This window comes from Wyeomyia smithii, chromosome 1 (genome assembly GCF_029784165.1).
Source record: "Wyeomyia smithii strain HCP4-BCI-WySm-NY-G18 chromosome 1, ASM2978416v1, whole genome shotgun sequence".
Lineage (NCBI taxonomy): Eukaryota > Metazoa > Arthropoda > Insecta > Diptera > Culicidae > Wyeomyia > Wyeomyia smithii.
Window position 1 is genome coordinate 32,857,449 of NC_073694.1, and position 144,179 is coordinate 33,001,627.

Genomic DNA, 144,179 nt, shown 5'->3' on the forward strand with positions numbered 1-144,179 from the left:
AAGAAGGAACCTGCTGAGCTCAATATGAAAACTGCGGCTGTTGAGAAGGGAGACATGAAAGCGACTGAGAATGCGATGAACAGACACCTGCACGTTTGCGGCGGTCGGGACAGCTTTCAGGCCAGCGAATCGCAGTGGCGCTAAAAACTCCCACAATGGCAAGCACGGAGCAGCAGGCTCCGGGTAGATCGTGGGTAAAGGTTCCGGGGAAGAAATCAACCAACTTGCTGCACTACACCAGCGTACTGTTTCATGGAATTGAATGCCGAAATCAAGTGGACTCGGATTCATCGACTTCTCAAAACCATTCGATACTGTTTCGCACACCTTCGCAATCGAGAAGCTGAGGAATATAGGGTTTCCAGATAGGATATTCGATTGGTTGAAGTCGTACTTGACCGATAGACACGCATTCGTCCAGTTGAACTCTGCACGCTCCAGAAAATTCAACAGTCCTTCAGCAGTTCCACAGTGAAGCGTATTGGGACCGCTGATTTTCGTCCTTTTCATCAACGACTTGTGCCAGCCAATTTGCTGCCAAAAGTCGATGACCTCAAAATTTTCTGGGTAATTAAGTCCATGTTGGATTGTGTTTGTTTACTAATGGACATCGATATCCTTTCATGTTGGTGCAAAAGAATGGGATGCATATGAACATCAACATCGAAACTACTCTACTACTCCAATCTATCCGCGTCATTCGTGCCAAAAGTTTTTCGATCCTTGGATTCATTCACCGTAATGCTTCACAATTTATTTACATGACGGCGCTTAAGGCACTGTACTGTGCTTAAGTAGGCAGTGTTCTGGACTACCATACCTCTCAGGTTATTCGCATTGAGCGAGTTCAAAAATGTTTTTACGTTTTGCTCTTCGTCGTCTACCGTGGAATGATCCAATACATCTGCAAGACTACCCATAACAACGTCGTTAATTGAGCTGGAATTGCTCTCAACAAGGCGACTAAAACTTCAACGATTTGACGTATTCGACGTCCTTTCTTTCCTTTTCCTGGTGAAACATCCCTCAGGATTTCACCTGCATCACAATGTTACGCCAATGTTCTCGGTCCATAGCAGCTTGTCTCCAGTTTCTTGAGAGTCCCACACTTCCAAGATCCTGTTCCACTCGGTCTAACCACCTAGCTCGTTGTGCACCTCTAAGTCTTGTACCGGCCGGATTCGAGACGAACACCATTTTTGCGGGATTATTGTCCTGCATTCTTACAACATGTCCCGCCCATTGTACCCTTCCAGCTTTCGCGATTTACTGTATACTGAGTTCACCATAGAGTTGCGCCAGCTCGTGGTTCATCCTCCGCCTTCATACGCCATCCTCACATACTCCGCCGAAGATAGTCCTAAGCACATGTCGTTCGAAAACGGTAAGTGCTTGCAAGTTCTCCTCGAGCATTGTCCATGTCTCGTGCCCGTAAAGGACTACTGGTCTTACAAGCGTCTTGTACATGATGCACTTGGTACAGGGGCGAAGTCTACCAGACCTCAAAGTCTTGTGGAGTCCGTAGTTGGCACGACTTCCAGCTACAACACGTCTGCGGATTTCTCTGCTGCAGTTGTTGTCTGACGTTACCAAAGATCCGAGTTATACAAATTCGTCAACCACCTCGAACTCGTCTCCGTCAATTATTACGCTACTGCCTATGCGAACCCTATTGCGCTCGGTTCCTCCTGCTGGTAGATACTTGGTCTTTGACGTATTAACTTTCAATCCAACCTTTTCTGCTTCACGTTTTAGTTTGGTGTACTGTTCAGCAACCGCTTGGAACGTCCTTCCGACAAGGTCCACGTCGTCAGCGAAGCAGATGAACTGGCTGGATTTATTGAAGATCGTGCCTCGCGTGTTAAAAGCCGCACGTTTCATCACACCTTCAAGCGCAATGTTGAACAGGAGGCAAAAAAGACCGTCGCCTTACCGAAGTCCCTTGCGTGTTTCGAACGGGCTTGATAACGCACCCGAAATCTTCACACAGCACTGTACACCATCCATCGTGGCCTTGATCAGTCTTGTTAGTTCCGCAGGGAAACTATTTTCGTCCATGATTTTCCATAGCTCTACACGGTAGATAGTATTGTAGGCGGCCTTGGAATTGATGAGTAGGTGGTGTGTGGGGACTTGACATTCGCGGCATTTTCGAAGGATCTGCCGCAGCGTGAAGATTTGGTCCGTTGTCGATCGCCCAGGCACGAAACTCGCTTGGTAATTTCCAACAAACCTCCCTGCTAGCGGCGAAATACAGCGAAAGACGATCTGGGAGTGCACTTTGTGGGCTGCGTTGAGAATCGTGATCGCTCGATAGTTCACACATTCCAACTTGTTACCCTTCTTGTATATTGGGCATATTACTCCCACCTTCCACTTCTCCGGTAGCTGTTCTGTATCCCAGATCCTGACTATCAGCTGGTGCAAACAGAAAGCCAACCTATCCAAGCCCAGTTTGATAAGCTCCGCTGCAGTGCCATCTTTTCCATCTGATTTGTTGTTCTTGAGCTGCTTGATGGCATCCTTAACTTCACCTATCTTAAGAGTCGCTGTGCTGACGAAGTCGTTCCTCCTACCGTCTTGGTCCTCTGCCTCTGCGCCATTCAGGTGTTCATTGTAGTGCTGCTTCCACTTGTCGATCACCTCACGTTCATCCGTCAAGATTCCTCCATCCTTATTCCGACACATTTCGGCTCGCGGCACAAAGCCGGCGCGGGATGCGTTCAGTTTCTTGTAGAACTTACGTGTTTGTTGCGAACGATACAGCTGCTCCATTTCTGTACACATTCCATCTCTTCCAGGCGGCGCTTCTTGTCCCGGAGCAGGTGGGTCTGCTGTCTTCGCTTGAGTTTGTATCGCATCACGTTTTGACGAGTCCCTTGCTGCAGCATCAATGCCCGCGCTGCATTCTTCTCGTCTAGAATCGTCTGACACTCCTCGTCGAACCAGCCGTGGCACCTTCCACTGCGCTGTTAATGGCTGCTTTTGCATTACTCCAGCAGTCTTTTAGAGGGGCTTCGCTGAGTTCACCCTCTTCCGGCAGTGCTGCCTCAAGGCTTTGCACGTATTCAGTAACGACCTCGGGAAATTTGATTCGTTCCAGGTCATACCGTGGCGGGTGACGGTAGCGGACGTTGTTGACAATCGAAAGTCTTTGGTGCATTTTGACCAGAATCCGACGTTTGCGCCACGGTAGGTTTGGACGTCGAAAATATCCGAGAAATGCCTTCCATCAATCAAAACGTGATCGATTTGTGATTCGGTCTATTGTAGTGATCCCCAGGTGTACCAATAGGGGAGGGTATGCTGGAAGTAGATACTACGTATGGCCATGTTCTTGGAGGCGGCGAAGTCAATTAGTCGAAGGCCGTTTTCGTTCGATAGCTGGTGAGCGCTGAACTTTCCAATAACCGGTCGAAATACCTCCTCCTGGCATACCTGAGCGTTAAGATCTCCGATAAGGATTTTGACGTCATGTTTTGGGCAGCTATCGTATGCACGCTCTAGCTGCGCGTCAAAGGCGCCCTTATCGTCGTCGTTACTTCCTAGGTGAGGGCTGTGCACGTTAATTATGCTCACGTTGAAGAAACGGCCTCAAATCCTCAAGCTGTGCTCAGGTCGTGTGTGTTGCCGCAGCTCTGGTAGATGCTATAACCATCTTTGTACGTATGTAACGATACTCCCTTCCAGCATACTTCCTGCAGCGCTGCAATGTCCAACTTGCGGACCCTCAATAAGTCGAAAAGACTGCGGGTACTTCCCGAAAAATTAAGGGACTTGCAGTTTCATGATCCGAGTTTCCAATCGTTAGTCCGTTTTCGTTGCCTGGGTCTATGCCGATTGTTCCGGTCCGAATTCATATTGTTTGCTTCCTGTACTGATGATTTTTACGGCTAGTTTGAAAAGCCTGCACCAACCCCCTGTCTCGCCGGAGGACCATCGTGTCAGTACTGTTTAGAGTCCCACGTTGACACCAGGACGTCGATCAGCCGCCCCTAACATGGAAAACAGCGCTGTTTTGAGCCGCACTATCTTAGTGAACAATCCGCTCAGCTACTGCCTGAGAGGATTCAACGACGTGTGTGATTTTTTTTAACATGATCAAAAAAAATATTAAAAATAGGATTCAAAGTGTAGCGTAAGTTAAATCAGTCTGCAGGATAAAATCGAAGACGAAGAACAAATTAACAAATGGAACTTAAAACAGCAACCAAGAAACTCCAGCCGGTCACTAAATCGACCAAGTGGAAAGTAAGAAGCAAGAGCGACGCTCTCTTACCCAAGATTGAAGAGTCGAAGTATCTGGAATTCCTTAAGGCAATGATAGGCGATGGCTTAGCACATGCCACACCAAGCAGTCATTTAGTTGCTGTCGGACATTGTCATAGTTTCTAATCCCTATTGTATCCTTCCCGGAAACGGTATGGTTGCAATATGAACGACGAGCAGATTGTCGGCAAGGTTGCACATTCAATTTTAGGGTGCTTTTTTGCCACGTGTCGATAGTTCGCTCCACAAGTACAATTTTGAGAAACAATGTATGACAAGCTTGTAGTCCCTAAGTACAAGTTTTTTTAAGGGGGGATTTGTTACTAGTTTAAGTATTTATGATAAATATTAGTAAATAATGAGCATGTGTGTCCAATCACAAATGATGACTTCTAAACACTGTTATAAATTTGTAATTTCAATTGTTTGTTTGCTTAGGATTTGTTTGCTTTCGCAATTGCTATACTGTACACCACAGCGGGAGACGGCAAGTAACGGGTAGAGCAACCGTTCGCGGGTGGGAGACATCGTATTTGAATGCCAAAGTATTGATACCTAGGCTATTAAAAATAAGCGTGGAAGGAACAGTTAGCTTCGTCTGATTGCCGATCAATTATTTACTAACCTATTGCGACGTGCGATGCTACAATGCCTAGGACTCGCAGGCCTACCTCCGCAGTTCTTACCTTCGTGGAAGACAGAAGATGAAGTACGCAAACCGACATACAGTGGTAGAAACCGCTCAACGTTCAGAGCTACATGATCGGCGCTTAAGATTGCAATAAAAGCGAGAAAGAGGGCTTGCTCTGAGAGGCTATGCGTGAGTGGCAATACTACGGGTTTACAGGATTGTAATAGCCAAGCCGTATTAGCGCCTGTAAAGCATTCGGAGCAACAGGTGGTGGTGGTCAGAGTCGGAGACTGCACCATCACCTCAAAGCGATCTCTGAAGCTCTTGGTTGTTATGGTTGACGATAAGCTCACGTTCGGGAGTCATGTCGGCTATGTCTGTAAAAGGGCCTCATCGGCTATTGCAGCACTATGGCAACAAGCGAAGACTTCTTGCCAGCGTGGTTTCGTCCTTACTTAGGTATGGTGAGCCAGTGTGGTCCAAAGCGCTGAGTACTACCGGTTACTGCGGTAAACTGGAAAGTACTTACCGGCTCATGTGCCTGAGAGTTGCGAGTGTGTATCGAGTGTTTCGACCAACGCGACACAAGGGACATACCAGAAGGTCATTCTCGATGCTCCGCTGGCAGCGGGAATGGTCTAACTTCACAAAGGGCAGATGGACGCACCGACTTATTCCCGAGATATCCGGTTAGGTCGGAAGGTGCCATGGTGAAGTGAACTACCATCTGACACAGATCCTGTCAGGCCATGGTTGCTTCAGGCAATATCTGCACAAGTTCGGACACGCGGGGTCCCCCATGTGTCCTGAGTGCGTAGAGGAGGAGGAGACTGCTGAGCATGTCTTCTTCTTATGTCCCCGTTTCGTAAGTCAGCGGGGAGCTGACTTACGCTCTTTCGTAAGTAAGAGCGAGGAGCGACATGATGGCTGTGACCGGGCCTGGCACTACTCCGGACAATCTAGTCCGGAGGATGTGCGACGACCCGGACATCTGGAGTGCGGCCAGTGCGGTCGCCTCCCAAATTGTCCTGGAGCTCCAACGTGTGTGGCGGGTCAACCACCAACACACCAATGGTAGCTGACTACCAGTCATCGCACAAAAGCCACTCCCCAACGTAATACTTAACCGTCGTTCCGGGAAGACCAGGAGTGAAGATTGGAGGGGTTTTGGTGGGTCGGGACAGGGACCAGTAGGTGTTTGAGGGAGTGTAACTACCCCAGCATCTCTCCCCTAGTCTCATCCCCACACCTGAGTTCTCTTCTCATGTGTCATTCACCAGCGATGCTGGAGCAACTTCATCCACGCCACTAGCCTTGTCCTTGGCTTCCGGCTGCCAAGTCTCACGTTCTACCTTCCATTATCTCAGACACCGACCAAGGATGGTCGGCCAACCTGTCGGATATCCAATCCGTGAGCGACGGCAGATGTTTTGAGCTTGAAGAGGAGGCAAGGGTTACGAATGAGGAACACATCGTGATCGCCAACTCTATAAAAGTGAGCAAGCTCCAGGACCGGATGGAATCCCGAAGTTGGTTATCAGGACGATCTTAAAAGTGGCCTCCGGACTATTTCTAGCATTTATGACTTCCCCTTTTTTGAGTAATAGGAGCGACAGGAATTGGCCCTTTTACAGAAGGCAGGTCAGGTAACCTGGTATATAGATCTACCTGTCTGCTAGACACGGCCGGCAAGATGCTGGCAGGCAGATGTAGGTATTGAGTACTAGTTTACAATACGGAGGAGGGTCACGAGAGTTCCGCATAGTTTCATACCGGACCCGGTGTTGTGGAATGCCTTGTATGACATAGTGTTGAACCGAAAGTTCCCTTTGGGATTTGAGTTCGTCGGCTTTGCGGAAGAAATAACGCTAGAGGTTTACGGCGAGTCGATTGAAAAGGCCGCGCATTCTATACGTAGGATCGAGGACTGAATGCACTCCAGGGGTAAGCCCATCATAAGACGGAAGTCACGGTTGTAAACAGTGAATGCCCTAAGTAAACCAAATCCCACTCATGAATTTCTTTTCTCAGGTATTTGGAGGCAGATTTCCCAGCCATCTTGATAATAAAGGCTAATGAAGGTGCGCTTTTTGCACACACTGCTTTGTGAGTGTTCTTCTTGTGACTCAGAGAGTGTCTTCTCACGTGCATAGAATAGCAGCTATTTTATTAAAGGCCGTATGGAATTGGTTCAGATTAACAACATAGCATTCCTGTATGATAACTTGAAATTTTTGATGCTTCGAAGATAGCAACGGATATGTTTTGCCGCTTTCCAGTGAATCTTGGATCGCAGCAGAAACTGACCGCATTTTAATGGCTGATTTGGTGCACTGCGTGATGGTAGGTGGTTCCATTTTATTCTTTATTTTTAAGGCAAATCTTGAGAGTCGTAGGTCTACGGCGAGAAGAGTCGAAACGGCATTCCTGTATTTTGAACATTTCAGTCAACTCGTTAATCGAAACTGTACCATCGCCTCGGGTGACTCGTAGACCGACAATCTGTTTTGCCAGTCCCAGGTCTTTCATTTCGCAGTCGGTAAAAAGGATGCTGCTTGTTGTCATTGATTACCAGTAGGTCATCGACGTACACAGGGACGATAATCTACTTGCTTTTCATGATACGGTAGCCCATGCGACACAGGCTCGGTCCAATTATTTGTTCCATACCCTGCTTGCTTGCTTCAATCCGCTGGATTTTTTCAGCATTTTAACCTTATGAGGTACTCGCTCGTCCTAGTGTTCCTCTAGATGTTCCATGTATAACTCCTCATCATTGAAATCACTATGGTGAAGCGCTGTCCATTTGGTTTATTTGCAGATCGCCGCCATCGCTGAGGGATAGCGGATTTTTGTTTCATCTGACACACGGTCTTTCATCTAGAATGATAACGTCTCTACTTTCGAAAATCTTATTCGCTGCGCTATGCACTCGGTACACCTTGAAGCACTCCGAGGAGCCGACCAAGACACACGGCATCGATTTAGCGTTCCACTTCTTAAAATTCAACACTTTCGACCGAAACACACGTGGATAAATCAGACTAAATTTCTCGAAAGAATCACGGCGATACTTGTCATCGGAGATCGCTTTATGAGGTACAAGGTACCTGTCCTGGATGGTACCGGTCATATGATCCGCCAACCCATTTTGCTCCGGGTTGCAGGGTATTTTTGTCTTTGAAATAATTTTCGAACTGCACTTCAACGTCTTCCCCATTTGTTCCTCTGAGTATGCCTTGAACTCTTGGAGCATGCTGGGAGTTTCTCTCTAGGTCCTCAGGATATGAGCGAATTATCCTTCTGATACTTTTCTGAACTTTTCTGGAATATCGTTTGGAAACTCATTCATGCGCCCTTTGCCTTACGATTGTGTAGTTGTACCGCTTGATACGTAGGCAAATTGTGGCCAAGGTTTGCTTGGGCAGCTCGTTGTTGACCTGCGTGCCCCTTAGAGATTTGACTGCTCTCGGCGTACCATCCTTGATCATTATCATCCGTATGCCGAACGCTATGCAGCGTAGAAATCGCGGACTCGTTTCTTTTCTCTAGGAATTGGTGGGACACGCTGTTGACGGGAATCATGCCTTCACTCCGTGGTATTTCTCACTGGTTCTTGATTTTTTTCTTGGACAGGAATAAATCATGTGTTTTTGAATTCGCTTGAAGTTAAAAAGAAATTCGCTCTGTTACTTTGTTGCTATGAAGATCCTGGGCCCATAACTTGATATAAGTAATACTTTACAACAAAAAATAACTTTTACTCGAAAAAGCAGAGTAAATGCTTTCTACGCTAACACTCGGAAACCTTTGTTTCCATAGAAAAAAAATAAAAACTGTTTGCAAAGGATTGAGGAAACTTGAACTTCTTAGGTCAAGAGAAAATTCAAAACATTTTTGCTTGAATTGAAAATTTAGTGTTTACCACTTGCGTACCTGGCCCCTCCAGAGCCGAAAGAATGAAAATTCTTTTATCTGCCATTTCGCAAGATCTAAACCGAATTGGATCAAATCTTTTTTGAAATATCACAAATTTATCATAATTTTTGGGTCAGTACATCACATTTTGAAATTTCCCGTTGTTCCGGATTTATTGAGGCGAACCGTGGGATAAGTACACTTCCAGGGACACAGGCTAGATTGAAAACTGTACAAAAACCGTGTTTGCGACATATCAAATGTCAAGTTATTGCAAAACAAGACTGTTGGCGATCGTTATTTGGCCACTTGGTCGTTTAGTTATTCCCACTTTTAGCCTACAGGAAACTAGAATTAAAACAACTTTAAAACGGATTATTCATTCATAGAGCTAATTCTGAAGAAGGAAAACAGCAAACAACTGATGGAATGCATTACTTCCAGCCAGCTATTACCTATTCTTCGGCACCGAAATGGAAACTCCTTTGAACAACTGGAGACGCCTGAGAAAAGTACGCTAAGGAAATGTCTCATCTCTTTTTAGGAATAGAATAGTTCCGTTCAACCACTCCAACATCGGTTGATAGCGGTAGCGTACGAGGGTAGATCATCCCCGGACAGCTAGCATCATCGGAAGTCAGTGCGAAAAAATCTTACAAAAAGGGTAAAAAACTTTGCCGACTTTGAAAGTTGATACTTACGCTTCATGGCACAAAGTTTCTGTCGAAAGTTTTGATGATTTGAACTGGGTACTTTCCATCAGCGCGTGGCGTTTTCGAACAGGAATGATGTGTAGATTCAACCTTGAATCAACAAAAACTCGGAGGAGAATATTATTCGCATCGGTTTTAAACCATCAAAACCAAGCAAATTGATTGGCATTTATGAATTATGTGTCACAGACTTTGAATATAACCTATTACTTCGGACTGTCTCTGGCAACATCGTCCATTTCATTTCCCCACTCCAGTTTGCTCTGAATATTTAATGATTCCGCACCGTTCGGTGTTGAAACCACTTTTTCCAACCTTCACCTGTTTTAATTATTTAAATGCAAACATTGCAGATGATGGGGTTACGATTGGAGTATATATAGTATAGTTTACTCTGATATCGGTTGCTGATGAAGTGCATGAAATAATTTTGAAATTGGCAACTAGAATAATAATTAACTTAGCGCGAATTGTTCAATCCCAGCAGTAAATTGTAATAAGTCTCTTCCGTGATCAAGCGGAAAATTAAATTCCTTCAATCGTCACACGGGAGGACTACATGCATTTGGAATGCAAGTCACGACCAAGCCATCGAAAGAGCACACAAAAACAGCATCCGATTTCGGAATTGATTCCTGCCCGGGGGGCACTTCTGGTTTCACGAAGGGACATTACCTCCTTCGTTTTCAACTAGAACCCTTCTAATGCGGACTACAAACAGATTATTGTCAGATTGTTCACTTGAGCTTGCTTGTTTCGGAACTTAGCTTTAGATTTCGGCAGAAGCTGCCTGCACTCTGCTAGTCTGCAAGAAAGCACCAAAACGAGAACAATCTAAATTTATTGCCTCGTCCCATGCCACCGCCCCTTTCTTTGACCACCCGAAAACTCGAATAAAAATAAATGTGGGGAAAAATATTACCATGTGTTATTTGTGAATTACTTCGGTTTTTTCACCCAATTGACACAACAAACCCTCAATTTAATTTATTTCGACTCCGTACCATTTGCTGGTACTTTTTTGCTCGGGTTAACAAGTTTCTCTCGCTTTATCTGTTTTCCATTCTCCCACAGTTTCAGTAATTTAAAAATTTAAACTGCATTATAATACGAAACAGCCCTCTGGAAGGGAACCAACGGAATTGAATCCACTTCATCTGTGTGTGCTTTGTCCCCAACCTACCAAACGAAGCTGCTGGCACTGCAATCGGTTGGAGGAATTACAAAGCTCGTACTCCTTGGCTTCCGGCCGTTGAATAAGATGGGGGGAGGGGGAAAGCACGAGAAACAAAGGAAGTTCTTTTGTCGTCGAGGGCTTGCCGTAGGAATTAGATTTCATTTACTTACTAGAACGGAAAGCTGTAAAATTAAATGGAAGGATGGCACTTAATGCTACGGATGCCGCTGGGCTTTCCCATACCGGTTAAATACGTGTGAGAATAACCCGGGCGGGACGCGAGCAAACGCCGCCTGTACCCTGTACGAGCAGCATCAGCAGGAGGAGAATGAGATAATTCCCAGCGCTAAATTGCGCATCAGTTGTTCCAATTCTACGGATCATTGCTTGCTTACCCAAGCGATTTTCTAGTTCAGTTTTCCCATTTTACTGCTTGCGAAATAATCCGCTCGGTTAGTTAGTTTTGTTTCGTCAAAGCAGTGCGCAACTAACTGTGTTGGAGGATCCTTACTGCTGTCAAAATATCATTTGTGAATTTGCCAGAGATTTGGAAACTAATTCCAATTCAAAAGAATCTGCTGAATTAATAAATTATCGGAGGAATATTATCCTTCTGATATAAAATATATACAAACTCGAAGCCACAATCGTGTGTAAATTCACATCGTGAAGAGTATCCTTCCGAAGATCCTTTCGTGAGAAACGTTAAAAGCCTACTAATGGGCTCCATTTCCTAAACTTCCTCTCGAAAAAAAAGATGAAAACAAGTCAGATGGGCATTTTCTTTTTGGTTCTGCATTCGGGAAGTGAGACTAACATGGCGAAGCGTATTTTAAATTACCTCTAGTCACGATTCCTTCCTGCTTCCGGGAGATTCCACACGGAAAGCTCAACGAAGGCTGTATTCACGAGAAAAATAGTTGTGTGTTGTGAAATTTTTTAGTGAAAACTGTCCTATTTATTTATTTCTAAAGTAAATACTCGTAAAATACGGGCAACTTTGATATAACGTAGAACTAAATTGATTCGACTTCGTTTCTGAAATCAATAAGATAAAAAGTTATAGTTTTTCACGTGTGATGAATGTAATTAAAATTCCACGCAAAAAAATCTAAGAAAACATTTTATAAAGAATAATTTATTGTACATTTCCACCTTTATCAAATTTTCGAAAGATACATCTATTGTAGAATCTACCAATGACCTATTTTTAGGGAGGCTTAAGAACAGCCACAGCCCTTTTTATGGTAATTATATTTATTCTTCATTGTTATCTTTGTTCAAACGCTTCTGTAAGTTCGACAGACATTTTTCATTTTTGGAAATAAAAATGATTTCTATCGCACGTGCATCCCAAAAAAGTGAAGCCAACTTTCAGTATTGGGGAAAGTCAAGTAAAAAAAAAATTCGAAGATTGTCAAAATCTCCCTAAACTTTCGAATAATTTTGTCGTACTTTTGCATTACTATGATATTCGCTAGGAAATGAGTCCCATATTTTTTGTAGGTGGTTGCTTTTGTTCAATCCATTTTTGCGATGGTTATTTCCCCTTAGGTTTTGAAAAGGGTACCGAGGTTTGTAAATCGACGTAAAAATTTGACTCATTTAATGTGAAACATCACTACTGCGGAAATAATCATTTACAGGTCGATATCTTCCCTGTGCACAGTTTTATTAAACACTTTTGAAACATAACGGAGACCTATTATAGTTATATCAATTTCTAGAAAACATACGGTTCTTTTGAATTTTCGAACGCTGAGTTAGAATATGATATTTTGACGAAAGCAGAACTTCGCACTTTGCATGTGTTCAAAAAAATTCATTAGACGTTAGACGAATCAGCATTTTCTGGCATTAAGAGATGACTTTTTGTGACTTTGAAGTAAAGCCTGACTTTTGGATGTGTTTTCTCTCCGTTCTAAGGTAAACCCTCTAGTGCCCAAGTTAATATTTGAACGGACTTCGGTAAAATGACTATGAATCTTTAGAAACATTTTTCAAGTATTTATTGAAGCTTTTTAGAGGTTTGACCGAAGCCGCCTAAAGGCGGCACTGGGCACTAGAGGGTTAATTTTGTACATTTTCTGTGATGACCTATTAGAACGTTTCTCGTCAATCTGAACAAAATTTGAGTTCGCTTCTGGACCTTTTCTGGTCGGTGCTTTTTCGCTGTTTTCAACTTCCGACTCCAATTCCAAATTTTGTATTGACGTGGGACTACGTCTTTGTTTTCTATACTGGGATGCATTCTGTAAAATAGGAAACGAAACTGGCAAATGTTACATCAGATTTCAAACGATAATAACAGTATAACCACATGATGGAAAACAATGACCAAAATATTGTTGGATAGATAAAACGTGTAACAATTTTATAATATGCTCGTCATCATTTGTATTTCACTGCTCAACGGTGAAAATTGATAAATGGTTACAAGGAAATTTACGCGAACAATGTTCTAACCACACGCGAGCTTTCCTAGCACGGACGACGTGGATGGACACCAACCATTCCCTGTGAAATTCTCTGTTTTTCAATATTAAAAAAATGGACAGAGTTTCCCGTCCCAACAGGTCAATTTTAGTTTGCTTCCATAAACTTAGACTTATCTGAAGTCTCGAAGGTAACGATCTTTCGAAAAGCTTTGGAACAAGCCATTTACTTGAACAATTTCTAAACCTGCTGTCAGAGCATAATAAAAACTGATGTCTTGAAAAGAAAACGTGCTGGTAAAAGCAACAATACCGTACAGAGCGCCGCTGGTCTCTCATCGTCTGCAGTGGTACACGACTTCTATTTCCGTGAAATCAAGGAAAAACTGCAATGCCGCTGCATTGATAGTGATTAAAAGTTTATCTCATGAATATTGTTACCTTAAAAAAACCTAAATTAATCCACCTAGCGGTCAGACTCAGCCTTTCTCATTCAAACTTATTATTTGTAAAAATAGATTTACATGAATGCTTAAATCCAATAAATGTTTATCCACTCTTTGGGTTCTAAAATATTGATGTTGTAATTAAAGTATGAAATATGAAATTTGACGTATGGTTAGTACTTAAGAAATAGCGAAATAAAAGCAATGACTCTTAATTTCGAACAATTTAATCACGAGCGATGCCGGGAACGTTCAGATAGTACGATACCACATTTAAATCATGTTGAGGCCATATATATTGATCGAAGCAGGTAAAGTGTTGAATAGTCTTTGAATTTCTTTTCTTTCTAAAACTTTCAAACAGCATATCAAATTGTTATGAAGTTTGTTATTTGTAAGTTTGAGAGATGACTCATTTGTATGACACTAGTTATGTTCAAATAAGTCGTGAAATACTTGAGATAATAGACTTTCGTTGTTTTACAAATCAAAACATAACGCTTGCTTAAGTTTGATTAAAATCAAATGAAAAGGTAACGTATGGGGCAGCCAATTTTCGAAACCACGTGTTCAATCATAATTCATCAGTCAACCCTTAACTAGCCCGTTCATCTGATATCAATATTGTTCAAATCGGTTGTGTAGTTTCTAAGATAATGAAGTTTCGTGATTTTCACATTTCGATACATTACAGACGAAGTTACAGTCCGATTACTGCAAAATTTAATAGGGTGTTATGAGGTAGGTAGACCTTTTATTTGATACTAATTCTGTGGAAATCGGGTCAACCATCTCTGAGAAATATGAGTGAGTCTAAGTAAGTTGTCTTGGAATATGTTTCTTTTCATAGCTGGATTTCACATTTTTAAACATAACAGGCAAAGTAATAATCCGTTTGAAAAAAAAATCATTAGGGTCTTATGGAGCAACAAGACCTTTCATATGACACTAATTTTATAAAAATCGGGCCAGCCATCTCTGAGAAACATGAGTGAGATTAAATCGTCTCCAGAACACGTTTCTATCCATTACTTCTGAACCACATGTTCAATCTTCATAAAATTCAAAAGTTGAAGGTTTTTAAGGTAGCCCGTTCATTTGAAACTAATTTTAATCAAATCAGATGTGTGGTTTCTGAGATATTGATGTTTCGTGATTTTTACACTTTGATACATAACCTCTAAACTAGAAATCAGATTACAATAAAATACAATAGTGTCTTATAGGGCAACTAGACCTTTCATTTGCAATTAATTTCATTGAAATCTGTTCGGTCAGACCATCTCTGAGAATAGTGAGTGCGAAAAAAGGTGCACATACACACGTACACACCTACACACAAACATATACACCTATACATGCTTATATGCAGAAAATGCTCGATTCGTCTAACTGAATCGAGTAGCATATGACATTCGGCCATTTGGATCACACATTTGGAAACACAATATGTTTACCTTAATTATGTGATTTCACATTTTCATGAACAACGGACAAAGTTACAATCCGATTGCAATGAAATTCAATAGCAATCTATGGGAAAACTAGACCTTTCATTTGACACTAATTTTGTGAAAATCGGTTCAGCCATCTCTGAGAAAAATGAGTGAGTTTGAACAACCTCAGGATAACTTTTCTTTACATAACTTTTGAACCATATGTTCAATCATTACGAAATTCAAAAGTTAAGAGTTCTGAAGACAGCCCAATCATTTGAAACCAATTTTATTAAAATCGGTTGTGTGTTTTCTGAGATATTGATGTTTCGTGATTTTTACATTTTGTTACATAACCTCTAAACTAAAAATCCGATTACAATGAAATTCAATAGCAGCCTATGGCGCAACTAGACCTTTCATTTGCAATTAATTTTATGAAAATCGGTCCAGCCATCTCTAAGAAAAGTGAGTGAGAAAAAAAGTTGCACATACATACACACACACACACACACACACACACACACACACACACACACACACACACATACACACATACATACATACATACAGAAAATGCTCAGTTCGTCGAAAGGGGTCGAGTGGTATATGACATTCGGCCATTGGGACCAAATTTATACCTTTGGTTTTTCCAGTGATTGCTATACCTTTCTAGGAGAAAGGCAAAACATAAACTACTCAACAAGAATTGAGCATTTTTGCATTTTATCTTCGATATTCACTAAATGATCGTAGTATCGAGTAGATTTCTGAAAATACAAATTTATAGAAGCTTAAGAGCCAGCGAATGCTTCTGAATATTTTGTCGATTCACTAGGACCTATTCAGAAATCTTGTTACACATTTCAACATTGTTAGATGATATATTTTTGTTTTCAACTTAACAAATAATATTCTTACGTATATTAGCTGTCTTCGTAATACAGTAAATGAAATTTCGGTTTTAAAATGAAAAAAACTTGTCAAACAAAAAACATAAGTTAATCATTTCGAACATTAACTTCCTTGTAATTGGCGATTGTTATGATTTCTCGCTGGAACTAGTTGATAATTTTGTTCAACATATCTTTTAAGTTTCCCTATGAGTGAACCTATGTAACGGCTTGGAAATTATTTCCATAATAAGATTTATGTAATAAATTTAATTTGATCAGAGTTAAATAATATCTTTTACTGTAATCGAAGTTCTTTCGAGTGTTGATAAATATATTTCTAAAAGGAAAATTTATGGGGAGGCTGCGTATAAAAAAATACTTAAACCATAGAACAAACGAATTGTTGCTGTCTGCAGATTCTGTAATTTTTGTAACTAAAAATCCTTCTTATTACAGTGTTCAGTCCCACGTCACCATTTCGTACAACCCTAGGGATGTATACCTAGTAGTATTTTTTCTGGCCTTTAGAAGCGTTTTTTTGTCATTTTGAGTTTAAACGGCGATTCGTTTTGACTTTCAGAAAAGTTTTTCCTGAAAAAATCTGGTCATTTTTTTTTTCTTTGGGTAACAATAATCTCTGTAATCTCGCGCTTTCCTAAATTCCAAGCTCAATTCAGGATCATATTGGATCATGAACTTTTTATTATGGTCCAGAGGTAAGCAATTCTTTGCCATCTCAAACTCAACCGAAAATTGATTTATTTTCTATCCATTTTGTGGACTTTTGACCACCTCTTTTTCATTTCTGGACCACAGCGCGTCCTCAGGGGGAAGGAATTATTCTTGTCAATACGGTTCTACGGAGCAATATGGTTTCGGATATATATTTATTTATTAATTCGATATTAATATCCTCTCGAGACAAACGAAGTTCAAATTCGTTTTTCTCGAAACGATAAAACGTCACTCGATCCGGTCAGACTTAACACAGGCCAATTAAGTAATAGATTGCCTCCTCACCCCCGCCATTAACTTGTATATGTTCCATATTTTATTGCTACCAGTTTTGCTCCTCGGTTTCAACCTGCTTCTTATAAATAAGCAACATCTACTAACCATATGTCGAAACACACTTGGAAAGCGAAATTAAGTTTTTATACATTATTGCTTCTTACTGTTGCATTGCACAAAAAGACAGCAGAATCAGAACCAAAACTGTGTAAATTTTTTTGTATTCACCATTCCATCAAAAAACCTCATTCTTAGTATTGGTTCTGCTGTCGAAAATCACGTGATGTTTCACGCTCGAAGTTAATAATTTCCAGAAAATAGGATGTCACTTGTGAAAATGAAAGAACCCAAGGAATGTGAAAAGCCAGCGGCGTTCCACTGGGTGGATAGCAGCCCGGCTTACGCTCCATACGGTGGATTCCCGGAATGCGACAACATCACACCATCTGCCATCGGCGGAGAAACACATCCCGCCTCTTAACTACCCCGTCTGTCGTCTGCTCGGCGGCACCCGAAAACCGTATGGCACGGAGCGAAACAAATGGAGCGATGAAAATAATATGATTTCCCTGGAAGGACTTTCGCAGGTCCCGCGTCGCTAGTTGTGCTCGACAGCCAGCAGCTTTTCCACCGAATAATGACAGTAATTATGATAAAGCGCTTTCGGGGCGACACGGATGGCAGAGACCACTATTTCGCCTGTCTCCGGAGCAATTTCGGTGTCGAATTATGATATTCGTTGACAGGAACTAATTTAAGGCGACTGCTCTGGATTTAGGCGGCAAGAGAAAATCGGTCTCCTGCGAGTGGTTCGATCCACTAATCGCTTTCACTTTCGAATAAAATGGAAGCAAGCTCACGAAGAGGAAAACATTAAATTGCCCGGTTTTTTGGCATTCTGGGGTAACTTTAAAATCCTCCCAGGGTGAGCGCAGGTGTGCTCCGGCGCGATATCAAAGTTGTCTTCAAAGTTAGCGAAAGGTTATTACTTTTTACGGCACATTACCCGACAACAAAGACGCAAATTACCTCTCGTCACCGGACCGGACACTGGCAGCCGGATCTAGGTCAACCAAGCCGGCAGCAGTAAGGCGCCAGTAGTCGAAAGAATCTACTATCTAATTTTAACTCTCCGTTTGCAATGATCACCTTTGCTGGCCCTGCTGAAAGTAGGAGTAGAATACTGACCGGAAATCCCCGGTTCCCTTGTTTTGCATCTGAATGAACCGAGGAAAATTGAAGCCAATTTTCCGACGACCTTCAGACCGCCTTCGCTTTAATTGGCTGCTGGGATATACCGGAATCTGATTTCCCGTGTCGAATCAAGGTAAGGACCGCGGTCCGGATGCTGTGGATAGTTCAAAACATGATACGCGCTAGGTGGGAGAGAGAGCGTTTTCACATTCGGAAAACATTACCAGGCCGAAGACACATTAATTTAATCGTTTTCCACTTGCTTTTAATGAACTTCAGAATTAATATTATTTCTCTTTTCATTTCTTGGATTTCTCAATTTTCCAGCGACGGGATGGAATAAATGGAAATTGCGCTCGTGGTAGTGGAAAAACAGAAAGGAAGCTGTGAATGCGAAAAGTGGTTACGGGGTTTTATTTTTCCCAGCTCAGATTGGGCGCTGGGTGCTGGGGAAGAGCAGCAGCCGTTTTCTTTTCTTTCACTGCTCCACTAGCTGCTAGCAACCCAACAAAGCGTCCAGAATGAATGGCAACCGGGAAATCTTTAATTGTGGCCACTTATGATTATCATGGTTGCATTTCCACGAGGCAAACCCTCAGAGGGAAACTCGGTTTCGTATGCGATTAGGTTGTTTTCTTTGATTGTGTTTGGATTGTGCACATTGTAAGATGGCGATGGAATCGTTTTGCGCTAGTTCTAGGGTAATCCGGGAGCACAGCATTTGTGGTCATATTTAATGACTTTAGTGTTATTAGTGAGAACTAAGCAAAAAGTAACCTTCAATTGCAAAAAATAATCAAAATTTCAGCCGTTGGTCAGCAAAGAATGCAACTTACATGATCATCGCTAGTGGTGGAAATGAGGAACATTTAAACGGAATCAGATATTGCACTGAACCCCCACAATAATTATGTTGGCATTCTTTCTACTGAAATTGCTATCCGACGACGACGACAAGGTCTCTTTCTCGATACGGGTTTCACTCGCAATTTTTCCACATGTCGAGCGAGTGAATGGAAAATAATGACTTTGTTTGTATGGCAGATATGGCGCACTGGCCACGACCTGCGAGGAGAAAAGAGTTTTTTCGTTATCCCGTAAAACACGAATTTAAGAGCAATAACAGTAGAAAGAATGAGAAAGTAAAATGGCAATCATACTTGAGAGGTTAGGTTTACTAACAGAATGTTCATAATTACGTATTCTTAACAAAACTATTGCAAAACGAAAATCAAAATTGGAAGGATGACAGTTAATATCAAAAACCAATAGAGCAAATGCTTCTTAAGGCCAGAAAAAGTGATAAAACGAAATAATCCCGTATTTAACTAAAACGCTCATAAAGGCCAGTGAAGGCAATAAAAAAACAATAACCCAACATGTAAGCGATTCTCAAATTTCTTCTTAATAAACTTTGAAGCTATTGAAAAATTGAGTCGATGATTAAGCTCTAAATAACAACAGTTTAATACAGAGAGATGAATAACGCTTCTTAAGACCAAAGCATCATAAAAAGTAGCAAGTCGCTTCTAGGCGCAAAATGCATCAAAGGGCTATAAAAGGCCAAAAGTGATCCCAATTGCTAGAAGCAATTATTTTAAAATCTGTTCAAGAGAGCAAAAAATGCTGCTGAAGAACCGTAGGGGCAAGAGAAAACATTTTTTTCAAATTGATCTCTCAAAATAAAATAAATGAGTTTAATAAAACCAAATAAATTTATTTTTCACTGAGGTAAACACCCGAATTTATCGATTAAACCTAAAATAACAAAACAACTCTTGACATTTTGATATTTTGATACTTTGACACATTGACGTTTTGGCATTTTGGCATTTTGACATTTTGACATTTTGACATTTTGAGATTTTGAGATTTTGAGATTTTGAGATTTTGAGATTTTGAGTTTTTGAGATTTTGACAGTTTGACATTTTGACAGTTTGACATTTTGACATTTTGACATTTTGACATTTTGACATTTTGACATTTTGACATTTTGACATTTTGACATTTTGACATTTTGACATTTTGACATTTTGACATTTTGACATTTTGACATTTTGACATTTTGACATTTTGACATTGTGACATTTTGACATTTTGACATTTTGACATTTTGACATTTTGACATTTTGACATTTTGACATTTTGACATTTTGACATTTTGACATTTTGACATTTTGACATTTTGACATTTTGACATTTTGACATTTTGACATTTTGACATTTTGACATTTTGACATTTTGACATTTTGACATTTTGACATTTTGACATTTTGACATTTTGACATTTTGACATTTTGACATTTTGACATTTTGACATTTTGACATTTTGACATTTTGACATTTTGACATTTTGACATTTTGACATTTTGACATTTTGACATTTTGACATTTTGACATTTTGACATTTTGACATTTTGACATTTTGACATTTTGACATTTTGACATTTTGACATTTTGACATTTTGACATTTTGACATTTTGACATTTTGACATTTTGAGATTTTGACATTTTGACATCTATGACATCTATGACATCTGTGACATCTATGACATCTTTGACAACATGTGACTTTTATGACATCTATGACATCTATGCCATTTATGACGTTAATGACAATAATGACATTTATAACATTCATGAAATTTATGACATATATGACTTTTATGACATTTGTGACATTTATGACATTTATAACATTTATGATATTTATGACATTTATGACATTTATGACATTCATGACATTTATGACATTCATGACATTTATGACATTTATGACATTTATGACATTTGACATTTAAGACATTTATGACAGTTATAACTGGTATTTCTGGTTGCGTTGCACCGAATAAAAGGGCTGGTAAAAAGTTTTTTTTTTGTGAAAAGTATCAAATTTTCAGTTTACAGAATAGTGGTTTTAACTTGCGCTTGTTTAGTAAGGTAAGTCACATTAAGTCGAGAATAATTTGGTTTTGATTCTTCTCATCTTATCATTATGTTTTGTTGAATATTCGGCCGTCGTTTCACAAAATTGATATACGGTTTTCTGGGAGTGGAAACAGTAAGTCTGCACTAATGTTTTTTAAAATTTCGCCTTTTGGTTGCTAGTTAAAGGGTCGCGGTAATCATTGCAGTTCCAATACAAAACAGCTACTACAAGATGAAAGTAAAACCTTCACAGAAATAGCAAAAACCATCGACTGCTTACAAAATATGGTTACAAAAGCACTATAACACCAGAAGAAGTCAGAAACATGAAGGTGGAGAGAGAAAACTAGTGCTAAAGATTACCGCCAAATATTGAAATTGGTGAAAAAGATGCTTCCCTCAAATCTATAGCCATTAAAACGGAACTTGAACTGGAGGTAGCGACAAGCACAATCTGGAACTGCCTGATTAATGTTAAATACTGTGCTACTTATTAAGATTTATTAATTATAAAGTAACTTTAAACAGTTGTTTTAAAAGATAGTAAAAACTTGTGTAAACTGAGCTAATAATCTAGTATAACTTTCGGTTAAGTGCAAATAAAACTACGTGTGGACTCTCCGATTGCTTTTTACCTACTAATTATTTTTGATCAAGTTACATATCTTTGTGAAAAGGGAACAATATGAAAAGAAAACGATTGGGTTCTTTAATTATTCTTTACACTTGTTTTTTTACAAAGTTGCTTAAAATTAACGAAACAGCAACATTAACCTAGCGTCTCCACCAATTCAACAGTGAAAGGAGGCGCACGGCTATCATTCTCGTTGAAGTGAGTGGGAACCTTTGACGCGTTTTCGAAAAGGCTAGGGGCACCAAAATTAACAGAAAGCGTCAAATAGCTGTTATCTTTCATTTTTCCCAGTTTGAGCTTTAGAATCGCATCTGTAGCTTTCTTCCTATGATGCAGTTAAATAGCTCTAAATTAGAAGATAGAAGAAAATTTTTTTTTGCAAATAGACAGTTCAACTAAACTTAGTATCACGAACAAAGCACTACTTTACACTATGTAAACGTTGACCACTACTTTTGAAGTCAAATTGGTTGAAATTTTTGCAATGATACTTTTATGCCGTTGCTTTCAAGCTACTTTTGGAATATATTACAGTGGAAATGAAGTTTTTCTTGTATTCAACAAGCATCGGTAGTTGGCTACCGGACCAGAATAACTTCCGAGTTTCAAAGGATGCAGAAGTGGATTTGGATGGAAGCTTTTATGACAAAAAAGTTGAAAAGGTTAAGTAGTGTTACAATTATGCGGTTATTTACGCTATGTGACAAAACAACTTGGTATTTTTTACGACTTTGTTCAAACAAACATTAGCATATTTTTTCGAATGTAAAAAGTACATACTATTTTAAGCATGTCCCAATAAAAAACGCAAAATCCATAAAATGACGAATGTTACAGTTATGCGATCACAGGCAGTGTAGCCCTCTATCAACTCCTGAAATACTCCCAACAAGCGAACAATCACCCTGTGTGTACGAATATTATAACGTTATATCCACATCCAGGTTATGAGAACGACGGCCCGACACCTAGTGGGGACCAGGTTGATTATTCCCGTCTCACGACTTACAACATTTGGATCATAGGAATTCATCATAACGACACCAAGAGAAGGAAATAAATTATAAAAAAATAAATAAATAATAATAAGAATATAAGGTCCATAACCGGGAGAGAGAAACGAATACAACACTCAAAATTTATCGAAACAGAGGACGTCGTGCGTACATTCATCGTTTTTTGATAGCGTAACTGTCTTCCTGCTGTACCCCGAGCATGACTCGAACAAACTTTTTAGTAACATCAGAAATACTAAATGTGTATTTTCGACACCTGAGTAATAATTACGTAGGAAGTGTTATTGAAAATATTGCCTACACGTTTAAACAACGGAAAAGCCTTTGAAAAAAATCGACAAACTTTCAAAACTGGTCGCTTACCAAAGGGCAGAAAAAATATGTTTCAGAAAATATTGTTAATTTTATTCGGTGTATGGATTTTATCATGGTGAGTATTTTTCAGATTAGTCCACGGTCAAAAAAAATGCAATATTCTTCCACTGAAACCTCTGATGATGTTACCGGTGCAACTGAAAAATTATTGCTACATAAAACAGAAGTTGGTTAAAAGATTCCTCCAATTCAAAATAAAGCCTGGTCCAAGCCGTGAATACGGAAAGCGCAAGTTTAATCATCGAAGTGCGCTGATATGATTGTTACTAAAAGTTTATAAAATTTATTATTTTACGTTTAAATAAACCAAAATATTATGTGAAACCTCAATGAACACAAAAAGTTAAGTTGAATATTTTTCCAAGCAACACAACGTGATAATTTTAAGTTATCAAAATACTTATTACTAAAAGATGCTTTTTTTCTCCAAAATTAACAGCTCATTCTGGTTCAATTTGACACTCCCACAGCTTTGTATCCGTTTCTACCTCCCAGGTTCATACCGAGAGGCCAGCATAATAGGCCGATGCAATTCTCTTTTTTCACGAATACTCACATCATATTGAAACGGGGGCGGATGTAACGGCAGCCTCGTTTCCTCCCATTAACCTACAAGGTTCCAGGAAAAGGACCGATCTTGAACCGGGCAGTAATGTAAATTGAGTGTATCTGTGGCAAAAACAAGGGTAGCAAAGCACAAACACAAATACATATGCAAATAAACCAAACACGATTCCACTATTGGTAATGTAACCGGTCGCCCCCTATTCGCTGTTGAATCAATGGAGACGCCAAATTCACCAATGCCAAGGAACAAACTCAAGGATCTGGATCTGGAGCTCGATAGCAATATTGTAGAGAAAAACTTTAAACTTGAAGTTTTTCCATGTTAGCACAGATTAGGGTGACCAAAAAATTCGATAAAGTCAAAAATGTTACTATTTTATCCTTGCAGATAATATCAAAGATTTTTCCTCTTATGTTTTATCGCCATAAATTTTGAGCAACTTTGAGTAATTTTTTTCCACTTTTCAAAATATCTGATTTAGTGCTATTATCTTTGCGATATTCAATACATTATACATATTTTTTGCATTACAACCAATAAGTTTTAGAAACTTTTGTCGTTAGCATCTTGGTGCTGTAAAACACTTGTGTACTACGGCCCCCAAATCGGGCCGATCAACTCTACGTTAGCAAATCGGGGGTTTCGCCCCAGGAGCACGAAAACTCACCTAAGACTGGAGGCACCTATGATTAGATGTCGGCAGGCTCAAAAGGGCCAGGAAACGCAATTCTTTAAAGAGGATCTAAAAAGTCCACTTTTAAAATAATACTCAGTACACGTCTGTACTTGATGGTTGATCATCCGAGAGTGTCAGGCCTGATGACTGTTTATTAATTTTATGTTCGCATCGTATGTAACGAGCGTTACTGAAATTGTTTCTGATTATATTGAGAAAGGGCGTATACCCTAGGTCGTTTGTCAATACTCTGTTAAACCCAGTTTTAGTTTTTTTTTCAATGTTTTGGTGTTTGTCATGTTTTTATTAGTAAAAAACAAAACTGTTTCTTGCGTAAATTTTTAGTTCACTGTAAAATTTCAATAAATGGTTTTTATTCTAGGTACTTTCTAGTTTAAGCATTAAGCATCATATCAGTGCCTCACTTCCATTTACTGGCTGTTTGTATCAACGAGTATTGTAGTGGTTTCCACTAGCTGTTTTAAGATATTTTCATTTCCAGGGTTCCATTATGAAAATATTGAATTTCTGTAATTTTTGCTGCTACGATTTTTTTTCGTGATTCTACTACCTTTATTTTTTCGCTTAAGCCCTTAATTATACTTTCTCTTCATTTAGTACAAAGTTTTTCGAACTAAATTTATATTTTTAACAACGGCTTTTACCCGTTTACACATAAGTTCATTAAGCAGACAGTATGTGCAGTAGGGAAAGCGAAAAATAAGCGAACTGGAAATATGATACAGATTTGGCAAAATATACCGCACTCCAACGGGACATGAACCCGCAATCTCCCGGTCTCCGGCATGGTGTTTTGACTAATTAAACTACGGGGGACGGTGGTACTGTTCCACAATCTATATCGTATATTTCCAGTTCGCTTATTTTTCGCTTTCCCTACTGCACATACTGTCTGCTGGTTTAATTGGTCAAAACACCATGCTGGAGACAGGGAGATTGCGGGTTCCCGTCCCGTCGAAATGAGGTATAATTTTCCAAATCTGTATCATATTTCCAGTTCGCTTATTTTTCGCTTTCCCTACTGCACATACTGTCTGCTTAATGAACTTAGTACATAGTCTTATGTAGTATATATTACTGCGCTCTAGCTATCTTTGAGTGCCGAGTACATCACGCAATTCAAATCTACTTCAACTTAAGGTTGTTTATCTATACCTATAAAAATGCAGTCCGGTCCGTATGTCTGTCTGAACCATATAGGCTCAGAGACTACTGAACCGATCGACGTGAAAATTTGTATGTGGGGGTTTTAGGGGTCGAAAAAGGTTCCTATGATGGTTTGAGACCCCTCCCTCTTCTGGAAAGGAGGGATCCCATACAAATGAAACATAAATTTCTACACAACTGAAAAACTAACCAATCAGTTGGAACCAAATTTGGTATGTGGATGTTTTCAGGAGTAAAAAATATGTCCATATCGGTTCGACACCCCTCCCTCTTCTGGAAGGGAGGGGTTCCATACAAATGAAACACAAATTTCTGCACATCTCGAGAAATAACCAAACAAATAGAACCAAATTTGGTAGGTGGATGTTTTTAGGGGTAACAAATATATTCATAATGGTTTGGCACCCCTCCCTCTTCTATAAGGGAGGGGTCCCATATAAATGAAACTGAAATCAAGCGAATATAACCAAATTTGGCAAGTGAATGTTTTTAGATGTAACAAACATGTCCATAATGTTTCTACACTCTTCCTTCTTCTGACATGTCTCCAAATACCATTTCAAAATCCAAGATGGCGACTTCCGGTTTTTGACCACCACCCAATGTGCGTATTTCCGGAATTTTTTTGATGCACTGAAGCCACAAATCGACCTATCAACCTCAGACAACGTTTTGAATTGTAAGATGGCGACTTCCGGTGTCTGGAAAACAACAAATACCACCCAATATGAGTGTTTCTTAAACCAGATTGACGCTCAGAGGCCAGAAATTGTTTCCAAATGCCATTTTCAATTCCAAGATGGTGACTTCCGGTTTCTGAAAAATAGCCTGAAGTGACCAAATACCACCCAATATGAGTATCACCGGATCAGAATGATGCAAGGAGCTAAAAATTGACCTCAGACACCAGTTTGAATTGTAAAATGGCAACTTTTAGGAAACAGCTGAGAATAACCGAATACTACTACATATGGATATGTCCGTAATCGAAATAATGTAAAGAAGCCAAGCATTGACCCTGGACACCATTTGGAATTCGAAGATGACCACTTTCAGTTTCTGGAAAACAACGAAAACAACTGAAATGCACCCAATGTATTTTCGGAATAGAGGTGATGTTCAAAAGCCAAACAAATATAAACGAATCGCAAGGAATCAATGAACTTAAAATGTTTAAAATTATTGAATTAAACACTAAAATAGGCGGGACGAAGTTTGCCGGGTAAGCTAGTAATTCATATTTTGTTTCACAAAAATGAGTGAGTTTCGCTATTACTTGTTTTTGCACAAAATACACTATCCGAATATCGTTATACCGTTTACATTTTATCACCCGGTAGAAAATCGGGTTCTAAGCTCGTTAAACAAGAGATGGGTAACTATGGTTGAATGGGGAAAAACGAGGTTGCCGTTACATACGCCCCCACTTCAAAATGCTGATATCTTCCCGGAGGGAAAGACCTGCTTCGGTTAGTTACGCTGATCTTTCGGTATGAACCTTTATTTCTGTATTTTTTACTTTTCTGGGAACAATTTGAGTGTCTTGGCTTTCTCTGGCCGTGAGAACCTGTTTTTATTTTAAATTATTTTCATTGTTGATTTTTTGAAAAATATCCCCGTTAATACGAGCACAATTTTGGTTTATTTTTATTGCCTTGTCTTCACCATTTTGAAAGCAATTTATGATCTATTTTTGGTTTTCTAGTCTAGACTTAAGAGAGCGTATTTTTTGCCATATTCAGCCCTGCCCTACTATTGAGATATTCGTTTTAAAATTCCGATTTTAGGCATGAATATTCAACATTTCAATAATATTGATCCAGAAAATTATAAATTATTATTAATTTATAAAATTTATAAATTTCCGGTTTCTCATTCTCTGCTGCTTATTTCAATGCTGATTATAATATGCAAAAATTTTGTTAGTATTGAGATATAGTTTTGAATTTCTGGCGAGAGTCTTGATAGATTCCACAAAGATCAAATTACCAAATTCGCATTCACCTCTGTTTTTTATTATTTAAGTTTTCCGTGTGTTTGTTTGTTTGGAAAGAAATAATTCTATTGTAGAGTTTATTAAGCAAAAACTAAGCATTTGAAAACAAATCCTGCTTCTCTGAACTAAAACGAAAACCATTGCAACTTTCTTTATTGGAAATAGAAATGTGTTTCGTAATTATCGTACGATAATCAATAATGGTAACTAAATTTTTTGTTTCACCTTCCTTGCTATCAAATTCCTTGTAAGCATTTCAGACGAACAGGCGGTAGCAAACTAAAAAAGTCCATTTAATGTGAATACATTAATGGAACTCCAGTCCAGTTTAACTCGAAGAAAAAACGAAACAAATCTGCTTAAACTGACATCCTCTTTTAGAATACCAGAGCAAAAAAAGCACAATGCTACCCCATTATTGCTGTCGTCTAGCCAACTAAAAAGTAGGTTGGAATAAGCGGAGGATGAGGAGGTAGAGGGTGGTGATGAAAAAGTATCCACTTGCAATAATGCAATTCAGATTTAAAAAGGCATGAAAAGGGAAAACTAGCAAATGAAGCAAGCACTTCCCGGAGACAGCAGTGACACAAACAAAAGACACCCGGCAGTCCCGGGGAAAGTTCTTCGCCTCGAACACAAACGGTGTCGCTTAGGAGAATTTATTTAAGCTTGGAAGGGGCCGGCAGAGTGCGGGAAAGTAAAACTCAAATCTAAACTATCCTCGCTGCATTTTGTTTGCAGACTGCACCATAAAGAAGTGGTTCATCGTTTGACATAAACTTGTAGAGGAACAACATACACATACACACACACGTACAAACGTTGTTGAGCGCCATCTGCGCGAAAGACTCTACATTTCCGGTGGTCTGTTAAGAAAATGAACTTCCGTACGCTCGGTTTGTCTATGTTGGAGGTATAGAATGCGAGCTCGGTCAGTGTTTAAACTTGGAACACAAAAAATGATTGCGTCGAATGAATTTGAAACGACTAAAACAGAAGCAGTGTGGTCAGAACAATCGAATTTTAGGTTACTGAAAGGGAAAATTTTTCAACTGAATCTGACAACACTGTCGCGTTGAAGTTCCGTTGAATAGGACCTGCTTAATTATGTGTTTTATAGAGGAAAAGAAAAAAACAAACACATTTGAAAGCTTTAGCGAGTGAAAAACGCTTCCAGGCGCACTGTAACAGAGCTTTGTCGCACCGCGCGGGAAAGGGGACGCGGATGGCAACATTGCATTGCGATGCAGCAGCATGCATAAAACGAAGTTGTGCTCCACTGATCTGTTTGTCTTTCTTTCTATGGTAGCATTAGCAGCAAAACTATTGCTGTGCTAATACACGTACAAAAAGGTGCCGGAAAAAAGAGGTCGACTGTGCAGCAGACAAGCTGTGCTTCTTGTTGATAGTTTAAATAGCATCCTTATTTTGGCTCATTCTTATTAAACAGTGATAGTTTGATGGCACCCAATTCAGTCGAAATAAATAAAGATTTACGCAAATGGAAATTGGCTTCTATAATCAACCGATAGCAAAGTCACAACAAGATTTTCCGCATTTTCTCCACCACCCGAAAAAGTCCCTAATAATTTAGGAACCGTCGGGCATTCGGGCATGATAGATCTGCGTGCAAATATAATATATTTTATTGTTTGTGCTTGGAAACAAATCCGATGTTTTTTTTTCTGCGCCTTTTTCTGGCCGCCTTACCCCTTTCCGCCAGCACCAACACAACCATATTTAACCCCTTAAGGCAAAGTAATAAAATTATAACAAAACGAGCACAGGAAGGATGGCACAAAAATATGAAAAGGCTATAATGCAGCACCCATTTTCGCACAGATTCCGTTTTCCTCTACTCTGCCGCCTTCACTTACATCCTGGGCCCAATTTTCCCTTCTCTATATTCAGTATCATTTTGCTCACAAACGACAAATATGTTTCCTTTCTGCCGTACGCTCGCTTAGCAGTGAACATCTGAAAGCGCAAAAAAAGTTCCTCCGGCTGAATAAACCGAATAAACGACAAAATAGACCATCTTCAGTGTTTTCCTTCTCTGGTGCCGATGTCGTTGTCGGCTTTGCCGCCGAAATGGTTGTTAGGGTAGATGTTTGATAAGAAAGCTCCGATTTGATTCCCGTTACTTCAGTCAACGCGGGGGGAAAGATTTACGAACGGTTTTTCAACAGCAGTCCACTTAGTGCACGCTTCCGAGATGACCATTTTACCCATTACCCCTCTTTCGGGCAGGCTTTTGGAGAAGCTTTCCCTACTATCCTGAGCTGAGAAGAAAAAATCCATACTGACTGGTGTTTCATCATCGCAGCACAGCAATGCGAAAAGAAGAACAAAAAATCAAAAGATCAATCTGATGTTTATTTGATGTTTATATCCTTTGTGATTGCCTTCCTTCGGTTCCACACAGATGGTTTTTTTCCTTCTCCTCATTGTTTGCGCACAAAGAAAGTAGCGGCCTCCTCGCTCGTTACTATCATTTTCATACCAGCAGCGATTATGGCAAACCGGACCTCACTCAGACTGGACCGGAAGTGAGCTGGGTAAGAATTTCCAATTTTAACAACAGATCGTTCATAAAATAATGTTTCGTTACTAGCTGAGCAAAAAATTATTTTATAATTCATTTTCTGATATCATATTTTGAAAAAAGAAAAGTGAAACGACAAAAAATAAATGAAAAAGTAGTGTCGAAAATCCAAAGTTGATTTTAGGAATTTCTACCTCAAAACAGCAGAAAAAGATTTAATGCTAAGTGGCCAATAAGGCTTCAAAGGTTTTAAGCTACTCGCTGTGGTTTAGTTTCAGGAAGGTACAAACCAAGACTCGCTCGCTGGTGGAAAACTTGGATAATAGCGAACAAAGATTGACGTTCTTCCTTGGTTCTATTCACACAGAGACTAGGCTGCGTGTACGAAGAGCCTTAAGGAATCGGAAAGATGAACGATAATATGAAAGTTAAATTAAATTTATGCAAAATAGCATACGAGCAGATGAAATTATTATGAATACCGGTAGATAGAAGCGGAACGACAAAGTGCCAGGAGCACCGGCAGCCAGTTGTGGAGTGATCGGACAGTGGCAAGAAATAACACAGATTCTCATACCCTTTATGAATCTTTGCCGGTTGGACGGCGGTTGGTGGTAAGAAGTGTACAGATTACATCGCTTGGCCTACCTTCAGTGCTCAAGGAGCGTCATTGTCATCCCAAGGGCGGTGGGTGCATCGTTGGGTGCGGGCGGAACACTAGACGGACCCTGACTTCCATGTTTTGCTTTGCATTATAATGCCGCTCTGAGAAATGCAATCTTTACGCTTTCTCAACCAAGACAGGCCCGGCAACGCAATGAACGGTGAGCTCACAAGCAGAAGCCAGATACGGCTGCCTGCCGCTTCCGGTTCCAATTGTCGATGATACCTTCAGTAGCGGCGAAAGTTTGTAGCATCTACCGACACTGACTTCTACTTGCTGGTGGCTGTTTAGATAGCGGTTCCATTGGCATCCAATTAGAATCGCGTAACAAGAAGACATCCGAGAGAAATAGAACTTTTTTTTTCAATAATCATTTGTATGTAATACGTAACCTTAGCTCAAAAAGTTTGAACTTAAAAAGAAGAGAAAATATTTGATATGTAACCCACGCTGACTGACAACGGTTTGAAAAAAGGGTTTTTGGCGAAACTTTTCCCTCCGTAGCGAAATCCGCCCTGACATCAAAAGCTGTGTCTCCCTTTTGCTCAAGTTCTGGGAAATAAAGGGAACCATGTCAGCTCGGTACGAAACTTTCGTTACGGGGTGTCAAAATTTAATACCAGATAAAAGGACCTTTAGGAGCATAGTTTCTGAAAGTTTTTCACAGTCACTGAGCAGCGTAATTTATTATCTTTCGGTTTCTCAAATTCACCCATAGGTGGCACGACTAAAATAACTTTTGCGGATCTTATTTTATTCAGAAACGTGACACTACTGATAGAAAGTAAATATAACTAAATAAACGAATGATAGACAACCTGTGACAGAGAACCATCGACGAGATACTAATAATAAACGAACAGATATCGACAGACAGTACCCGATCAAACGATTATAAAAAACGGCTATCACAAATATATCTGAGCTTGATAGAAATAACAAAGCCTGTAATATGCTTGATATGTCAGAATGATAAAAAGTTCAAAATTATATCAAATTCTGTTATCATAGACTTGAATATTGAAAAGAGTGTTTTTTAAAAGCATATTTAATACAAAATTTGTTATTCAAATTACAAAATATCGTATATTTTAACAAATTCTGATCTTTTTCTACCAAAAACCTTACAAAACTTATTAAAATTTGTAATAATCAGTAAGTAATTTTGATAGGAATTTCGATATTTTAACTATTAACGAGACAAAGTTTAGAACACAAGTTGATACAAAACGTTCGTAGCAGAATATCAGGATTTGTTACAATCCTGATATCTTTGACTGATCGGGTAGGCTTAAAGAATGAAAATGGCATAAGCAGTGACACAAAATAGACAAAAATATACGTTGAATAAACAGGAATGTATTGAATAAAGTTGCAGAAAGCCGAATGACACTCTGGCAATATACCACAAAAGGACAAAACAATATGTTAAATTGAACGCGACATAGCAAAATATCGAAATTGGAAGGGATAGAAGACAACTTTTACAGAAATAGTAGGAGGGTGGTATCCAAGACACGACCGCATAGTTGACGTAGGACTACAATAGTTTTATATTTTTATTTTGAAGCTATGTTTGATTAGAGCTCGTTTTAGTTTTGTAGTTTGCTTGATTTATTTTAACCAATTTAAGCACAACATCTTCCAAAAGGAAGGTATTTTGATTCGGACTTGGAACAAGAACTAATTCATTGGTGGCCATTTCTACGTCTCTGACCATTTGAAAAGTCAAAAAAGTCATGAGAAATCAACCGTTCATTTTGGCATGGTTCGATTTTGGCAACCGAAAAAATTCTGGCGTGTTGCCAAAATCGAACGGGGTCTGTATTTTGATTATTTCTTTGTAGCACTTTATCTTAGAAAAAAAAAATATTCTCTTTAACATCCACAATGGTCCAGAAACCAAATTTAGGGGGAAATTTGGGTCTAGGGCTCTACTTAAAATTATTTAAGCTATAAAATTGTAGAACATGGTTTTCTATCTACAAAAATGAAAAAGTAAGATATTTGATAGCATCGAAAATGTTGGTCACCCTAATTTTTGATACTTTTTCAATAAGCGCTTTATCATATGTAACAACTTTGAAGAAGAAAGTTTTTCTCTAAAATATTACTATATAGCTCTAGACCCAAATTTCCCCCTAAGTTTGGTTTCTGGACCATTGATGAATACCTTTCATTCTAATACAGCGAATTTTCTTTAATACGCGAAAAGACAACCTTCTATAAGATATTTAATTGAGTACGATTCAGTAGAAATTAAACTTCTTTCTTCTATATCTATTTGTCTTGTTGAAGTTGGCTCACTCACCGATCACAAAGCGGTAAAGATGTCACATAAATTTTTTTCCAGCAGTTACAAGCTCGTGGAAAAAATATACATAACGAATTACAGTTTTAGTAGGAAATGTATACTCACAGAAAAAAAAGTTGATATTGACATAGAATTTTATGTCAATTTAAGCATTTAATCAGTATACAGAATCAATAAGAAAAATTTGATCAGTTTCAAGATACTAAAGAACAACGAAGATACCATATTTGAAAGTTAACAGTCTGTTATCTTCGAAAATAAAATAGGTAAGAGTGATGCACAACATTAGCCTCAGCAATTAATGTTCGCATAGCGTTGTTCAATTACAAGTAAGATTATGGAACGTGATATTTTCATGCAAATACAAATTCACAAAAATTTTCAATTGAAAAATACAAATACTAATGTCGGAACTCTAATATCAAGATGAAATGAATTTGGTTTTTCTGTATACTGCCACCGCGGTACGCAACTAGTATTGTCATATTGGACTAAATTCATTTAGCTAGTAAAATATAATCATCAGTACAGCTTGTTTAACTACCTATTCAAAGATCTGTACGGAGCATTTTGGTTTTCTATTGTCTTCTAAATACCCTATATTCAGTTATTTAAATAATTCTGAAATAAGCAGAGTGTAGAGTTCAAAAATGAACAACGCATTTTGTTGTCCCCGGCGGCGCGGCGTATTTTGCGGCACCCGAAAAATCAAATTGAACTCTGATATTTGCTGCTATACGAAACAATAAGAAGAAGAAGAAGACAATTCAAACGGCAAATCGATTGTGTTCCACGCCCCACTGTGCGTCAACAGCGGCAATGTAGTTTTCACTTGGCTTGACTGCACAAAAATGAATATTGAGTTTTTCTGCACTGACGACGAGTAACCAGCGCTCTGTTCATACATTGCTCGGTGCAGTACTGTTGCCTGTGCCATCATATTCTCCTTCAAGACATCAGTTTTATTAACATTAACATCAGCAGAACGTAATTCTGTCTGAGACTGGAGGTAGTTTCGAACTTTCCGAAAAAGCTTCACCTTCAAGACATCAAAATATTTTAGGCTCATGGAAGCTAACATTAGTTGACCTATTGGGACGGGGAGATTCTGTTAATTTTTCTTTTGCCGCTGCTATACAGGATATCACAGCAGGAAGTTGGTGTCTATTCATGAAGTCTGTGCCAGGCGTGCTTGCATATGATTGGTACATTGTTGGTGAAAATTCGACCTTGAAACTTTTATTCAATTTTCACTGCTTAACAAAGAAGTTATAATGAAAATTGAAGAATCACAAAATTGTCCATCATTTTATCAATCCAACGACATTGATTGTTGTGATCCATCATGTGATTACATCAGTAGAACCGTTTGAAATCTTTCATTCCGACGTTACATTTTGGTTTTAGTTTTCACGGAATGTATCTCGATATAGTGTGGTTAGACGTAGTCCTACGTCAAAAAAATAAGAGAGCAAATACATTGAAGAATGTTACAAAGAAACATAATGGATTCAAAAATAACACAGCTTATTTACAGTGTATGCTGTTTGTTTTTTCGAATTTCTTATTTTGCCAACTCATACAAAAAACAATAACGCACACAAGCCTGGGGGGGCTTATGCGGTCTCGATCAACTACTAGATTAGTTGAGAGAGTTCGTTATCGATATTGTTTTTGGCACATTTTGCATGTTTAGGATAAGTACAACGATACACCGTGCCCCAGTGATGAGTCGAGAAAATTTCCAGCTCGTAAAGATCCTCGACCTGATCGGGAATCGAACCCGATACCACAACCGTGTGGGAGAGCTAGCCGACCGACATCGCTAACCACAGAACTACGGGGACCACATATTCCCAATTCATATAAATATCGCCAATTCATATAAATATCGAATAGTCATATAGAGATCGAATAGTAACGTAATTGATTATACTTTATTACTAGAAAGAAAGTTGTACTAAAAATACACAAATTTAGGATACTTAGACCAAAAATGTAACAAAAGCCAACTAAAACCCAATAGCAAAACTATATAACAGAGATAAAAATAACAAACAATTGAAGAGGTCGTTTAAAAGACACGACCGCAAGATTAACGTAGAATTTCGGCAACTTGTATTATGTCAATGTATTTTTTGAAACAGGTTTTGGAATACGCTCTAAAGGGGTTAAATAATTTAATGGAGTGAAGCGGTAAATTTTAGTAATAATTCTTTTTCAACCTTGTCTTTGATTGCTTGATTGGTAACCTTAAAAAACTTTGATTTTGGATTGCCATTTACCGATGATGCGGGGTGATTCTTTTCATTCTCTGCTCTCGCAACGATAATAATACACGCTAAAACCGTTACACTTACAATTATCGGCAGTGTACACTGTTTCCAAAGTTGCAAAAACGTGATCGAAATTATTTTGACCCAAAAACCCAGATTTTAGAGCCGTAACGTCTTCAGCAAAGTTGTTCCATTAATTATTCTCCATGTTATAGAAGTTGCAATTCAGTGGTTAATCCACTAAACAGTGAGAAGCGAATTTTACTTTTCTCATTTTGGTATAAAAAAATCCACTTTGATCAGCAAAGTTGTAGTAAATTTTGAAAGAAACAACTTTGTGAAAAACACAATACTTCTATCTATCTATTGAAATCGACTTTTGTGGATTTTTTTATAGATTACTACTAAAAATTTTTTTTGCTTTTGAACTTTTTATGGTGATTTTCTACAATTTTTAAATGCTCTACAAAATTGTTTGCTACAATGAAACAAATAATATCTTCTAAGAAAGTTAATTTTTATCTCACATATATTTTTGGTTTTGACGATTTTTTTGCGCTAATTCACACCAATTACTCTTAACTCAAAGAATAATGATTTTGGAGTCATAGTGTCTTCAGTAAAGTTGTTCTATTAATTATTCTCTATTTTGTAGAAGTTAGAATTTTGCGATTTATCTACCTAAAAGTGAGAAATGAGTTTTGTTTTTCTCATTTTCGCATATAAAAATCCACTTTGCTGAGTAAAGTTTTAGCACATTTTGTAAGAAACAACTTTGTCGAAGGCACTATACTTGTATCTGCTAGTTTAAATGAACTATTGTGAAGTTTTGTCTAGAATAACCCCTAAAATCATTTTTAATATAACTTTGTATAGTGATTTTCTAAAATTTTTCAATGTTCTACAATATTGTTAACTATCATAAAACACAAAAGTTCACCGAAGAAAGTTTATTTTTATCTCTTAAGTTTATTTAGTTATTAAAGATTTTTATTAAATAATGCACTTATTTTTTTACAAATATCTGCACAGGAGACAGCGGGAGACAAATACCTATATCTGGTTTAAATAATGTTTTACTTATGCTTTGATATAGAAAAGATTTAGTCTGCAGATTTTGAAGATATCTGTTAGTGAAATAGTGCATTGTTTTAATAAAAATCATCAATGACCGATGAAATATAAGAGATTAAATAAACTTTCTTCGATAAAATTGCTTGTTTTGTGATAGCAAACAACAATGTAGAACATTGAAAAATTGTAGAAAATCACTACTAAATGTTATATGAATTGAAAAAAATTGATTTTAGTGGTTTTCTGTAGAAAACTCCACAAAAGTCCATTTGAAAAAGCAGATAGAAGTATGGTACCCTTGACAAAGTTGTTTTTTTATAAAGTGTGCAACAACTTTGCTGAACAAAGTGAATTTTTATATGCAAAAATGAAAAAAAATTAAATTCGCTTCTCACTGTTGAGTGGATTAATCACAAAATTGGAACTCCTATAAAATGTAGAATAATTAATAGATCAACTTTCCTGAAGGCACTATGGCCTTAAAATTTATTTTTTGGGTTAAAATAATTTCGATCACGTTTTTGCAGCTTTGGAAACAGTGTGGCTGGAAAGGCTGAAAATAAACGCGACGGAACGAGTCCAGACAAAAATACTAAACGGACATGTTCAGCAATGCTATGCAGTGCTACGGTTCACCGTTTGGTCCGTGTGGAAAGTTGCGATCGAATGAGTCGCCTGCTCAGCCTCACTGCCCCAAAACCAACCGCTACTTTACTGGTTCAACAAAGCTCTACATTTTTCCACAGCACAATAGTTAGCGTAAAAAAATCACAAATTTGGAACAAAATGACGTGCATAACTGGCTTCACATTTCATCTACTTACTCACTTTCCTGGTGAAACATTCCTAAGGATTCTACCTGCGTCACATGTCAAGCCAACGCACTCGGTCCATGGCAACTTGTCTCCAGTTTTTTGAGCGTTCTTCATTTCCGAGCTCTTGCTCCACTTGGTCTACATCTTGGACCGGTTGGATTCGAGACGAACACCAATTTGCGGAATTGTTGGTCGGCATTCTCACAACATTCCCCGGGCATGGTACCCTTCCAGCATTAGCGACCTTCGGGATATTAGGCTTGCCGTAGAGTTATGCCAGCTTGTGGTCCATTCTTCGACTCCATACGCCATCCTCACATGCTTTGCGAAAGATACTCCTAAGCCCACGTCGTTTAAAAATGGCTAGTGCTTGCATATCCTCCTTGAGCATTGTAAATGTTCCGTGCCCGTAGAGGACTACCGGTCTCATGAGCGTTTTGTACACGGTGCACTTGGTACGCGGGCGAAGTTTGCCAGACTTTAACGTAGTAGGCACGACTTCCAGTTACAATACGTCTGCAGATTTCTTCGAGGTACACAAATTCGTCAACCACCTCGAACTCATGTCCGTCGATCAATACGCTACTGCCTATGCGAGCCCTATGCCACGTCTTCCACGTATTCATCTTCAATCCAACTTTTTTTGCGCTACGTTTCAGCTTAGTATACTGTTCAGCAACCGCCCGAAACACTCTCCCGACAATGTCCACGTCGCTCCATAACACCTTCAACAGCAATGTTGATTTGTAGGTAGGAAAGACCGTCGCTTTGTCGAGTTCCTTGTGTGTTTAAAACGGGCTTGATACCACACCTGATATCTTCACACAACACTGTGCACAATCCATTGTGGTCTTAACCAGTCTAGTTGGTTTCGTAGGGAAGTCGTTTTCGTCCATAACTTTTCATAGCTCTACACGGTCAATAGTGTCGTAGGCGGCATTGAAATCGATACATAGGTGAAGCATGCGGACTTGGTATTCGTGATACTTTCGGAGGATGTGCCTGGCCCCAACAGCTTTTTTGAAAGCTGGCTTAAATCAAGTTTGAGTCAGAGAGTCTAACTTTCGATACCTACTAGCCAAACCAGGGATGTTACGGAAGTGATTTTTTTGACATCTGTAGTTGCGGAAGCGGATTTGTGCATGAGGATATCCATCGCATCCCTTGTGTTTTATTTTGCTTATTCCGCATAACCATTTTATTTTTCTACAAAATTTCATGAAGCGATATTTTTTCTCAACATCTGCATGGTATGATGCGAATGCGGATGTCAATTTCATGCGGATGTTCCGCAGTTGCGGATGCGGATGCGGATATCCGTAGTACCCCTAAGCCAAACATACATTTGAACGTGGCCCTAATACTATTGAATAGCATATCATTTTTTGTTGTTTTAAATCGATCTCAAGTTAAGAATTCAAGCAATTTAATGCTCATATGAAAGAAAGTACACAAACTTTTGCACGGCCCCGACAGCATTCTTACTGACTGTTGGCCTATACCGGTAACATAAGTGAGCCAATTGTGCTTTCTATTAAATCCACTAAACAGAGAATAAACCGAAAACATCCAAATGGAGACGGGTGGGAATTCGAGTAGAGTAGATTAGAGTAGAGTAGAGTAGAGTAGAGTAGAGTAGAGCAGAGTAGAGTAGAGTAGAGTAGAGTAGAGTAGAGTAGAGTAGAGTAGAGTAGAGTAGAGTAGAGTAGAGTAGAGTAGAGTAGAGTAGAGTAGAGTAGAGTAGAGTAGAGTAGAGTAGAGTAGAGTAGACTAGAGTAGAGTAGAGTAGAGTAGAGTAGAGTAGAGTAGAGTAGAGTAGAGTAGAGTTGCTGCTGCAGAACAACAAGTTTACACTGCTATCGGTACAAAATAAAATTAGCTAGCTAATACGGGACCTGCTGAAGTACAAGGCAAAACTTCCTTAATTATCAGGTACACTTCTACACACGAAAACCCATAAACGAAGCCACTGAAAGTGGTTCTGCGTGGATTGTCAGCACGGAACAATTCGTTGGTCGATTACCTTGTATATATTTTTTTGTATTTTTGAGAACAAAAAAAATCAAAGAAAAGTATTGCACGATATTTTTCTCTAAATAAAGCTGCTGGATTCGATTGCTGGAGGCAGATTTTTTAAAGTAAGTATCAAATATATTCTCTTATGTAGGATAATGTTTTACACATTTGTGTGGTAATGTAAGAAAACATATTTAAAACTTCTGCACGCGTCAATCAATCTCAACCTGTGAAATTTGTATACACTTAATTGCTTTACTTTTGGGCCGAAAGAACACAACATACGGTCCAGACGATCCCTTCCTCGAAAGTCAAGTAGAAAAAAGTTTTTCCCTTTCCTATACCTTCCAGGTTCGATGAGATTGGGGCAATGCAAGCAGTTTTTTTAGAGTATTCCGGAAAAGATGCAACTTGAAAACTCCTTCAAAGACTGTTTGATTTACAGGATATGACTAGTGCTGGGACTTTTAACCGGATATATTCGTGATCCGGTTATCCGAAGCTCGGATCACGGATATGTAAACGAATATTATTCGGATGTCCGGATATCCGGATACGTATAATCGAATAGTCGGATATCCGGATATACTATCCGGATATCCAGATTTTTTTCTCTGTCTTTTAGGCCCGTTCGAATGAAATGTAACGCAAAAAATGGCTTTTACCACAATCCCCCATCCCCTCGTAAGTAATTATTCGCATAATTTTCATTAAACTATGTTCGGATACAATATCCGGATATCCGACTATCCGAAAATCCGGATATCCTGTCGGATAATATCCGGATATCCGGTTGATCCGGATTTTGGATATTTGTCGGATATCCGAGGTCGGATATCCGGATAGTCCCAGCACTAGATATGACGACAGTTCAAGAGATGTCACCTTACAATTGAAACATTTTTAATGCCTCTTAGAGTGCTAATGAAAATCGATTTTTCGAATATCGTTCAGCGGTCTCGTCTTCTCGAAAAAAAAGTCCCCATGCAAAATTTCAGCTCGATCGGACATCGGGAACACGTGCCTCAAAGCGGTCAAAGTTTCATGAAAAATATCGAAGGAAAAAAGCACAGGTAGTAATACATGAAACTGTCGATATCGCATTTTTGTTTTGACGCTAATGTCTTTGAAATGCATGAAACGTCGAGATTTGATGTTAACTCGAAAAACTTTTTTTTTTTTAAAAAACAACTTTCTGGGTCTAGAAAAGTTTCGAGCTTGGGGCCAGTGGTATATATAAAAAAAAAACAATTTTTGAATTTCTTTTAGCGGTGGGGCTCAACAGTTTCATACTTTCGAATAGAAACCCCATGCCAAATTTCAGAATCAGATATCGGGAACACGTGCCTAAAAGCGGTCCAAGTTAGACCGATGAAAATAATGCACAGGTTCATGCATTGTTCATTAAGTTATGTGGTCGTGGTTCCCGTGGTACTGTGGTTAGCGATGTCGGTCGGCTAGCTCTCCCACACGGTTGTGTGATATCGGGTTCGATTCCCGATCAGGTTGAGGTTTTTTTTGAGCTGGAAATTTTCTCGACTTAGCACTGGGGCTCGGTGTATCGTTGTACTTATACTACAACATGCAAAATGTGCCGAAACCAATATCGATAACGAATTCTCTCAACTAATCTAGTTTGATCGAGATCGTATTAGCCCCACAGGCTAGCGTGCGATATTGTTTTTTAGTAGTTTATGATATTGTCGATATCGATTTTTTTTATGCCAAATGTGTTGAAAAAGTATGAAACTTCGAGATCTGGTGTCAACTCGAAAACAAGTTTTCACAAAAAAATCGAGTTTCTGGGACTTAGACATTTTCAAGCTAGGAGAGTTTAATGAACATCAAAGTAAGGATTGGAATGCAATCGATGAAATATTCATCATAATAGTATTGTAAAAAAGCAAAGCAAAGCCTTAGTGCTACATTTCGATTCGGAACTTGACCTTCTCTGTTTATTTATACACAGACTTCACAGCCGACTATTCAGTGTACAAGACAATTGCGTGGCTAGCGCTACAATCCTACTGACACTAACAGTCTCTCCCGAGCCCAGACTCAAACCTACGACGACTGGCTTGTTAGGCTTGTTAACACCCCGAAACCAGAATTCAAAAGAGCCAACCGAAAAAGACAACTAATAGACAAGGAAGAGGTCAAACACTTATATAACACGATTTTGAAAATAGAGCTTTAAAAAACAGAACCAAAACGGATGTAAAAAGAAAATTATAGAGTAGAAATGACCAGAAGACGCCAAAATAGTTGTTCTAGAGAAAAATCTTCAAATACAACTATAAATGCAGCTAAATATTAGAGTTGCCTCATTGTAAAAGGCAACAATCAATGAAATGTAGAAGCCAGCGTGGCAATAATTGAAAAATAATATAAGCCAAAATAGAAATAAGTAGAACTCATTAGTGAATGAATAAGAAAATAATGGACAGAAAAGAAACTGAAAAAAATACGTTGTCGAAAGATGTATCTATATCTAATTGTTATCTCACATAAGAGAGCAGAACCAAGCTTAGGTTCCGGTAGCAGAATATGACCTTCCTTCATTCTTTGCGACAACGACCTCGTTTCAGTTCAGATTTCAAGTCAACGTTCAAAACACGGTCGGCATTTGTGTGAACCGGAAAAAAAATCTAGCTCCAATTTTCCCCAATCACTAATGCCCTCTGAATGGCTTCCGGCCGCTTAACTGCACAAGAGCAAATTTAAACGTTCCGTGACCGTGAAGACGCTGTCACGCGGGGCCTCCCGTACCCGTAATAGGATGCTCCGAAGGTCGGCGAAGGAGACCGAGCGACGGAAGCATTAAGATGCAGCACGGATAAGTGGCTTTTAGGTGGTGAAAAAATACGAGACTTTGGGACTGGCACGCGTAAATAGGTCCAAGTTATTAGGACGAAACAAGGCGAACCATTTTGTTCGGGCCTGGAAAAACATTTTAAGCGGACTAAAGTGTGTTTTTCACATAAACACATTTTCCTCCCCCTCCCGCGGTCCAGTGCGCTTCGCAGTCCTCCGGGAGCTGAATGTCAGTTTGATGACATCACGTACTTCCCGATGGATGTCGTTCAAAATAATTGTGCTTTTGCTGTTAATTTAGACATTGCATTTGGAGCTCTGAAAATAGCTTCTATTCTGTCCGCTATTACTGCGCAGTTTCTGAATAATTAATAAGGATTTTCTTCTCGTGAATTTGTGTGTTTATTTCTTCTTCTATTCTGTGAAAAAAAAATCGATGAATAGTCGTTATCTTTTGTGGAACATTGACTTCTACATCGGTGGTTCCCGTAGCATTCGTGAAAAGCATAATTGAAAATAACTATGCGATACTCAACGAACCATTATTGTACGTCCAGTTTATACTTTTCATTGTTCAGAAATAATCGCTGCCTAGGTTGCCCCTGCTTGCCGTTTATTGTTTCCAGCCGAACCCACCGTTAAATCAATTAGAAACAATAAACATGCTATCAATTATTGCACGGATTAGAAACCAATCTGAGGGAAACCTACTCAATATCTCCTGCCCCGCAAAGCCAACAACACCGTCACAACTGGTTGAACACATACGAACAGCGCCGCCAGGGTGGATCAAATCGATAGCATCGAGCTGAATCAAGTCTGTTTAAATAGTCCACCCTAGCACTCGTCAGTGGTGTACCGAAACGTTGCATTGCTTTTTGTGCTGCACCCGCAAATTAATCGGTACGCTTTTGGCAAATAATGCTCTATTGTTCACACACGGGCTTGATGCCGAATGTGTTCGTATGTGTGTGGGTGTGGGTGGTGTGCACAAAAAGTGGTCCCCGGCAGAAACGAAGAAGATTCTATCCAGGGTGGTGGAGAAGGGTTGAAAATTAAATTATTCCATTTCAACGTTACTAATTAAAAGCTTTCGCAAATTAACGGCGGATGGTTCGCCTGGGGTTCGAATGGCCCGGTTGACCCGCCGCCGCCGGCGGTGGTGGTGACGAAACGCACAGCGGATACAATGGATACGATGGTATGAGTGGGACAAACGGCCCCCCCGCTTTCCCTCTATCCTCATCCCGCCAGAGAGGAGTCAGGCAGATATAATGTAGAAAAAATATAATAAAATAAATGATTTAATTATTCAAGCCGAATTAATTTCTTTACAAACGCTCTCTGCGGCAACCAAACTGCTGCCGTCGGTTCGGGGAAGAGGGGCAACCAAGCATATTGCTCGTAAACTCGAACCGTGCTGACGGAATTTTGTGTTGTGTGCTCCACATGAAATCCGTGAACAAAAAGGAAACACGTAATTTCGTTGCGATGCTGCTTGACCTATATCCAAAGATCTAGATTTATTTACATAGCGTCTACCTTGAAGATTGAAATTTGAGCCCTTATCTGGCATTTGTTTCAATTGGACGTTTATTCAATAAATCAGTATTATTTTTATACACTTAATATTGAGTGCGTATTTCGGTATCTGGGTAAATTGTGTCGTGTGATTGTAAACATTGGGAGCGAAGGCAGGGCGCGGAAGGATGCGTAGTGGGCTCTATAAAATTTTTAGGGATTGTCATAGGAGCCCGAACCTTGCTCGCAAAAGTAAGCTGATGCCACCATAAGCATCTAGTTAACCATTGTGATTCTGATCTTCAGGAGCGTCTGATTAAGAAACGCTTTTTCCCCGTAAACTACACCTAAGATGGCAGCCCCACCGCGATGATAGGAGACTTTAGTCCAACCGCCACCTGTCTCCAAAATCTTTCAGTTGTTACAGAAACCGGAAGAAATAGATAAAATAGAATTTTTGGCAACGACCTTTAGCATGAAAAAACAGACACGAATCAGAATATGGAAGCCATAAAATCTAGGACTGAGTGAAGTCCGTTGACACTTTGACAGAACACCGAAGAACACAAGTTTCCATCCGGACAAGCCCTGCTCTACTCCAAACTGGAGTACTGGAGCAAGTCAACCAATGCCAAAGTCCACGAACAAACATTCAAAGCTAGCTTGATGACTTTTCATGACAACTCGCAAAAACTACGTCAATGGTGATAATTTCAAACAATCCCTCTAGCTTCACGGTAGCAGGGAACGCCGGACAGTGGTACCAAGAATGATAACGAGACCCGGACGTGGAAACCAAAAGAGAGTAGGTAAGATTGTATTCAGGAAATAAAGTTCAAAAATTCTTAGAATAATAAATAAACTGTTCTAGAAACTCAAAAACCAAAAAATAGACAAAAGGTAGAAAATATAAAAAACTTGAACAGTAGAAAATATAAAATTCAATCAAAAAACAAGGCAAACAAGAGATTAACATAGAACTACAGTCAAAAACGAGAATCACAAAATATTCCAACAAAATATTATATGATTTTACCAAAATCTTCTATACCCATAAAAATGTAGTCCGGTCTGTCTGTCTGTCGTTCTGTCTGATCCATATAGGCTCGGAAACTACCGAACCGATCGACGTGAAAATTTGTATGTAGAGGTTTTAGGGGCCGAGAAAGGTTCCTATGATGGTAAGAGATCCCTCCCTCTTCTGGAAGGGAGGGGTCCCATACAAACGAAACACAAATTTCTGCACATCTCAAAAACTAACCAAGCAAATGGAACCAAATTTGGCATGTGGATGTTTTTAAGAGTACTAAATATGTCCATATTGGTTCGACACCCCTCCCTCTTCTGGGAGGGAGGGGTTCCATACAAATGAAACACAAATTTCTCCACACCTCGAAAACTAACCAAGCAAATAGAACCAAATTTGGCATGTGGATGTTATAAGGGGTAACAAATATATCCATAATAGTTTGACACCCCTCCCTCTTCTACAAGGGAGGGGTCCCATACAAATGAAAAACAAATTTCTGCTTATCTCGAGAACTAACCAACTAAATGGAACCAAATTTGGCAGGTGAATGTTTTTAGGGGTAACAAATATATCCATAATGGTTCGACACCCCTCCCTCTTCTGGAAGGGAGGGGTTCCATACAAATGAAACACAAATTTCTCCACACCTCGAGAACTAACCAAGCAAATATAACCAAATTTGGCATGTGGATGTTATAAGGAGTAACAAATATATCCATAATGGTTTGACACCCCTCCCTCTTCTACAAGGGAGGGGTCCCATACAAATGAAAAACAAATTTCTGCTTATCTCGAGAACTAACCAACTAAATGGAACCAAATTTGGCAGGTGAATGTTTTTAGGGGTAACAAATATATCCATAATGGTTCGACACCCCTCCCACCTCTATAAGGGAGGGGTCCCATACAAATGAAACACAAATTTCGCACAGCTCGAGAAACAATCAAGCAAATATAACAAAATTTGGCAAGTGAATGTTTTCAGATGTAACAAACATGTCCATAATGTTTCGACACCCTTCCTTCTTCTGCCATATCTCCAAATACCATTTCGAAATCTAAGATGGCGACTTCCGGTTTCTGAAAAACAGCGGCAAATGACCAAATTTACGGAATTGTTATGATGCACTGAAGCCACAAATCGACCTTTCAACCTGTGTTGTCTGACAACATTTTGAATTGTAAGATGGTGACTTCCGGTGTCTGGCAAACAGCCGAAAATGACCAAATAACACCCAATATGAGTGTATCTTCAACCAGATTGACGCTCAGAGGCCAAAAACTGTCTCCTAACGCCATTTCGAAATCCAAGATGGCGACTTCCGGTGTCTGAAAAACGGCGGCAAATGACCAAATACCACCCAATATGCGTATTTTCGGGATTGTTATGATGCACTGAAACCACAAATCGACCTCAGACAACATTTTGAATTGTAAGATGGCGATTTCTGGTGTCTGGAAAACAGCCAAAAATAACAAAATACCACTCAATATGAGTGTTTCTTTAACCAGAATGACGCTCAGGGGTCAGAAATTATCTCCAAATAACATTTTAAAATCCAAGATGGCGACTCACGGTTTTTGAAAAATAACCTGAAGTGACCAAATACCACCTAATATGTGTATCACCGGATCCAGAATGATGCAAGGAGCTAAAAATTGATCTCAGACACCAGTTTGAATTTTAAAACGGCAACCTCTGGGCAACAGCCAAAAATAACCAGTAGTATTCGGATATCATATGGATATTTCCGTAATTGAAATGATGTATAGAAGCCATGCATTGACCTTGGACACCATTTTCAATTCGAAGATGACCACTTTCAGTTTCAAAAAAACAACGAAAATAACTGAAATGCATTCAATATATTTCCGGAATAGAGGTGATGTACAAGAGCCAAAAGTCGAAGATGTTGTCATTCCGACAGACCCAATCATTTCAAATGACATAAACAAATCGCAAGGAATCAATGAACTTGAAATGTTTAAAATTATTAAACACTAAAATAGGCGAGACGAAGTTTGCCGGGTCAGCTAGTATTATATAAAACTAGGAGAAAGGCAAAAACTCTGCGAAAATGTGTATATTTATTATGATTTAGTATCTTTTTCCTTTCCTATGTGATGCATTTCGCATAAACTCGACTTATGGATTCACAACACCCTCTCTGTATTCTTTAAAACTGTAGGGGTGTGTAGGCCAAGGACACTACCGTAAACAACTATGCATACTTTTTTCTTAAATTTATCTTGAACAACATTTAGAAGAAAAAGAATAAAAGAAAAACAACTGACTATCTGAAAACTTATTTTGGAAAAATCGCTAATTTTTAAAATTTTTTTTGTTTCAAAAATCAATTTTAATTTTGACGTAGAATTACGTTTTACGGCAGAACCGAAAACATATGGAGCGTCACGAAAATTGTGTTTTTTTTTTTAATTTTTTATAACTCAATCAGTTTCCAACGGATTTCATCCATTTTTTACAGATATAGATTGAAAAATTCGCTGTGCATCCAACATCATTGGGAAGATTGTAATGTTGTTATGCTAATTATTGCACTACAAGAAAAATGTAGAGCCTTGTTAAAAGCTTATTTCGACCAATCAGAGTCAAAACCAGGCTGAAAATCATGGTCTTAGTCTAAATACTAAACAAAACAAAAACGTCCAAATCACAAAAAAAAACAACAGCTCCTGCTAGACTTGGTGGATTTTTCTAAGAATTTGTTTTATTATTCTAAACTAAAAGTATTTCAAAACGCATTGTCGTAATATATGGCAAAGAGGTAACATGACGAAAAAAATGCATTTTCCTTCTAAAAATTGTCAGTTTCCAAGGTCTTTCTATTTTTTTCAATATCGCTTGAAGAATTTCAAACGACCCTAGAAGGTTTTTTCAAAAATCGTCAAAATCGCGTCAAAATAAGGATGTAGCATTTTTCAAAACAACTCAGAAGCTTTTATTTGATATCAAATCCAGATGCATCATTTAGAAACTGACTAAAAAGAACTAAAGTTTTTGTTTACTCTTTCACTTAGTTCGAACCACATTATCAAAAGTTACTGTTGAAAGATACAAAATCACGAGTTTTATTGAAGCAAAAAAAGTAATTATATCTTTTTAATTAAAACTTACTATATACCAAGATTCGAACCCACGACTATTTCTTCAAAGCGAACTCTGTAATCTAGCGGCTACGCAGCTCCTTTGGTTGTATATTTAATGTATAAATTAGAGTCAGTTCTCTTCCTTCCCAAATTCATCATATGCTGCGTAATGTAAATTATGCGCTTTGGTGCTGGAGTATCTGCAGCTATAATGAAGAAACTTGCTGCAGAGTTAATAAAACATCAAGTTGATTCGTCCCAATCAAGTGTATTTCCTAACCTATTGCAAAATATATATTGACATAAGACAGGCTGTCGTAATTTTACGCTACTATTGCGATCGTGTTTTTAATCAAAAGTTCAGTCAAAAAAGTCAACAACTCAAGTCCCAAGACAACTTTTCTCCAACCAACCCCAATAATCGAATTTTTGAAACCACTATTTATTTTTGAAATGAACTTTTTTCAGTGTAGGCTCTTATATCAATTTTTTCCATATTTTTAAAAGAAAGTTCAGACAATAATTCTCAGAAAGCTATTCATTGACAACTTTCTCTATTTCTTGTTATTATTAAGATATTTCGATTTATAAAAAAATATCAGTCTTCTTTAAATATTTGTCCAGATAATTTTTAAAAAAAAAGGTCTGCAAAACTGCATGGTTTAGTGAAACATACACAAGAGTTGAGTTCAGCAGCCTAGAGCCGGGGTGGCTCGTGCCGTATCAAGAATTTTTCTCCATTTTACTCGGTCCTGGGCTACTCGTCGCCAATTTCCTAGACGTCTCGATACTCGCAGATCCGCTTCAACCTGGTCAAGCCATCTAGCACGTTGGGCCCCTCTATTCCTGGTGCCGGTGGGGTTCTTGAAGAGAACCGATTTTACCGCGCAGTCATCCGGCATCCTCACGACATGCCCGGCCCATCGTAGCCTCCCGACCTTCGTCAGGTGTGCAATGGGAATCTCTCCAAGTAGTGTCTGTAGCTCGTGGTTCATACGCCTACGCCACTCTCCGCATTCGGTTTGTACTCCACCAAATATTGTCCGCAACACTTTCCGTTCGAATACGGCCAGTGCGCGTATGTCCTCTGTGAGCAGCGTCACGGTTTCGAGTCCATAGAGAACTACGGGTCTAATTAGGGTTTTGTTCATCGTCAGTTTCGTGCGGCGGCGTATGCTCCTGGATCGAAGCGTCCTGCGAAGGGCAAAGTAGGCTCGATTTCCAGCTTGAATACGTCGTTGGACCTCCTTGCTTGTGTTATTGTCGGCGGTTACCAGAGATCCCAAGTATGCGAACTCCTCTACCACTTCGAGTTCGTCGCCGTCCATGACCATAGTCCGTGGGAGGCGAATGTTAGTTTCTTTCGAGCCTCTTCCTATCATATACTTGGTTTTCGACGCATTTATTTCTAGTCCAACTGTTCTAGCTTCCACTTTTAGTCTGGCGTAGATTGCCTCCGCCGTCGCTGAGTTTCTTGTAATAATGTCCAGGTCGTCTGCGAAGCCTATGAGTTGACTACTTTTGCTGAAAATCGTGCCTCTCGTTTCGATGCCCGCCCGTCGGATTACACCCTCAAGGGCGATGTTGAACATTGTGCAGGATAATCCATCTCCTTGTCTCAACCCTCTGCGCGCTTCGAAGGGGTTCGAGAGTGTCCCCGACACGCACACGTAACACATCACGCGGTCTAAGGTAGCTTTGATAAGTCGTGTAAGTTTATCCGGAAAACCGTAGTCGTGCATTATTTGCCATAGCTGGTCTCGATCGACTGTATCATACGCTGCCTTGAAGTCCACGAAAACATGATGTGTGGGCACGTTGTACTCCCGGCATTTCTGAAGGATCTGCCGGAGAGTGAAAATTTGATCCGTAGTAGCGCGAGCTTGTGTGAAGCCCGCTTGATACTGCCCTACGAATTCTTTCGCTAAAGGAGATGGACGGCGGAGTAGGATCTGGGAGAGGACTTTGTAGGCAGCGTTGATCAGCGTAATGCCGCGGTAGTTGCTGCATTGTAGCCGATCGCCTTTTTTATAGATGGGGCATACAACTCCTTCCATCCATTTCTCTGGTAGTCTCTCTTCCTCCCGAATCCTAGAGATTACCCAGTGGAGTGCCGTTGCTAGAGCCTCTTTTCCATGTTTATAGAGCTCTGCCGGGAGCCTGTCCTTGCCGGCGGCTCTGTTGTTCTTAAGTGACCCAATTTCCCGTTCGATCTCCAGGATATCATATACTCCAAAGATAACTTCCCTTCCGCCTCCTTCCGTTTCTCCGCTATTGAGGTGCTCATCGAAGAACTGCTGCCACCTATCAACCACCTCGCGCTCGCTTGTGATCAGGTTCCCCTCCACGTCCCTACACATATCTGGACTCGGTGTGTAGCCTTTACGGGATTGGTTCACTTTTTCAAAAATCTTGCGTGTATCGTTAGCCCGAAACAGTTGCTCCAGCTCTTCACGATCTCTGTCCTCCTGCTGGCGCTTCTTCATCCGCAGAATCGTGGTCAACTCATTTCGTGCTCGTCGGTATTTGGCCGCGTTCTCTCTTGTGGCGATGCTTAGATAATTTTTCCAAGCTCTTTTCTTCCTCTCCATCGCTTGCTGGCATTCCCCGTCAAACCAGTCATTTTGTCGGCTCGACGATACCACACCTAGTGCCGCGGATGCGGCCTCTCCAATGGCCGAGCGTAGCTTCCCCCATCCATCGTCGAGAGTCGAAGCACATAGCTCTTCCGTGGAAGGTAGTGCCTCCTCAAGTAAGCGCGCGAAATTCTCTGTAGCCTGCGGGTTGGTCAACTGCCGGATGTTTGGCCGGGGAGGACGGTTCTGACGTGTGTGAAATACCGTGGATAGTTTTGAGCGCACATGTACTGCTACTAGGTGGTGGTCTGAGTCGATATCCGCACCCCGGAGGTATGTTTGTAATGTTTGAGAAAAATCGGCCATCAATGAGAACGTGGTCAATTTGATTTGTTGTACGGTGGTCAGGTGATCTCCAGGTGGCTTTGTGGAGATCTTTGCGTGGAAAGAAGGTGCTTCTAATCACTATGCCTCGGGAAGCTACGAAATTGATGCATCGTTGGCCGTTGTCGTTCGTGTCGCTGTGTAGGCTGTGAGGCCCTATCACCGGTCTATACATCGCTTCACTACCAACTGGGCGTTCATATCCCCGATGACGATTTTGATGTCCCGTGACGAGCAGCCATCGTATGTTGCCTCCAACTGCGCGTAGAACGATTCCTTCTCATCGTCAGGTCTACCTTCGTGCGGGCAGTGCACGTTGATGATGCTGTAGGTGAAGAAACGACCTTTAATCCTCAACAGACACATCCTCTCGTTGATCGCCTTCCAATTGATCACGCGATCCTGCATTCTGCCTATTACACAAAAACCCGTTCCCAGCTCGTTGGTTGTTCCACCGCTCTGGTAGAACTGGGCCTTGCCTCCACGGACTTTCCACACTTTCTCACCTTTGCGACAGATCTCCTGCAGAGCCACGATGCCGAATTTGCGGGGTTCTAGCTGCTCGAGCAGCACCCTGTCTCCGCCCACAAAATTTAGCGACTTGCAGTTCCAGCTACCGAGTTTCCACTCGTGGTCCGTTTTTCGTTGCCTTGGTCCATACCGTATGTTCCGAGTTATATCTTCTTGAATATTCGTAGTGTAATTGTTTAGGTAGGTTGCCTTACTAGGGCTACGCTACCGAGTCTCGTGATGGGGCTGCCATCTTAGGTGTAGCGTTCGAGCCAACACGTTTCTTTATTCAGCCGCCCACTCCGGGTCAGACGCTGTTATGAGCCGCCCCTAACCTGGGGAACAGATGCTCAGAAAGGCAGAGCTTTCCTCCGAGGAGGTCAGCCCACCTCCCCCTTCCCTGTCAGCATACGACCAAGGTCCCACCATGGGTTGGTTACCACGATCTTCGCTTGGTTACTCGTATCCCGGCTGGTACCACGGGGAGGTAGGGATAGGAGTTGCTGGGCAGGATGCTATGGACCACAATGGGGTCTATTTTATGCCAACTAGTACGGTTTGTACTGCAGGTACGCTCTGCCCAGCCGTTCACCAGCCGAAACATACACAAAGTTTCACTGAATTCTGAGAGGGAGCTGCCAACATCTGGTCAAGTTGGCTCGAAATCGGCCATTTCCTGCTTCTAATCAATCGCTATGATCTAGAATTCTATTTCTGTTTCCTCCTTGTTACTCTGTTGTTTTGATACGAGATTTTTGTTGACTTAAACTTAAATTTCAAAATCGAATTATTTGAATATTCACTCATTCAAAACTCAATGTGGACTGTTTTTTATTATTGTTGGTAAATCATTTAAAATTGTGTGGAAGATATTTTTCACCCCATACACCATCAATCCTCACATTATAAATTACTAGAGAATAATCTTGATTTTTTCAGCCTAACACCCAAACACACCCGTTTGTGATGTGTCCTTTCAGTAAACAAATACACCAAAGCCGCCCGAAATAAAGCTGATCACCACTGGGGATCACCTTTTATTTTCTCCTATCATTATGAAACTGTGATATACGAGCCCGGTAGCCACCGGGGTCAGTTTCGAGCTTGAAGTCAGCTTCTTGCTATGTTTCATCTACTTCCACTAGTTCTGCGTGTTGGTCCAGACCGAACCCAACCGTGCATGGAGATTCCTTCACTGGTGATAAATTGGACAGAATAAATCTTCCCGCTCGGTAGCTCAGACTGCACACAGTCTGAGCCGAGCAAAGGGCCTCCAACCAGAGACCCGGGATGATATTTGACGAAACGATCCAGATTGGAGTCTTATTGTTTCCGTTCGTCTACAACGCCAACCGACCGAAGACACGGTGAGTGTTTTTGGTGACCAAACTTTCCTACTTCTGTTGTATACAGGAAACTTTAGCCTACTGTGCGTGTAGCGTAGAAAAAAGAATCCCCATGACGACCAGCAGCACTTTGCTGTTTATTTTCGCCCACTCTGGGGGACGTTTGGTGTAATCATATCGACGCCTGCGGGACGGAGGCGAAGCCGGCAAGCGAGAGAAAAATAATATATTCGAATGCAAATATTTGTCACGCTGCCAGCAGAGGACATGAACAAAACGAAACGAAATTGGAAATAAAGATGTATCCTTTTTTGTCGTGCCCGGAAGGACTGCTTTCAGAGAGCTAGCACTGCGAAAAATGCGGTATGGATTGACTGGAAGTGACAGGTCGGAATGTGTTTCTTCTGCCACCGCCGCAGCCGCCGCTGCTGATGTCGTACCGTGGTCAGGACAGAAGAACCCAAGTAAGAAATTGCCGATCCGGGCGGTGTATTTATCTTCATGCTTTCGGAATGGATTCAGAATGAGTTGCGCTTCTCTGACCGCTCTCGCTGACACACTGAAATAGGTTTGATTTTGCTGGGATTCCTGGGCCGGTCGCTTCCCGGAGCCGGGCGAGCAGAATTGGAAATCATTACTTAGATTCTTTTATTGAATCAATGCGGAAGTCTTCAGGCCTGAGCTGAGTGAAGTCAAAATCGAAATTGAGCCGGGCGATTGCTGATACCGCAGAGGATTCAGCAGTATTTGGTCCGGTAAGCAAACTATATATGGCAAAATTGCTCCTAATAAGCAGTGGCATTATTGCCTCCTGATTGCGGCTTTGAAAGGTGTACAAACAAACGAAGGAATGATGGCAGTCGGAAGATAGCTGATGCTAGATTTCGCATCTAAAATGTTTGGAAGTGGCTCTGGGATATAATAAAATATAGATTTCATTGCGAGCCGGTGCTGAAGAATATCATATTAATTCACTATTCTATTTGCAGGATATTTGCTCTTGCTCTGGGAAACTCACCAGGGCTGAGCAAACTTACCTAACAATCATTAATATTCCAACTTTAGGTATCTAAAAGATAGTCGGGTTAAGGTGAAAGATGTTGAAATATTAAATTAAACTTGCTTTCAGAATCAGCTTCGACTTTACCAATAAGTGCCAAGCTGTCAGTGGCAGTCTAATAAAATACATACAAATGCGCAAGGTTCAAATTATAAAAAACGCATCAGTGCTTATAATTTTACTGAATTTAACGTAATCTATGGATAAATTATAGGATCAGATACTATTGAGAAATTATTCAGACTCAAATCACTCCATCCTTAAAGACTCAGGAAGAACAGAACTATGCTCGAAATTGTATCTTCAACCTAACTTCTGACATCTAAAGTTTTAGTGCGGTTAAGTTGGAAAAATATAATTTTCATAGTACTTAACCAAACCTCAGATACGAATGTTCTCATATTAGTTTTGCTAAAATCATCCGCATATTGCTTAATATATTATGATTACAATTCATGTTACTTTTTTCTTGAAAACACTCTAGCCCGGAGTAAACAGTCGACATGAATTACAGTGTGGCACTGATTTAGAGCAAACTTTTCACCATTCGCTTGGCGCCCGTTGAAAGTAAGCGGTTTCACGCTATCATATCCGATAAATCCGTCGTTACCGGTTACGGGTGGCCTTCGCCAGACCAACTGCGCCTGACGTTCAAATGGTATCGCACCCAATAGTTTATGGTCCCGGGGTCGATATTGACTCGCACAAGTCGAGATACGGTGAAAGCACCAACCGATAAACCTCGGCTCGGCTTGGCCAGCGCGTTTCGAATGCGCAGTCCATTACGACACTGGGCGGCGTAATTTGTCCGGTTGGAAGAGAAATGGCCACTAGTGTGTGGCCATCTGGAGCCGAGCAGAACTAGTTGGTGATGTTCTTTCCGGTCTATAGTTTTGGTTGGTGGCATAGCGGAACGAGAGTCTAAATTAAAAAAATCATAAATTTTATCTTCCCTCGGCGGCAGAGCCGAAGACCGGGGAAATAAATTGTAATGGTTGAAATGGTGCCAACAGTTATGTTCAATGTCACCGATGGGGTTCGTAATGTTGATAACTTGACAATATGGCCAATATTGAAGCGAAGATTTTTTCACAAAGATAACACCAGTTTAAGGCTCCGGCTTTATAGGAAAATTATTTGCTATGACAGACTGAACAAAAAAATCGATGCTCAAGTCCCTTTCTAGCATCCCACTTGTCACTTGTCCCAAAATAAAAGAAACATCCCCTGTGAGTCGCCGGGACGGCTGTGGAAAACCAAACTAAATTCCAACTGAAGCAAAAACAAAAAAAAAAGAATCTCAATCGTAGTCAATTTCTAGCAATTTTATTTCAAGCGTATGATTCAAACCCAATTCGAATATTTCCGCTTTCATCATTTTCCTCGCCGCATCAGTCTCCGAGCAGCGAGACGAGCGTCGGCGAGACAGAATCGAAGACAAATCGCTTCGTTTCATCTGTCGAACGAAAACACACAGAACACCCCGGAGGGCATGAATTGGCTGGTCTATCGAAACGACAAAACTGACTTCAAGCGCCAGTTGTCCATCTGCTGATCTGATGGGCAAGTTTGGGCCCAGCGGGAAAATAGCGAAGCACCGATCTTCCTCTTCGCAACTGCGTCAATAAACCGGCCCCCGCAAGGGATATAAACAAATGTTGCTAACGAACGAAACTGTATATAGCTTCCTAGGCGCTCCAGTATCGGTGAAGATCCCAAACTGGTCCCCCGAAAAGGATGTGCTGTCTGAGTATTTGATCCCAACGCGATACGAAGGCTAGGCCGTACGTTTACGTTCGATGTTCCCACACGACGAAGTGAGGTGAATATTGTGGACATTGATAGAAGTAAAATCGGAGATAAAGGTATGAAGGGTAAATTGAGTAGTTTAGATGCGGCATTTTTTGCTGTCGCAGGGCAAGTAACGAGTACCGATAAGAAGAGGAATGTTTATCAAAGAGATTTCCTTCCATCATAGCTCCATTAGAGTGTGTTTCTTTCCGTCGAAAAAGGAACCAGGAAGAAAAGCCCAAAGGAGTAAAACGGGGCCAACATCAAAAGACCGTCGTAACCGGCCGGATTACAGGCAGAAAAATGATGCCGTAATTTAGTTAGCAAAAGCGGTAAGTAAGTGTTCCTTCAAGGCTGGGAAATTGCGGAAAATTGGGGGTGATTTGGGTGAACATAATATGGGCGTTTGATCCGCAGGAATGAAGGTTTTAGGCTGGATGGAGCGGATTATTACAAGTTGCGGAAAATTTATTAACATTTCCCGGAAGCTTTACGGGAGATCGTTTGGAGTGAAATTAGAAGATGGTTAAGAGCTTAATAACAAAAGTAAACAATTGCTAAAATATGAAGACTTAGTTCACTGGAATGGCAATTATAAATTCGTTTAACGTTCCCAGAACAAATGCAACAAATTATAAAAAGTAGAAAATTAAGGTAGCAGAATCAATTAATGACTTGGATAAGGAGTGCAACTATTCATATCCCATACGAATTTTTGGAGTGAGAGGGACGGTTCCTTAGGAGAATTTCTTTATGACTGGCCTTCTATTGTTCAAATCATTCTAAAACTTCACCGCAAACTCCTATTTTTTGCAGCTGTAGGTTGTTGCCAAACAATCGTTTCGAGTAGTTTTAAAGTCCTCAAACCTACAAACGTGTTTTTGCGTTGTCTATGTTAATCTTCTACTTGCGTTGTATCAAATTAATCGCAGATTCCGTAGAATGTTTTTTTTTTTTTCAAAACCTTGACTGTTCTAATGATAAAACACTAAGGATACAGTCTGCAGCAAACTGAAAACTAAAATTTAGAAGCCACGGTCATAGCAAAATGTTAGTATAGGTATTTACCATGTTTTACGAAGTTCAACTGTCTGAAATTATATTCGAAATTTTTCCTTAAACTGGTTCGTGACAGCAATCCCTTACTAACACGCAGAGAATCCTGATTAAAGCGTGGTACGCAGTTGAAAAAAAAAGAGGTTCACGAAATTTTGGCCTTTTTACCAAACGGAATTTTGACAGCTGAGAATGCTTCACAGTAACGTTATCTGACGTGAGTGAGCGCACGTGAGTGAGAACACACGAACACACTTGTTTACCGCGATCTGGTGTGAGAGCAGGGATGCCAGGTAATTTTTCCAAAAGTCTGGTCCGCGAAAAAATGTCTTCCTACCCGAAGCCCGAAGGCTGAAAAAACTTTCCGGCAAATCGAAAACTGTCGAGCAAAAAAATACAGGTCACCACTAACGCACTAATGCAAAAATCGGGTTGTTCACATATTTTTCAATGTCTTCACATGGTTTCTCCAATGTCTTCACGTTGTCGTCACTAAAATGGATGTCTTCATCGTACACTCAAAATATTTTTCACGTGATTGTTACGTGAAAGTTCCTATACTTGTTCATTTCCTGTCATTTTGCATGATTTATGTGACAAACATAACATCTACGTGAAAATCTCATGCATACCATGGTTAATCACGTACCATCTACGTGAACTTGACAACGTCAAACAGGATGTATCACGTGAATTCTCAGTGCGAAAATAACCAGAAATTAAAATGGCGAAGCTGTTGTCTGACTCTGAGCATAAAACAGAATTTCTGGATGGCTTGCAAATAAGTGAACCTGAGTGATATCTGATAGCAATTACGTTTTACGAAATGTACAATTTTCATTTATTTCTCTTATTTTTATGAGCTAGGAAACGGGTTTTAGAAATTATCAAAATATGTTGCGTAATAAATCAGGTATGCAAATTCGTCGTTTACCAGCAGATGAGTTCTACGTGAAACTCACATGAAATGCATGCATCTACTGAAAGTTTCAAAGGATAATTTATCATACCAGGTCATGATGAACTCAAATTTGGGCACGGACTGAATTTCAATATTTATTTCCCAAATTTCTAGTAGAGTCTAAGGGCAACCGATAATTATTTCTTTTGATTTCATGAACTCAAATGACAATCACGTAGAATCTACTAGAAAACGATAGTGGAAAATATTCACGTAACTTTTCCGGTAACTATGACGTAAAAAATATTTTGAATGTAGGCTAATGTCTTCCAATCTGGCATCGCTGGGTGTGAGACGACCAACCAACTGCCTGACACTTTCAGTACCTGAATAATGTCAGTGCTAATCATTCCGTGCAAGAAAAAGTGACATTTTGCTTCACAGCAGTGTTCACCGCAAGTGAACTTTGTTTTCCATTTCGGTTTATGATTTCTTTTTAGCTGCGTACTAGCTACCAGAAGAAATTTCATTGCCTGATTCAGTGCCTGAATTTTACATGGGATTGAGATAGGAAAATGAATTCCTTTTTGAACTGCATACTGCGCTTAAGGTGACGGAATCGTGAAAGGAATCACAAACACGCTCCGGAGGATTCCCACTCACGATTCTTATTCAAGAATCCTAGAGCCATATACAGGGCATTCCTGAGGATTCTTTTTTCAAGAATCCTTTTCAAGGAGTTATTATTGATGACAAGTTAAATTTTAAGTCTCACATAGATAATGTCATCAAGAAAATGGCGAAAAAATACGGTGTCTTGTGCCGTTTGAAAAATGAATTGACTGTTAGTAGTAAAATTAGTCTTTATAAGTCAATCATTTCACCACATACAGATTTTTGTTCATCCATACTATTTCTTGCAAACAATACACAAATGTTGAGACTGCAGCGCTTACAAAATAAAATAATGCGATTAATATTAAGATGTAATAGATGCACTTCCTCAAGTTTTATGCTGGACGCAATGCAATGGCTTTCTGTGAAGCAAAAAGTTTATTTTTTGACAATGGTGTTTCTTTATAAATTTTAAATAACATGCTGCCTCGCTATTTGTGTGATCGAGTTGATAGAGGAAGTGATTTTCATAGGTACAACACTAGAATCGCGGTTGATGCTAGAACACCACATTTTTTTAATCGGAAGATCACAGAACTCTCTGTTGTACAAAGGAATTAACTTTTTCAATTCGATGCCAAGACATGTTAAACGTTCAGCAACAATGGCGGAGTTTAAAAGGCTTTGTATTTCACACATAAAGTCTGTTTTGTAGACAGATTATCTAGAATTTTTTGAAAATTAATGACGAAGATTGTAAAATTTAAATTTTTTTTTTTCTATTTATTGGGTACATTAAGTTATTATGTTTACCGATGATGATGGATTTTTGTTTGAATATAGTTACATAGTACTAAATAGTAGAGTTAAAAAAAAGAGTCGGCTACACATGTTTGAGCCACGCGCGCGAAGACTGACATAGACAATCTGGATATTGAATACATCAGGTTTCAATCCCTGAAATTGAAACAAAAAGCATGTCGGGTTGATAAGTTGATTTTTGGTTTCTTATAGTATATATGCTGTTATTTTCTTTTTCTACATTTATCTGTTTTTACGATTCAGTACAAAGGGTTGGGAGAAAAAACTGAAAAGGCTTGGGTTTGCCGGTGGACTGTAGAGCTCGTTATCGAGAACTATAGAAACATAGGATCTCTCTCGTAGTTCTGGATCGTTATCCAGAACCAATTCTGATTTGTTAACGCTCCTTAATGTTAGGTTCAATTTCTAACCAAGCCCAGATAATTTTCGGGTTGGAAACGTTCTGGATGAGCCTTGGATCAATGTTATTGGAAAATCGTTTTTTTTTTAATTTATTTTCAAATTATTGGTATTCTATTAAAGGGTTACTATGTCTGTATTAATAACCAGTCCGTTATTTATTTGTCAACTGGTTACATTGTATGACTCTGTTTAATATCTTACTTAGATAAATCGACCAGCTCAATCCGATGTAGGGGTATGAGGTGGGACCATCATCATCATCCTATATATTTTAGGACGCTCACGAATCCAATGTGAGGAATCCTAGAGAATCTATGCGAATCGTATGTGTTCGTCCGGGATCCCTGTGTCTATATAGTTTGAATTTATTTTGTTCGTTTTCTGCTAGTATTGAGCCTCTTTTCTATTTATTGGACCATCATGTTTAATGATTTTTTGAACTGCACAAATTCTCACTGGATTTGGACTGAAATTAAACACAATTTTGATTTAACTTTTAGATTTTAAATTGATTTGATTGTATTTTTCCTAGTTTTGGACTCGATTTTGTAACTGTAACTACGTTGGATCGGATTTAAAAAGAATTTCTAGCGGATTTCAAATCGATTTTGACTGAATTCAACAGTTCAATGTTATGTTAATGTTATATTTGTATAAGATTTGATCTTGATTTGAACTGTATTTAAACTGGATTTTGATAAGATTTAAACTGAATTTAGAATTTAGAATTATATTTATGAATTTCATGACTGGCTTTTAAGTGGATTTGAATTTGCTTTTGACCGGAATAAATAAATTACTAAGGAAATCAATTCGGCTGAACAGATTTGCTTCAAAATTAATTGGATTTAGACCTGATTTTGGTTGAATTTAAACTGGGTTTGACTTGATTTGGATCGAATCAGGAGTAAATTTGAAAAGATATTGGCTTGATTCGATCTGGTTCCGACAGAATTTAAACAGTTTGATTGAATTTGTGATAGATTTGGTCTTAATTTAAGCCGGATTGGAACTGTATTTGTCACAAGAATTACGCTTGGTTTTATTTAAAATTGAACTGGATTTAGACAGGATATGGTTATGTGAATTTATTTTCAATCAGCTTTGAACTTGGTTTTGGTTTGATCTGCAATCAATTTGTGGTGGATTTGAAGTAAATCTGGAATTTATTTTGAACGGATTTGAGATGAACTTCGCATGAATTTTGATGTAAATACGACTGTGTTTTGACTGCATTTGTACTGGATTTTAATACTGATTTTCTCCGGATTTCAACTGATTTCCATTGAATTTGGACTGGTATTGTATTAGATTTAGACTGCATTGAAATTGAACTTGGTCGTGGTTTGATTTTAAACTTGAATCTCGATACGCAGAGGATTCGAATTGGATTTGACCAAATAATGAATTAAAAATAAAAGATTAAGCAAAACCGCGCCAAATAATATGATTATACGAAAAAAAGTTTTCGACCATTTTTGATCTGCATCTTCGGCATAGATCTTAATTATAGGCAGGAATGTTTGTAAAAAATTTCACAAGCATACGTTCCCATAATTATGATCTTGTAAAAAGAATATACAGCGTCACAAAAAATATTTTTTTTAACTGTGAATAATTCCTCATAAATTCAAAATTTTTATTTACAAAAGAATTTTTTTTACCCACTGATAATCCCGTTATTAGGTTGAACCGTGCGATCTAATGTTGGTCTGATAAAATCAATCCTTAAGTCATATTTATGATATGAATCTTTTAAAGAACACATTGAGAATATCCAATCATTTAAAAATTTAAACGCTATGAAAGGTCCTGGACCTGCCAGGAAAACTCCAATTTTTCACTTGGCATCTACACCTTTACTGCATCTCTTCAATATGTCTCTGAAGAATGGTTTTATTTCAGAACTCTGGAAAACTTCATATTTTCAAATCTGGCGCTAAATCTGACATTCGTAATTATCGTGGAATTGCCATTATTTCATTCAATCCAAAATTATTTGAATCAATAATTAATGAAAAAATCTTTCAGCAAGTAAAAAACCAAATAACAACTTAACAGAACGGCTTTTGAATAGACCTCTTCAACTACCACAAATCTTTTGGAATTCGTAACTTTTAGCAAGGCATTTGACAGAATCGGCATACTTTTATTGCTCTTTAAGCTCGAAAAATACGAAATGGAAACAAAATTTTTGGAATGGCTGCAGTCATAGTTAATAAAAGGAACACAAATAGTCCGCTTTCAGAATTTCTTTTCAAACCCAATAGAAGTAACTTCTGGGGTTCCGCAAGGTTCTCACCTGGGCCCTTTTCTTTTTATATTATACGGGACTGGAATTTCCTTTCTTCTTAAATCAATACATGTGCTTGTATATGCTGACGACATGAAGCTCTTTATAGAAATAATCAATGCAAAAGACTTCGAAATATTCCAGAATGGAATTAATGTATTCTACACTTGGTGCAACAAAAGTCTATTGCAACTCAACATTAAAAAATGTCCAGCAGAAAAACAGTAACACCACTAACAGACATTTTCTTAGGAAACCAACCAGTAAAAAATGCAAAATCGTAAGGGACCTAGGCGTAATTTTAGACTCCAAACTTACATTCATAGAACATTATAGCACTATAATCAACGAAACAAATATTATGATGGGCTTTATAAAACGCTTCGGCCATAATTTTCAAGACCAAGGTTCAAGATTATATATTACATACGTCCGACCAATTCATTGTATGGAATCCCTATACTGTCACACATGAAGAACGCATTGAGTCTGTCCAAAAACAATTTCTTTTGTACGTGCTTCGTAAGCTGAATTGGACAGCATTTCCCTTACCATCATATGAAGCACGCTGCATGCTCATAGATATACAAGCACTTAAAGAACGCCGCGAACTTTCAATCCTTTATTTATCAATGACATCATTTCTCAACGCGTGCAATCTCACAGAACTAACTACTCAAAAAATGGCCCAATAAATCGCATGATGCGTCATTATAATCAGCACTGCGAATATATCGACATCACTATGGGCAGAAATCGAATAAAAAAACGACTAAATATAATGCTGCAATTTCAATTGAACTTAATTGAATTATAATGTAGTATCTCGTCTTATGGCAACATTCTGGGATAGCGGAGCAATTTGAAATACTGAAAACATCAAGAGCGTCACAAAAATTATCCTATTTCAATTGTTGATAACTCAGTCAATTTTGAACCGATTTTCTTCATTCTTGCAGCAATCAATTGAAAAATTTGCTAAGCGTACACTAACACAAAAACAAATTGTGATTTTATAATGCTCACCAAAATGTAAAGCCTTATTTTGAACGCAAATTTAGACCAATTAGAGCTGAAAACAAGGTCAATACGATTCGTTATGAATGTTATTGGGACAGAGCTTATTTACAGACGCCATCTTTAAATTTAAAATAGCGACTTCCAGTTCTTGAAAAACAACATGAAATCACCTAATAAGAGTACTGTCGGAATCGGGATGATATCCAGAGGCTTAAAGTCGACTTAAGCGCCATTTTGAAATTCATGGTTGCCACTTTCAGTTCTTGGCGAATAACATAATATTATCAGATACTACCTAATATGAGTATTTTCGGAATAAGAAAGATGTCTAAAGTCTGGAAGTAAAGGTCAGATACCTTAGGTTTCTGAAGAGCGGCCGAATGGCCGAATACCACCCAATATGAGTATTACCGAAGTGGTCGGCTAGCTCTACCACATGGTTGTGGTGACATCGGGTTCGATTCCCGATCAGATCGAGGATCTTTTCGAGCTGGAATTTCCCTCGCCTCAGCACTGGGGCACGGTGTATCGTTGTACTTATCCTACAACATGCATAGTGTGCCAAAACCAATATCGATAACGAGTTCTCTCAACTGAAATCTATTTGATCGAGACCGCTATTAGCCCTCCAGGTTAGCGTGCGAAACAATTATGGGTATTTCCGGAAATTAACTCTGGACGCTATTTTAAATTCAAAATGGTCACTTACAGTTTCTGTAATCACCTGTTCAAAGTATTTCATAACCACAGAGGCCATAAACAAAGTCAGAAATTAACATCAAATGTAAAACAGCCTAAAATGGCCGAATACCACCTACTATGAGTATTTTCGGAACCGAGATGATATCCAGAGGTAGGTAATCCCAGTTACCATTTTAAATTTCTTTAAAGGCACCACATTATTTTCAGAGTTTCTTTTATTTGTTTTGGGGAAAGTTACTGACATAAACATTTTGATACGAGATAGTCTATCGTAAGCTTAGTGTAAAAAGTAGCGTTGCAAATCGAGCGAGAAGCAAAACCTTTCTCCTCCTTTCTGCTTGAGAACGAGACATATGCTACGCTTCTCAAGTCTTTTGCACACATGCTTTCGAGATACTCTTCATTTTTCATGCATTTCCCTGAGTAGAAGCAAGCGCGCACCGACACACAATTTTTGGATGACTGATAACTTTGTAGAAGGTTTGAAAACTCGGAAAAACCTGAGAAAAAAGTTATAATGAAAATTGTGATTTTCAGTACCTCCTAATAGAAAACTTTATGTTGCTCATAATATGTAAGCGATAGAAACATGATGTCTTCGGCCAAGTTTCTTGTTTTTAGATCACCTAAAATTTTGCCGGAGACATCAAGCATCTATCTCAACCTGATGAAAAAGTAAATTTTCTATCTCACTTTTTAGTGGATTGATCACTCAACTTCCTACATCGAAAGATGCATTTTTGAATATCTTGAAACATCTCCGAACATACATTATGATTATAATCAACATTTGATTCTCTATTTATCCAATCGCACGAAAACGGCAAAATAAAACACTGTGGAACGGTTTATTCGATCGGTATGATTTCTTCGACAACATTTTGAACAATAATTTTGTCCATTCGAAAAATTAACCAAGCGAAAAAAAAAATTAAAAAATATATTCAGAAAAATTTCTACTCTTGCATATTTTTATGTTCCACAAATTGGGTCCTAAAGCTATACCAGTTTTTATATATCATTTGAAAAAGCCGTGTTTTCTGAGCAAAACGTGATTTTTAAAAAAATGTTTATCGTTTTCCTTCGATATTAAATGAAGAGTAAAAAAACTGCTCGAAAGGTCTAAGTTGACGTTTCGCCCATGTACGGTATATGAGAGAACTGTCATTTAAGGCATTTCGAGCAGTTTTTAATTTTTCATTTAAAAATCGAAGGAAAACGATAAACATTTTTAAAAATCACGTTTCGCTCAGAAAATTGCACTCTTTCAGCTGATATATAAAAATCAGAAAACCGTTTTAAACTTTAGGACCCAATTATCAATATTAAACATTACTCTCTTTGGGGCTTCCCGCAAATCCCGACAAACGCTATAGTAAACTAATTCAACCGCATTTCTCTATCATCAGACGCCATACAAAACAAAAAGTATTCTGTTCTAGGATTAATGCCATATAGTCAGCGTCTAATTTAGTAAAATTCCACGGCCAAATCTGCAGATGGCAAAGTTACCAATATTTATCATTAATTTGGATGATCGCTTCTTATCGATAATATCGTTTAATTTCGGCGCTAACAATAGTTGTTGATTTATCGCTGACGGCGCTGACGGCACAAAGCATACGAATTATTTCTTGCACTTGCAAAATACCATATAGGATTCATCCTAAATGACCATCAAATTAACAAGTAAACAAGTGCTTTTGCGACCTCGCACTCCCCTGCCAAAGCGAGATAGGTTTGATTGAAAACATCAAAACTCGCGAACGGATTTTGCTCGATATTTTCCATTACTAATCAAATCAACCTGCGCTGGGACAAGCAGGCGAACGTGTTGTCGAGATGCTTTCTCGAAGTTGAAACTCTCGGCTGCGGCCGGTGTTTTCACGAAGCCAAATCCCTCGATTCCGGTGTTTGCCGAAGTTTGAAACACCCGTGGCGAAAATGAAGAACAGCCACTGCCACCGGTGTTCCGGCTACCGCTCTGCGTGTTGTCGATTCAACACCAACATTCAGTGGCAGTTGCAATGCAGTGGCAACCGGGCAGCACAGTTCGGTGTTTCGACCATGGCTGCGTTGAATTTGGTTGTTGTAGGTTAGCTGGTTCTGGGCAGATTATGGGGCAGAACATTATGTATAAACAATGAAACATTTTGATACTCGGCAAGCCTATCATGTGGCACTTTAAATCATATTATTAACTAGTTTCATTGAAACCAGGATCACATTGACCACAGCGGAGCATATTTCAAATACCACCGGGAAAGCAGTCAGTTTTGTGACTTGATTTAGTACATTTGTCACCTCTAATAACCCTTGGAATCATTCATAAATCACAGAAGAGCTTGAGTGCATGGTTCTAAGTCGAATAATTAATTTATTTATCAGCAAGACATCGGCAATAGATGTGGAATATGTGTCAGTAACATCCAACTTGCTTCTGACCATGTCGAGCTTACCCCACTCACTGGGTGACGGTGTTACCCCGACAGCACACATTTGTTTTAAAAGAGTATTTCTAAAAATTTATCGCTTCAATTTACCTCAGATCGAATTCCTGTGATTGCTAACAATACAGGCAAAAAATTGTAGAGCAACGAGAAATTATTTTAGTCTTTTCAAATAAATAAAAGCTTTGTTCCACTCACTAAAAATTACATCCGTTTACGCATCAGCTGCAGTAGCGTATGTTTTGTCTATTATTTTGACGTTTGACGTTTCACGGTGGCTTCGATGTGTCTTAAAATGTCTAAAATATTAAATACCAACACTTCACATATTCCAAAATACAGTTAATTAGCGTTTTCTAGTAAAATCCTAGAGGTGACGGTCTTACCCTCAGTGCCGGGCTTACCCCCAGTACCCCTACATTTTTCCGCGCACTCAACACTAAAAATACTTTCGAACAGTAATTTCGCTAAAACACAGTTAATTTGTGTGCATTTGTGGAAATCGACTTTTCGAATTTCGTTCAGAAGTAGGGCTCAAAAGTTCGTCTCCTCGAGAAAAGTTTGCATGTAAAATTTCAGCTCAAATGGACTTCGGCAACTCGTTCCGCAAAGCGGTCAAAGTTTTATTTTTTCGTCTGATGAAGAAAACATCTGGTGTTATCTCCAAAAAAAAATGTAACAATCGACTTTCTGGTACTTGGAAATGTTTGATATCAGAGAGTTTTAAAGTTCAAATATTTCTATGTCCCTGAAAGGCGAAGTAAACAAACGACAAAATTCAAAAAAATTAAAGCGAATTTCAAAGATATCATAAATGTTAGTTATTAAGTCTTTGTTTGCCCTCCCCAGCTGGTCTCGAGGTACGATACTGGCCTATCAAGCCATTCGTCGTAGGTTCGAGTCTTGACTCGGGAGAGACTGTTTGTGTCAGTAGGATCGTAGCGCTAGCCCCGCAATTGTCCTGTACACTTAATGGTTGGCTGCGAAATCTGTTGTGTATAGTAAACAGAAGGTCAAGTTTCTAATCGGAATGTAGCACCAAGGTTTCGCTTTGCCCGTAAAAATGTTGTTCATCTAGCCTCAAAACTTACCGCCATCAGTAACCCTATAAAAAAGCAAAAAACTCCGACAATACATCATTCTTACCGAGATAATAATCGATACTCCTGTTTAACCCCCAGCAGGAGGAGAAGAAATTTTCCCACGACTGTTTGCGTATGTGTGTGTGAGTAAGTGCAACCGAAAAACAAAACAGGAAAAAGGAGGGAGGAATGTGAGTGGGACTATTGTGTGTTTTTGAATACAGATGATCTCGGAGAGCATGTTTTACTGCTCGTTTGCTGACCGGAAGAGATTCATCAAGAAGCAATTTGAGGGCACCCCCGTTCTGCTAGTCATACTTTTCACACTTGGTTTAACACTGGGGTAATCAAAATGTAAGCATTCACGCGCACAATTATCGTGCACATCTGGCGTAGATTCGGCTAATTAAAATTATGCACTTGCGGCTGCACAGCAAGTTGGATTCGATTTTCTGGGGATGTTTTGAGCACAAATTAAAATCTTTCTCTTGTTTGCGCCCGGTACGTACTTCGACGTTCAATTATTTCTCCATCTCCGGTGAGGAGCAGAATTTTCCACCAACAAAAGTTGCTCTCGAGTGATTATCCACAGCTTGCCGTTATAAACTTGATAGCTTTAACTAACCCTAATATTGATCTTACGCAAACATCAATAATTTAAAAGTCAAGCCGGCCCGGAGTTCGATGCCGGAGGACGAAAGAGGGCCCTGATAAAGTAGCCACGTCTAGTTACGCCTCGGAAAGTTTTGCCGCTCTCGAGGCTCGGGGCTACGAAACGTGGAAAAATATTATCGGTCTGGCAGGGTTGTTTTGGTTTTTCCAACTTTGGTTCCTCTTTCAGGCTGAAAGTTTAACACATCCCTGAAATGACTGCACAACCTGGAAGGCAAGCACGCTAGCGTTTCATACAAAATGAATTGAACGGAAGTGGTACTCGATTGCAGAATAGAGGAGGGGGGCAATCGTAATAGTAGCCGAACACAAACGTATACTCAAAAAAAAAATACCAGTCACGTCACGTGCCTGTCGATCGGAACGCCATCGCGTTTGGAACAGAACAAGCGAACGTTTTCACCAAGTAGGTGTAAATGTCACGTACTTGCACTTGCACTCCGTTACTCGGTGACGTGTAACTGCATCTTGTCCCTTTGCCACCTCCCCACCAATACGAAGCACATCGAGCTCAGCAGCAGAAAAAGAAACCCCGGCTGTGACTTCTTGCGCTTGTACGACAATCTCATGTAAAATCAACATCCTGCAGTCGGAAGCACTTTCAGGGAAATCGAACGAGTAGTCCACTTGCGAATGAGGCGGTAATCTTTTTAATGGGGACGATTCGAACCAGTTGCTTCCGCTGGTAGAAGGATTTGTTTCCCCACAAAAACCTTTTATGAAAATTGCAATCGCGAACAGCCATCGTCAACGATAACGCAAAAATATCGAACGTTACATTTCGGGCAACAATTTTCCACAGCCCGTTTCCGTACAGCAGCATCACATTCGAAAACATGAACGAGAAAGGGGACGTTTAGCTATAAATAAAAAAAGAAGCCACGCGAGAATATGGGATCCAGGAATTCCTTACAATTTTCAAATTCTACCCCGTACAGATGTTCGCTTTTCCGGTGGAGGATGGTGCAATGCTACGACTACGATTCATATTGAATGGAATCGTTGTTCAGCTCCCCCTCGCCAAAAGTCGAAGCTCCAGCTTCTTCGAGTGTTTCGAGATTTTACGATCAACTGCTTGCAAGGGTCACAAAACAACTTTAAGCCGAACGATTCAATGCAGATTGAGCGAAAAATGTGACCTATCGTGAGTGGCTGTTTGGTTGTACACAGTTTCAGTAGTCTTTCCCGGAGACTATTCAGCTGAAAGTAGTGTAATATTTGAAGAGATCATCGTTAACGTTTTATTTACTAATCGATTGGATGCTAGAGGTTCAATCCAGAGAAATGAAAATTGCCAGTTGGAAAACCAATAGCGCTTTCAATCATAAGGATTATTGATTATTCATTTTAGCATTGTTTTTTGGTTTTTTTTTTATTACAGATTTTAATTCTTAATTTTTCCATATGATTCTTCTTTATACCATAGAAAGCCTCACAGTTAAAGGAAATATGAATTGGAAGCTCTAAGTGCTGTTTTAAATAAATTTTCAAGTGAGTTTGGTTTTAAAGAAAGTTATCTACGAAAGCTATGCGTTGGAAGTAATCAATGTCATTATTTTTTTAATTATCAAAACAGCAACGAACTTATTTGACTCCCTTGGGGTACGTTTAAATTCACGTCCATGAAAAACATATAACATTGACCATAGAATCCTAACCCACTCATTTTCATACAAAATTGTTGTTGTTCATCCACTGACATGCAGCTGACAGTTAAAGCCCGAAGCTCCTGTACTACACCGAAACAATCGCGAAGCGGCACAATCCCACACTAATCGCACACGGTTGTCTACCAATTGCAATCAATCATCACACCAACAGCCTCGGCAATTATTCTCAGTTCCTCCTCCCGGGGCAGCGTCCGCGAAAACCAGAAATCACCACCATTTGTTCCGAAGCCCGATAGCTTTGGCACTTCCGCTGTCAGTCGGAAGAGCACCAATAAATCACGGATGATAAAGTGTCAAACGGGAAGTCTGGCAATCGCTGGCAGGTGGCTGGTTTTTTCTATGCATTCTATTCACGCCACCCACCACGAGCTAGAGAGAGAGAGACGTGAATCGGTTGGATTTGGTTCGACGACTTGGATTGCGAGCATTGTAGTGTACTCGGAATCTTTTACTTTATTTTTACCCGTGATAGGATAATTTGTAAAGAACTGAAACAGTTTTTTTTTTGCAGATTTTTTTTTGCTGTAGTTTGTGATCAGTTTTTATTATTACATCATACTTTAATTATTATATTCACGTTAAAATTGTTTCAACAGGAAGATCGTAATAGCACTCAATAATTGCAAAGGCAAGTTTTATCTTCAGAACGTTCTCACTAACAATTCTGGTTGATAATTACCCAGCTTGAGAGTGTGCTACAGGTAAAACTCTATTTTGAATAGAAAAAGTTCATCTTCACCGTACCGCCGCAGTTGAGACTAAAGTTATAGGATTACGAGAGGGAGCTAGGTTAAAGAACCGCTCCCCGTACGGCAGCAGGAGAAAAAGTCTTTTGATTAATGAATTACACCGCTGTCACGAGCAACGCGCGAACGGGAAACTGCGCAACTTTAATTACATATGTGTCATAGTTTTCCACTCCGACGGTCTCTCTATCTCTCTCTCTCGGGGGGAGTTCTGGAACATTGTACGGTGATGTGCGTCTTTTACCGCGGAAGGTACACGCGATTACAACAGGCTTCAGTTTATTCGAGTGGGAAATGATGACATTCAGTGACTGACGGGTGCTCCATCGAAAGTGGATATTATGTTAATTGGTTACTTCACGTGTGAAAAAGGAAAACGACAAACTCACTTGAAAAGATTTTTAACTCCGTAAAGCAGTATAACAAGTTTATTAATATATACTCGCTGGAGGAAATTGTCGTACATCTCTTCCTAGGCCATGTTATCTCCGCTTCTGGACTCTTTCGACAGTTTTTTCTCGGTCGATTTGTGCATTTTTAGGAGCAGTGGTGAGTACTGGAAACTTTCGAATGTCAACCTGTACATTTCGCAGTCCTTCAGTGCGATAATGGTGGCAGTCCTCTCGTGAGACGATCGTAGAAGCGAAACATTGTCGAAATGAGCTCCATCCAGAGTTGCCAATGTTCCAGTTTAAACTGGATTATTCCAGTTTTTTTCACGTGATCCAGTCAAACAGTTGAATCCCAAAATCTTCCAGTTTTTTCATATATTTGCCAGTTTCATCCAGATTTTTCATCCACTTAAGCTCAAGTTGGTTTTAGAAAAAAAAATTAAAAACGTTATTTTTTATATTCTTAACGGTATTTTCAATATTTTATTCTCGCACGAAACACGGCCAAATTAAGAATTGCATGGCGGGGTTGAGATAAAAGCAAACTAATAGGTTTTACCAGATCATGAAAAAAAATCTTCAATTTAGTTTCTGTTGCGTAGCAGTTTGAAAATTGTTAGAAGAATTGGACACCAAGCGAGAGCGAACTCAGAAATAATTGAAATTATTGCAGTTGTTTTTGTTCTTTTGTTCAAAGTGAAAGTAATTGAAAAAAGTTTTCTTTTTCTTTATTTTGAGATAGATTGATTGCGTGATTTTAATTTTGCTGCTGTTAACGCAAATTTTGCAGTTCATAATTTTTATAAAACGTAAGCTCGAAACAAAACAAAACAGACTCTGGATTTAATCACAGAAAAGCTCTTTCATAATTAATTTTCTTTTGTTTTTTTTTTTCAATTTATTTGGAATCCAGTTTACTCCAGTTTTTTCTTCAGCATTCTTCCAGTTTAACCAAAAATTTTATTGGCAATTCTGGCTCCATCGAACAAACCACTGAGCTTCGTGCTCTGACGGAAATGAAAAGAATTCACAGTGGAACCAGCCTTGATGATTAGATAGTTTTTTAGGTAAATTTCATACATCAAACAGTCTAATATGTCTTCGATCAGCTCGTGTACAGCCAGCGCAACAAAAGCAGCTGAACGGATGAATCACATACGAGGGTTAGCGGTCTTGGTCCAACTGATTTCTAATGAAAAGGAACGTTCAACACACTAGCATTCACAGCAGACAGAAATTAGAATCGCCTGTGCGCTTATTGTGGCGAAGAGCAGCTAAGAAAATCAAGTACTTTTTTTCTTGATTTCTTTCCTACATTTTTGAAGGTTGGGACTCTGTTTATTTGGTTAGCGCGTCCATGAGTAAATAGAATAACTCGAATAACTTTCTCCTCCAGATACTTAGGTTAGAGATTAAAGAATCGAACTTCGCAGGAAATAGCAACAGGACCCTGGGTTGTGTTTTTCCGGCCTTAAATGTATTCGACTAGGGGTTTGACTAAACGTTTCTCAGTCGGGATCAAGATCCCCGAGTCCGCCCGAGCAAACTATTTGTTTCGCTATTAAACCTCAAGTGACCACAATATATATAACTAATGGTAGCAGTGGTCACAAGCTCCTACAAGGATCTAACTTCAAGTAAGCACACGAATTGCTTTGAATGCAAGCCGGTCATTGGATTCAGTTGGCGAACCTTTTGCAAGTGTACTCGTGAAATATAGAAAGAAAAAAAACCTTTTCCTCGCTTTAGCTTCGTAAAAAGGGCACAAGAGATTCTCGTATAAAATGGCGGATACCATGAAATCAAATGTACCTACTATTGAAAAACTTCTTCAGGGTTGACCAAACTAGCAATTCTCAGAGGGAGAGAATGTTGTGAGCAAAACAAACTGTCAAACTCTGAGCCAAACAAACATGAAAGGTAACAACACATTGAGAGGTATTGCAATCAGGTACAATAAAGGACGTGTTTATTTTCTTACGTTTTTCGTGTTCCATTGCTAAACAATGAATTGAGAATGCTTCTAAATTACAATATCACAGTGATTTTCAACCTGAGGTTCACTAACCTTTTGTTTGGTTAACAAAATAATGACCAATTGTCGTGAAAAAGTATAAAATTAAACATAAACATAAATATCAACACCTTCACGGTTTTTGCCGTGAATTCGACTCGTATAATCGTCACCACCGATTACACGAGTCGAATAAAAAAAATAGTCAACATTGCGCTTCAAGAAAAGACCTGGCACCTCTGACATATGAAACCCAGTTGCCAAATTGGCGATTTTTTTCACCGCTCATTTTTCTCTCTCTGAGTATTTGTAGGCTAAACTGAATTCTGGTTTTTCTGATAAAAAATTACGAACAGGTATTAAAAAAAAAAACGAAATTCATCTGAAATGTATTTTTAAGCAATCAATAACCGGTGAGTAAGTGAATGAACTAACTTCAGAGCACGGCTGGAAGCGGGTCTCTTTCTAGAGTCTTGGTTTCTATTTTAAAGCTAGTCTCTAAAAAATCTCGTTTTTCAACAGAAGGCCTCTTCTATCACCTGAAAAGGTCTGTATTTCTACATAATAGTTTCTATTCTTATTTTTTGATGAATATAATGTTTGGAATTCATGATGCAATTCTGATAAATTGAACATTCAAACAGTTTTGCAAACACTGTAGTAATCATGCTATGAAAGTTATACGTTTAAATTGCGTTTTTTATGCAAGGTCTCTGTTTATTACTTTTTGGCCTTGTTTTGGTCTCTAAATTTTCTTCTTCAGAGTAACTCTGACGCTACCAGCTCTGAAAGAGTTGTCCAACAAAACAGTAAAATAATTTAGAAACACTCAAACATTTTTGAAAAAGTCACTGTGAAAAGGTGTCCAATCGTTAAGGTTAAAAAGTTGGCATAAAGCTCAAACAGGCTGCCCTAAAAAGATAAAAGCTTTTTAACGGTCCTGTGAATTTTGGTGCCCCTAGTGAATGCGAAAATACGTCAAAAGACCACAAAGCAGGCCCTTTAATCTTCACCTTCATAAGTGCATCGTGAAGCGATGATGACGCAACTCAACTTCGTCTTCAGCCCGACTTGATATCAACTTCGTTTTGTTTCGCTCTCCCTCTCACTAAGCTCAAAACAATCGTCTTTCACTCGGTACATTTTGTTTCGTCGTTTTTTTTTTCTGCGTATTTGTATCGTCGGTTCAGATTGAACTGCTAGAACTGAGGCTTCAAGGCAGCAACGAAGAAAGCAGATTCGAGCAAATTTTGCTTCGATTGACGATTTAAAATTTATCGTCAACTGCATGATGACGATGAACCGAAGCAAGTTATTCGCTTTGACTTGTGAGGTAAAGACAAGCATGTTGGGTGCTGTGATTGATGTATTTGGTTGCAGGCTTTGCGAATCGTTGCGTGGAGCATTTTACACGCTACATGTTACACGTTACATGTTACACAGTATACATTATATGTTACACGTTATATATTACATGTCTCATTGCACGTATTAGTTTAAATAGTTTATTTGACACGGCACGTATTGCACGTGTTATTTACATTAGGTCCCGTCCCGTTTACATTCAAATCATACGTAATATGTTACAAATCGCATAAATCAGCATAATTTTCCTTTAAAGCATAATTTTCCTAGCCTTTATCCTACTCCTATATGTCTAAGGCCATGGAAATACTGCGGTCTGCGGTCTGCGCCCTATTGCTGGTTAATGTACAGCTCTACTTAGGGCTGTACATTAACCCACGGCAAGGTGAACCGTCTTTGCAACGCAAGCCGCGCCAGTGTCCACGGCCTAAAACGCAACAGCAGCATCAACGCTTTGTTTGTCCGAAGTAATTTACCCTCATCCATCCAAGTGACAATTTCATTGAAGCTGACTATAGTCGCTTCAGTTCGATAATGAAGACGACGACGACGACGATTGTAGAAATTCATTTTAAGCAATATTTTCGTCAGTTGAAGTTGTTTTTAACTTCATCCGAAAGACGGAAGGCAAAGCAGAACGCAAAAGATTACACATGCAACAGTCGTGTGGAATATGAAGACTGTTCATCTTCTCTTCGGCAAGCACCAGCCGAACTGAGTTTACGAAGTTTCAGTAGCAGCGAGTGAGACGAAGGGGTTGCATGTTCTCCTTTTGGTGTTCATTCGACGATGTTGAGGCCTGCCACAGAGTGATTACACCCTATGTTCCTTGTTTCTTCGTTTGCTTACGGAATAACAAATTTAAGTCCTTCAATAATTTTCAACTTGAGTTCTAGGGCAAAACCTGTGTTTACCCGTATAAGCCTTCTGTAGAAGACAAAAAGCATATCATCGTCTTTTCCTGCTGGACGTTTTGTGCGCAGAACTGGTCTTTATGGAGGGGAGCTGCTTCAGAAACTAAGTAGTTCATAGAATAAAAATTGAACCTCACAGGAAGACATCTATCGTGTATAAAAACGACGGAACCATGGGTTTTGTTTTTCCGGTCCAATGCATAAACAATTAATAAAATGCGAATTTCTAGGGATCTGAATGAACGGTTTTCTGCAGTGAACGAGATCAGCAAAGTTTTGGTGTCTAACCAAAAGCAAGTAAACGATTAGCCTGTAATGCAAGCAGTTGGGAAATACGTCCACCCACTGCGACAATAAGACAAAATATGGTTAATGAATCTTGCAGATAATGCCTGTGATAAAGGTGCTGGAAAGAGTTTCTATTGTGGGCGTACATCGCTAACCACAGAACTACGGGAATATGGACTGTTGATGTTTTCAAATATGGCGGACTGGATTTTTGAGGAATTTCGACATAATTTATCTCCTAAGAAAATTTTGCTAACATTTTTTCCTACAGTTGCAACGTTTATGAAAATAATCTGCTTAATATTTTAACTACGAATAATAAGAAAATAGCACACAATGATCCACACGGATCATGACATCCCAAAAGGAATTACGATTACCTCTTTTTTTAACGTGAAATACCTATAAAAACAATAACCAAAATGGACGATATTTTGGTTTTATTTTTTTGGAGGAATCATGAGAAAATTTGAAAAGAAATACCAAAGAGTTGACACAAACTAGAGATTTTATCGAATAACCAAAAATTTCGGAAAAATTTTTGAATATCACGAAAAATTATTGACCATAGTTTCTACGAGAGATGTCAAAAACTACCTTCAAAAAAATTAATAACTATCAAAGAGCTGTTCAGAAAGTTTGATAAGTTTTTGAACGGCTCTTTAATAGTTGTTAATTTTTTTTTTTTTTTTGAAGGCGGTTTTTGGTTTGTTTGTAGAAAACTTTAAAAAAATAGTTCAAGTATCGTAAAACAAATTATAGGAATAAAAAAAGGTGAAAATTACTCAAAAACTAGGATAATGACAAAAGTATATAAATTCTTTTAAGAGTCATTGTAAATTCTTGGAGAAATTATTGAAAATTTAATAAAAGACCACCGGAGAACATTAGTGTAGATTCCATTGAAAATTTTTTAAAACCGCTCTGAAGTTTTTTGAATAGAAAGTAGTCCTGTGCGTCGCCACGCCGCGCCGCCGTCGCCGACACTTTTACGCACGCCGCCGCCGCCGATGGTTTTAAGTCGGCGTGCCACCGAGGAAATTTTTATCGCGCCGATAGTCATTTCTTTGCTGGTTGTTAAATTGTTTGTTTACTTGTTTCTTAACCATTCTTATTTCTTTTTTGACATCCTGTTAACCCGGATGAACATATTTCTAACTATTTATTTTGAACTAAAAAACCGAACAAGAGAGTGTACACATTATACGCAATATTTTGAAAGTGATAATTAGTGTCACGACGGTACACGCCACCGCCGCCGCCGATAATTACCAACGGCGTCACGCCGGCGCGCCGATCGCCGCCGAGGTGTTTTCTACGCCGCCGCCGCCGATGATATGGTTGACGCACAGGTCTAATAGAAAGTATTGAACAAGTTTGTAAAATCTAAAAGTCATATAGAAAAAACTAATATAGAGCAATCATAGTTATAACATTGTGAAATATATCACCGATTCAATAAAATGTCACTGTAAAACAATTATCAAAACGTTATTACGGTGAACGGTAAGTCAGGAATAGACGTTAGTAAGTTACCTTCAATAAGTAGAACGACCGGAATCGTTTTTGCCAAAAACCAATCAATAATGCCACAAGAACATTCTTGAACACTTTTGAACATCGTCGACTGTTGTGATCCTATAAAAGTTTTGAAAACAAAAATAAATGAAAGTCGTTAAAATGTCATCAAAAATTATAGAGAACCGTTACTGAAGAAATTCCAGAAAACAAGTCGGTTAGACTCGATTCAATAGCCACGTCATCGATCTAAATTGCATGGGGCGGGCGAAACGGCTCTTATCCAGGAGTGACTCTGAACCGCTAACTCACCGTTGTGAACCGACTCATGTGAACGGCTCATTATTTACGGCAATAATTTACGTCCGTTAACAGTTCGGTTAACTTCGGATTCTAGTGAACTATTGGTTTTGATACGGTTAATTTTCGTGGCCGTTTGTTTTTTTTATGAACCAGCATAAAAAGCTTAAAATCAGCGATCATGTTTGCTTGCTTGAGGCTGAAAATCGTTTAGGCAGATCCTTCCAAATTTGTATTGTATTCAATGCTTCTGCTTTAAGCCGAAAAAACACAACCCAAGGTCCCGTCGTTCCTTCTGGATATAGCTTCACTTTGTGGGTTTCTTCTTGTGAAGTTCCATTTTTTTATTCTCTGAATTATGTATTCGGGAGAATTAGGGTAAAAGGCGAATAAATTCGTAATTACTGGAAGCGCGAACCGAACAAGTACAGGAATCAAAATCCAAAGTTTGTCAATTTCTTTCAGGAACTTATCAGAAGTTGACAAAAAGCGCCCTTGAATGAGGAAACTTCTTCGGCTTTTAATGTTAAAAATCGATCGAAAAAGTAAAGGTCATAAGATAAACAAAGATCGAAAACGATTTTAGCATTGCTTGGTTCTAACTATACATATCAATTCTGTTACTATTCTGGGATGGGTCCGAGTCACTCAAGATAAACTTTTAAACAACTGAAAGAACGACTGAGAGTGGTCATTCCTCCTCATGGTGCATCATTCAGTGATTCGATTTTTTATTGATCAATAGCGGCGTCAAAAATCGAAAACAAAAAATTTTTGAAATAAAAAATAAATATTAAAATTTAATAAAGTTTAAAAATTGTAGAGACTTTATAAAACATCAAATTGAAAACAATCGTTTAAGTTTTATTCAAATATCATCAGAAGATACAATAAAACTCAATGCAAAACCGTGAAAAATAGCAAATAATAGATAGTCATGTAGAAACTATGAAATTATCGTCATACAGTGATCAAAAAAATTTGAAACTGTGTCTACAAGAATGGGAAACCCGATAGTCGGATTTCACTCTGAAACTTTTAAGTGGATTTAGATAAGATTCTGCTCTATTGGAGGTGCAAATTGGCTTAGGTTCTTGATGTCAATGTCAAAATCTTTAACACAGCTTCTTCAGCATTTCTGTCAAGTAGAATACACATAGTTATTTTCTATTTTGGAGTACTTTATTTTTTTATTCGCAGAATGAAAAGGAGGTTCCTTATTTCTACTCGTTTTAGGTATTTCTGAAGAATTTTTTTTGAACTCTAATAGAAATAAGTAAGTAAATATTCTCCAGCTGGTCTCGAGGTACGATGCTGGCCTAACAAGCCAGTCGTCGTAGGTTCGAGTCTCGGCTCAGGAGAGACTGTTAGTGTCAGTAGGATCGTAGCGCTAGCCTCGCAATTGTCCTGTACACTTAACAGTTGGCTGCGAAGTCTGTGTATAATAAACAGAAAGTCGAGTTCCAATACTTTGCATTAGTTTTTCAGTCTTTTAGTCTTTAAGTCTTTTAGTCTTTTAGTCTTTTAGTCTTTTAGTCTTTTAGTCTTTTAGTCTTTTAGTCTTTTAGTCTTTTAGTCTTTTAGTCTTTTAGTCTTTTAGTCTTTTAGTCTTTTAGTCTTTTAGTCTTTTAGTCTTTTAGTCTTTTAGTCTTTTAGTCTTTTAGTCTTTTAGTCTTTTAGTCTTTTAGTCTTTTAGTCTTTAAGTCTTTAAGTCTTTTAGTCTTTTAGTCTTTTAGTCTTCCAGTCTTTTAGTATTTTAGTCTTTAAGTCTTTTAGTCTTTTAGTCTTTTAGTCTTTTAGTCTTTTAGTCGTTTAGTCTTTTAGTCTTTATGTCTTTAAGTCTTTTAGTCTTTTAGTCTTTTAGTCTTTTAGTCTTTTAGTCTTTTAGTCTTTTAGTCTTTTAGTCTTTTAGTCTTTTAGTCTTTTAGTCTTTTAGTCTTTTAGTCTTTTAGTCTTTTAGTCTTTTAGTCTTTTAGTCTTTTAGTCTTTTAGTCTTTTAGTCTTTTAGTCTTTTAGTCTTTTAGTCTTTTAGTCTTTTAGTCTTTTAGTCTTTTAGTCTTTTAGTCTTTAAGTCTTTAAGTCTTTAAGTCTTTAAGTCTTTAAGTCTTTAAGTCTTCTAGTCTTTTAGTCTTTTAGTCTTTTAGTCTTTTAGTCTATTAGTCTTTTAGTCTTTTAGTCTTTTAGTCTTTTAGTCTTTTAGTCTTTTAGTCTTTCAGTCTTTTAGTCTTTTAGTCTTTTAGTCTTTTAGTCTTTTAGTCTTTTAGTCTTTTAGTCTTTTAGTCTTTTAGTCTTTTAGTCTTTTAGTCTTTTAGTCTTTTAGTCTTTTAGTCTATTAGTCTATTAGTCTTTTAGTCTTTTAGTCTTTTAATCTTTCAGTCTTTTTGTTTTTTAGTGTTTTAGTCTTTTAGTCTTTTAGTCTTTTAGTGTTTTAGTGTTTTAGTCTTCTAGTCTTTCAGTCTTTTAGTCTTTTAGTCTTTTAGTCTTTTAGTCTTTTAGTCTTTTAGTCTTTTAGTATTTTAGCCTTTTAGTCTTTCAGTCTTTTAGTCTTTTAGCCTTTTAGTCTTTTAGTCTTTTAGTATTTTAGTCTTTAAGTCTTTTAGTCTTTTAGTCTTTTAGTCTTTTAGTCTTTTAGTCTTTTAGTCTTTTAGTCTTTGAGTCTTTTAGTCTTTTAGTCTTGTAGTCTTTTAGTCTTTTAGTCTTTTAGTCTTTTAGTCTTTTAGTCTTTTAGTCTTTTAGTCTTTTAGTCTTTTAGTCTTTTAGAGAAACCAATTGGAGCAAGTTAGACGGAAGCACACACAGTCACGAAAAAATACAATAAATTCAATCATTGCCGCAAGGAATCACAAGGTTCGAGCAATAATAACAAAAGTTCGCCGCCATTGCTCTGCATTAGCAGATCGGAAGCAGCCACTGCGAAAAGAAGAAGGAAAAATCAAAAACTCGACACGAAACACCTCCCCTCAGAAAGCAAAATCACCTTGGACCGATTCATTCTGGCCATTAGCAGAAAGAAACAAAGAGTAGAAAAAAACCGAAACGAAACACGAACTACGTTAGGATGGCGTTGCATCCCGCAACCGCACAACTCGATGGCTTCGAGGGAAATGGTCTGATTTAAAGTTGTTAATTACCGTTGAGAGGTTTTTCGCCGGAAAGTGACTAGCCCGAAACCGTCACGACGCACGTTGGTCAAGATGTTACCGAAATTTACCGGAACAAAATTGAAACTTTATTCATGAAAATTTTTTTGCAAAAAAATGGAATGGTCAATTGATAAAAAATTATTTAGAATTTTTTCTTGAGGCCAGCTCCCGGGTCACACAATTCCAGTGTGCTTCTCGTTAGAGGTTGGATACAAAAATAAAAAAACCTGCACAAAAGCACATCGCACTCATTTCCTGTCGTGTAGAGAAGTTTTTCTCAACATAATGGTCGGCTAGCGCACGAAGGTGACCGTGCCTACCGAAATATTTTCCTGGTTTTTGCTACACGACTTTCGGCTCTTGAATCTACCGAGTGTTTCGGTCGCAGCTTGGTTGCATTCAAAACTAACTAAAATTCGTTTCAACGAAAAGTTTCAAGTTCGCTTCACTCGGTGAACTTTTTTTGAAATAACTCGTTTGTTTTTTCACTCTTTTAAGAATTTATGAACAGCATTCAGAAAAAAACATCGCATTGTTACACCTCAAATAACACAAAACTTCGGCCAACTCACGGTCCCAAACTACAATCAATTATATCCTAACGAGAACAATCAAATCAGTTACCGAAAATGATGCAGCATTCCCGGATTTGATTGCTGCTAATCGATTCTAACCGTACACAGGTCATAATGGATTCTCACCAGCAAGCAAACCACCAACCATTTCGACAATTCGCACCCAATCGGATTGCGTTTCATTAACTTCTCATTCCACCCCTGCCCAGGCCGAGGTTTTTCATCATTATTAGAAACAAAATCCCCCCATGCCCTCCTCCTTTACCAGACGACTGGAAGGGAATGGGAATGCGGCGTACACAAAAGGGCCGGAAAATAGATGAGCTCCGAATGATTCCGAACAAATGAATCCCGTGATGCGTTATCCCTGCTGGGGCTGGTTCCATAAGTGTAGAACAACCGTGCCCTGCAGATGGCAGTTGGACAAAACGGAATGGCAGCGTTTATTTCCTTTCCAATTCATTTGTGAACAATTAACGGACATAATAAAGCGGAATTTATTGAGTCATTCGATTCACGCCCAACCGGCCCCCTCGCTCTCTCAAAGCTACCGTGTTGTAATCGTGATAACTTGATTTTTCCATCATTTGCGAAACAATAGCTCGATTATATTCATGTACCGAAACTGGCTGGATTGTAAGCGAACCCGCATTATTATGCGCCAATCGGGACGTTTCATTTCGTCACTAACCGGTGACCACGCGTTTTATATTTTAACCCTCGGTGAGGAATGAGTTATAATTTTTTTCGGCTTAACCAACTGTGAAAAATTATTTTAACGCTTTTTCAATTTATTAAAATTATATCGAATATTTAGATCGGATGATGTTAACTATTGATTGCTAATAAGCTTCTCAGATCAGTCTAATTAAGCAAAAAATCTGGAGGGATCAAACTATTTTAATGTATTATAGTTATTAGTTTTGTAATTTTCGTGTTTCTTAGTGTTAGTGTTTAGAATTTTATTTTTGGATGTTTCGCAATTGTTGCTATCAAAACAAATAATCAACAATATGTATCACCATTCTCACGCTCGAACTTTACTATTTATCTAACATTTTGCGCTTCCCTGCAAAATAAAAACGCGCTAATCCGTTAAAACTTTTCCACTACGAAAAAGGTTCAACACTGAGAAGGAAACATTTTCGCCCAAGCTACCACCAGCTGCCAAAAGTTGTTAATGAGGATCGTGTGCTCGTTCTCTCCCCATCCGCAATCCCTGTCCTCGGATGGTGCAGTATTTGCACCATCCGCCGAGGACAGGGATTAGGTATCTCACACGGGACGAGAATTCTGCGAACGAGTTAGTGTCTCGCGAAGTTTGCCCCAGTGAGCTTGATTTGGGTGCGCAAAACAAAAAGCGCGTCCAACAAACTGGTGCGAACAAAAGTTCTCGATTGTCTGCGTTCGTTACGCTCTCGGAGGGAGATATTAGATTAGACGAAACGGTGCCAGCTTTCGGCGGTCGAGTGACTCGAGCATGGCTTAGAACCTGCACTGGCACTTCGGTGTCAAAATCGCAATCCTAACTTTCATCATTTGTCAAGTTTTCCTACCGTGCTGCCGTGTGTGTCTGTAGCGCATCCTTCCACGGCACGATGAGTCATATTTTAACTTAATTGCGATAAACAACACTGCAGGCAAGCCACCGTAAAATGATTAATCCCAGCTAGCGAACCACTAAACAGCAAAGAGCCAGCCAAGTGTTCATGCGGCAGTAAGACAATGAACCTTCCATTCATTAAAAGCCGATTTATTACCTGCGCCGCCACTGACGGTGAAGACATCCGATGTTAGTGGAAGCTTCGCTCCATCCTGGTGCTGTGCTACTTCGCAGCTGCAGTTGATGTCGACGTCGTCGGTGGAATTCAGTTTTGACTTACGAGCAGCTTTGTATGGACAGGGAGGTCCATACGAATCTACCTGGTAAAGTTTTTTGTTCAGGGCCTGGCCGTGTGCAGGGGGAGGTTTGAAAAGTACGCGGAATTTGCGGCCTTGACGACAGCAAAGAGAATATGGTAGACTACCAGTAACTTCGGACCGATTTTGAGGTAAAGTTTTTCGAGGTTACGTGGCGCGAGATTGTCCTTCCAAACGTCGATGCGAAACGTCGAAGAAACATCATTTTTTACTGCATCCTGGTATCCTCCAACTATCAGAGCAAGACAAGAAGGTAGAAATTACTAGAATTGGGTGATCTTGGGTCAGTACAGCATACGAAGTTTCCATCGCAGTCTCCTTTAGAGTACAGATGTTCTCGACGTTAATAGATGGTTTTGGGGCAGGTCACAGCTCAATGGAAACTTCGTTCCGACATGGTTTTGATTGATCCGGATTTCAATGTCGCATTGCGAAGCCTAAAGCTCATAAAAAAGTTATAAAAGTGGAAAAGCTACCAGAAAAAACCCCAGCTTTCAGATAAGAGGGGACTGTGAGGCACATTCCGTGAACACTCAAGAACGAGACAACACTGACAGGTGCATTGTGCCTTACCCAAAGCACTTAAGACTATCTCTACAAATTGAAAAACAGCTGGAAAATTTGCTACTGCTTTGGTTCCCACATGATTCTAGCTACGATGAGGCAAGAATTCTGGCTTATCAACGGAAAAGCTACCGCCAATATTGTGTATATTAACCCCGGTCCTGTTAAGCAACCCGTCGGCCAATTCACGAAGTTTTTCATCACGCCTGATAGACTATTCATTGTCGTCAGAGTGAACTACTTTAGCTTCTTTATCGCATCCACGAGCTTACATTTAACCATCGAAACAGGTCCCATATTGTGATTGATGCAAGCTTATCATTCTTGACACCTTTACCCAACGACCGAAGATTTAGTAGGCAACATTTGTCGCTGAACTTCTGAACTTTGATGAGAACGAGTAGCCAACTTTTGATGTAGGACACCCCGAGTTTTGTGATTTGACCCAATTTCGGGCTGATGTTTAGAAAAAGCCTGCCGAACCCACCCACCAGTGAAGAAAAAGTAGTATGTAGTGAAAAGTAATTGAGAATGGTAGATGTAGTAAAAAGTAATAGACTGAATTGAGAGATGTAGTAAAAAGTTATAGACTCGATGATACGACCGGTTGGTAAAAGGCTGGACACGTGTAACTTGAGACCCTAATGAGGTTATTCACCTTTGTCCAGCAACTACTATCCCAACCTGCACGAGGTGCCGGCCGGGATTAGAGTAATCTCAGCGGAGATCGGATAACCAAGCCTCGGTGGAAACTTCGGTCGTGTGCTGACTGGAAATGGTGGTTGTACGCGTCTGTATCCCAATGTTATTGGCGACGTACAACAGCGTCTGACCCGAAGATGGCTAGGTGGATGAACAAATGCTGACCGACTGGCGCTTTTTTTTAAAGGTGGCGGGGAAATTTACAAACAGACACCTGAGAAGAGAACTCAGGGTGTGGGGATGAGACAAGGGGAGAGATGCTGGGGTAGTTGCACTCCCCCAGGCACCTACTGATCCCTGTCCCGACCCACTAAAACCCCTCCAGTCTCCAGCCCTGGTCTTCCCGGAAAGACGGTTAAGTATTACGTCAGGGAGTGGCTTTTGTGCGTGATGCACCCTCTTTTCTCTCATAACCTTCTAGCTAACTACCTGGAGACTGGTAATTAGCTACCACTGGCGTGTTGGTGGTTGACCCGCCACACCCGTTGCAGCTCCAGGACAATCTGAGAGGAGGCCGCACAGACCGCGTTCCATATGTCCGGGTCGTCGCACATCTTCCGGACTAGATTGTCCGGAGTAGTGCCAGGCCCACTCACAGCCATCATGTCGCTCCTCGCTCTTACGAAACGGGGGCATACGAAGGAGACATGCTCAGCAGTCTCCTCATCCTCCACACACTCGGGACACATGGGGGGCCCCGCGTGTTCGAACCCGTGCAGATATTGCCTGAAACAACCATGGCCTTGTTTGATTTGTGTCAGGTGGAAGTTCACTTCACCATGTTGTCTCCCGACCCAGCCGGATATCTCCGGTATGAGTCGGTGCGTCCATCTGCCCTTTGTGGAGTTGGACCATTCCCGCTGCCAGCGGAACATCGAGAATGACCTTCTGGTACCTCGTATGCCCCTTGTGTCACGTTGGTCGAAACACTCTCTGTCCTCCTTGATGGCGATGCTGATAGGCATCATGCCGGACAAGACACAGATTACATCGTACGACACCGTACGATACGCACTCGCAACTCTCAGGCACATGAGCCTGTAGGTACTTTCCAGTTTGCCACGATAACTGTTAGTACCTAGCGCACTGGACCACACTGGCCCACCATACCTAAGTATGGACGAAACCACGCTGGCAAGAAGTCTTCGCTTGCTGCCATAGACCGCTGAGCTATTGGACATCATACGAGATAGTGCTGCAATAGCCGATGAGGCCCTCTTACAGGCATAGTCGACGTGACTCCCGAATGTGAGCTTGTCGTCCACCATAACCCCCAAGAGCTTCAGAGATCGTTTCGAGGTGATGGTGCAGTCTCCGACTCTGACCACCGCCTGTTGCTACGATTTACGGTTGTTTGCAACCGTGACCTCCGTCTTATGATGCGCGAGCTCCAGTTTCCTGGAGCGCATCCAGTCCTCGACCTTGCGTATACAGTGCGCGGCCGTCAACTCGACCTCTTCGATAGACTCGCCGTAAACCTCCAGCGTTATGTCGTCTGCAAAGCCAACGATCTTAACCCCTACAGGAAACTTGAGTTTCAACACTCCGTCATACATGACATTCCACAACACCGGTCCCAGGATAGAACCTTGCGGAACTCCTGCGATAATTGGGACACACTTCTGACCCTCCTCTGTGTCGTAAACAAGTACTCGATTCTGGAAATAATTTTCCAGAATCTTGTAAAGCGACACCGGTACATGGATGCTCCTGAGCGCGAGCGCTATGGTGTCCCAACTGGCACTATTGAACGCATTCTTCACGTCGAGCGTGAGCGTATTCCCCTTCTCTTGCGCTGGTTTGCTACCTCCGCCGTCTTGATGACGGAAGAGATTGCATCCGGCGTGGACGTGCCCTTCCGGAAGCCGAACTGGTTACTTGCCAGACCGTGTACACCCTCCGTGTACCTCACCAGTCTGTTGAGGATGATCCTCTCAAGCTTCTTGCCCGCGGTGTCCAGCAGGCAGATAGGCCTATATACCGATGGGTTCCTGGCGGTTTCCTAGCTTTCGGCAATAAGACCAGTTTCTGCCGCTTCCACCTGTCCGGAAAGAGACAGTCATCCAGGCACCTCTGCATGACTGCCCTGAACAGCCCGGGGGCCGTTTTTTTCGCCAGCCTGATCGCCAGGTTAGGGATACCATCCGGTCCCGGTGCCTTGCTCACCTTTAGAGATTTGGCGATCACGATGAGTTCTTCATTCATAACCCTTGGCTCCTCCCCTGCCTCGAAACGGCTGTCGTCGCTCACGGATTGGATGCTCGGCAGGTTGGCCGACCATCCCTGGTCTATGTCTGAGATACTGGAACGTCGGACGTGAGACTCGACCGCCGGAGGCCAAGGCCTTGGCTCGTGGCGCGGAAAGAATCCCTCGATGATATGCTCCAGCATCGCTGGTGATCGCTCTGCAGGCGCCAGCGCGCCTTATGTCTTGGCCATTACGATCCTGTAGGCGTCACCCCACGGATTTGTATTGGCACTTGCGCATAGCCTATCGCAGCAGGCCCTCTCGCTGGCCTTTATCGCACTCTTTAGCATCGATCTTGCCGAACTGAATGCTGCGCGGCGCTCTGTCTTCTCTTCTTCGTTCCGCGCACTCTGAATCCTCCGTCTAGCACGAAGGCACGCACTGCGAAGGTCGGCTATCGCGTCCGTCCACCAGTAAACCGGTGGCTTCCCATTCCTAGGTTGGCGAGTCGTAGGCATGGTGGCGTCGCACGCTCGCGATAGCATAGCAACTAGTTGGTCCCCCTCTCGCGCTCTCTTCTCATTGCCTCTTCGAATACCACGGCATCAAAGTGCGATGTCTTCCACCCGCGAACGGTCGGAGTGTTGGCTCTACCCGTCGCTTGCCGCCTCTCGTTGTTGTCTACACTATAGCAGACCGGCTGGTGGTTGCTATTAGTGTAGCCATCGTCTACCCTCCAGTTTTTGATCAGTCCTGGGCTGGAGAACGTCACGTCGATGATCGACTCCGCACCATTCCTGCTAAATGTACTTTTGTTCCCAACGTTGGCCAGATCTAGGTTGAGCTTTGCCAAAGCCTCCAACAGGATCTGGCCCCTCTGGTTCGTGAAGCGACTTCCCCACTCAACAGCCCAAGCGTTGAAGTCGCCCGCTACCACCAACGGTGCTAGGCCCGTTAGCTCCATGGATAGGAGGTCGACCATCTGGGTGAACCTTTCGGTAGACCAACGTGGCGGAGCATTGCAACTGCAGTAGAACACTCCGTTCACCTTAGCAACAACGTACCCTTCTTCTGAGGTTGAGACAACCTCCTGAACCGGGAACTTGCTCGTCGTACATATGGCCGCCATACTGGACTTATCCGCAACCCAGTTACCGTTTCCGGGAGGGATGCGGTAGGGGTCCGCTATGATGGCGATGTCCGACAACGACTCAGTGGCCGCTTGGTGTAGCAGCTGCTGAGCCGCGAATCATTGGTTCAGGTTCAGTTGCGTCACTCTTACGCCCGTGGTTTCGCAGTCGGCTTCCCGTTTCCCGGAACATACCATGCACTTGGGAGACTCCCCACAGGTTTTTGCTTTATGGCCTGCACCTCCACATCGCCTGCAGAGCTGGCTCCTATCGGGCCCCTTGCAGGTCCAGGACTTATGTCTGCCCTCGAAGCACCGGAAGCAAATGTCTGGTTGCTGTAGTATGCCCAGAGGACATACAGACCAGCCGACCTTCAACTTGCTCTCTTTCAGGGCCAGGTTAGCGTCCGCCGACGGTAGTCGGAAGGTAGCTATCTGGGTCCCCGCCGGACCTTTGCGGAGGCGGATTGACTTCTTAGCCACCTCCACCCCGCACTTCGCTTTGAGGGCTTGTGAAATGTCGCACCCTTCAGTGATTTCGTCCAGGTTTTTAAGCTGGAGAGTCACTTCTGAGGTGAGTGCCCGGACTTGCACCTCCTTCCCTAGGACCTTTTCAGCTACCGTTTTGTAGGTAGCCCCCTTGTTCTTGGCGTCCTTCCGAAGCTCAAGTATCATCTCGCCTGTGCGAGATCGGCGGATACTCCGCACATCCGCCCCCAGATCCTTGAGCTGGGTTTCCCCCCTCATCTTCTCCAAGACTTCTGAGTACTTCGACCCAACCGTCTTGAGTATGAGGGCCTCACCCCTGCTCCGCGCCTTTTTGACCTTTTTTGGTCCTCTGGCCGCTCTGCAATCTTGGCGCGTCACACCTTTCCGACGCTTCCTACCATCTACGGTAGTCCAAGGGTTACCCGTAGCCTCCACCTGTGCCTTTTCCGCGGTGGACCTTGAACCGGTTGGCGTGTTCTCCCGTGGGAGTAGCACGACCAATCGTTTCTTGGTGTTCCCGGGGGCCGTTTCCCCCGGGGACTGCCTCGTTCGCTTAGCGACCTGCCCCGTGGAGTAGACCGACGCGAACGAGGAGGCGTCTGTCTGCTCCTCTTTAGATGCAGTCGCCCTCTCGGTCCTGGCCGCTTTCTCGGCCGCCGTCACCCGAGCTACGAGTTCTTCGTGCTCCTTTCTGGCTTCATCAATGGTGCTCCGAAGCAGGAGGAGGCTCTGCTTCAGGTCGCCAGCAATGTTTCGCCTGTTCGCCGCGAACTCGATTATGGCATCGAGTTGTTCAGACAGCGCCGTCACTCTTGGCCGCGTTTCCATACACCTTTCGACGGCCTTGACTATCAAGGGACCGTCTACCGAGATATCTGGTGTGGACACCGACGGATTCGCCGTTTTTCCACCTTCAGACTTCGCCGCATCAGTCTCCGCCTTCTTCTGCGAACAACCATCTGATCCTACTTCTGCCTGATTCCCACCAGGCAATAGACTCGGAACGTACTGGAAGGCCTGCCAGGTTTTATGGGACGGAGACCCCTGCACCGGGTACCACCTCGCCATTTCAAGCCGTTGTCACACGACTTTACTAAGGGAGCTCGATGCAGGTGCCAGCCCGAGGACGCGGTAGCATTACGAAATCCAGCTCATATCCGTTCACTACGCTACCAGTTGCCATAATCGGGATCTTACTGGCATCAGTCCCGATGGACGGGTTAGTGATTTTGGGTGATGGGAGCGGCTCTATTCGCTCCGTCAGAGGTGCTTCCGGGTGCTTGTGGCTTTTGCGAGGAGCCGACTGTCCCTGGTCCGACGCTCACCACCCCTAGGCGACCTCCCGCTGCTGGTCCGAGACTGTTCGGTACTGTCAGTGGTCACACCTGTATTGTGCGCCCTCGACGAACGCCACACGTCGACCCGTGGTGGCATGCAGCTCTGCCGACCGACTGGCTGGAAGGTATCATACGTTCAGTCAACAAAAATGACCATCAATTGGATTGTTGCAATTATCAAGGCATTACGTTGCCCAACTCAACATACATAGTGTTCTCCCATATCCTGTTCTACAGATTGAGACCGTTAACGGAATCTATCATCGGCAAATACCAGGCTGGTTTTTGACAGGGGCGTTCCACGACGCCCAAATTTTCACCCTGCGACGGATCTTCGATAAGTTCCGAGAGAGTAACTAACAGTCTCATTATCTTTTTCTATATATTAAGGCGGCATACGACTCAGTGAAAAGAAAAGAGATGTGGCAGACTATGCTGGAGCACAGCTTTCCGACGAAACCAACTAAGCTAAGTCGTATAACGCTGGAAGTGTCGAAATCATGCGGGCGGATAACTGGCGAGACATCAATCGCGTTCGTTATGCTGGATGGGGGTTGCGTTTTCCAACTTACTGATTAACATTGTCCTTGAAGGTGCAGTACGAAGAGCAAACGTGCAAAGAAACGGCTTCAGGCCTTTTGAGGCGGAAGTGGCGAGGGTGGGGCTCTGCATTAACTCTACCAAAACAGAGTACAGCTGGCAAGGACCGTGTTCACGTGGTGTTGGTCCTGAGGTGGAGATAGATGGGACGATTTAAAGTGGTTGTTGAAATCGTTTATCTCGGTACGCTTGTGTCATGTGACAACGATATGAGCTGTGAAGTGAAACGACGAGTTGCAGCTGCAAACAGGGCCTTCTACGGACTACGTAACCAGCTAAGGTCCCGTGGTTTGCAAATCCGCACAAAACTAGTGCTGTATAGGACGCCGATACTCCCGGTGGCCCGTCACGAACATGAAGCATGGACGCTAAAGGAAAGTGATCGACGAATTCTCGTAGTTTTTGAGCGTAAAGTTCTGCGGTCGATACTTGGCGGTAAATTGGAAGATGGAGTGTGACGCAGACGCATGAATCACGAGTTGTACCAGGTATACAAAAATGCTGATATAGTGAAAGTCATACAGCGGGGCAGACTTCAGTGGGCTGGACATGTAGCCAGAATGCCTGACGAGAGAGACACCAAAACTATCTTCAGTAAAGAACCAGAAAGAGGCCATCGACTCCGTGGTAAGACTCACCCACGGGGGATAAGTGCCGTGGAAGAAGATGCATGATCTGCTGGTGTACGAGGAGACTGAAGAACGGCTGCCCAAGACATAAGAAGCTGGACATCTCTGAATCGTTCGTGCCTAGACCAGTAAGCAGTTCGTTTACCAACAAAGTAAAAAGTAAAGTAAATATTACTTGGTGTAACGGATGTTGCGAGTTGTAATTGAGAAAGTTGCATATAAAGGAAAAAATTTATTGTTTGATTCCAGCTCGTAAGTTAATTGTATGTGTATATTGTGGTTATTAAAAGTGTTCAGTTCAAATATGTTGCGAAGAATCGACATCAATAATAATTAGTCGACATGTGAGGCTTGAAGTACATTGTTCGTAGAACGGAATTAAACAGATTTTCCATCACTAGGTCTACTAGCACTGGAGGAGCGGGTTGCCCATGGCTGTTTTAAATGTGATACACAGGTAAGTTCCGTTTTTGGCATGTTCCGATTTTGGCAACTTTTGGTTCCGTTTTTGGCAACACCATTTTTTTTTTGTTCTCTACAAGTAGAAATACATACAATATATGATACATTTTTGACCAAAGAAGAGTGTAAATAGTCTATATAAAACGTAGGCAATTTTTTGCGAATAAAAGATATTTCCCATGTTTTCTTCTTGTTTAAATGATTAATGAAAGTTTTGTCTCCAACTTTAAAAACATAATTCACTCAACAAAATGTAAAAAAAACAAAGGAAGTACTGTCTTCGAAATATTTTTCATTGAAAATGTAAGCTATTAAATATTTGTTACAACCAAATTTCCACAATTTCGAATGAAATGAAGGACTTAAAAACACAACATTGATGCGTTTATGGGTTCTATCAGCACCAGGGCTTTGAAAAATCCTTTTCTATAAAGACGCTTGAACGTTTTCTCGGTCAGTTACAAGCTTTCCTTTTTGTGCGATCCTTCGCTCAATTTCAACTTGTACCTGCAGCACGTTCAATTTCAACGAACGGTTGAAAGCAGAGCGAATAAGAAACGAGCTGCGTGCAACGTTGCTTTCCGCAAAAGGACCGCCGCTTCGGCGTTCAAGTCCGCCGTACAATCTTCTGTCGGCAGTCACGTACCATTTTTCGTTTGCGTTCATGATCGACCGAAAAAACAGTCAATCAGTTTGAAGCATTCTTACGTTTGAGGCTCATGTGCTGGTGGTATACTGTTGCACCTACAGTGCCAATTTTTACTAACCGGGACCTCATTCGTAATGAGTTAACCAACGCTTACTTCAATCATCTGCGTCGAATATCGCTTAGCAGTAGAGTTTGTGAGTGATATTCAATATAGTCATCATTCAAGCCACGTGGTAATGGCTTTATGAGTAAGATAGTTTATCTCACAACATCGGCGGGAAAGAAGATAGGGTAGAACAGGGCTAGTTGGTTACGGGGTTAGTTGGTCAATGAGGATGACATTAAACCAACGCATCGAAAAAACTGTGTTTTATTTTCACATATCATTTATATGAAAAAATTGTGTCAAATGGGTGATATAATCAGATAAGCAAAGAAACTAAATGACAAAAAGTGCAGTTGTGCAAATTGTGATTTAAAAAAATGTTTATCGTTGTCCGTCGGTTTATAAATAAAGAATAATAAACACCCGTTTTCAAATGACAATTCGCTCATTAACAGATTTTGAGAAGGTTTGAGCAAGAATTCAATTGAAAATACGAAGGACAACGATAAAAATTTCTCAAAAACCACATTTTGCTCAGCAAATTACTCTCTTTCAGCTGATCTATAACAATCAGAAAACCATAAAAACTTTAGAATTGCGGAATTCGGTTCGAGTTTTCAATTTAACACGTGTTTTCTTTGATCAAGTGTCCATTCAAACCATCAATGTAATTTCAACGTATACACCAAAGTCGCTTTTTACGCGGGGGATACGTGCCGCGTAAAAGGAAACCGCGTAAAAAATAATCGCGTAAATTCCTGAATCTACGTGAAAAAACGCGTAAATTCCGGATTCCGAAATGAAAAAATACGGAATCCACGTAAGAAAAAAACACCGCGTAAATTCCGGAATCTGCGTGAAAAACCACGTAATTCCCGGAATCCGCGTAAAAATGACCACATGAAATAAACCTGCATAAAAAACTGTAAAAAAAGGCGACCTTAGTGAACTTTTCGTCAAGCAAGGGAGAGTAACACTTTTTCATCCAATAATAAGTAGCTTTTGCGAACGTCTAAGCGAAAAACTGAAAACGATTTGACTTCCGCCTAAATGCTACAGACTGCCGTTAATGCATTGGTGGAGGAAAACTGAATTGTCCTTTCGAAATAAAAGTTGTCACTTTACCCCACTCGCTGATCAACTTCTACCCTACCTGAGGAGCTAATTGGCCAATCTGTCAACCGCTCAAAAAAAAAAAAAAATACACTGAAGCCTTTTAACGCGTATTACGCAATTTACGCAGATTTCAGAACTTACGCTGTTTTTTATGCAAATTTCAGAATTTACGCGTTTTTAACGCGGATTTCGGAATTTACAGGTTTTTTTTACCCCAATTTACGATTTCAGAGTTTTCACGGTTTTTTTTTACCCGAATTTCGGTATTAATCCAGGCGGTTTTTTACTCGGATTTCGGAATTTACGCGGTTTTCAGAAATTTCTTGTTTTTTACGCGAATTTTGGAAATCACCAGTTTATTTACTCAGACTTCGGAATTCAAGTGAAGTTTTACGCAGATCTTACAATTAACGCCATTTTTTACCCGGATTTTGGAACTTACGCGTTTTTCACGCGCGTTTTTTCCACGCTACGTGTCTCCTCGTAAAAAAAAACTTTAGTGTATCCGCAAAATTGCGAGCTGTTTAATGTAGTTCATATTTTCGCATAATACAGCCATGCCTCGGTAGAAGGCAACCTCGATTCAACATAACTCGGTATAACGTAACTTTTACCTCGATATAACGTAACTTTTTAAGATGTATTGATATTGAATATAAATGATATAGCAACTGTTTTTGGGGTATAAATTGCTTCGAAAATATGTAGTAAGTTTTGAAACCAATGAAACCAATGCGAAAGTCCCAAATGGGCATAAGGAAGGTTTTGAAATACTAATGGGTGATGGGACTAGGTTTCCACGCATCCTTCAGTAACAATTTACAGTCTTGCATCAACTATTTTTTTGTTTGTTGACATTTTTTCTAAAGAAAAGCATAAGAAAGGTTTCAAATTACTGGTAGGTGATGGGAAATAGGTTTCCGCGCATTTTTGCATTTCAACAGTCTTGCATAAATTAAAAAACTCTTTTTATGCTTGTTGAAAAATTGTCCTAAATGGGCTTAAGAATGGTTTAAAATTACTGATAGGTGATGGAAAATAGGTTTTCGCGTGTCTTTGAGTAATCACTAACATTCTTGCATGAATTTAAAAAAAAATTTTGCTTCGATATAACGTAGCGGTAATGAAAATAAAGTTGCCTTATATCGAGGTATGACTGTATTACCGGTATAAAGTAATGGAACATTTTTACCAAAAATGATCAACTTTTCCCGCTCTACCCTAAGTACCGATTTATGCATTAGTCATATGTTATACAAATTTCAAAATTCTATTCCAATCCAATCCGACATACAAAAACAAATACGAAAACAAACGCAAAACGAAACAGTAAGAATGATACCAATCGCCCGCATTCACTTCGTGTCTTGCACGTACACATAATCAGAGAGTGAACGTAATTAACGAGCGCTGCCATAGCGAATGACCGCCACCTAGAAACTAAAAAAACGATCAACTTTACTTTGACTGTTTTTTCTCTGGGCGATCGCTTGACTATATCGAGCAGTCAAGTTGACTGCGGAAGGCGTTCGCATTCGTGTTTTAACAGTCAACTTGCGATCCTTTGAAAAGCACTGATCAGCACCATACATGTTGCCTGTTGCTTGTTTTCTCTTCACTCGTGCATTGAACAAAATCTTGTGCATTTTATTCGAAATGGAGTGTATTTTAACAAATTTTTATGGAATATTGTTATTTGGTGAAGATAAAAATGCTACAAAACCAAAAGGCATTGTTTTTCCACGTTGTCTTTTAACACTTTGGACGTCGTTCCGTAGAACATTTGAATAAAAGCATTCGGTTATAAATTACTTGAAGAGAATATTTACAAGTATTTATTAATTAACAATACTTTTTTCACAAAGCTGCCTCTCTCAAACGTAAGTGAACACTTCACTCAATAATACACAATGACTCTTCAGCAACAGGATAAAAAGAAGAAGGATATATGGAACCAATCCTTTGTTGCGCCTTATATGATCAGTTATATTCTCACACGTAAGACAAAATTAAAGACACTTCAGGGTGAATTTAATGTCTAATTAATGTTTAAATGTTGTTTACCAATATTTAAAATCATAAAAAACAAAAAAAAAACTCAGAAGAAAATATGTTCCGTTTTTGGCACTGTTCCATTTTTGACAACTGAAAATCGAGGAGCGTGTTGCCAAAAACGGAACTTACCTGTAATCATAAATCAGAGGATTCTTTATTAGGTTGAAGCTGATTACGGACTATCTTACTAATTACTAATCGACCTCTGAATAAGATAGCACCAATCAGCGAAAGGATGAATCAGCTCTGGTACAGTCGCCGTAAGTATGACAGAGCTTGAAAATTTTAGTATAGTCTACGTGAAATAATCTCGTTCCAGGAGGCAACAGTCTGGTAATACCGTCAATGAATAAAAAAAAGAGTAGAGGTCCAGAAATACTGCCTTGGGGTGTTCAGTAGTTGCTGTGAACCAGCTAGATTGTGACGACCCCACGATGCGGCTTACTACTCCGTATAGACCGTATCAACTTGAAAATTTGATCCGTACCCCGTAAGCAACATGATGTGAGTTCCAGGAGATTAATCGGATCATTAGATGGTCGTAGACTACGGCCTCCATAACCTCCGAGCGAGTGCACAGGGATGAAATACCACGTTGCGTTTTTCGCCCAAATTGAACTTTGGGAACATGTAGCATTCTTTCCAGCTGCTTTGATCCATACCCCGTGAGCAATTTGACCCCCCGTACCTCGTAATAAATAACGTAAGAATTAGGGATGTTACGGATATCCGCATCCGCATCTGCAGATGTCTAAAAAATCACATCCGTAACATCCCTGGTAAGAATAACAGTGGATGATGAGTAGTGCAGCGCAGTACTAAGAAAGCTATCCCGGCAGAATCCAGTTCTATTTAATAAGGTTCCTGAACAATGGGCACGAGAACGCTGACTACTTCGCAAGACTATCAATTTATTAGACCTGCGCCATGGAATCCATCATTTTATTATTTCACAGCAAGTCACTACCGAACAACTCTAAAAGATAAATATAACTTCGCGTAATTAATAAATACATATCTGAAAATATTCTAGCCAATATATTTAACTATCATAGGTACTGGGCACAATCATAATAGCACGCGAGACAGTTAAAACGTTCGCTAGATCTTAAAACTTCTAGCTTCCAGTAACCCCCTAAGAACGGCTCTGACTCAAGGTACGAACTGCGATTAGAATGGCACACTTGTCCGCTAGTGGTTGACTTCAACGCAGTGCGACGCTCGCCCCTGGTTCACACACGCAGAAGTGCGAGCGACGGAAAGAATGTGTATTATCCTTGCGGGCATGCATGTATAAATCTAAACTTAAATTAAGTTGCGTCAAGTTAATTTAATATTTATCATGTTCGTTTTCGAAACCAGACGACGCACGGCGGCGGCGAAGATAAGAACGACGTGAAGCAAAAGCTAAGGCTAAGATTGTGGCTCAGATTGGAAAGCTAGACATTGTGGGTTGAGGAAGAGAAAGAGAGAGCCCGCGGGATGTGGCACCACTAGACACGGACGTGCATTGACATATCCATATCGTACTGCTCTTGGTTCCTTGGAATACTGCATGGCAATAGTTCACCATAACGGCAGAGAATATCCGGTACTCTGTCTTGACGCATTCAGCAAAGCCGGTTCTCCTTCTTCTACACTTGATGAAGAGGAGGCGAGGGTCGTTCATGTGCCGTGGCAAATTAACTCGCTGCATGCTGAGTGCTGGCAGTGTGCCGGCATGTGATCGTATGACAGTTCCATTATGCAGCAGTTTAAAACAAATGAAAAGTTACACTTCACAAAATTTCGCCTAGGTCTTGGACTCAGTTTGGAAGGGGGAAGGGTTGAATAGCAGGAACGAAGCTTAGCGGGAGTTGTTGACAGTTGAAAGACTCATTGTCTTAATTTTCCGGCCGATCTTGAGAGCGCCTTACCGAGTGGGTGGAGCAGAGAACATCGAATGAGTTATGGTAGTAGTCGGAAAGTGAACTGCAGAGTTGCCAATTTACATAGTTGGTAAAAGAAATCCCATCATTAATGTAAAATTTTAAAATATGGAGTTTGTAAACCCTTCATTGCAGTTTTTCATGGACAGCCTTATTTTATTCTAAATCGCTGTGGGTCCGCCCCAATCCCTGTTCTCGATGGAGGGCTCATTTTAACATTCAGGAAGATGTATCTGGCAACTGTGAAACCTCAGCATGATGCCATTCGCAATCGGATTTGGTCATCACTGTTACCGAACGTGTTTCTGTACTTTTGTGGTTTTCTGGTGACTGTGAGCTGCTCTACTTTCCGAGTAATTTATCAAATGCAATGCAATGACATAAATCTCCGTAGTGTAACTCCACGTACATACGTACCGCAATTACTTGCTGTGCTGATTAGGAAGGAGATTTCCTGCAGAATACGAAGATACTAATCTTCTGTAATTTAGATGACTGCAAACCAATCTATCCGTTTGGGGACTCCCCGTGGGCACTTTTATTGCAGCGACGTGAATGTCAATACTCAGGGCGTCATGCTTTATTAATCACAGATTTTCAAAAAAAAACTTCTAAACAGAGCCACAAAAACTATTACCATGTTTTCACTGGACGCGGGAACAATGTCATACAATATCCTGTAATAATTGAATCCCAACTACAACGCCTCCACCCAGGACGCGATCCTGCATTCGTTATTATTCGTTCGCCAGCAGCGGTTCTGTTGTTCGTGTTTCCGGTGGTCAAACTAAACCGCATCGCCCGGTCAACACAGTGAACAAAATATGGCAGCGGTGTGTGCAGGGCAGAAATCAAAAATGCGCGATGGTTTACCTACAAAAACCAAAAACCCGACAACAACAAAAAAACATGGCCCCGAGAGTGCGATCTGCCTTGAATAGAGCGTATTGTTGTTGTGCATAGATAGTTTGCTTCTGCTAGCGTTTGTAGCTGCATGCTGACAATTTTATTCTTATCTTGGGAGCTTCCGGTCTCTGGGTGTCCCGATGTAGTGCCGCAGTTGTTTCCTGTGGTATAAGCAGCACACAAAGCAGGGTTCAACTTCTATCTCTGCCAATGGTTTAAAAGTAGTGTTTTAATTTATAATATAAATGATAATTTATTTATAACAAATGTTATAGTTTATCCAATGTAAATTTTCTTCGTACAAGATCGTTTTTCTAACACAGACATAAAACAATATTAGGTTTTCTAAAAAAGTAAAATTGGAACTTCCTATTAACCCTCTAGTGCCAAAATTAATTTTTAGTTAAACTTCAAAAAAATCACTATGGACGGATTTCATCCCAAATCGTCTCAAGGATTGGCAGCACCCTCTCCGAATTGGTTGAAACTTTTTGGGTGTGAAGACATCACCTAATTAAGCTTCTCTGCATACTTACTTTTTCCAAAATTATTCTAAGCTGTCTTCTGAAAAGGGCGAAACTTTTTTTTGCCGATTTTTAGTAAATCAATATAATTCAAAAACGGTAAACTCTACAAAAAAGTGTTCTACAGGTAAATTTTAGGAAATTGACTGAATTTTCATAAAAATGTATGGAAAAATTATATATCAAGTCCTACACTGAAAAAAATGCAATTTAAACACAAAACATCGATTTAAAAAAAATGGTCATCTCCGAAGAAAAAATCTATTTTTTTACTTTATAATTCAAACGTTTTATTTTTAAACATAATCACTTAGTATCTATTTCTTACCACTATTAAATACAGTAAATATTGTTGGGTCATCTTCTGAACTAGAATATCTTTCAACTGCTATTTGATTATTACTTAAAGGTACAAAACTATGAAATTTCTGTGTTCCAGGTTTAGGTTTTACTTGACTGAATAGTTCTTCTAGTTCCTCTGACTTTTTTGTGTACTGTTCTTTGCATATGTAGCAGAAATTTAATTTAGTTATACATTTGTCTGTTTGTTGAACTGCCTAGTCGTAAAGTTCTCTTGGAGTTTTAATAGTATTTTCGTAATCTCGGGCAAGACTTGCTCTCTTTGTCGTTAGTTTGAGAGTACCTCCGATTGCGTCACAGGGACCTTTCCCATGTGATGTTGCGAAAAAGTGCCCCTCTACTTCTAATTGATGCCTTAATTTGAAATCACACAATCAGCTTTTGAACAGGTTCGTAACGTGCATACATATCACAATAGGTAAAAGATACGTACGTAGAATAAACATATATTCTGCAGGTAGAATAAACATGTATTGTAGCAGTCAAAACCTCTCCTCTCGGGAGAAAATTACCTACCGCGTTTAGATTACCTATGTTCTACAGCGGCCACGTGCTTCACGCAGGATTTTGAGTCCAGAGTCAAAAACAACACTCAAACACTGGTACTACTATTAACTAATTAATTGACATTACACATTTACACAACATAACAAGTTCATTCTATCAAGGTGTTTTACACTGAAAAAATAATATACCTTGGTTTTAGTTTGCATTTTCATTTTTTATTTTAGAGAATAACTTTTTTTCCTTAAATATGCTCAAGTTGCAATGTATGAACGAAATGTAGACAACAATGTTGTCTTTCACCAAAAAAATTTTTAGCCAGTTCGGGGATGACCATTTTTTTAAATCGATGTTTTGTGTTTAAATTGCATTTTTTTCAGTGTAGGACTTGATATATATTTTTTTTCATATATTTTTTATGAAAATTCAGATAATTTCCTAAACTTTACCTATAGAACACTTTTTTGTAGAATTTACAGTTTTTGAATTATATTGATATTGAGTATGCAGAGATGCTTGATTAGGTGATGTCTTCACACCCAAAAAGTTTCAACCAATTCGGAGAGGGTGCTGCCAACCGCGGGTTCATTTGGCGCGAAATCCGTCTATGGAGCTTTGTAAACATTTTTAAGTTCTTATTGAACCTTTTTAGAGGTTGAAGGCTGTCTAAAGGCGGCACTGGGCACAAGAGGAATAAAACTTTGGATTGTTTATTTATTCATCAATCAGTAAAATATTGCTGTTATAAGTTTTCTAAAAGATAAATACATTATGCTTGTGCATAGCTTCAGTGGATAGACGAATATTTGATTCGTTTAATTTAATTCTACAATTTCTTATGAGGAAATATAGTTCATTGTGTTTTCACACTACTTTTCTCAATATATTCCTCTAGGAAACATTACATTTTTCGGGAGCGGACGAAAATCGATTCCGTCTATGGTATAACCATAAACAGAAAATCTAAATAACAACAAAATCTTTGCATTTTTCTGTGAAATCTTGTTTTCGTAATATTTTCATACCTATGGCATTCAATTTTGTTCTTTGTGCAAGGGGCCCAAGGGGTATTTTGTTCAAGGGGCCCGACAGGAGCCGTTATGAAGACGTTGCAGTCATAAAGCGAAGGATTTCGGGGAGTCTCCCAAGTGCATGGTGTGTTCCGGAAAACGGGACGCCACACATTTTGGTAAGCCGGCTGCGAAACCACGGGCATAAGGGTAACGCAACTGAAGCTGAACCACTGCTATGCGGCTCAGCAGCTACTATACCAAGCAGTCACTGAGTCGCTGTCGGACTGCGGATAAGTTCAGTATGGCGGCCGTATGGACGACGAGCAAGTTCCCGGTTCGGGAGGTCGTTTCAACCTCAGAAGAAGGGTACTTAGTAACCGAGGTGAACTAAGTGTTCTACTGCAGTTGCTATGCTCCGCCACGTTGGTCTATCGGAAGCTTCACCCAGGTAGTCGACCTGTTATCCATAGAGCTAACGGGCCTGATGCCGTTAGTAGTGGCGGGCGACTTCAATGCTTGGGTTGTTGAGTGGGGGAGTCGCTTCACGAACCAGAGGGGTCAGATCTTATTGGAGGCATTGGCAAAGCTTGCGACCACCAGCAGGTTTGCTGTAGCGACAGGTAGAGCCTACACACCAACCGTCCGCGTGTGGAAGACATTGCATTTCGATGCCGAGGTATTCGAAGAGGAACTGAGAAGAGAGCGCGAGGGGGGTAGTTGGCTCCGTCTTAGGAATGGGAAGCCACCGGTTTACCGGTGGACGGACGCGATAGCCGACCTTCGCAGTGCGGGCCTTCGTGCAAGACGGAGGATGCAGCGTGCGCGAAACGAAGAAGAGAGGACAAAGCGCCGCAAGATCGATGCTAAAGAGTGCGATAAAGGCAAGCAAGAGGACCTGCTTCGATAGGTTATATGCGAGTGCCAATACGAATCCGTGGGGTGACGCCTACAAGGATGGTCCAAACATCCAATCCGTGAGCGACGACAGCCGTGTTGAGGTTAAGGAGGAGGCAAGGGCTACGAATGAGGAACTCATCGTGATCGCCAACTTCCTTAAAAGGGTCAAGGCACCGGGGCCTTAACTTAGCAATCAGGCTGGCGATAAAAACGGCCTCCGGGCTGTTCCGGGCAGTCATGCAGAGGTGCCTGGATGACTGTCTCTTTCAGGACAGCTGAAAGCGTCAGAGATTCGTCTTACTGCCGAAGGCTGCGAAACCGCCAGGGGCATATCGACATATAGACCCATCTGCCTGCTGGACACTGCGGACAAGGTGCTTGAGAGGATTATCCTCAACATACTGGTGCAGGCCCACGCTGGATGCCATCTCCTGCGTCACCAGGACGACGGAGGTAGCACTCCAGCGCAAGAGAAGGGGAATACGCTATTGCGCTCGAATGCGTTCAATAGCGCCAGTTGGAAATTCATAGCGCTCGCGCTCAAGAGCATCCATGTACAGGTGTCGCTGTACAAGATTCTGGAAAATCACTTCCAGAATCGCGTACTTCCGTAAGGTTCCATCCTGGGTTCGGTGTTGTTGAATGTCATGTATGACAAGGTATTGTAACTTAAGTTTCCTGTAGGGGTTGTAATCGTCACTAGAGGTTTACGGCGAGTCGATCAAGGAGATCGAGTTGACGGCCGCGCACTGTATACGCAAAGTCGAGGACTGGGTGCACTCCAGGAAACTGGAGCTAGCGCATCATAAGACGGAAGTCACGGTTGAGAACAACCGTGAATCGGAGCAACAGGCGGTGGTCAGAGTCGGAGACGGACCATCGATCTCTGAAGCGCTTGGGGGTTATGGTTGACGATAAGCTTACGCTCGGGAGTCACGTCGACTATTCTTGTAGGAGGCCTGTGCGTTCGCCTCCCAGATCATCCTGGAACAGCAACGTGTATGGTGCGTCAACCACCAAAACGCCAGTGGTAGCTAACCACCAGTCTCCAGGTAGTTTGCTAGGAGGTTATAAGTGTAAAGAGGGTGCAACACGCACAAAAGCTCCCCGACGTAATACTTAACCGTCGTTCCGGAAGACCAGGACTGGAGGGGCTTTGGTGGTTCGGGACAGGGACCAGCAGGTGTTTAGGAAAGTGTAACTACTCCAGCATCTCTGCCCTAGTTTCATTCCCACACCCAGAATTCTCATCTCATTGTTGTTTAGTTTCCACTGAAGGCAGCACGGGACGAGTTCTACAGTACGTACCAGCGAAAGCGAGATCTCAAGCTGAAGAACGTCGGATTTGACTCTGATTTCTTTTGTATATTAACGATAAACCTCTCTATCGAAGCACGCAAGTTGGAGTTTGCAGCTCTACATAGAGAGAAAACTGGTAAGCTGTTTTCGGTTTACACGAAGCAAGGAATCGTTCATGTGAAAGCAACTGCGGGCGGACAGTTTGAGGTCGAACTAGGTGAATTTCAGTAAGTTTATTTTATCGTTCACTTTTATTTAAAGTAATGTTGACATTTTTTTGTTCTTGATTATTGTAAATTCAATTAAGTTAAAATGTGTGTGTCAGAGGTATTCGTTTTCTGCTCCTCCGTAAAAATGCAGCCCATTCCCCAACAAATTCCCGGCGGATCACCTGACATCTAATCTATTATATTGCAGTTTTGAACAACGAAACTATTTAATACGGTTAGAGAACAGATCGATCTACAGTATGCAACACAGTTTCTGTCAATGGTGCATTTTTTTGCTGAGTAATACAAGATTAAATGTCATTTTTTGAGGTAAAATCCAATTTCTCTCTACCGGGAATGGGTTAATGCATTCGTTACATAACCACACCTCCACTTTTCGTGCATCTGCAGCAGGTATTGAGACCGTTTTCGTGCAGTGCTCGGCCTTATCACATCGATTGAAGTCAATACAATTCCCCAGTGATGGTTCGTTCAGTTACAACAGCTAATCTTCGTTTACACGGAAATTACCACTTTTTGAATAACGCAACAACTTAGAGCTATTTTTAACTCTCAATGCGCTTTGTCCACCTTTTCATTTGAAAGAAATAAGAGAAGCAGCTTTACCCGCTAATGACGTTTTTTGGTACAAAATAAAATGTTTCCACACAACTAAAAGTACACGACAAATTCACTAACGTTTCAAGGCGGTTTGTTTTCCATATTTCACAATTTGGTTCATCACATTTTAGATTTATGAAAATCGACCAGCAGTGATTAAAGGCCCCATCTACAACTAATGAGACTATAGTCATATACCTAATAATTTGAATCATTTTCAATGTTGAATATCAAAATCCAAAAATGAATGAAGAGCTTTTTATTCTAATCTTCGCGTTGCAATTCGATGTGTTTAGTTTTACCCTAAAATAGGTTTTTTCTTTGTGAAATCTGAGTGGCTCAACCTTAGAAAACAGTGAACAGCTAGGAGTTCAATCTGGCATAGGTTTCTAGATTACTGCTGATTGTTTGAGTCTTACAGATAATTGAGAAACAATATCGTTTCCAATACTGCAGACTTTTTCGGCCATTCTGAGCTTAATTCGGGATCATTTTATGTTTAGGCCTTTTCTGGCCTGTACAAGGAATTTTAGGCCATTTTGGGTTTAATTCGGGATCATTTTTATTTTGGCCGTTTCTGGCCTTTGAAAGGGGTTTTGAGCGATTCTGAGCTTAATTCGGGATCATTTTTTTTTTGGATTTTTCTGGCCTACAGACGGAGTTTACGGCCATTCTGAGCCAAATTTGGAATCATTTTTTATTTTGGCCGTTGCTGGCCTTTAGAAGCGGTTTTCGGCCATTCTAAGCTCAATTTGGGATCATTTTATGTTTTAGCCTTTTTTGGCCTGTAGAAGGAATTTTAGGCCAGTTTGGGTTTAATTCGGAATCATTTTTTATTTTGGCCGTTTCTGGCTTTAAGAAGGGGTTTTCGGAAATTTTGAGCTTAATTAGGGATCATTTTCTATTTTGGCCTCTTCTGGCCTTTAGAAGGGGATTTCGGGCCTTTAGAAGGGGATTCTGAGCTCAATTCGGGATCATTTTCTATTTTGGACTTTTCTAGACTTTAGAAGGGTTTTCGGCCATTTTGAGTTTAATTCGGGATCATTTTCTATTTTGGCATTTTCTGGCTACTAAAAGGGGTTTTCGGTCATTCTAAGCCTAATTTGGAATCATATATTATTTAGGCCTTCAAAAGCGGTGTTTTGGCCATTCTGAGCTTAATTTGGGATTATTTTCTATTTTGGCCTTTTCTAGCCTTTAGAAGGTGTTTACGGCCATTCTGAGCTTAATTTTGGATTATTTTATGTGTTGGCCTCTTCTGGCCTTAAGAAAGGGTTTTTCGGCGATTTTTAGTTTAATTCGGGATCATTTGCTGTTATGGCCTTTTCTAGCCTTCAGAAGGGGTTTTCGATCATTCATTTCATTTTCTATTTTGGCCTTTTCTGGTCTTTAGAAGGTTTTTCGGCGATTCTGAGCTAAATTCGGGAACATTTTTTTTATTTTGGCCTTTTCTAGCCTTTAGAAGGGGTCTTAGGCCATTTTGGGTTTAATTAGGGATCATTTTTCATTTTGGCCGTTTCTGGCCTTTAGAAGGGGTTGACGGCCATTCTGAATTTATTTGGGGATTCTGTTTGGGCCTTTGTTTCCAAAAATAATTTTTCCAATTTTTCTCCGCCAAAGCCATCTAATTTATCATTCCCATAAAACCTCATTTTGGAGTTCACAAAAAAAAATCTATAATCAAAACCCAGTTAACATTCGTAATGCCCAGCCCTAAAACTTCATCCCTGCCATTACCGGTGCCTCGGGCGAACGGTCCGCTAGCCACACTAAAAGCATCAAATGATGGAAAATAAAACCCGAAATTCCCACCAGGAGGGCGTTTGTATGAGCTTTTATTTTCATTCGTCCTATGGCTGCCTCCAATGGGGGGCAATGTGGGTGCCCTGTTGTACACTGGAGAAAGAAAGCTTCAATCGCTGATGGCAAATTTTATTTTGATGACAACTGAAGTAAGTAGCCTAGTGATGTGTTATTATGCAACGAAAATTTCGTTGATCAAATAATAAGCTTAGGATTTTTTACAGTGTAGCTTTTTTCCAGCATCCAGTGGCCGTGAATTTAACTCGTGCACAATAGTAAATTTCTACCGTACGGTCACCAGAGAGCAGAAAAACAGAAGAAAGAGAGTACGGGGGCTTGAAAGGAAACTGGCGCATGTGTCTCCTTTTATTGTTTCGGTTGCGAGTTTGATGTTGCAATATTCCTTTTATCGGGGGTTTTATTGTAAGAATCGGCGGCGTTTTCCCTTGCTGCGGTATTTCCGGTTTCCCCATCCTTCCCGGACGGTGTGAATGTAAATGCACGTTCTTTCCTTCTGTGAAAGCAGCTGCACTTATAAAGCGGCGGTCTTAACGTTTGTTATTCGAGCTTTTCTTGATGCTCTCGATAAATATTCATTGTGAGGGGGCAATAAATTTACCGATTATAATTGAAGCATGAAAGTAGTAAACATCAAAAGGAGATTGTACACTTTTTAAAGTTGAAAACATTATGAGAAAATTTAAATCTCTGCTTAAGCAAGACAATTTCAAAAAACCAGTGACGATCGCGCAGCTTACAGCCTCTGCTGCTTTGCCTTCGCAACCAGTTTGAAATGAGCAATAGAGCCATTTCTTTCATCTCGTTTCGCCTAGATCTTATTTGCGAACAAACATCAAATAACGCCAAAGCTGTGAAATGGATAGTTGAAAAGCATCGCACTCGGTTGCCCGTGTGTTGTCGTGCTGGTAACCCGCCGGGAGTGTCCCGAAATGGCATGCATGGGGTATCAAGGTATCAACAACAACAGCAAGAAAAAAACAAAATGAGCAGCAGAAAATTAGAGTCAACAAACGCGCGTTGCAAGCGAAAAAGCAAGGTATTTTTCTTCCTTCCTGTGGCCTGTGGAACCGGATATGGCCTTGCATTTATGATTTGCCTACATACACGCTTTGTGGGGACAACCGAGAGTGGCAAGAAGCAGCTTACCGACCATAACGACAACGACGACGGTGTCGCAGCAGCAGTGCCAAGTTTCAGCTTGAATAGCGTACGCTCGGGGGATAAAAAATAGACAAGTTTCGTCCCACACCCGGGTGCCTGGCCTTACCCCTCAGGATAATCCCTGACAGCAGACGACAGAGAAGTACGATGGTAATTTATTTTCATTTAGGCGTCATTCATTATGAAATTCACTTACCTGCTGCTAGTGCCACTGCTGGTGGCGCGGCGGTGGCGATGAGTTTGTCGTGTGTCTTCGGAAGCTTGTTCCCACCTAATTTCGCAGGTTTTTGTTTTCGAGAGCATTTTCCCATTTTTATGGATCATGGACTTGATAGACGAGAACAAATCACTTTGTATGTGCTTTGTGTTAACGGTATCCTAGCTGATTTCGTTTTTTGTGATGATGAAAAAATACTCATTTCAAATACAATGCTTTATACTCAATAATAATATTTTAAACTCAGACGCATAGGAGATTCCGGAAAACTACCAACAAATGCATTTTTATTACCAAAATGGTCCTTGAATAACATTTGTATTTTTAGAAAAAGAACAGCTGAAAACATAAATTGCTTCTCTGTGGTACAACAATTAGATTCACAGTGCAGTAATAGTAATAGCGATAACTGACACATCATGTAAACTATGAACTATTTTTTCATGATTCATTAATATTTACAGGCAGTAAATATGGTTGTGAAGTTCAAAGGCACCTCTATCATCCTCATATTCTAGTTCGAAAGTCAATGCGGATATGCTCTTTTATCCCTAGGAACTATTGATGAACTGTGAAAAGGAGTTTGGAATTGGATGAGAGCCTTTATTTTACCACATATACAAAAGCATCTATATCTTGTGGACGAAAAGAAGCCTCTAGCTGCAATAACAATTTTATCGAAACCATTCAAAATTATTACCATTTAACACTTGAGTTTCCATTAGCTATGAAAAATGTAAAGTGCGTAGTTGGAGACCCAACAAACCATTATTTTTCTCTCTCAACAGAGATTTGTTCCGTTCAGTTGATCAATTGATAAAGGGCTTTCCACTGCTAGGAGAAACATTGGCCACTCTCGGTTGGTATTTTGCAAACCTACCTGAACTTCGTGTAACTCTAGGGAAAGAATCCCAACCCGGTCCCATTTGTCCCCGGTGACATTAAGAGGTCTACTAGCCGAGCTGCGAGTAATTGCCGTGTGTGTGTGTGCTATCTGCAGGCTGCATGTTGTTATTGAGCAATTCTCGCTTCTGTGTGCCGACTCCGACAGGAAGCCAAGAACGGAGAAGCAAGTTCGAATTCCGGGAAGCTTCCCAGAGGCAAACTGCCTGTTCCTTTCCTGTAATCCTCGCTCGCACCGTACGAGCGAGTACGGGGACAAAGTACTAACGGGAGGTAAAAGTACGACGGGCGGAAAAGCCATATGAATAACATTTGTAACCGATTTGCTGTTTTGTGCATGTGTAGGAGTTTTTTTTTCCTCCTTTTGATTTTTGTGCTTCCTGAAGGTTGAAGTTTTATGTTTATCCAGGCTACAGGGTGACTGCAGGAATGTGGGGCTGGAGGTTTGTGTTGTCAGGAAATTGGTATTGTTTTTGCTCTTTACACGAGTTGACTCTGTGCGGCGTTTTGCACTTCAGCGTGGTTAGGCTCGCACTCCTGTTCCTGTCGTTCCTGAACTGTGGGGTGCTGCGAATGTGCGTTTTGTTTGCAGTGCAGGAAAGACTTCGGCTGTGAACTTTGTTTGTCTTGTAAAAAGAGTGGAAAATTGGTGCCGCTCGTGGGTTGCGGGGGCGTTAGGGCTTTGTGAAAATAATATTTAAGCCAATGCTGCTTAATGTTTACTTTTAATCTTTTACCTAAGAGCTTTACCGCCAATTGTTATGCGTATTGGAAGTATGTGTTTGTTGACATTTGAGTGTTGAAAAACGAAAAACATTCTCTCAAAAAAAAGAACTATCCTACGGTTTAAAAGACTCTTATTTCAGTGGATTCTTTAAACACCGATGCGAAACTGACACGTCGACAGACAAAGAAAAACATTGCACCGGGAAGTGTTCAATGACATACCAGCGGAAAATCGAACAAACGCTAGCCGGAAGCAAATTGAAAAAGTTTTCCAATAAAATAGAAGAAAATTCCATTGTCTGTACCACGCGTGTACATGTACAGTACAGGCGAACGGAAACAAACGAACGAACAAGAAAAAAAAGATCTAAACTTTCAATCTCCACGGGGTGCCTTTTATTTCGAGAGTTTCCCATTGCTCGGGCCTCGGGAGCATATGAATTTCACTTTAAACCAAACTAATATCCCACGTTCCAAACAGCCTGGGATTCTGTGTGGTGGTGAAAGGGAAGCAGACCATGCCCGAGGTTGTTACTAGACTAGACCACTTCCGCGAGTCCAGCTGGTTCCGCACGAACTGTCCAATCAATTACCACCGAGTGGAAATTCAATTTAGCTGATCTGCCGGAGGAAGAATCTAATCCTTTGCGATCCCGGTGGTCGTGGGTGGGTAGAGGAATCGATTTCGATGCACGATTCGTACTGGCCGTGTGTCGGTTGTGGATGCGCAAGATTGCAGCCGATTCTGCTTGAGGACTGCACTCGATGTGCGTCTCATTAAGCTCCCTTTCATCCACTAGATGTGAAGTAATAAACTACCAATCGTCCGCTATTTACTGGACGCAGAATTTTGGATGCTAACTGGAAACAGTAGGCGATTACGGAAATAAGCTGATTGACGATAGAGGCTCATACTGAAATCAGGTTTGACTCTTTTACTAAATATTTTCTTTAAAATTGTTGTTGAGAACAGATACATTTTTATGGCTTTGAGCAGCTGCAGAACCTGCCCTCAAATTATGGGAAACATTTGCGAACGCAAAAGAAGCTTTTATTTCCACTCGACTTTCTAAGATATACTACCGAGTGTTAATCATGTTTCTTTTCTATGTAGACACTTTTCGAAAGTGAGCGCGTTGTATTGAACATCAGCTTGAAGAAAAAAACACCCAAAATATTCATTTCATTTAAATTAAAGACTCAATGATTTCTACGACACAAACAGGCAGTAATGAGATGCAGACAGTCGAAAAGAAGGGTTCGCTATGATTTCTACAAATAAATTGTTTTTCTCAAAACGATTTAATATTTTGTATGAAGTTTAATAATTTTTCTCATACAAATCTGGCAATCTCCATGGAAATTGGATCCTAGTTTTGTTTTACTATCGGGAGAGTCATACGTAACAGGTTTACCGCAGGCTGAATAGTGCTCTCTACAATCCCCCCCCCCCCCGGGCACAATTCAGATTGCAACTTTTGAACATTTGTGAACTCAAAGAGGGGAAGCTCTTCAATTCCTTTTAATGTGAGTTTGGGCGGCACAAAATCTTCGACTGTCACGAAATCTTGCGAATTGTTTGCGGATCATGTTTGCCTATGGCTGAACAACACAGTCTTAAACTGAATTAGCTGTGGTTGGTTTCCCTGTTGGTGCTGTTGACTTATTTGAAGTTGATATTTTCGATATCACTCCTGCTAGTGTTATTGCTGGTGCCAAGATATTGAAAAGCTTCTACTCTCCTGATGGTGTTCTGGCTATTATTTTCTGTTGCTACGCTTCTGCTCTTGCCATGCCCCTCAGTCAGATTTTGACCGAGCAACGAAAGTTTCCAGCACTGTGGAAACAATCTTTCATGGTTTAAATAAACAAAAACGAAGTTCAACGTGACGTGAGAAACAATAGACGAATAGCCAGCCTTTCTGTCGGATCTAAGCTCTTCGAAATTATCGTCCACAGTGTGATTCTAAACAGCATTTCTAGGCTTCTTGGCTAAGCTTGTATCTTTAAGGCCGCACCTTCCGTATTAAGCTGGATTCCACAGTTCCAGGGACATTTCGAAACACTTTCAGAGTCCCTTAGAGCAGTAATCTAGGTCCACTGCTGTTTGCTTTATTCTTCAATGACATTGTCATTCAGCTGGGCGCCAGGTACGTATTAGTATATGCCGAAGATCCTATCTATCCTATCTATCTTAATGTGAATTCTGTCCAGAACTGCCACCACCTGCAAGCACTGTTGGACACGTTTGCTGACTGGTGTAACAGAAACAAGCTCACAATAAGCATCGCTAAATGTGTGGTCGTAACCTTCCACCGTTGTTATGTGCTCATTACATCTTTTTTGGCCTTTTCTGGCCTTTAGAAGACGTTTTCGGCGATTCTGAGCTAAATTTGGTATCATTTTCTTCTTAGGCATTTCCTAGTCTTTAGAAGGCTTTATTGGCAATTTTGAGCTTATTTTGGGATCATTTTCTATTTCGACCTTTTATGGCATTTAGAAGGCATTATCGGCAATTCTGAGCTTAATTTGGGATCGTTTTCTTTTTTGGCCTTTCCAGGCATTTTAAAGTTTCGGCAATTCTAAGCTTGATTTAGGATCATTTTCGTTTTTGGCCTTTTCTGGCCTTTAGAAGGCGTTTTTGACGATTTTGAGCTTAATTTGTGATCATCTCCCATTTTAGCTTCTAGAGGGCTTTTTCGGTGATTTTGAGCTTAATTAGAGATCATTTTCTTTTTTAGTCTTTTCTGGCTTTTAGAAAGCGTTTTCGGCGATTCTGAGCCTAATTTGGGATCATTTTCTTCTTTGGCCTTTCCTGGCCCTTAGAAGGCTTTTTTGACGATTCTGAGCTTAATTTGGTATTATGTTGTTAGACCTTTCCTGGCCTTTAGAAGGCGTTTTCGGAAATTCTGAGCTAAATTTGGGATCATTCTCTTCTTTGGCCTGTTCTGGCCTTTAGACGGCTTTTTTGACGATTCTGAGCTTAATGTGGGATCATTTTCTCCTTACGCATTTCCAGGCCTTTTCAAGTTTTTTCGGCGATTCTGAGCTTGATTTGGGATCATTTTCGTTTTTAGCCATTTCTGGCTTTTAAAAGGCTTTTTTGACGATTCTGAGCTTAATGTGGGATCATTTTCTCCTTACGCATTTCCAGGCCTTTTCAAGTTTTTTCGGCGATTCTGAGCTTGATTTGGGATCATTTTCGTTTTTAGCCATTTCTGGCTTTTAAAAGGCTTTTTTGACGATTTTGAGCTTAATTTGGGATCATCTCCTATTTTAGCTTCTAGAGGGCTTTTTCGGTGATTTTGAGCTTAATTAGGGATCATTTTCTTTTCAGTCTCTTCTGGCCTTTAGAAGGCCTTTTCGGCGATTTTGAGCTTAATTTGGGATCATTTTCTTCTATGGCTTTTTCTGGCACTTAGAAGGCTTTTTTGACGATTCTGAGCTTAGTTTGGAATCATTTTCTTCTTAGGCCTTTCCTGGCCTTTCGAAGGCTTTTTCGGCAATTCTGAGCTTAATTTGGGATCATTTTCTTCTTAGGCCTTTTCTGGCCTTAAGAAGGCGTTTTCGGCGATTGTGAGCTTGATTTGGGATCATTTTCTACTTTGGCCTTTTCTGGCCCTTAGAAGGCTTTTTTGACGGTTTTGAGCTTAACTTGGGATCAATTTCTTCTTTGGCCTGTTCTGGCTTTTAGAAGGCTTTTTTGACGATTCTGAGCTTAATGTGGGATCATTTTCTTCTTAGGCCTTTCCTTGCCTTTAGAAGGCCTTTCCGGCAATTCTGAGCTTAATTTGGAATCTTTTTCTTCTTTGGCCGTTGCTGGCCTTTAGAAGGGGTTCTGGCGATTTTGAGCTTAATTTGGAATCATTTTCTTCTTAGGCCTTTCCTGGCCTTTCGAAGGCTTTTTCGGCAATTCTGAGCTTAATTTGGGATCATTTTCTTCTTAGGCCTTTTCTGGCCTTCAGAAGGCGTTTTCGGCGATTCTGAGCTTGATTTGGGATCATTTTCTTCTTTGGCCTTTTCTGGCCCTTAGAAGGCGTTTTTGACGGTTTTGAGCTTAACTTGGGATCAATTTCTTCTTAGGCCTTTTATGGCCTGTAGAAGGCGTTTTCGACGATTCTGAGCTTAATTTGGGATCATTTTCTTCTTAGGCCTTTTCTGGCTTTTAGAAGGTGTTTTTGGCGACTCTGAGCTTAATTTGAAATCATTTTCTTCTTAAGCCTTTTCTGGCCTTTAGAAGGCTTTTTCGGCGATTTTGAGCTTAATTTGGGATCATTTTCTTCTTAGGCCTTTTCTGGCTTTTAGAAGGTGTTTTTGGCGATTCTGAGCTTAATTTGGAATCATTTTCTTCTTAAGCCTTTTCTGGCCTTTATAAGGCTTTTTCGGCTATTCTGAGCTTAATTTGGGATCATTTTCTTCTTAGGCCTTTTATGGCCTTTAGAAGGCGTTTTCGGCGATTCTAAGCTTGATTTGGGATCATTTTCTTCTTTGGCCTTTTCTGGCCCTTAGAAGGCTTTTTTGACGGTTTTGAGCTAAACTTGGGATCATTTTCTTCTCTGGCCTGTTCTGGCCATTACAAGGTTTTTTTTGACGATTCTGAGCTCAATGTGGGATCATTTTCTTCTCGGGCCTTTCCTGGCCTTTCGAAGGCTTTTTCGGCAATTCTGAGCTTAATTTGGGATCATTTTCTTCTTAGGCCTTTTCTGGCCTTAAGAAGGCGTTTTCGGCGATTCTGAGCTAGATTTGGGATCATTTGCTTCTTTGGCCTTCTCTGGCCTTTGAGAGGCTTTTTTGACGGTTTTGAGCTTAACTTGGGATCATATTCTTCTTAGGCCTTTTATGGCCTTTAGAAGGCGTTTTCGACGATTCTGAGCTTAATTTGGGATCATTTTCTTCTTAGGCCTTTTCTGGCTTTTAGAAGGTGTTTTTGGCGATTCCGAGCTTAATTTGAAATCATTTTCTTCTTAAGCCTTTTCTGGCCTTTAGAAGGCTTTTTCGGCGATTCTGAGCTTAATTTGGGATCATATTTTCCTAGGCCTTTTCTGGCTTTTAGAAGGTGTTTTTGGCAATTCTGAGCTTAATTTGGAATCATTTTCTTCTTAGGCCTTTTCTGGCTTTTAGAAGGCTTTTTTGACGATTCTGAGCTTAATGTGGAATCATTTTCTTCTTAGGCCTTTCCTTGCCTTTAGAAGGCCTTTCCGGCAATTCTGAGCTTAATTTGGAATCATTTTCTTCTTTGGCCTTTTCTGGCCTTTAGAAGGCGTTTTCGGCGATTCTAAGCTTGATTTGGGATCATTTTCTTCTTTGGCCTTTTCTGGCCCTTAGAAGGCTTTTTTGACGGTTTTGAGCTAAACTTGGGATCATTTTCTTCTCTGGCCTGTTCTGGCCATTACAAGGTTTTTTTTGACGATTCTGAGCTCAATGTGGGATCATTTTCTTCTCGGGCCTTTCCTGGCCTTTCGAAGGCTTTTTCGGCAATTCTGAGCTTAATTTGGGATCATTTTCTTCTTAGGCCTTTTCTGGCCTTAAGAAGGCGTTTTCGGCGATTCTGAGCTTGATTTGGGATCATTTGCTTCTTTGGCCTTTTCTGGCCTTTGAGAGGCTTTTTTGACGGTTTTGAGCTTAACTTGGGATCATATTCTTCTTAGGCCTTTTATGGCCTTTAGAAGGCGTTTTCGACGATTCTGAGCTTAATTTGGAATCATTTTCTTCTTAGGCCTTTTCTGGCTTTTAGAAGGCTTTTTTGACGATTCTGAGCTTAATTTGGAATCATTTTCTTCTTAAGCCTTTTCTGGCCTTTATAAGGCTTTTTCGGCTATTCTGAGCTTAATTTGGGATCATTTTCTTCTTAGGCCTTTTATGGCCTTTAGAAGGCGTTTTCGGCGATTCTAAGCTTGATTTGGGATCATTTTCTTCTTTGGCCTTTTCTGGCCCTTAGAAGGCTTTTTTGACGGTTTTGAGCTAAACTTGGGATCATTTTCTTCTCTGGCCTGTTCTGGCCATTACAAGGTTTTTTTTGACGATTCTGAGCTCAATGTGGGATCATTTTCTTCTCGGGCCTTTCCTGGCCTTTCGAAGGCTTTTTCGGCAATTCTGAGCTTAATTTGGGATCATTTTCTTCTTAGGCCTTTTCTGGCCTTAAGAAGGCGTTTTCGGCGATTCTGAGCTTGATTTGGGATCATTTGCTTCTTTGGCCTTTTCTGGCCTTTGAGAGGCTTTTTTGACGGTTTTGAGCTTAACTTGGGATCATATTCTTCTTAGGCCTTTTATGGCCTTTAGAAGGCGTTTTCGACGATTCTGAGCTTAATTTGGGATCATTTTCTTCTTAGGCCTTTTCTGGCTTTTAGAAGGTGTTTTTGGCGATTCCGAGCTTAATTTGAAATCATTTTCTTCTTAAGCCTTTTCTGGCCTTTAGAAGGCTTTTTCGGCGATTCTGAGCTTAATTTGGGATCATTTTTTCCTAGGCCTTTTCTGGCTTTTAGAAGGTGTTTTTGGCAATTCTGAGCTTAATTTGGAATCATTTTCTTCTTAGGCCTTTTCTGGCTTTTAGAAGGCTTTTTTGACGATTCTGAGCTTAATGTGGGATCATTTTCTTCTTAGGCCTTTCCTTGCCTTTAGAAGGCCTTTCCGGCAATTCTGAGCTTAATTTGGAATCATTTTCTTCTTTGGCCTTTTCTGGCCTTTAGAAGGTGTTTTTGGCGATTTTGAGCTTAATTTGGAATCTTTTTCTTCTTAGGCTTTTTCTGACCTTTTTCTGGCTTTTAGAAGGTGTTTTTGGCGATTCCGAGCTTAATTTGAAATCATTTTCTTCTTAAGCCTTTTCTGGCCTTTAGAAGGCTTTTTCGGCGATTCTGAGCTTAATTTGGGATCATTTTCTTCTTAGGCCTTTTATGGCCTTTAGAAGGCGTTTTCGGCGATTCTGAGCTTAATTTGGGATCATTTTCTTCTTTGGCCTTTTCTGGCCCTTAGAAGGCTTTTTTGACGGTTTTGAGCTTAACTTGGGATCATTTTCTTCTTTGGCCTGTTCTGGCTTTTAGAAGGCTTTTTTGACGATTCTGAGCTTAATGTGGGATCATTTTCTTCTTAGGCCTTTCCTGGCCTTTAGGAGGCCTTTCCGGCAATTCTGAGCTTAATTTGGGATCATTTTCTTGTTTGGCCTTTTCTGGCCTCTAGAAATCTTTTTCGGTGATTCCGAACTTAATTTGGGATCATTTTCTTCTTTGGCTTTTTCTGGCCCTTAGAAGGCTTTTTTGACGGTTTTGAGCTTAACTTGGGTTCATTTTCTTCTTTGGCCTTTTCTGGCCCTCAGAAGGCTTTTTCGGCAATTCTGAGCTTAATTTGGGATCATTTTCTTTTTTGATCTTTTCTGGCCTTAAGAAGGCTTTTTCGCCGATTCTGTGCTTAATTTGGTATCATTTTCTTTTTAGGCCTTTTCTGGTCATTAGAAGGCTTTTTTGACAATTCTTAGCTTAATTTGGGATCATTTTCTTCTTAGGCCTTTCTTGGCCTTTAAAAGGCTTTTCTGGCAATTCTGAGCTTAATTTGGGATCATTTCCTATTTTTGCTTTTCTGGCCTTTTCAAGCTCAGAATGGCGAAAAAACTGAAAATAAATTATGCTTAATATGGCTTTCGAAGAAATGGCCAACAAATTATAACAAAATAAGCTCACAATGCCAAAAACATTTCCAAATGCAATAAAATAACAAAACAGAATTTGATCATAAATAAAAACGCTTCTTAAGGCCAAAAAAATTAAATCTCAAATTGAGCTCCGAAACACCAAAAAAAAAAAAAATAATAATACCTAAATTTAGCGCAGTATGGCGAAAATGAGCCTTCAAAGTCCAGAAAACGAAAATGATTGCAAATTGAGCCCAGAATGGACGTTTCGCAGATGTTGTTGGATTAGTCAAAAAATACCAACAACAAATTTATCTCTGGATGGCTAAACACGCCTTCATATATCGGAAAAGCTAAAAAATAAAGGCTACAAAAAAAGTCTCATATTTGATTCCGAATTACGAAAAATCGTTTCTAGAGGCCAGAGAAAAAACAACAACAGAAAATGAGCTGGAAATGAATGAAAGATTGTATTTTGTTATTCTTGTGAATTTTGGTGCCCTTAACAAACTCAGAAATGGTTAAAGTCTTCAGATACTTAAATTAAGTTTACCCGTAAGCAAACATAGGAGTGCCGAACCCGGCGAGAAATTACTGTGCGGCCTTTGGACGCATTTATAAATGGTATTTTTCAAGATTGAGCACTACTGCAAATTCTGTGTTGACCAGTTATTATATGAATCATAAGGAAAAAAATAGCCACACCATATCACAGATGTAACGAGACAAAATACAGATTTTTTCCACAGCCTAACAGCACATTTGACCCGAACAATGTGATTAAACTATATCCTGTCCTGTCGATTGCTCTCCAATTGTTCGTATGATGATGATCCGTATCTGATAACGTCTGCCTGTTGTGTAGCTAACAATCGGACAGGGTCAGGAATCATCGACTGAAACAGAATCACTCGTTGGATTGTGCAACATCGGAACGAAAAGCGGAAACAAAGCACACCCGACTGAAGTACGCAATTAAATCGCTTCGCATTTCGCTACCCTGGTCCCTGGTCGAGCTTCTTAGAAAGCCACGGACGCAAACGGACGACGGCGTCGACGATGGCGGGCATCATTCTCAGACCCCTCAGCTCAGGTATCCAATTAGAGCATTCCAATCAATGAACAATTAATATTGTTTCTCAATTGTTCCCCGGTCCGTTCGTGAGCCTAACGATTGAAAGATAGATGGAGGCTTAACCCTGTTCTCCTTCTTCCCTTCGGTCGAAGAAAATAATGAAGTAAGTCAAGCAGGTTTTCTTTCGGTCCACAAGTCAAGTGAGGCGAAAGAAGGCGAGAAAATCCATCTTCTTCTGCATGATCGGCATATCAATAGATTCGGAAGTTCTGCTGAGCCGGATGAATTGAACCTAAAGTCGCGAATGAGTGTACAGGAGTAGGGGCAGAAAGGAAGAAACACTTTACATTGGTAATTAGCACTTGTCTGCCATGGCTCTTTGATTTCGTCTCATACTACAAGTTGTTGCAACCAATACCTTGGGACAATGCCAATCGATTCCGAAGTGTTGTAACGAGTTATTGACGAGGTGAAATTTGCTCGTTATGCAAATGAGTGTGAGAACGAAGCTAGATGATACACTAGGACTGGAATGATTGATGAAGAGGGTAATAATCGCATATGAACGAAGGATTAGTTCGGTTGGACGGGAAGCATTAGTCGATTATGGATGGCAATCGGATTACCTGTCCAGAGTGGTTTCTAAAACTGATCTTTTAATATGTTTAAAACGGTTTTTGAATTTATCAATTCTCCCATTTTTGGCCCAGAGGAAGAAAAGCAACTAATTGACACAGTTTAAAACATAAGCGGTCAGCATTAAATTTAAAATTGTGACGTCCCACGTCGAATTGCAGACAAATAAACTGTAGACAATTAGAATGATAAAGTAATTTCGTTTGAAGCAGGTATTAGAAGAAGCAAATATTTGCTATGTTTGGTACGGATTTTATTTTGTGCAAATAAAATTCGTACCAAAAATAGCAAATATTTGCTTCGTCTAATGCTTGCTCAAGCGTTCCAGCGATATTTGCAAGACACTTGCGCAGCTTTGTTGAGTTTGACTTAGAAAAATCTTTTTAAGTAACACCCGGGGTTTTCATGAAAAATTTAACGGGTCAAAATTTTCAAGGAGGTATTATGTAATATTTGTGGTGAACATTGTTGAAGCCAGGATTGACCCCGGATGTCAGTTCCAATTCCAAAAATGGTCGAACAGCACTCAATATAGGCATTTCCGGAAACTGAATGATGTCCAGAAATCTGAAATCGGCTCCAGACGCCATTTTTTAATCAATGAAAGCGACGTACGATATCTGGAAAAAGTCTAAAATGACTAAATATCAATACAGGCAAACTTCAATATAAGGTACATTTCGAATTTTGATTTGTACTTTATATCGAACTGTGCCTTATATCGAATCATTAAACATTTTCGACAATAGGGCTTCAAACACTTTATTTTGTTGTCTTTTGTCTACGTTTAGTTTATTTTGGAAATAGTATCCAACTATAAGTGGGAATCGACTTGTTTTAAATACAATTCAAATCACATTTTTTTTGTTTTTTTGGTGACTTTCAGCCGCATCCAAAAAAAAGGTAGTCTAGAGCATTGAAAATTGAAAAAAACTCAAGCCGTTATGTTATTATTACTGGTTTTTATTTACCATTTATTTACGAACATACACACTTTTGTATCGAAAATACTTCTTTTTTTTCTTCTTGTTTTTCAATTTTTGGTTCAATGGATAAGAACCATGAATATCTGCTTACGGATTGAGATCTTTTTCAATTATTTCTCTGTTTCTTGAATTTCGAAACTTGCATTTCCCTCGTTGAATTTTAAAATGACCGTTTGAACTAACTTTTCTTTACACATGAAAGTGGCCCAGAAATGCACATTGAATGGTGGTTTAAAACGTGAAAAACGTGATCGTCAACCTTTTGAGTGTAAAAATGCCATTTAAATACTATAGTGTATTTGACAAATTTTGTTTATATCTTAAGGAGAAACTTTTGATGCAAATAGATTCTTGATTAATCTGCCTAAAAGTGAGACGATAATTTATTTTCTTTCTTACTTATCAAATCAAAATGCAATCTTTAGCAAAGTTGTAGGTAATTTAATGTATAAAAACTTTGCTGAAAACACTTTGGTTCTATCGCATGAAAATAGACCACATACAGGTAGTTTCATAAACGCACATTCTCAAAATGTCTAAAAAAACAAACACCAATAAACTTTTTGGGGTGTGATTTAAGAGGCCTACTATGGCCTAGACATTTTTTCATATTTGAGAAATACATTATTCTGCCAAACATACTTTAAGCATATTTTCAACTTTTTCCTAGGTTCTATGACGTTTTTGCTAAAAATGCTCTTTTTTAAATCAAAACTTGTTTCAGCTGAGAGAGTGTTCAAGTGCGGTTTATGTAAGAAAAACTGGGTTTGGAACATTTTTTAAGCATTGTATTTTAAATTTCACACAGATTGTTCAGGGGTCAAACTTTAAGTTAACTTTTTTATCAGCTCCCCCGTTCCCATCCATATTATATTATTTTTTCTCGACAAAATTAAATTTTTGTACGTTTTTTCAAACTTCCGCTGAGTGTAACGTAATTTATGGACACTCTTTAAATAATCAATAGTAAGCAGAAATGTTGACAAGATAACCAGTATGTTGTTTATAGAAGTTTCCATACCAATTTCGGAGTTATTTGTAACATAATATAAATATGTACCTTATATCGAGGTAAAATGTACCTTATATCGAGTGACGCTATTTCGAAGGTACCTTATAACGAGGGTACCTTATATCGAAGTTTGCCTGTAAAGGTATTTCCGGAAGCACAATAACGCCAAGAGACTGAAGATCGACCCTCAGACGTCATTTTGAAAACAAAGGCGGCGACTTCCAGTGTTTGAAAAAAGCCTTGGGAGGTTCTACGTCATCCTTGCGTTCGTGTTTCACACACAACTCTTTTTGCGATTTCGATAATTGCTCGTAAAATCCCCTTGCTGTTTCCTTCACTTGCTTTTTCTTAATTACGAAAAGTTTGTTTACATGCAAGAGAATGGGCAACTTTTTGACTCTGACGTCAGACCATAGGTGGATTTTATCTGATGATTCAGCTATCAGTATAATTATTTGTTTGTCATCCATCGCATATACGCCTGTGCGCCTTGTTGATGACCTTTCGTCATTATGAATACCTGGTAAAGGGCTTGGTGAATGCCGGTCTCGTTGTACAACGCCCTTTACCGATGCGTCCAATTACACTCATTTATGTGTGCATTTTTCATTTATTGAGTGCTTTCTCCGAGGCTTTACTTAATATCGAAGATTTCATTTTCCTCTTTTGCTGACGCAGGAAATAGTTACATGGCACCTAATGTATTTCTGTCGCAACTTCTTTCGCCTGCCAATTTGGCCGTATTATTCTTCGCTTCACGATGTCCACTCTCGTGTTGAAGTTATGACGAAATTACTATCGTTTAATACACGCGAAAGTTGAAGTCTTGTACAATCATTGTGTCTTCCCGATTCGCACAAATGTTGCACAGAAATCGCACAATAAATGTGTGAAACGCATAACGCAACAGTTGTACTGCGAATACATTGACATAGAAAATATGTCAAACAACAACTTGTGACAACAGCAGCAAACAACAACTTGTGAACTCACTAGATTTAAATAGCTATAATACTCGATCGATTTATCTCGATGGATTTGGTCATTAAAAAGTACCATTGAATGATTCGCAAAAAAAAAACGAAACAAAGTTCTGTTCACAACATTTTTCAACGCTAGCTTCACCGCAAAACTAGCGAAACCCTCCATTCCACAAAGCCACAAAACCGTTGCTGATATTTTATGGCAACACTTGTAAATTGTGAATAATTATTATTTGTCATCCTGTGCACGCGCTTTTTTAGACACATCGCATACAATTTTCAGGTTGCTCTTTGGCTTCTCTTTCGGTTCGGATTGCGACGCGCAAGCGATGTCACGTCGCTTTACGAAATGAGCGAGACACCAGTGCAGTACATACTTGATACTGGTTTCAAATCACATCAACAATTTCGCTAAAAACGAACAATTTTGTACTGGTTTTACACAATCCAACTTTTGCGTTTAGCCACATGTGTCTGGCACGACTTCGAACTCCCTCTCCGTAGTACTGCACTCAACCTCTTTCGGCGTCCGATAAATATATGTGATTTTTGAGAATGCTGAGCAGTTCCACAAAAATAAACCAGTTTTAATATTTTAGTTTTAATTGTCATTTTTGAATTTTCTGAAACTTTGCATAGACGTTTCTCTGTGCAAAAGATGCCATTTTGTGCTATTGTGGTTTGATTTTTCGGAACCAGACTCATTTTTGAAAAGCTAATTAAAAATAATATTTTGGTAAGGTATTGATGATAATTGATATTTTTAGAGCCAAAAAGATTTGTTTGTTTGAGGTCTTTGGCAAAGTTGTAAATAATAATTTCTTCTTTTGACAAAATGTTCACCTAATCAACAAAAAAAAGGTACGATTAAAAAAAAAAGAGAAATAGGTGCGCTTGCCTAATATGAGTTGCGTTGAGGTAGAAGAAAGAATAGGAGAGAACATCGTGAAATTTGAGTGTATCATGATTAGCGATACCGCTTGTCGTGCAACGCACGTGCTATCTAAATAAACCGCTGCGTTCAGTCAACGATTAAGTTACGAAGAACATTCGAATTATTGTGTATGCCAATGTAAATCGACTTTTCGAATATCGTGGTAGGTCTTAAAAGATTGGCCTTCTCGAAGAACGTTCCCCTGTAAAATTCCAGTTGTTTCTCTTGAAAAATAGATTTAGAAAAAAGTTTTTTTTGGCTAAATAATTTAAAAAAATATTTTCTTGAGTGTATATTTTTCAGTGATATCCAATTTTTATCTGCAACTTTGCCGAAGGCGTCACACCGATCAAACAAACCGTTTTGGCCCTAAAAATATTTATTGATCTTCAAAACCTTTTTCACATAGCCTCTCAACACCTTATTTATTCATTTATTTATTTATTTCGTCAAGCAAATGTAGACTACAGTTATAATGATACAATGGTAGTCGTGAATCGAAAAGAAATTAATATAACAGAATGGCATCTTTTGCTCATAAAAACATCCAATAATTATCGACTGGAATGGTTGCCAGTTTTTCTTTTTTTGTGGAATTACCAAGCTTCACTTTTTGACCGATAAAAAATTAGCATAAAATTTTTGGGATCGAAAAAATGGCACAGATTGTCGAGATCTGATATTTCGATTTTTTTTGTTTAATCGACTTCTTGGTAGTGTTCAAACTGAATGGCAGAAAACCGATTTCTTGATAAAAACATTTTTTTGAGGCAACATCAGATCTCGAATTTTCTTGCATTGACGTTTGGTTTTGAAAACAGTCGATTTCGACAATTTCTGAGCATTTTTTTCATCGATCATAAAAAAAAATAAAATTTGTTGACCGCTTTGAGGCTCAACATTCCGAAGCACGATTGTTCTAAGATTTTCCAAGGGGACTTTTTTCGAAAAAACGAAGCTTTTGAACCCTTCCGCTAAACGAAATTCGAAGGTCAAATTTCTCCCATAAATTCTGTTAGCACTCTAATGAACAATGAAGCAAAACCCTACTAATACAAAAATTAAAGATCAAAGAGTACCGTCTGCTGGGGTGAGATTAAGCCACGGGGGTGAGATTGGCCGTATTATTCTTCGCTTCACGATGTCCACTCTCGTGTTGAAGCTATGACGAAATTACTATCGTTTTATACACGCGAAAGTTGAAGTCTTGAACAATCATTGTGTCTTCCCGATTCGCACAAATGTTGCACAGAAATCGCACAATAAATGTGTGAAACGCATAACGCAACAGTTGTACTGCGAATACATTGACAAAGAATGAAATCAGAATATGTATCGTATACCGACATTTTATTTCTCACGTCGAGTGTATTAGTGACTGCTACTCATGGATCAGTGCAAGCAACAAACAACAACTTGTGAACTCACTAGATTTAAATAGCTATAATACTCGATGGATTTATCTCGATGGATTTGGTCATTAAAAAGTACCATTGAATGATTTGCAAAAAACGCAATGCAAAATTCTGTTCACAACATTTTGTAATCAACGCTAGCTTCACCGCAAGACTAGCAAAACCCTCTATTCCACAAAGCCACAAAAGCGTTGCTGATTTTTTATGGCAACACTTGTAAATTGTGAATAATTATTATTTGTCATCCTGTGCACGCGCTTTTTTTCGTATGATTTCCATGTACGTGCGACGAGACTAGACTCATCACATACAATTTTCAGGTTGCTCTTTGGCTTCTCTTTCGGTTCGGATTGCGACGCGCAAGGCGATGTCACGTCGCTTTACGAAATGAGCGAGACACCAGTGCAGTACATACTTGATACTGGTTTCAAATCACATCAACAATTGCGCTAAAAACGAACAATTTTGTACTGGTTTTACACAATCCAACTTTTGCGTTTAGCCACATGTGTCTGGCTCGACTTCGAACTCCCTCTCCGTAGTACTGCACTCAATCTCTTTCGGCGTCCGATAAAAATATGTGATTTTTGAGAATGCTGAGCAGTTCCACAAAAATAAACCAGTTTTAATATTTTAGTTTTAATTGTCATTTTTGAATTGGCTGAAACTTTGCATAGACGTTTCTCTGTGCAAAAGATGCCATTTTGTGCTATTGTGGTTTGATTTTTCGGAACAAGACTCATTTTTAAAAAGCTATTTAAAAATAATATTTTGGTAAGGTATTGATGATAATTGATATTGTTAGAGCCAAAAAGATTTGTTTGTTTGAGGTCTTTGGCAAAGTTGTAAATAATAATTTCTTCTTTTAACAAAATGTTCACCTAATCAAGAAAAAAAAGGTACGATTAAAAAAAAGAGAAATAGGTGCGCTTGCCTAATATGAGTTGCGTTGAGGTAGAAGGAAGAATAGGAGAGAACATCGTGAAATTTGAGTGTATCATGATTAGCGATACCGCTTGTCGTGCAACGCACGTGCTATCTGAATAAACCGCTGCGTTCAGTCAACGATTATATTACGAAGAACATTCGAATTATTGTGTATGCCAATGTAAATCGACTTTTCGAATATCGTGGTAGGTCTCAAAAGATTGGCCTTCTCGAAGAAAGTTCCCCTGTAAAATTCCAGTTGTTTCTCTTGAAAAATAGATTTAGAAAAAAGTTTTTTTTAGCTAAATAATTTAAAAAAATATTTTCTTGAGTGTATATTTTTCAGTGATATCCAATTTTTATCTGCAACTTTGCCGAAGGCGTCACACCGATCAAACAAACCGTTTTGGCCCTAAAAATATTTATTGATCTTCAAAACCTTTTTCACATAGCCTCTCAACAACTTATTTATTTATTTATTTATTTATTTCGTCAAGCAAATGTAGACTACAGTTATAATGATACAATGGTAGTCGTGAATCGAAAAGAAATTAATATAACAGAATGGCATCTTTTGCTCATAAAAACATCCAATAATTATCGACTGGAATGGTTGCCAGTTTTTCTTTTTTTGTGGAATTACCAAGCTTCACTTTTTGACCGATAAAAAATTAGCATAAAATTTTTGGGATCGAAAAAATGGCACAGATTGTCGAGATCTGATATTTCGATTTTTTTTTGTTTAATCGACTTCTTGGTAGTGTTCAAACTGAATGGCAGAAAACCGATTTCTTGATAAAAAAATTTTTTTGAGGCAACATCAGATCTCTAATTTTCTTGCATTGACGTTTGGTTTTAAAAACAGTCGATTTCGACAATTTCTGAGCATTTTTTTCATCGATCATAAAAAAAAAAATTTGTTGACCGCTTTGAGGCTCCACATTCCGAAGCACGATTGTTCAAAGATTTTCCAAGGGGACTTTTCTCGAAAAGACGAAGCTTTTGAGCCCTACCGCTAAACGAAATTCGAAGGTCAAATTTCTCCCATAAATTCTGTTAGCACTCTAATGAACAATGAAGCAAAACCCTACTAATACAAAAATTAAAGATCAAAGAGTACCGTCTGCTGGGGTGAGATTGAGCCACGGGGGTGAGATTGAGCCAAAATGGGAAATGTTGGGAACATGACATATTTATTCACAACTTAAAATGGAATATAGATAATATCAGTGAACTGTTTCGCTAAAAGAATGTTTCAAAGTACAGGGTGAAAACATGCGCAAATAACGTTATGCAAAAATGTCCCAGGAAAACCAACCCGATCAAGAAATCACATCAACTTACTGCTCAGTTGGTACGTTAGGATGTCGTCTCCAATGTGTTGAGGAAATATTATGCATTGAACCTGTGCCGGCTCAGATAATAATGTTTTTCCAAACTGTACACTTTTCGAGCCCTTTTGGGGTGAGATTGTGCCAAGCTATATTGAACGGTACAGTGTGCGGAATTCACATCCACGACAAAATTATATCAGTATACACCAAAACACTTTGCATTGTTTACATAGGGTATGTTTTTTGTCCCCACAGCATAAGGTATGTTGTCTAGCTATGGTATTCTTTGAAATAATGACTAAAAGCTTGAGAAGCTTACTATTCTCAATTGTTAGATAGATATTTTCAATTATTGATATTACTTATGGAATGTAACAAAATTTTGTACACCAATTCTATATAAACTGATGACTCTTAAAGAGAAGAAGGAGGGTTGTGGGTACGTTTTCAGAGGTTTTGAGATCTCCAATGGAATATACAGTTGTTAATGACTCATAATAATTGAAACGAAAAGTCTTCTCAAACTTCATGTCCTAACGTTTCCCCTTTTTAGGCTACCTGGAGACGCCACTATGTGTATAGAGACTGTCTATAAGCCACGTTCGTATAACTAATTACTCTATGCATCAATTTGATCCAGCCATACATTTTTATATAATTCATATGATACAAAGTTTCTGATCAACCCCCTAAAGCCCCTTAATAGTCCACGTTGTTTATGGTCGTCCCTATACTTACTGTTTTATCATGTTAGTCATGTGGATTATTCGTAGGCACACTACTGTTCATTTAACAGATATTAAATTCAACTTTTTGTTTTTGGCACAATCTCACCCCGTAGAAGGGGTGAGATTGAGTCAAAGTTTATGCATTTTTAGCAAAATTATAATCTATTGTAACTCAACCATATTTGTTGTAGTTGATAACAAAACATTCTAGAATGCATTGGTGTATTTTGGATCGAATTCTTTGCTTAAATGTGTGCGTTACAAGCTTGAGAACAAAAAAGGATCATTTTTTGGCACAATCTCACCCCGGATGACGATATATAAAGGAAAAACCCGGCACCCGCATTCATTCTGGGATAGTTGCTCCTCTGTCTCTGTCTTCCATGCCTTCATCATGTGTTTTTCTTTCTGGACTACGCTTTATTCGTTTACTTTTTTCTTGTTTCTAACTGGGCCATTAGCCATTTTAATCAAATCAGACTGGTGTTCATGAGGCCTTAGTTTATGTTTTCTTCATATTGGAATTTGCATGTTATGAAAAGTTTGTTGTCCGAATTTCGTTGATATTTTTTTCCTTCGATTGCAACCTGCTAGTTCATTTTCGTAATGTTAATTCTTTAATGTCTCCCATTTAACTAATTTTTAATTTTTAATTTTAATTTTGATAGTTTATTCATCAACATACCACCCTTTCAAGAGCGAATAAATCCCACCACTGTCACCAGCATTTCTACAGTTAGGATGTGCAGAAACGGCTTCCACACGTTCCATAGCGGTGGGAATATTCTATATATATCTATTTATATAAAAGAGAAGTTTTGTATGTATGTATATATGTATGTACCACAAAACTCTCGAAGGCCTGAACCGATTTCAACCAAACTTGGCATACGTGTTCTTTGTACAAAGGAAGTGGTCATCGAAATATTGGATAGGGGGAGGGGTCGCCCTTGAAGAAGGAGGGGGTCAAAAGCAATAAATTTTCATACATAATGGAAACCTTTCATTGAAATTTGATGATTTTCGGGTTCTTGGTTATATTTGGAGGCCGGAAGTTGATGTCCAGAGACTAAAACATGATGTTCGATGCCATTTTCTATCTAAGATGGCGACTTCCGGTTTCTGGGAAGCCATTTAAAATTGTGGAAAACGCTCACAAACCCCCCAATGTTGGTATTTTCGGAGCAAAAATGACTCTTAAGAACCGGTTATCGGTGTCTGACGATACTTTGAAACTTGGGATGCCGACTACCGAATGGAAATCTGCGAAAATTATTAGTTGAATTATATATTTGGCGATATGGATATTTTCAGAATCAGGATAACATCGTTATACAAAAACCGATCATATATTTCCAAATATTGGCCTTTTTAGAAACGTAGTAACGTCTGTTTGCAGCCGAAAATCGGTTTTCGTGCAAATGTTTCTAGAGAAGTGTTAAAAAACATCTAACCTGCTTTGATCCGTTTGCGGAACGGTTTCTTGACATTTTCTTGCATAATTTGATAACGGATGGATAAAAAATATGTTTGGAAAAGTTGCTGAAGCTCAACTATTACCGAATAAAAATTTGGTTGAGAGCATCGATCAAATAAGATAAGAGCTCTTAAAATCCAGCTAGTTTTGTATGTATGTATGTATGTTCCAGCATAGCTCTCGAATGACTGTACGGATTTTAACCAAACTTGGCATACGTGTTCTATGTACAGAGGAAGTGGTCATAGAAATATTGAGAAGAGGAAGGAGCAACTCGCAAAGGAAAAGGGGGTCTTAATTTGTCAGAAAATCAAGTTTTTTCATGCATTATGGGAACTTTCTGAATAAATACGATAGTTTTAAGGCATTTGGTCATGTCTGGAGACCGGAAATTGATTTCCAGATTCCGGTCTCTGGAATCGAATAAATCTTTCGCCATATTTGGATTCAGGAGACCTTTCATAAAAATGCAAAGTTAAAAAATGGAAAAATAAAACAAAAATCTACTGTGAGAGACTGAGAAAATCAAATTTCCATGAAAATTCGTACTTTAGTGAATTCAAACTTGTTTTTCTCAAAATCTGTTCATGCTAGAATAAATCTTTCGCCATATTTGAATTCAGGAGACCTTTTTCTAGAAATGCAAAGTTGAAAAATGGAAAAACAAAATAGAAACCTACTGTGAGAGACTGAGAAAATCGAATTTCCATGAAAATTCGTACTTTAGTGAATTCAAACTTGTTTTTCTCAAAATCTGTTCATGCTAGAATAAATCTTTTGCCATATTTGAATTCAGGAGACCATTTTCTAAAAATGTAAAGTTGAAAAATGGAAAAACAAAATAGAAACCTACTGTGAGAGACTGAGAAAATCGAATTTCCTTGAAAATTCGTACTTTAGTGAATTCAAACTTGTTTTTCTCAAAATCTGTTCATGCTAGAATAAATCTTTCGCCATATTCGAATTCAGGAGACCTTTTTCTAAAAATGTAAAGTTGAAAAATGGAAAAACAAAATAGAAACCTACTGTGAGAGACTGAGAAAATCGAATTTCCATGAAAATTCGTACTTTAGTGAATTCAAACTCGTTTTTCTCGAAATCTGTTCATGCTAGAATAAATCTTTCGCCATATTTGAATTCAGGAGACCTTTTTCTAGAAACGCAAAGTTGAAAAATGGAAAAACAAAATAGAAACCTACTGTGAGAGACTGAGAAAATCGAATTTCCTTGAAAATTCGTACTTTAGTGAATTCAAACTTGTTTTTCTCAAAATCTGTTCATGCTAGAATAAATCTTTCGCAATATTCGAATTCAGGAGACCTTTTTCTAAAAATGTAAAGTTGAAAAATGGAAAAACAAAATAGAAACCTACTGTGAGAGACTGAGAAAATCGAATTTCCATGAAAACTCGTACTTTAGTGAATTCAAACTCGTTTTTCTCAAAATCTGTTTATGCTAGAATAAATCTTTCGCCATATTTGAATTCAGGAGACCTTTTTCTAGAAACGCAAAGTTGAAAAATGGAAAAACAAAATAGAAACCTACTGTGAGAGACTGAGAAAATCGAATTTCCTTGAAAATTCGTACTTTAGTGAATTCAAACTTGTTTTTCTCAAAATCTGTTCATGCTAGAATAAATCTTTCGCCATATTCGAATTCAGGAGACCTTTTTCTAAAAATGTAAAGTTGAAAAATGGAAAAACAAAATAGAAACCTACTGTGAGAGACTGAGAAAATCGAATTTCCATGAAAATTCGTACTTTAGTGAATTCAAACTCGTTTTTCTCAAAATCTGTTCATGCTAGAATAAATCTTTCGCCATATTTGAATTCAGAAGACCTTTTTCTAGAAATGCAAAGTTGAAAAATGGAAAAACAAAATAGAAACCTACTGTGAGAGACTGAGAAAATCGAATTTCCATGAAAATTCATACTTTAGTGAATTCAAACTTGTTTTTCTCAAAATCTGTTCATGCTAGAATAAATCTTTCGCCATATTTGAATTCAGGAGACCTTTTTCTAAAAATGTAAAGTTGAAAAATGGAAAAACAAAATAGAAACCTACTGTGAGAGACTGAGAAAATCGAATTTCCATGAAAATTCGTACTTTAGTGAATTCAAACTCGTTTTTCTCAAAATCTGTTCATGCTAGAATAAATCTTTCGCCATATTTGAATTCAGGAGACCTTTTTCTAGAAACTCAAAGTTGAAAAATGGAAAAACAAAATAGAAACCTACTGTGAGAGACTGAGAAAATCGAATTTCCTTGAAAATTCGTACTTTAGTGAATTCAAACTTGTTTTTCTCAAAATCTGTTCATGCTAGAATAAATCTTTCGCCATATTCGAATTCAGGAGACCTTTTTCTAAAAATGTAAAGTTGAAAAATGGAAAAACAAAATAGAAACCTACTGTGAGAGACTGAGAAAATCGAATTTCCATGAAAACTCGTACTTTAGTGAATTCAAACTCGTTTTTCTCAAAATCTGTTCATGCTAGAATAAATCTTTCGCCATATTTGAATTCAGGAGACCTTTTTCTAGAAACGCAAAGTTGAAAAATGGAAAAACAAAATAGAAACCTACTGTGAGAGACTGAGAAAATCGAATTTCCTTGAAAATTCGTACTTTAGTGAATTCAAACTTGTTTTTCTCAAAATCTGTTCATGCTAGAATAAATCTTTCGCCATATTCGAATTCAGGAGACCTTTTTCTAAAAATGTAAAGTTGAAAAATGGAAAAACAAAATAGAAACCTACTGTGAGAGACTGAGAAAATCGAATTTCCATGAAAATTCGTACTTTAGTGAATTCAAACTTGTTTTTCTCAAAATCTGTTCATGCTAGAATAAATCTTTCGCCATATTTGAACTCAGGAGACCTTTTTCTAAAAATGTAAAGTTGAAAAATGGAAAAACAAAATAGAAACCTACTGTGAGAGACTGAGAAAATCGAATTTCCATGAAAACTCGTACTTTAGTGAATTCAAACTCGTTTTACTCAAAATCTGTTCATGCTAGAATAAATCTTTCGCCATATTTGAATTCAGGAGACCTTTTTCTAGAAACGCAAAGTTGAAAAATGGAAAAACAAAATAGAAACCTACTGTGAGAGACTGAGAAAATCGAATTTCCTTGAAAATTCGTACTTTAGTGAATTCAAACTTGTTTTTCTCAAAATCTGTTCATGCTAGAATAAATCTTTCGCCATATTCGAATTCAGGAGACCTTTTTCTAAAAATGTAAAGTTGAAAAATGGAAAAACAAAATAGAAACCTACTGTGAGAGACTGAGAAAATCGAATTTCCATGAAAATTCGTACTTTAGTGAATTCAAACTCGTTTTTCTCAAAATCTGTTCATGCTAGAATAAATCTTTCGCCATATTTGAATTCAGGAGACCTTTTTCTAAAAATGTAAAGTTGAAAAATGGAAAAACAAAATAGAAACCTACTGTGAGAGACTGAGAAAATCGAATTTCCATGAAAACACGTACTTTAGTGAATTCAAACTCGTTTTTCTCAAAATCTGTTCATGCTAGAATAAATCTTTCGCCATATTTGAATTCAGGAGACCTTTTTCTAGAAACGCAAAGTTGAAAAATGGAAAAACAAAATAGAAACCTACTGTGAGAGACTGAGAAAATCGAATTTCCATGAAAATTCGTACTTTAGTGAATTCAAACTTGTTTTTCTCAAAATCTGTTCATGCTAGAATAAATCTTTCGCCATATTCGAATTCAGGAGACCTTTTTCTAAAAATGTAAAGTTGAAAAATGGAAAAACAAAATAGAAACCTACTGTGAGAGACTGAGAAAATCGAATTTCCATGAAAACTCGTACTTTAGTGAATTCAAACTCGTTTTTCTCAAAATCTGTTCATGCTAGAATAAATCTTTCGCCATATTTGAATTCAGGAGACCTTTTTCTAGAAACGCAAAGTTGAAAAATGGAAAAACAAAATAGAAACCTACTGTGAGAGACTGAGAAAATCGAATTTCCTTGAAAATTCGTACTTTAGTGAATTCAAACTTGTTTTTCTCAAAATCTGTTCATGCTAGAATAAATCTTTTGCCATATTCGAATTCAGGAGACCTTTTTCTAAAAATGTAAAGTTGAAAAATGGAAAAACAAAATAGAAACCTACTGTGAGAGACTGAGAAAATCGAATTTCCATGAAAATTCGTACTTTAGTGAATTCAAACTCGTTTTTCTCAAAATCTGTTCATGCTAGAATAAATCTTTCGCCATATTTGAATTCAGGAGACCTTTTTCTAGAAACGCAAAGTTGAAAAATGGAAAAACAAAATAGAAACCTACTGTGAGAGACTGAGAAAATCGAATTTCCTTGAAAATTCGTACTTTAGTGAATTCAAACTTGTTTTTCTCAAAATCTGTTCATGCTAGAATAAATCTTTCGCCATATTCGAATTCAGGAGACCTTTTTCTAAAAATGTAAAGTAGAAAAATGGAAAAACAAAATAGAAACCTACTGAGAAAATCGAATTTCCATGAAAATTCGTACTTTAGTGAATTCAAACTTGTTTTTCTCAAAATCTGTATATGCTAGAATGAATCTTTTAACATGTTTGGACTTAGAAGACCTAATTCTAAAAATGTAGAGTAGAAAACCTGAAGGACACAGCTACAATCTCCCTCAGTAGAACATCTTTTTTGACTTTCTATGAAAATACGTAGTTATGTGATTTTGCACTGAAATAATTTGGTAACTTCAAAATTTACTTTTGTTAATCGTATTTCATCTACTCGACATGATTTGATGCAAAGGACATTTGATACGTATGATAAATCCATGCGTTTGTTCAATCAGTAGGAAAAAATAAAAAAAAGGCACAGACATATTTGGGTCTCACATAAACTGGGAGGGGTTCAGAGGGGTGGCACCCTTACTAAAACTTAGAGCAACTATTCCCCTTAAATAATGTTCCGAGTTTACTCAAATCGGCATCGCTGAGAACAACCATTTTCTAAAAAAAAGTTCCGTCCCGGGTCTTTACGGGTTAATCAACGAAAAAGTTTGTATATAAGCAAGTTTATAACTAAATTAGAAATATCATTTGAAATGATGGGTTGGAAAAAGTATATGGAAATAAAGAAAATTAGAGAAAAAGCAGAAATTTTTACACGAGCAAGGCCGGGTACATTCAGCTAGTATTTCTATAAATCTATGCTTGCTACTGGAGAACCATGAATACCTTGCAAAAAAAACGCATTTTCATAAAAAAATCAAACTTCCCAAACCTAATTTTCAATTATCTGGGAAAGGATTAGCTTGCCGTCCAGTTTCATGATTTTCATGATTTGAAACTACTATTAGAATCGTATAACATCAATAGAATATAATTAGACTGCACAGTGGTCCAATAAGGCAAAAACAGGAACTTAAATCCATAGCGCCTTTCATCTTCATCCTAGCTTAACAGTGTCTTCGGAACAATTGTTTGTATGAATGACCCGCATTATCGCAAATTGTCAAAAATTTTGATAAGTTAACAATACTGAAAAAAATAGATGGCTTTTTTGTTATGAAAGATAAAGGAATAGATCATTCAGGATAGTTGTAGAAAATGAAACTTTGTTGAACAAATCAAAATTCTATCTTCATTTGGTACAAAGTTATGAGGTATACTTACTTACTTGAACTTACTTGTAATTGTACTTATTTCAGTTGCATTTGACACGAAAGTGCTGTTCAGAGGAATTGTTGAGGCACTCGAAATACATATTTTTGCCAAAGACCATTCATCTCCAGGACTTTTTCTTACAAAGTTATATCATATTTTAGCTTATTTTTTCGATAACTTCAAAAACGTACCAGCCAGCTCAGAAGCTATCATCAGGGCTACTGTGAATGTTCCTGTTTTACCAGATATCGGTCCTCACCACTCGATAACTAGGGATGTTATTATTGCAGCAGCCAAATGTTTAAAAATTCTTCCAGTGTTGGCCCAGATGGTGTTCCAGTCGTTGTCCTCAAGAACTGCATCTATGCTCTTGCATCCCCGTTAGCAGTGATTTTCGATTTCTCGCTTACTCATAGTGTCTTCCCAAGCTGCTGGAAAAACTCTTCAGTCTTCCCGGTTTACAAAAAAGGATGTAAGCGTACCCTTTTCAACTATCGATGAATTGCCGCCTTATGCGCTTCGTCAAAGCTTTTCGAGCAGATTGTTCTGAGCTTTTTGGCACAGAAATGCTCGCAGTATTTTTCGTCAGATGACTTCGTTCCGAAACGCTCCACTACAATTATTCTTGTATCATTCACTTCTTTCATCGTACGGCATATGGAAAAAGGGTCGCAGGTAGATACAATTTACACAGATCTTTCTGCTGCATTCGATAAAATGGATCATAAGATTGCTTTGGCTAAATTTGAAAGATTAGGTATTGCCGGTAGTCTTCATTCTTGGCTGCGCTCGTACCTGACTAACAGGAACACTTCCGTTAAAATAGGTGATCATGTTTCGTCACCATTCCAAGTGAAATCCGGCGTTCCACAAGGTAGTCATCTCGGACCATTCTTGTTTCTGTTATACATAAACGATGTGAACCACGTGCTGAAATGCCAGAAGAAAACTTACGCTGATGATCTGTACTATGTTATTGAAAACCGAGTGATGCCCTCTTTCTCCGAAAAGAACTACACGTCTTTGCGGCATAGTGCAAGACGAATCGAATGGTCCTCAATGCTTTCAAATGCACAGTGATATCCTTTGGGCGTAAGCGACAGCTAGCCTTCACGCACTACGTCTTGAGCGGCACTGTTATAAAACGCGAGAGCACTGTGAAAGACCTGAGAGTACTTCTTGATTCTTTACTAACGTTCAAAAATCGAGTATCATACGTAATTTCGAGGGCATTATCTAAGTTGGGATTTATAGTGGATGGAGAAGTGCGTCAAAAGGCTGCAGAGTAATTACTCGCCAGGTTCATCGCTTTCACGTTTGCTTAAGGGGAAATTCATTTAAGTCTCTGAAAAAGTTTTTTGCCAAACGAACTAAAATTCACAGAAATAGTTAAAAAGCTATAATTTTTCATTTTTGCCAGTTTGAGTTCTAGGGCAAAACCTATGAATACCAGTGTTATTCTTCAGAATGTTAATATTGAAAATAAGCATTAAAACATAACTTTTAGGAAAAAAATGTTTTACATTTCTTTATCCTGAATTTTTTCCCAAAATTTTTCGAACTACGTCAAGTGTTAACAAAAAATAGTCAAGGCAAAATTTGACTTTTTGATATAATTTATAATTCGGTGTTTATTTCGAAATTTACTGAGCTTTAAATTCAATTTATTTCTTTTTCACGAACAAACTTTTCATCAACCGTTTTATTATAATTTCGTATGTCTTAAAAAAAATGGAAGCAACCAAGTTTTTTTTTTGTATTTAAATTTAGTGTTCATGTTCAACTATTCACCGTATTTTTTTTAAGGTGTAAATGCAGGTTCACTTTTAGAGAACTACGCACGAGTCTGAAAAATACCTCCACCTGTGAACCGTGTATTTCAGTTTGCTAAATTCATACGTGTCTAACTTTTCATTCGGAGTCAAATGGACGATTTGGGTTTTTGCGTATTTTCAATGGTAAAGAAAAAACTTTTTGAGCTCGAAGCCTCATGGTTACAGAGTCTGTTTTGAGATGCGATTATAATAATTTAATTTCGTTTCGATAATAATTTCGAATATTAGTGAAATCTAAGCACAATCGGCCGTTCGGTGTCTGAGAGGGGCCGTTCAATAATTACGTAAGCATATTTTTCCACTTTTCCGAAACACCCTCCCTCTCTTGTAAGACATCGTAATATTATTTAATTCCCCCCCCCCTTCCCCCCTAGTAAGATCTTACTGTCAGTATATATAGATTTTAATTTTAGTTCTACCATCATGAAGCAAGCACAGTACTTCATTTCCTTTATTCGAGAAATTCTGTCCTTTATTCGAGAAATTCTGTAATTTCCTTTTCAAGAAGTTTACCATCCACGCTTTCATGAACATGGATATTTGAACAGCTACATTAACAATGTTTTTCTTACGTAAGATAATCAATTCACTCCCTCTCTCCCTTGTAAGATAGCGTAAGAAAATTGCACACCCCCCCCCCCCCTCCCCCCCTATTTGCTTACGTAATTATTGAACGGCCCCAGAGACTAGGCATGGGATTTTTTCCTCAGGCTTTCTCATATCTCCCTAATTGACCCTCCTCTCACGCTGAATTCTAGAAAAAGGTCACATTCAGACGAATGAGTATCTCCCCCAGGCAGTTAGAATATCCGATATTTGGCAGTGTAAAGAAGAGCAGTAGAGTCTATATATAAGCGTATGAAGGGTAGGGTTGAATTAAAAAAAAGGCACTTACGACGGTGACAAAGTAACCATCCTTTGCGCTAAAGATGCCAAGGTGAACTCGGTCTCTGGCAATAACGATTGTGACACTTCCTTTTTTTTTCTTAACTCGTTATAAATCTTTAGTACAAAGCGGAAGCTACTGAATTATTGTACATTGAAGCAGCTACGAAATGTGCATTAGTTCAAACTCAAGCTCAAATTTTCTATGGTAAAAAAACTTTCAGTAAGACGGCGTTAACTATCGAAAAATCATAAATTATGAACCTGAGCAGCCTTCTGAAAAGTGCTGTTATTTCGTGAGAGCAAATTTCAAATTAATTCTCTCATTGTTTTGCACAGCTACCCCTGTTCGTTACACAGCCTGACAGCCACTGACGACAGCGCACACATGCAAAGTCAAACGGGCTGCTATTTTTCATCTTCTGATGTCGGTTAGTTCTTCCAAGCTGTTGCTAATGACAGCCTTCACAGAGCGAGATCCTTCGGCAGTAAGGCGGATGCTATAATGAAAGCGAGGCGCTGCGAAAAACGGTTTTTCTCACGTGGGGAATAATATCAACAATGGGAAAATATATGCAATGGATTGCTTCGTATTAATCATCGCATCGGCCTAAGAAAAAAGAGAAGCGAAAAAGTGCGAATTCAATATCATCGATGATAGCCGCATCCGATCAGCAGGCTGTCAACAGGGCAGTCCAAACCAACTGGACATCCTAAAAATTAACAAACTACGCTGTCATGCTTGAGCGAACAAAATTTATGCCCATGAATAAGCTGTCGTGTGCAACACAAGACAGGTTCTTTGCCTATGTAAGCTCTGACTGTATGAATAGCTTATTCATGAGGCTGTTATAGGTGACAGAAAGCCCAGTCTTCTGTATAGTAACGCACAGCAGTACTTTTCCGAGGCCTGACCAAGACACATACTACCTTGTGATTTTCCTGAACTATAGGCACGAAAAATTCACTCGGTGTACCTCAAGGAAGTCATCTCGGAGCTCTGCTATTTGTCTTGCTATTCACCCCATAATCCCACTAGAAAGCATTACTTTTACAACTGATGACGCAATGTTACCTACTATTTCCGCTTACCACTCACAATGATGAAAGCAGGGAATTCTGGACATAGCTGTGATATCATGCAATACCACTTTGAATTCTAAATCCTACGACATTGTTACCATCTTAATTTATGGAACTTGCCTAACTACTGAAGACGTGCGACGAAGTCACCCAACACCGAACGTGTAATTCAGTACTGCTACAATGCAGTTTTGCTCGAGAGAAAAGTTTGAAGCGGCATGCACAGCTAGATAGCCGAAAATTACTGAAAGTTTTCCGCACGCAGTCTGATTGCGCTTCGCTCTTCTCACCCAAAGTTTTCAAAGTTTGCTACGCTATTACTTTGTCAGTTGTAATATAATATCTTTCGTGTTGAAAAAGGCTTATATAGAAGAATATAAGAAAAAAACAAGCATAGTGTAATAATTTCAAAGTAAAAATAAAATAAACTAATCCTTTGAGTGAAAAAATCGAACTTTTACATTGAATGTAAAAATTAACACATCGCAGCGCACACCGTATGCAACGGTTACAAAACAAAATCAGAAAAAAAGCTCCGATAAAATCCGCTCGAATGAACATTTTCCTCCCCCCATATCGGTTAATGCCGCTTGAGCGTTTGCTGTGCTTTACAATGACGGCTGACATGGCAACAGAATTGAGTCCAACACGACAGGCGAATAAAAAACCGGGGGGCCACATAAAAGAATCCGCGAAAGCGCACCCGCCGAAACCGGTTTTTACCACGGCAAAAGTGCTTAATTATCCGCAAATTTCTGAATGAATTATCCGTATCATCGCGGCGATTGTCGAACGCCAACGCCCCGAAAGGGTGCCATTGTTTCGTGCGAATTTATCGGCCTTGTACTGGCACACACAGTGATTCCCGCGCGACATGCAGGGATTAATGTTATCGGTTGATCAGAATTTTCAGTTTTTTTTTGTTTGCTCCCGATAAGTACAGTGGAAAACTTGTGTGAATGTGAAATCATTACCGTCTGATGTCGCAACTTAGATAGGATGGCGCAACGAAAATTTGATTCATAGGGGTGGCTGCTTCGTAATAAACCACGCGGTTACGTGTAGAGTCCCTAAATTATACCCACCACAATTGTCGCAACATAAAATCGCTCCTGATGACCGTACTCGACCGTGAGTGAAAACCAACGGCTCTTAGTATGATCGATTTTATTCGATCACAACTGGATGATTTCGTTCGCCGCTTGCGATGGTGTGTTCTATTTTTCAGCGCTCCCGGACCAGCCAACAATTTTGTTCGGACGCCGGAGAATTGATTGTTGAAATTCATTTGCCTGCGAGGCCGTTTTACGCATCGCTGCCGCTGCTATTGATGGCGCCCGCGACTTTGCTCAGTGCGCTTGGCCAACCACACGATAAACCTGTACGGAAGGAGACGAGCGGGTGGCAGCTTGCGGAGTGGAGCATTGTTTTCAACGGCAATATATTGCATTCCGTCCGAGGGAGTCCCAGCCAGTCGTCAAACAGCATTTATGAGACCGTCGATGATGCATCCGGGGATAGTGTCCGCTGATTCAGTTCCTTATGGCTGCTGTATTTCCAGAAACAACTCTAACTTGTATTGTTGATTTTTATGAAAATTTATGAGAATACCAGATCTTTGATACAAAAAACTTCTAACGAGATTCACTGAGAAACAATGATTATTCGCCGTCTTGCTTGAAACGGAAACAAAGCAGTAATCAATTACATAACGATAAGTTATCCATTGCAGCCTTATGCTAACGTTTGGGAAAAATTAATTGTTTCAAGTTACCCCCTCTCCATTGCATTCCGGGGACAAAAGAGCTTTTGTCTTTACCCTCGACAGAAGGCTCAGGCTCAGCCTGGGTGACGTATGTGCATCGTTGTGCTCCAAGCAGAGAATAATTAAATTTCAAATTTATATCCACGTGCTTCGGGTGTAATTGAAATTTATTATTCAGATTGTCAATCTTTTTCTCCTGTGCTTGGCATTGCAAAAGCACTCCATTCTTCCAAGAGCTCGGGCCATGATGAATTGCGTCCTGAGACAGTGGCGTTGCTCGATTGTTACACAAATGTATGCAATGCACCTTGTATCGACCCCGGACAATAGAAGATCACCGCAGGTGCGGCGGTACAGGATTCAGCGGTTAATCCGCCCTTCGCTTGAATTAAATAATGTTCTCAACAAATGTTGAATCTATGCCATCTGCTGAGAAATAATGGCAGCTCTAACATTCATTTTTCCAAAAAATGTAACATTCTAATCCAAATCTGTCAATTTACTAGTCAAACCCTGTACAAACCATATTCCGGTTGCCGACTTCGAAGGAGGTGCCACATCCTCTATCAAAAGATGGTAAAACATAGACCATGACCCCCGTACCTCCTTTCATCGCTACCAACTCCCCCCTTCCTCAAAATTCGCTTTGTTTCTTTCTGTCGGTGTACAGTGTAACAGCGTGTGTTTTCCGGTTGCACATTGTCGAATCATGAATATTTATACGAAAATTATGTCTCTCGCTTCTATCGGTGTTTGCGGGCGCCCCGGAACAAGTAGGTACGTGCCCGTACCCGGGGCGCCCGCAAACCGTAAGGAGCCATTGTTTTTCCCCAAGATTTCCCCTCTGGTAGGGACAAAGCAACGAAGAGCCGAGCGCAGTGAAGCTTGACTTTTTAGCCGATGCTTGGCGCAATGAGTTTCACCAAAGAACACCGCTCTGCTATGTGTCCTGCACTAACAATTCACATTTCTCAGTCTCGTTTATCGCAGTATCGACTTTATGTTGGAGGTTGTGAAAAAGAAGAGAACATCTTGCTCAGTATCTGAGCGGTAATGTGTACTATCTGTTGCAGACTTCTAGCTGTTTACTTTTATCTAGTTAAAGAAGCGTACATTCACGAAAAAAATAATAACATTTCTTAAGCAAACTTTATTGTTCCGACATCAGGTAATTCCATCTAGTGATTGATCCTAAATAAAGTCTAAAAAAAACAAACAATTTGTGGTAAATAATGATTTTTGCTGAATAAATTTGCTGATAAAAATTTTGACGAGATAAAGTGAATAAGTTTTTTCAAAGTGCCATGAAATAATTTTGCCGTATGTAATGGAGCTTTGTCATAAAGAGAAATTTCACTAGGTTGTATCTTCTGTCTTCTGGAATTGTCAGTGTCATAACCTGAATTCAAGTATAGTGTCATAGCCCAAATTCAGGTACAAATTTCGAATCCAATTCTGCATTCCAAATATCGAATATTAAATCTCAATTTGAAATCCAAATTTATTATTCAAATTCCAGGTCCATATCCCTAATGCAGTTTCAGATTTGAAAAAAAGGTCCAATTCTCGAGTGTGGAGCTCAAACCTGAGTATCAAATCTCTAATCCATACTACAAAATGTTTTAGATTCTATTCCAAATTTTATTACAGATTTCAAAAACAATTCCTTGAACTGAACCTTGAATTAAACCTCGAATTCAAATTCCAAACTTTAATTCTGATATTAGGTCTGGAATCCAGATCGTATGTTAGAGTCCCTAATCCAAGACCGAATTTCAAATCTGAATATGAAAACTTACATTCAGGTATTGTTCTCGCAATTCAAAATAAATCGCGAACTCCGAAAAACCAATTATAAATTCCTACTCCGAAATCAAAACTCAAAACTTTTTTATACCTCCGAAATCAACATGCACATTTTAATCTTAAATCCAACTGCTAAAAATTAAACAGGAACTCCAAGTATAAGTTCTAAAATCGAGGCCCCAAATCCGAACTCAGATACCGAATCCTATTCCCAAATGCCTTGTGAATGATAATGTTATAGTGTTCAATGAAATTAAATTTATAATTGTAGTGTATTTCTTAATCCTCAACTTTTACACATTTTTTTTGTATTCTGATTCGCTACTGCAATTACAGCGTTAATTGCTGGTAATTTTCAGCTAAACTGTATTGAATTTCGTTTTTTACATTTAACTCTAATAAACCTTCATTACACCAATTCCAATTGTTGGGTTTTTATTTTCAAATACAACTCTCTGTCTTCGGCATATATCAAATTTTTCAGATATTTGAGGATGAGATAAACGTCGTTTACGTACAAAATAGAAAGAAGTGGTCTCAAACTTAAGACTTGGGGAACAGCCGAACGGGATTTGATTGTTGCCTATTAATAACATACAATTTGAGGGAGCTCCGCTGCTGCTAGGCTACAGAGACCGCTTTGACAAGCAAGTGTTAGTAGAATAAGGTCAACTGATTGTCAAAGGACTTTAATATGGGTTTATTCTGAGGCTACTCACCATTTACCTGCCTTCTTTCAAGTTGATGTTTACAGTGTACACCTGTTGACTCTTCCCCTCTCTGATAAAACTAAGCTCTCCAGAGAATTGTAATAGGTGACATTGGCACGAGGAACGAGGTTTCAATGAAACTCCTTTCTCCTGTCAAAATGAGTCCATCTTATTGTAAAACTGGCCTGAGAAGTGTTTGTTGAGATCCTTCTAGGGAATTTTCATAAGAGAAGAGGCTCGCTATAGTTGAGCAGTAAGTTTGAAACGGAAGAGTAGAAGCTTACACACAAGTACGGAAAATAATAATATTTATAATAATATGAACGCAGTACCGAAATAATAAAGAAAAGAACAGCAAATTAGGATAGCCAAATTAAATGAAAAAAAAATGGAATAAGACAAGAGTGATGAACATAGTGAAGGAAATGGAAGAAACGAAACGATAACTGAAGAACGGATTAAACCGAAATGGGGAAGAGAACTGGCAAAAACAAATGAAAGAAGGAAGAATTGGTAAAGGAATTCAAGAAAAAGAAATAAGAAAGTGAAACATAAAATGAGAAATGAGAAATGGTAACGGAATAATAAGATATTGAAGATAAAAAATAAAAACGTTTGAAACCGAAGAAAAATAAAAAGTAGATAAGGTGAGAGCAAGATTGACAATGCGATTTGAAGAAAGATGGAAAGAGATTATTGAAAATGAGAATGAGAAAGAAAATAGAAAAAAGAATCAGTTTACACGATAAAAGAAATAAGAACAAAGAGAATGTTGAAAAAAAGAGATTCGCTAAAGAAATATGAAAATGTGCTTGAGAAATAAAAATAAATAAAACAAGAAATGAAAATTAAAAAACCAACTTGACCTAATTAGAGGCAAATAAGAAAGAAAAATGCGAGAGGAAATAGGTAAAATAGGAAGGAAACTAAAATAAAACAATCGGAAAGCGGAAAGCGATTCACTCTTGGATAAGGATATTTAAAAAAAGTAGTAGTGAAGATAATAATGAAAGGTGCAATCAGTCGAGAAAAGTGACTATGAAACCGTACGACATCAATAAATCTAGAATAGAAGAATAATGGTAAAAATGGAGAGACAGAAAGAGAGAGAGAAAGAGATACAGAGAGGGGGTGAGAGAGAGAGGGAGAGAGAGAGACAGGAAAGAAAGAAAGAGAGAGAGAGAGAGAGAGAGAGGGAGGGAGGGAGAGGGATAGAGAGAAAGATAGATAGAGAGATAGATAGAGAGATAGATAGAGAAAAGGATAGATACAGAGATATATAGATAGGGCGAAAGAGAGGAAGAGAGAAAAAGAGAAGGAGAGATAGAAAGAAAGGGGGAGGGAGAGAAAGGGAGAGAGAGAAAGAGAGGGCGAGAGAGAGAGGGAGAGTGAGAAAGAGAGAAGGAGAGAGACAGAGAGGTAGAGAGGGAGAGAGGGAGAGAGAGAAAGAGAGGAAGAGAGAGAGGGAGGGAAAGAGAGAGAGAGAGAGAGATAGAGATAGAGATATTATAAGCTAAACTCAAGTCAAATTAACTCGGGTTTGCTTACAACTTCTGTTTCTCTTTAGTAAATATCTCTTTTTTTTTTGTTTTTCGAACATATCTGTTCTGCTTATCGGCATCCTTAATGATGCAATTCAACGAAAATTAGCCAACTGAATAATTTTACCCAAAATTGTTGCCAATTACGATAAGTAACCATAAAGAACCTTTTTTTTTTCAAAATTTTGAAATTTTCAAATACCAATTCAAAAATCTCAAAAGATTCATGTTGATGAAATTTTCTTTAAGTTTAGATTCTCAAACCTTGGAAATTATATTCTCCCAACGTAAGCACTCACCTCTGAATCATTATTACCCCGACACAACCTTGTCACCAAACAACTTCAAATTTCTTCTTTTCAGGTACTTCCTTTTGGTTTTAGTTCCAAAAATATGATTTAAATGATATGCAGTATGTTTTCAAAGATTGCATTAATTTTTTTTCCAGAGGCAGTGTAGTCGATTTTAATACAATCATAGGTAAAATAAACAGAAAACAGTGTACACCTGTTGACTCTTCCCCTCTCTGATAAAACTAAGCTCTCCAGAGAATTGTAATAGGTGACATTGGCACGAGGAACGAGGTTTCAATGAAACTCCTTTCTCCTGTCAAAATGAGTCCATCTTATTGTAAAACTGGCCTGAGAAGTGTTTGTTGAGATCCTTCTAGGGAATTTTCATAAGAGAAGAGGCTCGCTATAGTTGAGCAGTAAGTTTGAAACGGAAGAGTAGAAGCTTACACACAAGTACGGAAAATAATAATATTTATAATAATATGAACGCAGTACCGAAATAATAAAGAAAAGAACAGCAAATTAGGATAGCCAAATTAAATGAAAAAAAAATGGAATAAGACAAGAGTGATGAACATAGTGAAGGAAATGGAAGAAACGAAACGATAACTGAAGAACGGATTAAACCGAAATGGGGAAGAGAACTGGCAAAAACAAATGAAAGAAGGAAGAATTGGTAAAGGAATTCAAGAAAAAGAAATAAGAAAGTGAAACATAAAATGAGAAATGAGAAATGGTAACGGAATAATAAGATATTGAAGATAAAAAATAAAAACGTTTGAAACCGAAGAAAAATAAAAAGTAGATAAGGTGAGAGCAAGATTGACAATGCGATTTGAAGAAAGATGGAAAGAGATTATTGAAAATGAGAATGAGAAAGAAAATAGAAAAAAGAATCAGTTTACACGATAAAAGAAATAAGAACAAAGAGAATGTTGAAAAAAAGAGATTCGCTAAAGAAATATGAAAATGTGCTTGAGAAATAAAAATAAATAAAACAAGAAATGAAAATTAAAAAACCAACTTGACCTAATTAGAGGCAAATAAGAAAGAAAAATGCGAGAGGAAATAGGTAAAATAGGAAGGAAACTAAAATAAAACAATCGGAAAGCGGAAAGCGATTCACTCTTGGATAAGGATATTTAAAAAAAGTAGTAGTGAAGATAATAATGAAAGGTGCAATCAGTCGAGAAAAGTGACTATGAAACCGTACGACATCAATAAATCTAGAATAGAAGAATAATGGTAAAAATGGAGAGACAGAAAGAGAGAGAGAAAGAGATACAGAGAGGGGGTGAGAGAGAGAGGGAGAGAGAGAGACAGGAAAGAAAGAAAGAGAGAGAGAGAGAGAGAGAGAGGGAGGGAGGGAGAGGGATAGAGAGAAAGATAGATAGAGAGATAGATAGAGAGATAGATAGAGAAAAGGATAGATACAGAGATATATAGATAGGGCGAAAGAGAGGAAGAGAGAAAAAGAGAAGGAGAGATAGAAAGAAAGGGGGAGGGAGAGAAAGGGAGAGAGAGAAAGAGAGGGCGAGAGAGAGAGGGAGAGTGAGAAAGAGAGAAGGAGAGAGACAGAGAGGTAGAGAGGGAGAGAGGGAGAGAGAGAAAGAGAGGAAGAGAGAGAGGGAGGGAAAGAGAGAGAGAGAGAGAGATAGAGATAGAGATATTATAAGCTAAACTCAAGTCAAATTAACTCGGGTTTGCTTACAACTTCTGTTTCTCTTTAGTAAATATCTCTTTTTTTTTTGTTTTTCGAACATATCTGTTCTGCTTATCGGCATCCTTAATGATGCAATTCAACGAAAATTAGCCAACTGAATAATTTTACCCAAAATTGTTGCCAATTACGATAAGTAACCATAAAGAACCTTTTTTTTTTCAAAATTTTGAAATTTTCAAATACCAATTCAAAAATCTCAAAAGATTCATGTTGATGAAATTTTCTTTAAGTTTAGATTCTCAAACCTTGGAAATTATATTCTCCCAACGTAAGCACTCACCTCTGAATCATTATTACCCCGACACAACCTTGTCACCAAACAACTTCAAATTTCTTCTTTTCAGGTACTTCCTTTTGGTTTTAGTTCCAAAAATATGATTTAAATGATATGCAGTATGTTTTCAAAGATTGCATTAATTTTTTTTCCAGAGGCAGTGT